At 40.1% G+C, this 144,179-nt stretch overlaps 1 protein-coding gene and 1 long non-coding RNA gene across 3 annotated transcripts; one reads left to right on the forward strand and one right to left on the reverse strand.

Annotated features, from left to right (window-relative positions):
* Positions 1-2,632: 2,632 nt before the first annotated feature.
* Positions 2,633-56,925, reverse strand: dmbx1b (diencephalon/mesencephalon homeobox 1b). Of its 2 annotated transcripts, XM_072574480.1 has the most exons (6): positions 56,584-56,925; positions 40,576-40,644; positions 24,458-24,623; positions 19,036-19,214; positions 15,902-16,256; positions 2,633-12,353 (listed from the first exon to the last, which is right to left on the reverse strand). In XM_072574480.1, the coding sequence occupies exons 3-6, from the start codon at positions 24,609-24,611 to the stop codon at positions 11,947-11,949; spliced, it is 1,095 nt and encodes a 364-aa protein (XP_072430581.1). In that variant the 5' UTR covers positions 24,612-24,623; positions 40,576-40,644; positions 56,584-56,925; the 3' UTR covers positions 2,633-11,946. The 2 variants fall into 2 exon arrangements, with proteins under 2 accessions (XP_072430581.1, XP_072430580.1); XM_072574479.1 differs by lacking the exon at positions 40,576-40,644.
* Positions 55,825-68,345, forward strand: LOC140480003 (uncharacterized). Its single transcript, XR_011961169.1, has 4 exons — positions 55,825-55,978; positions 57,246-57,416; positions 65,568-65,726; positions 68,125-68,345. It is a non-coding gene; the product is annotated as an uncharacterized lncRNA (long non-coding RNA).
* Positions 68,346-144,179: the final 75,834 nt, after the last annotated feature.

Raw genomic sequence — 144,179 nt, forward strand, 5'->3', positions numbered from 1 at the left:
AAAAGTGGCAAATGTAATTCAACCTGGAGGAGTCTTAATAAATTGGAGGATGCTGATAGGGGTAGAGGAAGTGAGAAACCATGGCATATATGTCCACAGGGCCTTGAATAAGATGGAAAAAAAATGGCATATGGGGTGGTTTCCTTCATTGGAAAAGGTAGTGAATACAAAACCAGAAATGTTGCCCTGCTATTGGAAGGCTATTATTAAATTAGAGGGGTGCAGAAAAGATTATACAAAGATGTTATCAGGCTGGAGGGTTTAAGTTATAAGGAGAGGCTGGGATATTTTTCACTGGAGCATAGGAGGTTGAGGGGTGACCTTATAGAGTATTATAAAATCATGAGGGGTAGAGATAAGGTAAATAGCAAAAGTTTCTTCCCAAGGGTTGGGGAGTTCAAAACCAGAAGGCATAATTATAAGATAAGAAGAGAAAGATTTAAAAGAGACCTATGGGGCAACTTTTTCACACAGAGGGTGGTTCATATGTGGAATGAACTGCCAAAGGAAGTGATGGATGCAGGTACAGTTACAACACCTAAGAGACATTTGGATAGGCACATGAAAAGGAAAGGTTTAGTAGTATATAGGCTAAGTTCAGGCAAGTGAGACCAATGTAATTCAGGATTCTTGGTTGGCATGGACAAGTTGGATTGAAGGCAGAAGTGGGTACCGCATGTACTGGAGATTAGGAGAGGAGATCAGGAAGGGCTTTTGCCTAAAATGTTGATTTTCCTGCTCCTTGGATGCTGCCTAACCTGCTGTGCTTTTCCAGCACCACTCTAAAGTTGGATTGAAGGGTCTGTTTCTGTGCTGTATGACATTATGACTCTATAGTGCTATAATTATAAAATACGTTGGTTAGGCTGCAGCTAGAGTTTTATTAACAGTTCCCGTCATCACATTGCTGTAGGGTCATAATAGCACTAGAGAGAATACAGAGTAGACTTACAAGGCTGTCACCATTGAAATCTAAAGATATGAAGAAATATAGGATAGTCTGGTGTTGAGTGTCCTCAAACTGCAGAAGCTGAGGAGTGACTTAATTAAGGTGTAAAAATCATTGAGGGGCTTGGATAGAGTGGACAGGCAGACCTTCTTTCCCTAACAGAGAAATCAATTAATAATGGAACAGGTTTAAGGTGGTTAGTAGAATTAGAGAGGGCCTAAGGTACATTTTATTCACCAGAAAGCGTTGGGTGTCTGGAATTTATTGTCAGATTTAAGGTTAAGATGGAAACCCTCAATTCATTTAAAAGGAACCTAGAACTGCACCTGAAATGCTGTAACCTGTAAAGCTAGGAACCAGGTTCACAGAAGTGGGATTGGAATGGGCTGTTAGTTTATTCCTGATGAAGGGCTTTTGCCCGAAACGTCGATTTCGCTGCTCGTTGGATGCTGCCTGAACTGCTGTGCTCTTCCAGCACCACTAATCCAGTATTTGGTTTTCAGCATCTGCAGTCATTGTTTTTACCTTGTTAGTTTATTCAGTCTGGGGAAAGCATGATGGGCTTAATAGCCTCTGTCTGTAGTGTAACTTTTCTATGACTCTAGGATTTTACTGGAGTTCAGCTCTTTTGTATCAAGGCTGTACTGAATGACCCTGGGCGTCAGTGTGTAGTAGGCAGTGTCACCTGGTAGCATTGTTGACAATCCCTTCCATCACTGCACTGACAAGATATTGGAATTCACAATAGCAGATTATCCTGAACAGCCGTGAACACATTTTGTCTAGTGCCAAATGCAGCACAGAAAGCATTTGCTGCAAACACCTTCCACTAGTGATCATGTGTCACACCATGAGGGGATGTATTGATCTTGCTTTCAACTACACAGCAAATTGATAACTGTGGAAAGGGTCCCTTCCGCCAATGGTGTGACCTTCATATATAAATTAGAGAACAACTCAAGAAGGAATTATGCATAACACCAAGGAGAAAATCATAACAGATTCTGTACTGCTGGTGAGAGAGAAGGCAGTACTAAATTTACGTAATGGAAATGATTATTAAAATGACATCAACAAACTAGGTAACCTGTAACTGGAAAATAATAATATCCAATAATTACAGGATTTTGGTGAGTAGAAAGTGATGCAATATTAATGCATAGACTTTGTCAGTGCATTTTTCTTCTGGGGATAAAAGAGCTTAAATGAGTTGCAGTTGGATATTTCTGGCTCTCCCATTCCTATTGCTCATCATCCAAAAAGACAAAAGCAGCCAATAGAAAACATTACCATTTTGTGATGTTCTTGCTAGATTGATGAGGAATTCATTTGGACACCAACAACTAACTCTAGAGTGGAACTTATGGGGACAGCAGATTTCAAGATTCTTCAAGTATGAAGAAACTGCAGAGTAGTCCATTTAAATTGGTTCCCCCCCACCAACTAACAAGCTAAGTGAACAATAGTCTCCACTGTCAACTAAATGTGGATTGAAAGCTCATAATTCAATGATGACATGAATGGCATAGTATGCAAGACTGATGTTTCCCCAAACCCTTAACATATATCATAATTCACCATGACATTCTGTGTACAAATGCTGGAAGTTAAGAACAGAATATGATCAGACATTCTAAAAAGAAAGGAAGACTTGGAGACACCATAAGGTACAGATACCTCACTTTATATACATACAGAATTATGTGGCTATTCAGATAAATACAGATCCCCCATTAAAAATCATCAAAATAAACATTTATAGTGCCTACAGTAAAACAAGTCAACAAAATTTCTCAATATTTGAGTTATTTTTACATTCTGTGTGGTTTTTTTTCCATTACAAGCAGATGCACAATTGGTCTTGTAGACCTTACCATGGTGGTTGAGGCAATCATAGATTATGCCTCTGGAATCATGGGTCTATGAAGGAATATTTGCAAATGAATTGCTGGAGTTCACCCCATGATTGCATTACTTATACAGTACATACACACAATCAAAAATTCCCTTTTTTGAAAAATATTTTTAAGTGACCTTCACAAAGTGCAGTTTATCTAATTAGCTGCAGAAGCTTTTTATAATGAAATGTTTTACAAGGCCACGTAGCACAATACACTTAATGCAATTCACTCACTTTTATTTTTATTTTAAATATCTGCTTTGCACTTTCCCTTTTTGCAAGAGGCAAGCTCCTTCAGTGGCATTACATACTACAGTTCAGATACTAAATTATCATTGGCAACTTAGTTATTTACAAAAATCAAACAAATCACAATTACTGTTTTGAAAGTACCCAGAGTCATTGGCATTTTTGAATTTCACTGTTAGTGTAGATATAGGCTCAATGAAATAAATTAATGCTAACCTTAAATGTTATTCACTCATTATGAATTTTCATGGAGAGTACAAGACTATCTTGTACATTGGCAAGAAAGAAAGATCAGAACTTAAGTGGGAAAGTTCCTTTTTTCTTAACATTAATATTAAACCTTTTGGTGAGTTGAATTTGAACTCATGTCCCAGAATCTCTATAATATATATATGATGAAATGACCCCAGAACAAGCAGGTTCCCATTCCCAGAGTATAGTTTTCTTTGCCAATAAAGCAACTGACTTTAACAGTACCACATTTGTTACAATGTGTTATTGGGCATGATGAGAACAAGAACAAATTTTCTCTTTCTCTAACATCCAAGATAGAAGCAATGAGGCTGTCTGTTCCCTTCAAAACTAAATAAATTCCTTTCTTTATTGGTCAGACTTAAAGTCAAGTTAAATACAAAGTATCCTCTCCATTGCTCAAATGTTTTATTCATCGATAGATGGTTTGATATTTATCTTCTTGATGGTTCAGATATTATTACATCTGGAAGCTAGATTTAGCACCACACTCTTATCATTTCAAACATATACTGCCATAGCCTGTTCATTCCATTTAACATTTTGCAATTCACTGAATACTTTGCAGGGCCATGTGCATGAGTTGCTCCATTTCAAAAAGTAAGCACCCACAGCAAAATATATTTTTTACTAAATAAACAGTAATTATTCAATGTAATTGGTAATGTTGAAATTTAAAACAGAATTCATACTTTGAACCTTTGTGATGTGATTTTGTTTTTCAGAAATATTGAACAGATTGTATAATAAATTATACTCTTTATTCTTACTCCAGGCTCTAGCTCTATGAAGCCAATATTATATGGAAAAGAGGAGAAACAAACAGCGTAGTCATCTCCTCTTCACTCATGAATCATAGTATAAAGAGGTCAAGTCCTTATCAGTCAGTGACCAACTTTCATGCCCTCATGACTCCAGATTTCTGAAGTACACATTTTACTTTTTCATAAAATCTAGTGGTTGGGTGGGCATTATTCTATGTATCCTCCATAAAACAGGCAGATAGTGATACTTTCAAAATAGTATTACTTGATTGCATAACTATGACCTATCTAATTAATGACTCCCAATTTTTTTTCTCTAATTTAAGATAGCTTACGTGTATAATCCTAACTATCACTGTATGGTTAACAGAAAGTTGTTGACATTGGATCTTTGAAAACATGTTACTCAGAATGTATTGACTTTCCCTTCCAAATATTAAAAAGTAATGTTGTATACAGATAGAATCTTGTTTTTGTATAGTGCATTGGAGAACATGCAATGAATCATGGTCTGATTTTTTTTAAATGCATTGCTAAGGACTCTGAGTTCTTTGAATAATCTAGTGTTGAACATTCTACAGAACTGTGGCAATTACTGAGGAATAAGGAAATAGGAAAGACTCTTCTCACCATCTGGGTAAGGCAACACTGACTTAATACACAGCTCATCAACACAATGGACATGTATTTACATTTCAGAGACAACACTGGCTATTCCCCATTAATATTGTAACCTAGGGATTAACACCTCACTAACGTTTTGAAAAATGTAAATAAAAATGATTTCATCTGTACAGAAAGTATTTTACAAATAACTTCTGAATAACTGATTCACATTTCTATTACAGTGGTTACATACAGATGTGATATTGTCACACCCTTCCTCTACCACAGATTGCCTTCTTCACTAATGCCTAGCAATGAGTAGGAAGAGGATGCATTTGAAAATTCAACGCTGTCTCTTACTGTTTTGTTTGGACATAAGTTCAGTGTCAGGTTAGGAACAGTCACAGTCAGAAAAATATTAATCGTATCATAAATAAACCTTTTGGCATAAGCAATAAGTTTAATGCTTTTCAAACATAATGATGGTATTCTTAAGAAGATGATTATTTCTTCCCATCTCTTTTCTATCTGGTATCAGTAAAATTGATGATTTGGGATTTTAAGATGTAATGTGTTATTAGAATTCCTTTCAAAGGGCTCAGCACCCCAGTATTCAGACGGTCAGTGTTAGGGATATGAATTTATGTGCTCCAATGTAAGAAATGTCAGTGCTATGAATGAACTGCTATACTTGCTCTGAATTTAATGTTACTACTGAGCACTTTGGGGACAAGTACAACGTTGATTAAATAGTAGCTAAAATACCCTTTATTCTGCCTTCAGCATTGTGTCTCAACCCCACTTTACATCAACTACACTAGTCATTCTTATTAACCTCATTGTGACACCTTTTGGTGTATGATGAGTTCCCTGTGGTTGTCAGAATAAAAAGCAGTCTAGCTATATTTCTGTTCAAGTTAAGAAAAATGAGGAAAAAAAGGTATTCCATTTCATTACTTTCATCTAGTCCTTGCAGGGGAATATCTTTTAAGATAAGTTTATAGTCGACAGTGAGAAAGTCCAGAAAGTCTAAGACCAGCTGATATTTTATCTTGGCAGATTGTCCTAAATGTTCATTAATGTAGTAAAACATTTTTTTTCAGTTTACAACTAGATACTGGTGTTAATTCATTTAATAGATACCAGACAATATCTTTAAAGCAATTTGGAGATATCTAACAGCAGATGAATAGAAGACATTTAATTTAAAAAGCATTTTACCAAGAAAGTAGTACTTGCGATATGAGTGTTTAATGGTTGAAATTCTTCTTTCCACTATTTTAATGCTTACATTAATCCATGTATTTTAAATGGGCTAATGCCACCAACAGGATAGCAGAGAGTGCCTTAAAAATGTGCTAAGTACTTTTCCACTAATATTATTGTTTAACCATAACTAAGAACTAATCTAGTTATTTATTTTATATAGAGTGAATTTAACCTAAATGGCAGCAAAGACTGAAAATGGTGTCTTTGTGTTTTACTGATCTGAATGGATTAAGAATGTTAAGATTACAGGAGCACTGGCATTGCAGCTTGTGCATTGTGCTTCATTATGGCATGTAAGTGTTTAACTTTACAATTTTGACATGGACAAGACCTTGTAACTTGGTTGTCATTATTAATAATCTTTTATATCAATGATGATTTTTCCTTGTAGATGGCTGAATGAAAGTGAGATGTTGGTGTTGACTATGGGTTTGCAGGTTGCATATGAGCCATATCTCATTCTTACAGACTTTCCCACAATGGGGCCTTCAGCTGCCACCTGGTAGGTTTGACTGCAGATTGTTAGTGTGAACAGCTGTATTCCCTTCTATGCCTCTTGCTGTTATCTCAGTGGTTTTACTTGTTGACCCAAAGATTCTAACATAATTTTAGTCAGATGGTCTTTGGGACATGGATCTTCATGGTGAGGGGCAAAGACATTAGGAAGTGGTCCACTGTTAGGCTGTGAATAACAGCTACACTTTAGCCAGCGATCAACATAAAGGAATGGGAAATTTTTAAAATGTGATAATATCAATCCAAGGAATTTTAATGGGCAAAATAGTTAGAAAATAATGTGAAGCTATAATTTACTGTTGTTAGCATTTTTTGTTACATAGATAAATTCTGAGAACTTTTATTTCAATGAAAGCAGTGAGCTTAAACAAGACATTATGGCCAGATTTTTTTTCATGCTATTTCATTCTGAACTGACAACTTGTTTTATTGTTCATGATTTGAATTGTAGAATTTTTATTTGGATGATATTGCTATTAATCTGTGGTGTAATATCATTTAAATTTGTGAATATAGTCAAGGATCCATTAAAAATTGTGAGCAGTAACAGTGCTATTCATCAGTGTGGCCTTTGATGAAACATAATCGAAATAACGTGGCTGCTTAGCAGACAGATGTTCTCAATGCCATACCAGTTTCTGCTTGTAAAACGATTCACCTAGGGAGTTTGCTGAACAAAGAGACCTTGGAGTGCAGGTTCATAGTTCCTTGAAAGTGGAGTCGCAGGTAGATAGCATAGTGAAGAAGGTGTTTGGTATGCTTTCCTTTATTGGTCAGAGTATTGAGTACAGGAGTTGGGAGGTCATGTTGCGGCTTTACAGGACATTGGTTAGGCCACTGTTGGAATATTGCATGCAATTCTGGTCTCCTTCCTATTGGAAAGATGTTGTGAAACTTGAAAGGGTTTAGAAAAGATATACAAGGACGTTGCCAGGGTTGGAGGATTTGAGCTACAGGGAGAGGCTGAACAGGCTGGGGCTGTTTTCCCTGGAGCGTCGGAGGCTGAGGGGTGACCTTATAGAGGTTTACAAAATTATGAGGGGCATGGATAGGATAAATAGACAAAGTCTTTTCCCTGGGGTCGGGGAATCCAGAACTAGAGGGCATAGGTTTAGGGTGAGAGGGAAAAGATATAAAAGAGACCTAAGAGGCAACCTTTTCACGCAGAGGGTGGTATGTGTATGGAATGAGCTGCCAGAGGATGTGGTGGAGGCTGGTACAATTGCAACATTTAAGAGGCATTTAGATGGGTATATGAATTGGAAGGGTTTGGAGGGATATGGGCCGGGTGCTGGCAGGTGGGACTAGATTGGGTTGGGATATCTGGTCGGCATGGACGGGTTGGACCGAAGGGTCTGATTCCATGCTGTACATCTCTATGACTCTATGACCAAACATCAAAATAATTTCATTTTATTTGATTTCATTCAGATTGAAAATCATTAACTTATGTATCAGAAAAAAACCCTCTAATAATTACAGTAGCAACTAACCAAGATGACAGCAGGATCTTTTCCTGTCCAAGCCACAGTCTAATGCTGAACCAGATTGTTTCCAACCTCCCTGTCATAATTGACCTTGAGATTATCTCCTCACCACTTATCCTCTTCATCACCAATATCACAAACATTTGGCTCTATATAATGTATATTCTGCATTCTCCTCTGCTACTGATCCAGAGCCATGTGTTTTTTTCTCTCTCCAGACTCAAGCAGGCCAATACTATTGGTTGACATCTGACCCTCCATGCTTCATCAACAGCTCATTCATAACTCTACACCAGATCTGGTCCATCCACTGGCAATGTGCTTGCTAATGTTCATTACTGCTCTCTTCATCGAGCTTCATGAAAAAGAAGGGCAGAGGAAAAGCCTTAAGGACATCCTCAAAGCATTCCTAAAAATAATGCAACATCCCCACCAGTTCATGGGAATCTCATGCTGCCCAAATTGGAGCAGAAATATCCACAGAGGTGCCAAACATTTAAACAGGCGCAAGCAGGAGAAGGAGAATGTGAAATCCCAAGCCTCTCACCCACCCATCTCAAATATTTTGGAAATGACTTGTATAAAATGGGGCCACAAGTTAAAGACTAGGCTCAAAAACAGAAATTGCTGGAAAAGCTCAGCAGGTCGGGCAGCATATGTGCAGAGTTAACGTTTCAGATCCGGGTAACTTTAACTCCGATTTCTCACCATAGATGCTGTCAGATCTGCTGAGCTTTATCAAGAATTTCTGTTTTTATTTCTCACTTCCAGCAGTTTTTCTTTTGTTCGGTTTTTAAAGTCTAGGCTACCAGCTTCTCCGAACTATCTTCATTATAAAATCTCACTCGCTGCCCAATCCCAAGCAAGAAACAGGATTGTATGCATTCAGGAAGAACATTTGCCTCCTGTGTCGGCAGTAAAGACATTGTAAAATATCAAGGATCCCTGCTGTCTCTCTGAGGAACCCTCAGTTCCTCGACACCCCATCTCTGAACTCATGCTGTTGCACGGCCAGCATCATGCTTATCATGCAAAGAGGTACCTAAATATGGTGCACGGTGTCCCCTTAAAGATAAACATTGCCATCAAGAAATTTAGAAACATGCACCAGTGTTTTGTGCAAGTTGGCAATAATGAAACACTTTTGAAAAGGGGGAAACCTTTCATTGAGAACTTGCTAAGTTTGATCTGGATGGTGATATCAATTCAAGTAGCTGCAACCGGCAAATGTCAGGAGGTGGTTCATTTTAAACAGGAGGTGCCCATAAACATCTCTCTTCGCCTTATAAATTAATCACTAAATTAATCCACAGAAAAGGAGCTGGCGCCCTGACTTCGTGTTTGAAACGCGCGGGTGACATTGACGTCAGCCTTCTTTGTTTTCTTTTACAGCGATTTGCAAGAACTGGTTGAAGGTGACTTGAATTTTGCCGTGTCGTTCCCTTCTCTACCATTACAATAAGAGCTAAGATTTGGAAAGGCCCTCAGCGCCGTGTACTGCGGCCTCGCCCTGCTCGCACGCAGCGCCGATTACATAGAGGGAGAAATTCCTGATCATTGGCGCAACTCTTGATTCAGCACAGGGCGAAACCTTTTCAAAGTCTTGGGTTTCATTGTCAAAATAATGTTACCCATTTCCTTTCAACGTCATTGGATCCATCAAATAGATAGTTTAAGTGAGTGGGCAAAGGCCTGATAGATGGGGTACAATTTTACTAAATGTGAAATCATCTATTTGGACAGGATTAACAGTAAAAAGGGCTATGACTTGAATGGTAAGGAATTGCAGCACACTGCTATGAAGAGAGACTTGGGTATCTGGATCACAGAAGGTTAGTCTGCAGGTGCAATAGGTAATTAGGAAGGCAAATGGAATGTTGTCCCTGCATCGCTAAAGGGATTGATTATAAAATCAGAGAGTTTATGTTGCAGCTGTATAGGGTGCTAGTGAGGGCACAGTTGGAGTACTGTGCAGTTTTGGTCTCCTTACTTGAGAAAGAATATACTGGCACTAGAAGGGGTGCAGAGGAGGTTCAGGAAGTTGATTCGGAGTTGTGAGTGTTGGCTTATGAGGAGAGACAATAGACCGTGATTGTATTCACTGGAATTTAGAAAAATAAGGTGGATCTTTTGAAACATATAAAATTAGGAAGGGAATGGATAAGTTAGAAGTAGAGAGGATGTTTCCACTGGCAGGTGAAGCTAGGACAAGAGGGCAAAGTGTCAAAATTAGAGGGAGCAGATTTAGGACAGATTTGAGAAGGAACTTCTTCACCCAGAGGGTTGTGAATCTATGGAATTCTCTGCCCAGTGAAGTGGATGAGGCTTCCTCAGTTAATGCTTTTAAAGCTAAGGTAGATAATTTCTTAAACAATAAAGGTATCAAGAGTTATGGTGAGAGGGCGGGTAAGTGGAGCTGAGGCCACAAAACGATCAGCCATGATATTATTGAATGGCGGAGCGGGCTCGAAGGGTCAGATGGCTTACTGCTCCTGGTTCTTATGTTCTCATGTAACTAGCACCATAAGCTGAGCAGATAACGTAAAGACCAATGTGGAAATCTACAAGCGATATAACCAGCAAGGTCCTCCCAATCAGTAAGATAATCACCTCAGCAATGTAAGAGAAACTATACAAGCTAAAACCTCATGGTGTAGTGATCATGGCCCTGCCGCTGACCGGGGCAGCCTATGTTCAAATGTTGGTTAAAATTCAAACTCATAACTTGTCAGAATCTTAAAAGTTTCTGTCTAGTACCAGCTTGTGTTTGAAAACGGTTGTTAACACTGGGCTGCAAGTTTACACCCTTCTGTCAGGATGTAGTTAAATTCCAATTTCCTCGGACGCAATTTGTGGAGAGAGACACTGCAGTGTCTCAATACTACGTGCTTCTAAAAATTTAAAGAGGCGTTTTATGGTGTTCAGGGAACAGATTTCAATTTGATCCTGGAATGCGGTAAAAAAAAGTGTTGTTGCGGAGTTCAGATTGCACAATTCCAATCCAGTAATAACATAAATGGAAATCGCTTGAGAAACTCAGCAGGTCTGACAGCATCTGTGGGGAGAGGAACAGAGTTGACGTTTCCAACCTAATCATAACTGTGAAGAACATGTTCTGAAGAAGGGTTGCTGGACTCAAAAAGTTAAACTCTGCTTTCTCTCTCCACAGATACTGCCAGACCTGCAGAGTATCTCCAGCACTTCCTGTTTTTGTTTCAGGTCCTCGGCATCCGAGGTCCGTTGTTTTAACAGTGCTAATCTCTGCTGTTCAGTAAGTACTCCTGCAGTCAAAAGTGGGAAAAGGCAGAATCCGGGACAGCTCGAGCTATCTCGAGCAATTTTCACTCGTTTCTTTGTATAGAGTGACCTGTTTAAACGCAGTTGTTAAGAATCTCACTGCCGGTGCCTTTTAAAAAAAGTAATTTGGAAACAGAAAAGTAAGTTTTTTGTTAACGGCTCGGTTTTGTTTTCACATTGAAAACAGATAACAATGATCCCATCCGGCGGGCTTGCTTCCGGGGTGTCTGCGCCTTTAAGAAGCGCTGCATTGGGGCGTTGTAGCTAGTTCTCTTTTAGGAGACACGTGCTTTGCAAATCTCAGCCTTGTGTGGTTTTGGAGCGGTTGGCACATTGCATCAGTAAAATCTGACTATCAACTGTCTACCAAATGTTATGGGTGGGCATTAAGTGATTGTTTTTGTTTCAATTTGAACAGGACTGGTGAGATATTAGTTGAAAGAGTTGGTTAATTTCAGTTGCCCTTGTCGAAGCGCAGTGCCTCGATTTCCTCCTGCTCATTGAATAGACATTTCTCATTTGTGGACGTGACTTTAAAGTATCTGGTCAAACCCAGGAACATCTAAATAGACCTACATGATGCGTACGGTGTGTTTGTTTGTACGTTTCTCCAGAAAAGCACGTCGCCTTCCTCCTGTTCCTGTCGAGCCAGCCTGGTCAGTTTGGTAGACTGTCCAGTCCCAGGGACGCTGCGTGCTGCTTGGCTCGGAGCCGAAGATTCTCGATGCTGGTCGTTTTGCTGTTGAGATTGGGCAGGGCGCTCGACGCTTGCAGGATCGGGCTCGACCACACTTGCTGGGCGTGCGAGAGCGACTGGTAGTAGGACTGGCAGTGGAGAGAGCTGATGGGCGCTACATTCATATTCATGCCCAGGTATGGCATGGCCGGCGGGCTCCCCATGTCGAAGGAAGAGTAGTGGACGAGGTTGTTGGTCGCTGCCATGTGCTGACGGAACTGCTCTTGCAGCCGGAACAGGCTGAGAGGAGAGGACGAGTAGGAGTGAGTTTGCACCAGGTTACTCCCGCTGCTGGAGGCAGGTGTCCCTGTCGTGTTTATCGGCGAATCTGTTAGAGGCAATGGGGTACAAGAAAGGTGCACCTTTAGTCAGAGTGTAATCTTACTTTTGTGTCGAAATCATGGAGGGTTTATGCTTTTCTGAGGTAATTCAAACGAACACATTAAATAACACAGGGCACATGGACTGCAGCGGTTCAAGAAGGCATCTCACCATTACCTTCCCAAAAACAACTCGCGACGGGCAATAAATGCTGACCCAGCCAGCAACTCAGCAGTGTCTTTTTTTTTAAACTCAACTGCTTTGCATAGTCGTATTCACATCTGTGAAATATCAGCTATACTGTGTTTGACGTGTGCATCACATTTCCCATCGAGCGTTGCCACATTCGCCAAAGTTAGCATGGTGCTGGAAAAGCACAGCATCCGAGGAGCAGGAAAATCGAAGTTTCGGGCAAAAACCCTTCATCAGGAATGAGGCTGGAAAGATAAATGGGAGGGGGAGGGGTGGGGCTGGGGAGAAGGTAACTGAGAGTGCAATAGGTGGATGGAGGTGGGGGTGAAGGTGATAGGTCAGAGGGGAGGGTGGAGCGGATTGGTGGGACAGGTCATGAGGACTGTGCTGAGCTGGAAGGTTGGAACTGGGATTAGATGGGGGAAGGGGGAATGAGGAAACCGGTGGAGTCCACATTGATGCCCCGGGGTTGATTAGCCAGCCTGTCCACAGCATGACCACACATTCCCTGCTGAGGGCGTCTGAACTAAGCAAACTCGTTCATGCTTCACACTCCCATATCCTCCATAAGGCAGTGCAGACCATCGCAGAGACTGTCTCTTTTGGAGGGCCCATTGGCCATATCCTGCAGGGAGAAAGTGAGGACTGCAGATGCTGGCGATCAGAGTCGGGAGTGTGGTGCTGGAAAAGCACAGCAGGAATCCCGATGAAGGGCTTATGCCCGAAACGTCGATTTTCCTGCTCCTGGGATGCTGCCTGACTTGCTGTGCTTTTCCAGGATCACACTCTGGACCCATATCCTGCAGGGGGAGTGAAGCCTCCCATTCTCTCCAATCACCTCGACCCCATCCCCTGGTTGCCAAATCCCTCTCGCTGTATATTCATTCACAGAGCCGATGCTTGAGATCTCTACACGCTTGGGCCAGTTTTCGTTTTGATTTTTTGAGAATGAACGCCGTTCGGGGTTGGAGTTAACCTTGATGTCTCCTCTTTACACAGACATCAGAACCTCCTCCCAGGTCACCCGAGTGGATTTGACCCCCACGCCCCAGCTTTGAACGGACTGCAAGGCGCCACGGAGCCCTATAGCGGCCTCTGGGACTGGGAAGGAGTCTGTTATCCCATTCCATTTGCCACTTTACCGCTGAGGAGCAATGTGGGTGTGTGGGGTTGGGGAATTAGACTCGAAAGAATGGAGGCTGAGGTATCCAGGGCAGCTCATTAGCGTAAGCAGGTACACTCTGTTGTCAGGGTGGATTGTCACTGAGTCTTAAATCAAAGTTTGTACAAGTGAAAGGGGCTTTAACTCGTTCCATTCTCAGCTCCGCGGTGATATGCAATTAATTCAAACACTACTCTGCTAAATCCACCTGGTAACCACAAAAATCACATCAGCTTGTAGTCAAACAATGAACTCATCGGTCCTGACAGTCCTTGCTTTCATTCGCCTCCATTTGAAACCTGACGAGCTGTCAGAAAGCTAATCATTGGAAATATGAGCTTTATCTGATCAAAACCAATGTGACACCGACGCCAGGAGATTGAGTGGAAAATCCCCATCCAAACCTCTTCCCCACGCCCGCCTGTTTCATTAGGAGGGGAATTTTGGACCATTAAAGTGCCGAGCTTTTCAAATCGGAGACAGCAAGGGACCAACAGAGATTGCCGAGCTGAGGCTGCATGGGAACAAGGAGTCAGACCAGTCCAGGACGTCAGTTAATCAAAAAAAAATCGTTCGTTACTAAGGTACATCAACGCAGGTATTAGTTTCACTGGAGATGCACACAATCTGATTTGCATATTCAGTTTCTTATATAATGTCTTTTTTTGTTTGTTATTTCCTTTTTAATCTACTATTTTTTTTCTAATGTATTCTTTCTCTTCTATACTCTAATAATTTAACCAGGCTCTAAAGCTTCGAATCTTTTCTGTATGTGTCATTTGAATCACAAGACGCAGAAGAAGACCATTCGGCCTACTGAGGCCATGCTAGCTTTCTGTACAGCAATCCAGTGAGTGTCGTTCCCCTGCTCTCTCACGTGGCCCTGTGCGATGAAGTGGTTGATGATCTCCGCTTCCTGCACGCTGCTAGGCAAAACGTTTCAAATCACTGCCACTGAGAATCTCACACAGTTCTTCCTTAAAACCCTAAATCTCTGTCTCTTCCCACCCCCAACCCGTTCTGGTAGGATCAGCAAATGGAAACAGCTCTACCCTGTCCACCTTATACCTGTCATCTCCCTGAACACACCTCTTTGAAATATCCTCCAAATTCCTTTACTGCATCGAGATTGACATCAGCCTCTGCATCTGTTACCCACATCAAGAATTGTACATTTATTGGGTTTATAATCGTTGCTAAACATTCACACAACAGACAAGCCAGCATACATTTATGTAAGTATGCCTGTTCCACAAGGGAAAGTATGTCTTTTGCAGATGAATCTGAACCTGCCGAATAGAATGAGCAAAGAAATAAACCGGAAAGGCTCACCATTCTGTCAGGGTGAACAGTCTCTCGGCTGTTGCCTTGAGATCTCCCTAGTTAAGCTTTACCACATCTGAGCAGCTCCTCTCACATTCAGGATGACTGGTTTCCACCTGTGAGGAGATTTCCTGTTTCCACCGCCAGAAAGCTTTACAGACAAATTTGAAGATTTGAGAGAGAGTTGGATTACTGTGAACATTTTCAGGGCCTTGTCTAAAGAAAGCTATGCTGTCATTGGAGGCAATCCAGAGAAGGTTGACACGGTTGATACTGGAGAGGGAGGGACAGTCTTATCAGAATGGGTTAGGCCTGCACCCATTGGAATTTAGAAGAGTGAGAGGCCACCTTATAGAAACATGCAAAAGTCTTAGAGGATTTGACAGGGGAGTTGAGGAGAAGTCATTTTCTCCTTGTGGACCAGAGGGGAGAATCTCAGAATAAGGGGTGGCATATTTAAAACAGAGATGTGGAAGATTTCCTTTTTTTTTGGTAAATAAGTGAATCTGTGAAATTAAATCTGTAGAAGGCTGGGCTGTTAAATCCATTTAAAGCCATGATAGACAAATGTTTAAGAAGAGAATCAAGATTATCGGGAAAAGGTAGAGAAGTGGGAGTTGAGGAAGACGAGAGCTAAAGAATGTTAATATGCGAGGTTGGCAATTTAACATCATTTTCAAACAAATTAACTGGAACCTGGCAGGAGCCCCGTGAATTTGATTGAAAGCTATTCCTTCTCTGGGTCGGAGCAAGAGTCAGAGAGCCTGTTTCTGAGATCTAATCAAATGACAAACGTTGCAAATGCATTTGAACCGCAAGTTGACCAGCTTTCAGTCTCCTCCCCATCACTCAGATACAAACAGAAAGCTCATCTTTACCTGCTTTCGGGCTTCCCCGTTTGCAGGTTGCTGGTTTGCTGTCGGGGCTGCAGCTCTTCTCTTGCTTAAACTCCTCTGCCGGCGATTTATACTCTCGCTCTCTGTCTGTCCGCTCCTCTGCTGATGATTCACTGTCTGACTGCTCGGCCGAGGTGACATTTAACTCGATGTTAATCGGCTCGCCGCCAGCACTGCGTGGCTCGCTGACTTCTGAGCAGCCCTGAGTTTCTGTGGCTGGTTTCTCGGCTTTCGTCTCCTCCTGGCTCATTTCGGCCTCTTTCTGTTTCTGGAGTTGCTCTTTCTGCAAGCTGCGTTGCTTCTTTCGAAACTTGGCGCGGCGGTTTTTAAACCATACCTGGAAACATTCGAGGAAGACATGGCAAAACCCAAACCATCACACTGCAGTGTGGAGGGCACAAGTTCAAAGGTTGCGGACCAGACAATACTTAAGAGTGATCCAGCACGGAAACAGGCCCTGCCGTCAAACCCCATGCCGAGCAAGTTTCCCAAACTAAACTAGCCCCACTTCCCTGTGTTCGGCTCAAAGCCCTCTAAACCGTTCCTATTCATGCACCTGTCCAAATGTCTTTTAAATTACAACGGGACCTTGACCAGATGGGCCAATGGACTGAGAAGTGGTAGATGGTGTTTAATTTTGATAACTGCGAGGTGCTGTATTTTGGGAAAGCAAATCTTTATACACTTAATGGTAAGGTCCGAGGGAGTGTTGCTGAACAAAGTGACCTTGGAGTGCAGGTTCATAGCTCCTTGAAAGTGGGGTCGCAGGTAGATAGGATAGTGAAGAAGGCATTTGGAATGCTTTCTTTTATTGGTCAGAGTATTGAGTACAGGAGTTGGCAGGACATGTTGCGGCTGTACAGGACATTGGTTAGGCCACTTTTGGAATATTGTGTGCAATTCTGGTCTCCCTCCTACAGGAATGATGTTGTGAAACTTGAAAGAGTTCAGAAAAGATTTACAAGGATGTTGTCAGGGTTGGAGGATTTGAGCTACAGGGAGAGGCTGAACAGGCTGGGGCTGTTTTCCCTGGAGCGCGGAGGCTGAGGGGAGACCTTGTAGAGGTTTATAAAATCATGAGGGGCATGGATAGATGGACAAAGTCTTTTCCCTGGGGTGGGGACAGTCCATAACTAGAAGGCATAGGTTTACGATGAGAGGGGAAAGATATAAAAGAGACCTAAGGGGCAACCTTTTCATGCAGAGGGTGGTGCATGTATAGAATGAGTTGCCAGAGGAAGTGGTGGAGGCTCGTACTATTGCAACATTTAAAAGGCTCTGGATAGGTATATAAATAGGAAGGGTTTGGAGGGATATGGGCCTGGTGCCGACAGGTGGGGCTAGATTAGGTTGGGATATCTGGTCAGCATGGACAAGTTGGGCCAAAAGGTCATTCCACACACAAACCACCCTCTGTGTGCGAACGTTGCCCCTCCGGTCCATTTTAAATCTTTCTCCTCTCATCTTAAAAACATGCCCCCTAGTTTTGAACTCTCTGACCCAAGGGAAAACACTTCTGCTATTTGCCTTATCTATAGCCCTCATTATTTTATAAATGTCTATAAGGTCACCCCTCAAACTCCTTTGTTCCAGTGGAAAAAATCCCTGCCTATCCTCATAACTCAAACTTTCTAGTCCTAGCAACATCCTGGTAAATCTTTTCTGAATCCTCTCCAATTTAATAATATTCTTCCTATCACGGGGTAACCAGAACTGAACACAGTACTCTAAAAGTTGCCTCAGCTATGTCCTTTCCAACCTTAACGTGATGTCCAAACTCCTATATTCAGTGGTCTCAGCAATGAAGGCAAGCATGCTAAATGCCTCCTTAACTACCTGTCTACCTGTGATGCAACTTTCAAGGAATAATCTACCTGAAGCCCTAGGTTTCTTCATTTGACAACACTACTCGGAAGGTAGTGTAGCACCTCATGAGGATGCCAATAAGTTAGTGAGATGGGTGGAGAGGTAGTAGATGAAATTTAATATAGAGAAGCCTGAAGTGATTCATTGTGGTAGGAAAAATGTGCAGAAAGGATGTAAGGTTTAACAACTATCTATAATTCTAATGAGAGTGCAGGAACTGAGGGACCTGGATTGGGGGCAGGGGAGGCTAGTACAATTGCAACATTTAAAAGTCATTTGGATGGATATATGAATAGAAAGAGTTTGGAGGGATGTGGGCCGGGTGCTGGCAGGTGGGACTAGATTGGGTTGGGATATCGGGTTGGCATGGACGGTTGGACCGAAGGGTCTGTTTCTGTGCTGTACATCTCTATGACTCTATGACTGTATGATAGATTGTTAACAAAACTCACATGTGTTTAAATAGGGGCATACAATAAAAGGTATAGTCACCATAGTCTTTGTATTTTCTAATCACCTTATTTGTAGATCTTATAACACTCCCCTGGAGCAGGTAGGATTTGCATCCTCATGGCAAAAGTGAGGACTGCAGATGCTGGGGATTAGAGTCAAGAGTGTGGTGCTGAAAAAGCACAGCAGGTCCACATTGACGCCATCATTTTGGATTTCACCAGATTCCTCATTTCCCCACCTTATCCCAGTTCCGACCTTTCAGGTCAGCACCATCCTCATGACCCATCTGTCCATCTTCCTTCCCACCTGTCTGCTCCACCCTCCCCTCAGACTTATTACCTTTACCCCCATCTCAATCCACCTATTTCACTCTCAGCTACTTCTCTCCAGCCTCACTCCCCTCCCATTTATCTCTCCACCGCAAACCACCCCCTACCCCCCCACCCCAAAGGCTCCCAGCCTCATATAACAATTCTATTCTGCCTTCTGGTGGAAAATGTCTTTGGATGTGGAAGGACACAACATAAATGAAAAGAAATTCATGAAATTTGAACATATTTCCATAAAAATGGTAATTCCACTGGGTCATTACCTAATACACGGAGCAAAACTGCCATGTAAGGACCAGTATCTAGACTGATTAATTGTGGGAAAATAACTGAACATATAAAATGTTTTAAAACTATAAAAATTATTGGTAATACATTGGGCAACTCGAGTTATTGGCCAGTTATCTAATAAACCAGATTGTTTTAATAAATGGCTGATAGGGAAAGCAAAGGAAAGATGTATTGTACCTGTACTCTAGCTTCAGGCAGGTTCGTGCACATGGCCAACCTTTCTCTCATCACTACATCGGGATAGTGCGTTTTCTGGAATGTCTTCTCCAGAGCCTCCAACTGTTGAGCAGTGAATGCTGTCCGACTCCGACGTTGCTTACGATGCTGGGACCCATACCTTGCCTCGAGGATAATATCTTGAAATGCACAGCCGTTGGAAAATAAAAACACATCTAGTTTAATTATTGGGAAAGGTACAACATTCACCATCATTCTTTGTTTCTTTATTTTGCTAACTTCTTTCTCGAGGAATTTGTACTTAAGAACCTGTACCTCGGTATCTTTGTACCTAAGATGGTGCTATAAGTAGCAAGTTGTAAACTTTTCACTTTACTTATTTGCGTATATGTGACAATAAAGCTAATTTTAATTTTAGTTCTGATTCATCCACCAACAAATCTTTTCATAATCATGTGGCTTTTAATTATGTTGCCTTATATCATACCTTGGTGTCATTAGCAGCTGGCTTATCAATTGCAATTTCTTTCTAGAGATTCTCAGAAAATGCTCTGCAGTTGACTTGTACTCAACTTTTCCTTCTCATCTTGTTGGCTTGTTATATCATTTGGCACCACTTTTTAGAGTCACACTGGCCATAAAGGTCATCAGCACAATAAAGGTCCTTTGGCTCATTGAGGCTGGGCTAGTCAAAAATAACCACTTAAGTATTCTAATGCAATTTTCCGGTGTATTCATTCAGTTTTATTGCATTGCTATTTTCCAAAGATTGATTTGGAAATCCTTTCCGTTGTGAATTCATTACTGTTGAAGTTTTAAGGCCAATGGCAGAAGATGTTTTTGTGGAACAATTGAATCACAACAGCAGTAGTTTCAGCAATAAAGTCTTAGAATAAATTATATTTGTTGTCCGAGGAAATTTTACAACAACTATGGATTATACTTTTTTAAACTTCACTCATGGGATATGACATCACTGGCTAGGCCAGCATTTATTGCACATGGGAGTTGCCAACATAGTTTTTCATGTTTTATTAAATCTAAATAGATGATTAGTAGGGCAAAGATATTTCTAAATTCCTTTTCTCTATCACCTATTCCTTGCCTCCTCCACATTCTTCTCTAGCAATGTATGAGAAGGTATGCATTTATATAATATTTAATCTATCTCTGCCTTTTCTCCACCCCTCCCTGTCATATGGGAACACTGTTAACTCCTGCTTTCTTGATGCATTTCCATCACATACTATCAACCATCTTCCCTTCCTTGACCTATATAAACTGACATTGCAAAATGTCCTCTCTCCTCAGGCATTTTGCTCTCCCTTTCAAATGCATTTCCCTCATTGTACTCCTTGACATATTTATCTTCTCTAACTAACAAATTAATCCCCAACTCTCTGTCATCTCTAAAGCAATTGACTTTGCTGTCACCTTCTGGATGCACACAAACAGCTCTGCCACTTTCCATTTGAATTCTCCCAAGTAGTTTCCACTCCTTGCATAGATGGGAATTGGCTCTAAACAACTTTACAGATTAAGAATTCTGTGACTTTGATGCATTATTTTTCTCCTTCATCTTTGATGTCTGTTCAGGTTTCAGTGAGGTCGGTCACATCATCCCCTGTTAATGTCTCTTCTTTGTTCTCCATTACTTCTTTTCTACCTATCTAGACAGTGTGGCTCCATATTGCTCCCACCTCTGGACTTGTATTATGATTAATTCTCAATACTTCCTTTCTCCTCCTAACAGGCTGTTCTTTGGCAATATCAAACAGAAGATCAGCTTTCATGCCTAAGTTGATGGCATCCAGTTGATCTTTAATTTTATGACTGTCTGATACTGTATTCTCTTGTTATCAACTCCAATTTTTTGTCCACATCTACCTCTCCAGACCATTTACAACCTCAGTGCCCTCTTCAATCAAGAGCAGAGCCTGTGATACTATATAATTTCCATCACAAAAAAACCCACCTATCTTCATCTTCATTAACATAGTCTGTCTCCATTCATCCCTCAGCCCATTTGCAAAACAAAAAAATCTCCAACTTGCCTTTCTCTTTACAAACTTGAAATGCTGAAAGGGAAATAATGAGTATATAATAATCAGCTGACCCTTTACCACCCATTTGCTGGCATTTCAGGAAATTAAAATCAACTTTATTGTTTCACAATCAACTAGAAATTCACAAGTTCATCATGGATGAAGAAGACAATTTAGACCATTGAGTTCATCTCCCTGAAGGGATCCTAATCCCTCGGTTTCATCATTGGATTGTGTTTTAATTGACCCCAAAATTTCACTTCCACTTCTTTTCCTCAAGGTCTATTCTATATAATCTACATGTTGGCCGCTCTTTGCACATAGAACAATCTCCTCATATGGTTTACATTTTACTACATTGAATTTATAACTTTTTGCCCTAATGTTACTCATTAAGGTCATGGAATATTGAGCTTACGTTTTCCATATGAATGTATAAACTTGACAAGAAAAGAGCCAATGGTCCAGCAAGACTGTTTCAACAGTCATGGCCCACCTGAGCAGCATGCTACCCAATGTGTCCCATAGTGGGCGGCACGGTGGCACAGTGGTTAGCACTGCTGCCTCACAGTGCCTGAGACCCGGGTTCAATTCAGGCAACTGACTGTGTGGAGTTTGCACGTTCTCCCCGTGTCTGCGTGGGTTTCCTCCGGGTGCTCCGGTTTCCTCCCACGGTCCAAAGATGTGCAGGCCAGGTGAATTGGCCATGCTAAATTGCCCATAGTGTTAGGTAAGGGGTAAATGTAGATGTAGGGGTATGGGTGGGTTACGCTTCGGCGGGGCGGTGTGGACTTGTTGGGCCGAAGGGCCTGTTTCCACACTGTAAGTAATCTAATCTAATCTAATCTGGGAGGGCAAACGGAACAGGTCAAAATTCCTTGGCCAATTAAGAGCAAACAAAATCTGAGGAATTCCTCTCTGACTCCTGATGTCAATCATAAAGTGTACCAGGAGACCAGGATGACAATGAGACCAGAATTCACTTCTTGCACAGAGTGAGATCATCCACAGCCAGGAACATTCGCCGTTCCTTTTAGAACGCTGCTGCAAGTTCACATTTTATTAACTTACAACTTGTTCCAAACCTGATGACTCTTTTTCTCAGGGGTGGGGGCACTTAAAACTAATTTAAGGTGAGAGAAGAAAGATGTAATGTGATATAAGGGGCAAACCTTTTATGCAGAGGGTGGTATGTTTTACAGAGTGAGCTGCCAGAAGAAGTGGTGGAGGATAGTACAATTACAGCAGTTAAAAGGCATCTGGATGTGTATATGAATAGGAAGGGATTAGAGGATAAAGGCCAAGTGCTGGCAAATGGGACTAGATTAATTTAGGATATCTGGTCAGCATGGACAAGTTGGATTGGAGGGTTTGTTTATGTGTTATATATCTCTATGACTGTATGATTCTTGGCAAAAGAAAATCCTCCTATCATTGATCCTGGTTCTATGATATGCACATCACTTGATTTTCCCTAAGCTTCTAATTCAAATAATCAAGCTACATGGACTCTGTTTGGTGCTTTCTGTGTTTGAAGTAATTCAAATTTCCTTAATTTCCATGCTTTCCTTGAGCTTAGGTGATAAGAAAGAGATAAAGTCATTTTTTCCCCCTCAGAGGTTAATCAATCTGTGACTTCTTTACGACTGTAGATATTGGGTTAAGTATACTCAAGGCTGAGATGGACAGCTTTTTAATCAGTAAAAGAGCCAAGGGTTATTATTATAAGGCCAGGAAGGTGGCGTTGAGGACTTATCAGATCAGACACTGAATGGCAGAACAAACTCATTGGGCTGAATGGGCGACAGCTGCTCCTATGCCTTATGGTCTGAAAATGCTGGGTCTTTGTATTCTACCATGATATCTAACATTCTTTGTCCTAGTGGCTCTTTCTTAGCTTGTTGGCTCCTTTGGTCAATTTTAGTCTGATTACCATTCTGTGAGATGCCTTTGGGGCATTGTCCTACTTTACTGCTGCTTTAGTTTTAAGCTAGATATCAATCTCATGATGTACCTCTGAACCTTTTACAAGTCATCTATGACATTTACAATATGAGGGGACCAAAACTGGGCACTAGCATAGATATATTTTATACAAGGACAATGGAGGCTTTTTAAAAATATTTGAGCACTCTAGTCATACATCCCCATACTGTTTGGTTCCTGGCACTGTTGTGAATCCTTAGAAATTCATGGATTGCAACAGGCAGATTTCTTTCCCTCTTGTCAACAGCTTTTTAGCTCAGATCTCTATAAGATATGCATAAGGTGCTGTGAATCTTATCCATCTGTGGAACAATACTTTTATATGTATGTAATAACATTTTCCAGACATTTGCCCATTTCCCTATCACATTTCTATCTAATTCTAGTAATTCTGTCAAAATTCTAAAACATTTGTAAACATTAGTATCATTTATGAACTTGTGGACAGCTCACCCATTGCCTTTATCTAATTATCAATAACAAGTATGAATGTCAACAGTCCTACTTCCAAACCATGTTGCTCTCCTACAGAACCATTATCATTAGAACCTTGTGCCTTCAAGAATGCAAAAGTTCCTAATTTGTCGCAGGTTCCCTTACCAATCCCAAATTCTCTACTTCTGAGTAACTTATTGAGTAGCACCTTGTTGAAAACTTGTTGGAAATCCAAGCACATGGTATCACCCAGACCTCCCATCTTTTAATCCAACAACCTCCGAATCAACTGATAAGCCAAAATCTCCTTTGCCAGAAGCCATATTGAAAATGTCCAAAGTCCTCTTGGTTTTTCAGGTGGGGAAAAAATTTAACCTCAATGAGGACAATAAACATGTAATAATAAATCTGCTGTCCAGTTTTGAGACCATGTTTCCTATTTAAGACTGTATCTATATCCATTTTGAGATTTTCAGTTTTAGAGTCAATTGTACATTGTGGAACTGGAGAATTATCTACTGGAGTGAGGACTGGTGCAAAATCATAATTTAAAACCTCAACTATATCCTGGAATTTTACCTTAACAAATGCTTTAATGTTTTAAGCACTCCTTAACGTTATATCTCCAAAATACTGTTAATTTTCTTCGTTGCTGCTCTGTATTCATTGGGCTCACCTTTTTTAGCATTGTTCTTATGTATTTCAACATGTTGTTTAATTTGCTTTCCTTTATACAATGCCACATATTCATCTGTGTTGGATTTAATATGCTAATTTTGTTAACTGCTAATGTCCATACTGTAACCAACTCAATCTGTAATTTCTGACTGTCTCCTTTGACAATACTTCTTGTTTGCAATCACTTACAAGTTTCTGAATATAATAAGTGCAATAACAAAAATGGAAAGCAAAAGCAAAATTGTACCATACAATGAAAACTGACATTAGTATCTTACCAGCCAGCCTCTCAGCCAAAGTCAGTGCATGGACAGATGGCCTATAGTCAGGAGCATGCTGGGCCTGTTGTGCTGCTTGTTGGTGAAGATTATACATTGCACTCAAAGAGTTCATGGCATGTAGAGAGTAACCATTGACCCCATAGTGCTGCATGGCTGTCAATCTCTGGGGGAAACAGCAAACATACAAAGACATCAATGAAAGGCTCGGGTTTTAGACTCAGTCCATTAAATACTGTTTATGATCTATGTAACGTTATTTCTTAGGTTTCATGCTATAACATTCATGGAGAAGATTTGGTACTCAGCATGACTTTACCTTCTTTGAGTAACTTTAAGGCTGACATCACACTGTACAATATTACTAAAAATAGCAGAATTTCATACAAACAAATGGATTAACACATTCTTATTAAGTCCCCTTACCTGCTATGTTAATCAGTTAGAAATCCATTAATATCAGTCAATATACCTTCAATTTGTGTCACCTTATATCTTCATTCATTGCATTTTTGAGGAGCTACCTCTTGCTGGCAATTAAAATTCAAAGAATTAAATATTTCCTGAAGACTACTGAACTAAAAATATAATCAAATGTTGATAAGTGAGTGTACTTGTGTTTCATATGACTCATGCTAGGTGCCATTCTTACTGTGTGACTTTAACAATGTGTGAAAATATTTTATTCAGTGTCCTTAACCAAATTTTGAATTAAAAACTGAGAATGGAATTTCTCCATATGACAGGACGTAGGATCCAAATCTGAAGAAAATGAAGTTGCATTTTCACTTGAATCAGTGTTTCTTTTAATGGTTATGTAATAAGTGAGTCAGGTTTTCATTAAGCAACACCTGTAATGGGAATTAAAGGTCAGTTCTTTCCTTCTCATCTAATAACATGTAAAGCAAATGTCATTCAAATCTGGATACCACAATCAGCATAACATTTTCAATTCAGAGAGGTTATAACATTATATTTACAAAGATCATATCAAGCTATCAAACAGTTGAACACAGTGTATTTTTCAAAAACAGATTTGGAATTATGCTTTCGTACTTTATTGTTAATTGCACAAGTTTTTCTTTTCAAAATCTTCTACCTCCATCAAGATCTGTATCGTTGGGATTGGTCCTGGAACATTTCCAGTTTTCTATGGCAAGCATCAACAAGAAAAGTATAATAGGCAGCAGAGAAATAAAGCAAACTACCCTCTATATTGCCCATACAGCATACAAGATGCTCATCCTCAGAAAGTTATCTTTTTCTCAAATAATATTACATTTTATTTCTCACAAGATTTATTTTCAAAACCTCCCTGAGTTAAGGCCCTCATTTGGAGCTAATTTGCATTGAATTGTTGCTAAGTATGCTTCATGTCCACTTGAAGCTGATTTGAGACTGCCACTAAATTATTTTGATTATAAACCTTATAATTATTAGTGAGAGGAGAGCTTTATCTCATTAGTCTGCTTAATTTTCACTCAAAGATGAATGTTTTAACCTCCAGTAACAATCTGTTATTTATCAAATTACATATGAATCCATATTTCTAGCTTTTGTTTTATAATTTGCATCAATGTTATATAATCCACTACATGCTAAGACGGTGCAGTTATTCACTAACTTCTAAACCATTCAAACCTTTACTGGCTCCTCAATGTAATTATTCAATTTGAAACTCTTACAGACCATGTGGTAACATATCTTTTAGTCTTTTCAGGCCACTATGGATGAGTATTGTAGAGTTTCAAGGTCACTGGTACAATTTCCTTACAGTTTACCATAATAAGAGTAAATGAGCACTAATACCAGGTTTTCAGATTAAAAACAAGACAACACAAACAGGACTGAATTGAATGGCATTTGAGCTAAATTGCCAAAGTTTAGAGGCTACATGTGGCTCAATAGCTGTAATTGGTATATCCTTGCTCTTTTAATTTTGGATCACAAACCTAATTTTGAAAAAAAATTCTTCTCAGATACAGTTGTATTTATAATCAATTCCAAAGAAGGTGAGATCTGTCTCATTGATGTCCTTTCATAACAACTGCAACCTCTACTGACCCTGAAAGCAATGTATGGTGTCTCCTTTCCTGCAGAGATCATCTCCTTCTATAATTCTTGTAGGCTCTACCATTAGAAATATAGTTGACTGGTGTCATGTTAGGTAATTACATTTAAATCAAATATTCCACTGGCAGTTCTAAATTTTTTCCAAGCATTTATGCAACTTGTCTTTCTGGTAATATTGATTACTTGCTTTGATTAGTCACATTATGCTTATATACTACATGTTTGCAATATTTCTTGGAGAAAAACAATCATTTCTCATTAACATTCTTTTCCATCTATTGCATTACGAAGTATTTTGCCAAAGTCAGTGATGCCACAAACATGTACAATGGGTTCCAAGGAGTGTTTCCAAATTATTATAAAAGATAAAAAGTCATAATATTAGAGGATCAGCATTTCTTTTGCATCTCTTCTGATTGGCAAGTGCCCTTTGGAAAACCAAATATGATCGTAGACATCAGAGATATTGCAATTAATATCAACTCCCAAACAGGTTTCAATCCAGATGCCTGCATGTGTTTAGATTAATCAGGGCTTGCACTTTAAACATGTCAAAAAGTATTTCTAAGTCTCGAGCTGCCCAACCAATCACCTATAAAAAGACCATGAAAAGTTGCTCAATAAAAGACGCCCAAAATGTTTTTTTGTGGAGGCAGAAAGAGCAGGTGAGGTCCTCTTTTATCTGCAACAATTGCAGGCTCTGAGTTTCCCATCCTCTTGAATCTTTCTCTGGATCTCAATGTGGGCCAATTGATTAAACCCCAAAAGGTGAATTGTATTGGAGTGCTTAATTGTTACCTACAGCTGGCCTCAGTTATGATGAGACAAGGATGAACAGTGACAGTCCTTGGTCTTTCCCATTCTGTTATGATGGTACACCATGCTATTGGAATCTAATTTAGGCCGATAGAGTAACTAGCAAGAGCGCTTTCTTTAAACATTCCTATACAATGAAGAATATCATGCATGTATGCCCAGCAAGCTTGGATATACATGCACAATGATTGAAGTTGGCATGGCAGGTGAGAAGGCTGCAAAAAGATGAATGTGGCATCTCTCTGTTTATGCGTAGAGACAAAGATATAAATGCAAGTAATTTGTACCAAACCTTTACAGAACAATATTTTGGCTCAGCTGGAGCATTGCAGCCAATACTAGGCACCATGTTTCAAGGAAAATATTTTTAAAAAAAGACTTGCATTTATATAAGACATTTCATAATCCCAGAACATCACAAAGCATTTTATAACTCATGATGTTGTGTTTGAAACTTGTAGGAAAAGTGTCAGCTAATTTGTGCACGATATTATCCAACACACCATAAAGTGATAATGACGAGATAATCATTTTGATGATATTAATTGAGGGATACCATTGGCTAGGAATCAGGAAGAGTTCTTCTAACTTTCTTTGAAATAGCACTACAGAATCTTTTATATTTGCCCGGAAAAGTGGGTTAGGGCTTGTTTTAGTGTATCAACCAAAAGACAACATCTCTGAGTGTACAGCACACCTTCAGAACTGCATTAGAATGTCAGCCTAGATCCTTGTGCTCAGACCTCTGGAGTTGAACTTGAACCTTTTGACTCAGCCAAGGATGCTACACCTTGAGCTATTTGGAGTGAGCAGAAGAGGTTTGACAGTATGGTACCAGGGATCCAGTTATGTGGACAGTCTGGAGAAACTGAATTGTTCTGCTTAGAACAGAGTAGGTTATTTAGAAATTTGATAGATATGTTTAAAATCACAAAGGACTTTGATTCAGGAAAAAAAGACAAAACAATCAGTTCCCCTTAGATGCAGATTGAGGGCAATTGACAAAAGAGCCAACGAAAATTTAATGTATTAAGTTGTTTTAATCCAGAATGGGTTGCCTGAAACAGTGGTAAAAAACAAACTCAGTAGTGACTTTCAAAAGGGAACTAAATGAATACATGAATGATTACAGCAAAGGAGTAGAGAAGTGGAGCTAATTGGATAGCTCTTGCAAACAGCTAGTACAAGCTTACTTCGATATGAATAACTTTATAATTGATTTTGTAGAATGTTTTAACAAATGCTTATAACTAAATTTCTCTCTACATGTATAACTTGTTGACAAAAATATGAAATATCTGAGTAGGATCCAGCAGTATTAATTTTATCCAGCTCGAGATTTCCACTAACTTAGACAAGTACAAAATGGCAGCTGGTATTCCAATGAACCCATTACAGAACCAAAAAAGTCAAAATAGCAAAAAATGCACAAAATGACATATGACACTAACTGCTTCCCAGCAGCAAGAGAATATAAATATTGCAAGAAGTTTTTTTTTTACTAGCCTACACCTACCCTGAAAATTGTCACAGTCATATTGCATTATCTTATCATACTTTGTCTCGATGCTGGACTGATAAGTATAGCATTAATCTAAAGCAGAAGCTGCTTCATATCAATGCTCAAATTATCATAGAATCATAGAATGGATACCTGGTATGTGAATGCATGGATCCGTCTCCAGGGAACTCAGTTCTAATTGATTTTTCTAGTGAAAGCCAGTGATGCTCCACAAATTTCTACTCATAACTTACAGCTCTAATTTCCTAAATTTGCTCTTTGACCTTGCTTTCAACTGTTCCCAGTACACCAATTTGCAAGCTGTCTATATAAGAGGGCACATACACTTTCAACTGAAAAAGAAATGTCCTCAGGGTGCAACCTACTATTTCAGTTGTGGATCAGAGTTTTAAGTCATGTTCAAGTGGAATGCTCTAACTTGTATCAAAGATTTTGGCATTGTAAAGAAATCTCACTGCAAATCTTACAATGTGTTCAGATTTCAAATTGAACATCGCTATGATGTACTTTTGCTTCACATTAATGTCAAAGTTAAAGTGCAGTCTGAATCCGGAGGTAAGACATGTCCAAATACTGAAGATAAGTGGAGTGTAAAACCCCAGCAAACTGCTTCATTGTGAAACCAATCTGGATGTTGAAATCTTAATACTGTATGCTTGATTCAGGCCTCGATACAAGATGACAATTATAGTATTGATGGGAAGAGAAGCTCTATATCAATGCTGAACCTATAGTGTGAATACACTGGTTGGTCAGCTTCTAGCGTTCTGAGTTCAAATTTCATTTGATAGTTAGATCTGAACTAAAGTTGTGGTGAATGTCAGTGAGATCAGGAAGGTTTGGACACTAAAATGGCAGTGACTCAACTATGCTTTTTAAAATTCTTTTGCTTGAGAACATTTCTTGTGAGTTTTCACTTTTAGAAGCAACTTGATGCATAACATTTTTACCCTCACAAAATTATGTATGAGATTTCTTTTGAGAATATTTTCTGAATTTTGTTTTATTGATGAGATAGAATGAAAGTGTTCAAATAACAATAAATAGTACAACTAATTTCATCAGACTAACATTCTGCAGTATAAAATTGTGAGATTCAGTTTTGTGTCTATCAGTTCCTGTACACTGATTGTAGGATTTCAGCTGCGCCATTGACTAGCCAGCAAAACATCCAGGAGCTCTCTCATGCATTAAAATACATTGTAAGCACTGAGCCTGGAGCAGATTTCTACCTTTGTTTCCACACGTTTGTCACATAGAGGAAAATTAGTATGAGGAAGAAAGAAATTTTTAAAAAGTCAAACCATTCCAAAAAATGACAACATTTCTAGTGCACTGGTAGGTATCAGAGTGATGAAAGACCTTGAGGCTAATTTAACTTACAATGCCAGCATGCACAAAGTATGCAGTACACAAATAGGACAACAAAATCTTTAATGGAACATAAAAATGTTTGTCAAACAAATATATTACAAATTCAAACTAATACTCCATCTTAGTTGGGACAATAGAGCTCTCCTGCTAAAGCTAATTAGCTGCCGGGAATTTAGAATAAATCTGTTGACTTGTTGAGAAATAAATCCTCTTGAAGAGAGTGATGTTACGCTGGACATCAGAAAGCTTTGCTATAACTGTAGCTTCAGGGTTAAGGAATATTTGTTACAATGACACTGATAATAATCAGTTCTTGCTCATGTTTAAGATCCTTTTAAAAATACATAAATCAATTATAGAAAAGAACCTATACAGCATTTTTCAAATTACAAATGCATTTGTCAAATGGAGGTTCTGTTTTTAAGGCTGTCAAATTCTGCTTACAGTGCTTAAAATAATCTTTATATTTCATTAAGCAGCCAAATAAGTTGCACTTGCCCAGTGGCTGTATTGATGGGTTTCAGTTGAGGCCAGCAGGAAACATGACTCTCCTGTTGCTGTTCAGTTGCCATAGCATAATATCCAATAGCACTGTGTGAGACAGGGGATCAGAAGGGATTTAATTGACTCACGTAGAAGCAGTGCAGCATTGATCCTAAATGCAAGAAGTTGAGTTTGGAACTTTCTTCTTTATATTATTGCTGCTGTCTTTAAATTGATTGTTTTTAGTTAGGAACACTGCAATTTCCAATCATTTTATTTTTAACTATTCTGTATTGCGGTTTTGACATAACTAAATGTAAAGATGGAAAAGAATTGGTATTAATCCTTAACATTTCAGCACTGATGGATTGAATAGTAAGTAGCATTATGTTACAGTCACAAGATAATAGATTACCAGTTTAATGCCAAATAGTATTAAATTATGGACAGTTTCTGATATGGATTCCTGTCAGCTAGAAACTGCTGCGAACTCATTTTATTTAAGATTATTGTAATCAACAGGGAGAGGGAATGTTCATCCTATCAGTGTGAACTGAATTTAAACCCATGTGTGCCAGATGATAAAGCAATGTTCTAACCGATCACAACTTCAGACATTGTACACTCAAGTTGAGAAGGCTCATATTAAGGCATAGGACTGAATTTTATCAGAAATTACTCTCAGTTTTGGTGAGTTTCATAGGAGATTTCTCTCCATGAGTCCTAACGTCTTTTCTCACATAGTCTTCCCAAATGTGCCTCATTACCTATGCACAATGTCCTGTAGTGCCTTGATTGTCATATTTTTTTCCCACTTGCCACAGATGCAAGTATTGGCCACTTGGTTTCCTGGCACTGACACCATCTTTAAAGCCTGGTTATGCACCCAGTCAAACACCAACACTTGCCAGCTACCCTGGGCAGTTGCTGTCAATTGTCCCAGACATGTTGGACAGAGGGAAGTTGGCACCCAACTTGGCAAACTTTTGTGGTCACTGCCTATGGAGCATATCCTGAGATGTAAATGACTGCTGTCCAGGGTCAGAGGAATGAGTGGTGAGCTGCAGTTGTAGGGTCATTCATATTGAAAATTGTCACCATCTAGTATATATCCAGCAGATGGAAAAATGGAAAACTAAGATCAATGTGGTGAAAAATAAATAATATTGAAGATGTTCATACATGCTTATACATACAAGTAGGCCTGTTATTTCTCACAAATGAGAATGTCATCTCGCATTTCAACACTTGGTTGGAAATTGGATATTTGATCTCAACATCTAGATGCTCATTACTGCTCACCTCATGCAATTCTAACAACTTTCTTACCATTGCCCCCATGGGGCTGGGAAGATTCCATCCATAAGGATCCTTGGTTTTATAAAGAGAGTACCAAAGCTGCACTCACCCTTTATAAAGCACTGGAGAGACTGGAGCTGGAGTATTGTTTCTAATTCTGCTAACTACTTTGTGAAGGAAGCCAAAGCCTTCGAGTAAACACAAGGGGAGTTATTAGAATGATACTGGTAAAGAAGACTTCAATCATGTAGAGAGGACAGAGAAACCTGGGTCACTCTCCATACAACATAGAAGATTAAGTGAAAGTCTGATGAAGAATTTTGGAAGATTAAGTAAGGAGAAACTATTTCCAGTGGCAAAAGATTAGGAATAAGAAGTTGTAGATTGACATTATTTAGCAAAAAAATGACATGAGGGAAATAATTGTATGTAGTTATTTGCTATTATATGGCATGTACCCCTTGAAAGGATAATAGTAGCCAATGTGATAATAACTTCCAAAAGAGAATTAGATTGAAGTACATTATAAACATTTACATGTTGATGCAGAAAGATGAGGGGAGTGGTACTAATTGAGTCATCTTTTACTCTTTTATCATCCAGTGGAAATAAGACTTGCTTGTCCAAACTACCCTTATTAAACAACCCATTAATTTCAGGTGCATGGGAATCTTCGGCCATCTATATATGAAATAGTATAAAACTAATAGCATATTAAAGCTAGAGTTGGATTCATTATTTGTATTAACCCCATGACTTATGGTGTGATCAGAACTATTTGATGGGCAAAATTGAGTAATTCTGACCAAATAAGCATAAGTCACTTATGTCTGCCCAACTCTACGTAAATCCTTGTCTATCTAAGGTGCTGTACACAGAGAATCAAAATTAAGTAGTGTATCTAAGCTATTATTATTTGTGGTTAAATAACAAGATGTGGAGATAATTAGGAAGCAGAGTAACGATATTGGTTGAAGAGTTTCTACTCTGTATAGCTAAGACATTGAAAAATGTAATACTGAAGCATTGCAGCATCACCACTGGAGGGAGGACATAATCACTGCATGACAAATTTACCTCGTCAGGTTTCATTAAAAATGTGGGCATTGAAATAAACAAGTTAAAGCTAAAGTCTGATGAAAATGAATTGACAGCGGGAGTAAGGTTTTAAACAGCAAATGCAGGAAGTTGGAAGATTTTTCATATATTGCAGCTATTGAACAATTTTCCAAATTAATTTTTTAACTTTATTTTCTAAAAGAAGTCGCTCTTGGTTTTCCAAATATGAATTGTTTTCACTGCTTTATCAAAAGAAAACATGAATTTTTGATTGCAGTACCATTGACTACAAATGACCCCCTGTCCTTATCAATCCCAACTCTTTCAAAATGGTCAAATGGAACACCTTCTATTACTTTCAATTTAATAGAAGTTCACTGGAGAAATAATTTCCCATTAATTTCTATTTTGGAGCATTTTCACACGTTTCTTGTGTCTAGTTACACAGAAAATAGGACATTTTGAATATCTGCAAATAATCTGGTGAAAGTATTGCAACAATGTCAGTTTAATTTACAGCTATTTTGTGGAATTTCAGGGATCGGTTCATCTCTCATCCATTTACAAATTGCATTTCAATGCATTAAAGATTTTCTATTTCTTACTATCCCAGTGGACAAATCCATTCTGTAATTTTTGATATTATCATAGATTACACCAATCATCCCAGTATATAAAGTGATTAGATTAGATTAGATTAGATTACTTACAGTGTGGAAACAGGCCCTTCGGCCCAACAAGTCCACACCGCCCCGCCGAAGCACAACCTACCCATACCCCTACATCTACCCCTTACCTAACACTACGGGCAATTTAGCATGGCCAATTCACCTGACCTTCACATCTTTGGAGTGTTTACTTGTTTACTTGTCCCTAAATGTTATGCTTTTGCATACAGATTGATGCCCATAATTGTACCTCAGCATGTTGTGCTCACATTAGTGTCAGGCTTAATTTCTCAACCCAAAAAAGTATGATTGACAGAGCAGCACCTTTTAACCGGTTGTAAGGAATCAAGTTAGTCATATAGCTTATGTTGCAAAGATGCGAAGGCATTTAAGACATGCCCACACAGAAAATACTTTATGTGACGAATGACAAAAATGGTGACCACCCATGCCCATGCAGAGATTTTTCAAGGCTTAAAAGGTCAAGTTATATCCAGGCATTCAAGAGTTTGTAGCATTCCTGAATAAGATAATATTTAAAGAAGGAAAATCGGTTTCCTTGTGATTCAGCTTTGAACCCAACACACGAATTATAAGACTTGTTAGTGAATTTCAGTCATAGGAAGGAGTCCGATGTCTGATTTAACCAATCTTATATAAAATAAATTCACAGCAATACATCCCTATGGACAAGCAACAAGCAATAACTTAAGGGCTGAGGTGATTTATATATAAAATAATGGACACATCGGAATGATTGTGTCTGCAATCTAATTGAAGAGCTTTATATGTTTTATTATTAAAATAATAAATAACAGCAAAGATTCTAAGGCTGTGATGTAATTATGAAGCTAAAGTATCATTATTAAGAGGATAATGAGTACTTACAATTGATTACATGATAATAATCTGATGAAGATACTTAACTTATACATAATGATAAATATTAGTGCTTTGATACTATTGCACCCTATCTTTCATTTTTGGTATTGCTGGTTATGTGAACTGTTTTAATTATTTATTTTTAATTTACTTTTCAATGAAAAGCGGTTAGGATCATGTTAGTTGGTGTTAATGTGCCCACCTAAATTATTTATGAGGGCATCCACACAGGACAATTACTGGCTGTAATGTAATCAATATGAGTTGATCAGACGGGTTTAATCATGTATCTGTACGTATCATAAACAATAGTTTAATTTAGGAGTTTAGATGTTATAATAAATGAGAAAGACACTCTGATAACTTACAATTCTGCTCTGTTTTTTGAGACTAAGTTATGGGAAGATGAATTTGTATCTTCTTAAACATTGTAAAAATATATATTATTTCCATTGATCAGTTGATCAGTTTTATTTTATTAAGATTTCCTAAGTACATTAATTGAACAGTTTTGATTGCATTAGTGACTCATTAATAATGGAGAAAATGAGACTTCGTCCCATTTTACTGTTATATAAGGATTTTCACCTCTGGGTTTGACATCATTAATTTCTAACAGCATGTACATTGTTTTAATTTTAAGGTAAGTCTTTATTCAAGTTTGCTCTATTTTGGTACTATCATTACAAAGTCAACTGAAAGCATGTTCTACACCTTGAGGCACATCGGCATTTGTGCTAGAAGATTCTTTACTGTACTATCATTATTTCAATTACTTTAAAAGCAGTCCTCTCTTTTCTTGCAGCATCCACAGTTATACGAAAGTTGAGGAGGTGCAAAGGTACAGGGAGGTGGTGCAGTAGGAGTGATGCTAACTGGATTAGTAATCCAGAAACCTGGCATAATGTTCTGGGGACATGGTTCCAACCTCATCTTGAAAAATAATAAAAATTTATTTCAATGAAGTCTGGAATTAACAGCTAAATGAATGGAAGTATGTAACTACTGTTGGTGTAAAATCCCATCTTGTTTACAAATGTCCTTAAGGGAAGTACGTCTGCCATCCTTACCTGGTCTGGCCTTCATATGACTCCAGACTCTTGGCAATGTGTTTGACTCTTAACTGCCTTCTAAAATTAACTAATGAACCATTCAGATCAAAGGCAATGAATGCTGGTTCAGCCAAAGACAGTGCAACCCATGAATGAATGTAAAAAAAAATGGCTGTCCACACATCCTCATTCCTAGCAATCTTTTGATGCTCCACGATATCATATAAGACAAGTAGAATAAGCAGCTCCACAAATTACTTCAGCTGACGTAACTGACTGAAGCACCACATTCTAACCATCTGAGATGACCAGCTGTAAAAACATTTCAATGACAGTAAAGCTCTTTGCAATATCCTGAGATCATGAAAGGCACTATGTGAATAGAAATCATTCTATTTTTCGAGGTGGTCGAGGATTAATATACTTAGTTAGTGAAACAATAGGTATTACATATTCTTTAAGTTAAATGGCTAGGCTGTGACAGATGGGGTTACAAGCTGTTCAAGTGTGTAGAGATCTTAGCTTTACAGCATATTGATCAGAATGTTAATGATGTACACAAAATAACTTCATCTAAGACAAGACTTTTGAGTCTAACTGGAATTCTGGCTTTGATTTGTTCTGCTGCGTGTAATAACTATATTCTAACACTTTGTAATCTTGGTTGAATAACATTGAGAAGGATTTGAAAATTCCTGTTTTCATCACTAATTAGAATGTTTACCTCTGATGTAATGTTGTTTGAATATAGACATTCACAAGTCATGGCAGAAGCAGCTGATACTAGGAAGAATAAGTCAATTTAAGACATTTAATTGGAATAGAATTGGAGGAAGCAATTTGCTGAGATGATCAATTACTCTTAGAGTCATAGAGCCATAGAGATGTACAGCATGGAAACAGACCCTTCGGTCCAACCCGTCCATGACCAGATACCCCAACCCATTCTAGACCCATTTACCAGCACCTGGCCCATATCTCTCCAAACCCTTCCAATTCAGATACCCATCCAAATGCCTATAAAATGTTGCAATTGTACCAGCCTCCACCACTTATTCTGGCAGCTCATTCCATACACGTACCACTCTCTGTGCGAAGAAGTTGCCCCTTAGGTCTGCCTCTAGTTCTGGACACCCTGACCCCAGGGAAAAGATGTTGTCTATTTATCCTATCCATGCCCGTCATAATTTTGTAAACCTCTATAAGATCACCCCTCAGCCTCCGACGCTCCAGGGAAAACAGGCCCAGTCTGTTCAGTCTCTCCCAATAGCTCAGATCCTCCAACCCTGGCAATATCTTTGGAAATCTTTTCTGAACCCTTTCAAGTTTCACAACATCTTTCTGATAGGAAGGACACCAGAATTGCATGCAATATTCCAACAGTGGCCAAACCAATGTCCTGTACAGCTGCAACATGACCTCCCAACTCCTGTACTCAATACTCTGACCAATAAAAGAAAGCATACCAAACGCCTTCTTCACTATCATATTTACCTGCGACTCCACTTTCAAGGAGCTATGAACTTGCACTCCAAGGTTTCTTTGTTCAGCAACACTCCCTAGGACTTTACCATTAAGTGTATAAGTCCTGCTAAGATTTGCTTTCCCAAAATGCAGCACCTCACATTTATCTGAATTAAACTCCATCTGCCACTTCTCAGCCCATTGGCCCATCTGGTCCAGATCCTGTCGTAATCTGAGGTAACCCTCTTCACTGTCCACTGCACCTCCAATTTTGGTGTAATCTGCAAACTTACTAACTGTACCTGTTATGCTCGCATCCAAATCATTTATGTCAATGACAAAAAGTAGAGGGCCCAGCACTGATCCTTGTGACACTCCATTGGTCACAGGCCTCCAGTCTGAAAAACAACCCTCCACCGCCACCCTCTGTCTTCTACCTTTGAGCCAGTTCTGTATCCAAATGGCTAGTTCTCCTCTTCTCAGATTCCTCAGGCTGTTTCTGGGGATGGTCCATTTCCTTTCAGATGTTCTTGTGCTGCCTGATTTGGGCAATTCTACTTCTTCAAATCATAAACTTCTCATCAAGGCCTATGACAACAACTGTGAACACCATATATTTTATTGGAGCTTATTTTCAAGCATTTCTGCTTTTAGATGGGAGCAGAGGTAAGGTCAGATTTGGCACTGGAGACACTGTATGGACACAAATTGCAATGCATGGTATAGGCCTATTTAAAAATAGATTTTGAATACAAATCCAAAAAGTTAGAGTGAATGGTTCTTGAATTGACTTCCTACTATATCAGATGCAAAGCACAGGGTAGAATTTGCGACTCACAGATTGTTTTTTTCAGTTGTCAGCAAAATTGCATCATAGGAAGTTACCCTATTCCTAATTTGCAGCATATTCATCATCTTAAATAGATGGAAGGATATTGGCAATATCTCAGAAAATCAGCCCACCAGTTAATAGATTAAAAACCTGATATATTTGTGTGTGTTTGTGTGTGCATATCTGTAAATATGTGCACGTATTTATTATTGAAATAACAGACAATCATATATGGTCAGTATGTGTATATAAGATGTATTCTCCTGCTTGTCTCAGGAAGAGAGTATGTTGTTTTATTGTTTTTGGCATCTTTTTCCTTTATTGGATTACAAGTGCACACATGTAATCCCCATTTGGCAGCTGTTGCCTGGATTTTACCCGTTTGAAATGTTATCATTTTACCTTGTGGTAATCCAAGAGAACTTCAGAGAATGGCCTAGATGTTTTCACAGCCACTTAATCAAATTGTTTATTCCTCTTTGCATTTGTGTCTTAGCAGTCTAATTTTACAACAATGCATATAGGATAAAATTCTGATAAATTGGAAGCTGCCTGATGAGATAGATTTCCATATGGGAGTCTCCAAAGAGTAAAAACATAAAGTGATAATGAAACTCAGCAGGCCTGAGGTATCTATGAGGACAGAGACAAAGTTAACTTTTCGAGTCCAATTACCCTTCAGAACATGGGTTTGGGGTGGAATTTGCCTCTTGTTGATTTATCTTTTTAGCCATCAGCAAAACTAACCATAGGAAGCAACCTGATCCCTAGCAGATTTAATTTGCAGTTTGTTCATCATCCTAAATAGATGGAATGATATTGACGATAATGGTGGTTCTGAAAATCAGCTAAACAATCACTAGCCTTAACCTGATATTCATATATACATATACACACACATAGCATTTATATGTGCCCATATTGTTACAATATCAGACAACTATATATAATAAGTTTGTCTATATCAGACGTACTCTCCTTTTAGTCTCAGGAAGAAAGAATAATGTTTTATTCTTCCAATGAAGGGTCATTCAACTTAAAATGTTAACTTTGTCTCTCTGCCTCCTCAGATCCTGCCAGATCTGCTGAGTTTTTCCACCATTTTCTGTTTTATTTCAGATATCCAGACTGAGCAGTACTTTGCTCCTATGTGATTCTCCAAAGGCTCTTACTTTAGTCAAATCAGATAAGGGCTTCTTCCAACTTATTCAATAGTATTCTAGCTGAATTATTCCACAATTAGATTCTATAGCACAAAACTGAAGAGATGAAACGATTTCAAGAGACTTTTAGTCCATTATATTCTTTTCCTCACCTTCCCTCCCTCCCCACTTTGCTATGAATATTTCTAAAACAACTCCTGAAAACATCCTCACTTTTAAATGATCAAGGCTGATTGATCACTTGGTGATCTCTACACACTTCTAACCAAATTGATTAAATTTAAAATTTAATGCAATTGAAATATAGTTTTGGAAACTGAGTAAAAGACACCAGAATAAAAGTATAGTATTACAAATTTTGGATTAAATGAATAGTGGCAAGAGGCATGTATGACATTAATGCCAGTAGTGACCAGTTGGCTAAATGGCTTATTTCTATATTTTTCATTTTAAGCAGTAAGAATTACAGTACCCAAGATATATAGGTTCAGGTCATACATGCTCCAGACGTGTATCATAACATATCTGAATAGGTTGTTTAAAATTTCAATACTTTGTTCCCACACTTCAATACACGTTTATATTAGTGTTAATTTTGCAGTCCATTTTGACCAGAAATGGATCAGAGGGAGGGGATATGTCAAATGCCTCATCTCATCCATGTGTGTGTTGTTTCTATATTTCAACAATTATGAAAATTCGATCACGAGACTCCATGACATTGAAAGAATACATTCCTGGTATTTCAATAGAAATTATTTTACACATAATATTAAATCTATAACTATAAAATATTCACAACACTATATCACTATAAAATAAACAAAATATTCAAACATAAAACTCCACAGCATCCAATGTTCTTTTCCACTAGTACTGAAAATAACAGAAAGTAACAAATATAACTGAACTCATCATAATGTAAAAATGAAACAAAACTACATTTCACCATACTGAAAGTATGTGTTCCAACGCATTCTAATATTAGATAATAACTCTAATGTTGTGTAATACCACATCAAAACATGAAGCAAAAACTCAGAATTGCACAGCATCCATATAAATTATTATGCAAGACCATAAAGTGAGTCCTGAAGTACAACTTTACTACGCAAATAGTTCAGTACTACATTCCAATGTGCAGCCAACATATCACAACATACTATTGTAATATATAAGAAGACAATTATTTCATTGATATTACTGTAGGCAGTGGTCCTCTGAACTTTTTGTTCCTTCTAAGCTGTAAGTACACCCATCATATCTATATTCCTTCTACTTAGTCTCACTCATTTGAAATCATGACTCCTGCCACAATTTTGTACCTGAATTCATTTCTCATTCAAATTTGTAGAACACCCTATGTCCTGTAACACCTTTGCCCCCAAATAATATTCCAAACTTAAATTTAGTATATAATTTATCACCAACTTTTTCTTCATCTTTAACCTTTATTGCATTCTGAACACTGGGTCTTCGTTCCCCTTCTGCTTCTTAAGTCTGTAAAACAGTATCAGAATTTACAGGTACACAACACTCCAACACAATCAAATTTAGAATTACCTTAATAGAATATCTGACTAACATACAGAATCTTGCAATGGTCTCTGGATAGGATCTATCAATGGATTGAATATAGGACAGGAATAGGCCACTCAGCACCTTGAGCAGGTTCCATCTTTCAATGAGATGGTGAGATAGTTGATATGAGGCCTAACTCCATATACTTGCCCTTGGCCCATACCTCTTAATACTTTTTCTAAACAAAAATTATCTATCGCAGAATTAAAATTAACAACTAATCTAGCATCAACTGCCATTTTTAGAAGAGATTTCCAAACCTCTATCACCTTGTGTGCGTAGAAGTGCTTCCTAACGTCTCTCCTATACGGTCTGGCCCTCTTTTTTAGACTATGTCCCCTAGTTCTAGAATCTTCACCCAGGGAAATAATTTATCTACTCTGCCTTTTCTGCTACTATCTTAAAGACTTTGATAAAATAACCCCTTATCCTTCCAACTTCTCGAGAAAACAGGCCTAACTTGTATCATCTCTCCACATACCTAAACCCCTGAAATCCAGTTTTCATTCTTGTACACCTATATTGCACTCCCTCTGAGGCCACAGTTATATCTTGCACCAAATATTTAGAATTAATTTGTGGTTAGATCAGAATTTTGTATTTGATTACTTTGTACAACACAACTTTTGTAATAGAGTTAAATAAATGTTTGCGTCTATAATTTTAAAAGGGTGGCACATTGAATTGGACAGAAGGCCACAGTCTAGCTGAGATTGAGGATTGAAAATTCACCTTTGCTGGATGTCATAATGTGCAAAGAAATTAAAGTAGTTTCACTCTCATCTCTAGTGTTTACAAAACTACACCTAATTTGCTATTAATTGTCATTCTCACTTGGAGGGAAAATACTGGTGGTTGGTGTGAGTTGTCCTTTAGAACTGTGATATAATGGTAGCACAGAGTAAATGGGAGAGATTTTACCAAAAACAATTTGTACAATGGCTGACTTGAAAATATTTGACACTGATAGTTAGTGTCTGGAATGGGTTAAGTTTCCATTCCACAGTAGTAGCATCCCTTAACATTGATGTAAGAGAAAAGCCAAAGGAAGACTCATCCCTCGATCATGTGGCTAGTTATTTGGAGCAAACTGTATGCTTCTGTGTAAAGAGTTAACTGGCTCTCCTAGCATGTTTAGACAATGCCGTATACTAAGGGTTTTGCTCAATGAATGCTAAATTGCATCTATTGATTAAAGAAGGTCTCCAATTATTCCAGCACTATTGAGAACTAGAACTGACACACACTGGCACAGAATTCACCTAGTCTTACAAGATTTTGAATTAAATCTGTAGTCAAAAGATACTCATGATGTATTACAGTTAATTATATAAAGGTTGTGATTGATGAATAATCAAATTTCAAACAGACTTACATGAAAGAAAAATGTTTTATTGGTAGATATTTAGATTAGATTAGATTACTTACAGTGTGTTCATGTGTAGTGTGCGGTATGTTTGTGTAAGTCATTTATGGGTTTTCATGCATGCCATTTTAAGCAGCATTTATTATAAATTTAGCATACATGGAAGGGATTTCAGGTTTATTTTAGTACAAATTTAGAAGTTTGAATTTAGTGTGAGGACCTGACCTGCCCTTGCATAAAACAGAGTGAAACTCCCTCGAGGAGCTGCGTCACATGGCTTACAATTTGACACAGTGTGAAGTGTAAATCCAGTGCAGTGTCAAACCTGGTTTACAAAGTACTCAGTGGGTCAGTGGTGCCCTATGGACACTTTGTAAGCCTAGTCAATCTTCACTTAAATGTTTACAGAGGTGGTATTGCCCTTTCCCCATGCTCTAAGCATTTCAATGTTTAACATTTCGGAGACAGCTGTGGTGTGGTTGCACTCAGGCATTTGCAGGGCTCTCTCCTAAAAAGGGTACTTAAAGTAATAGGTAAGCTCGAGCTGAGCAATATAAACAAGTTTACTGCCTAGACCTGCTCTGTAGTAATCCATTTCAAACCAGTAGCTAAAGTAAATACATACATACAGTTTTTGGAAATCTATTTATTCTCTGTATTTTACTAAATAGCCTGAGCACAACAAATGTAAGAAATATGACAAAATTATTTTCTAATCTAAAAATGTTTAAATTCTGAAAGGCTATTACTGTATTTTGATTTAATCAAAATTATTGAACATTGTCAAAAACTACATACAATTTTTAAAAAAATCATAATGTAACAAAAAGGAACAATAAAAAAAACTGGCCGAAGACACTAATTTTCTGGTGAAATGGTAATCAATTCAATATTGACATTGTGCATTGTAATGTTGGCAATAGGCATATGAATCATTTGTAAAAAAGTTTGCGTGTTTAAATAGGTTTCTAAGACACTTGAAGAGTGGGAAGGGGGATGTAGTGCACTTGCTGTTTCTTTGTGAAATGTCTTCATGTTATATTCCTTGCAGTACTCTGTAAATCTGTAGTACAAAGATAAACTGTAGAAATGACTATCAAAATATTTCCAACATTATTGATGGCAAATTTTTTAAACACAACATATTTAAGTTCCATTTGGTCAAATGTGTATCACCTGAGGAAGACAAACTGCTGTGAAACTTCAAAGTGTTTACGAGCCTGATGTAGCACCACATAGAAATATACATTTGAATTAAGGTCATTTGTTAAAAGTAAGAATCACGCAGAAGCGATATAGTATTATGCGTTTAATTACTCTATTTCTATTATTCTGCAGAAATTGCTACTAACATTATATTGAAGCTAACTGCACTCCTCTAACATTATTACTTTTCCCCACAGATACTGGAGATAATAAAATCACCTATTCCAAATGAGTGGACACACAGCAATAATATTCAAATTTGGACAAATTGAAACTAAGTTGACAATATTACTTAAAGGGGCTTTTAAAATGCCATTATGGGAAATAGAAGGGTTGCAAATGTGCAGTTCTAGAATTTGGGTTGCTGCTGGTTATTGAAGCTGAGGAGAGATTCATTGACCACCAACCATGTTAAACCCAAGCTGGGATTACATAGTATTGCAGTTGGGTGGCCAATATGAAAAAAGGTTTAATTTTAAAACATTGACTATCTTGTCCATTGAGCAGAAAAAGAAAGCTGTCATGATCAGAGAAAATCCATTTCAATGTTTCCTGTGGATTTGCTGTTTTTCTCCATATGTAAATTAGGCTGTAGTGTTACATCATTCCAATACAACAATGTGGTTGTAAACAAAAGTACACATTTTGTGAATGAATACTTGTGGCACAGACCTTCTCCTGCTGAGACTACATATTGGAAAACCGCAAATACATATTTATGATTTCCCATTCAGGAAATATAGTGCATGGTCTCAAATAATAGCAGTTGAACTGGCAGCTGTTATGCTGTATTCAAACATTTTGATTCAAACAGTGTACTGCAACCATGCAAAAGCTTTTCTAAACTTCATTTAACAAGTTCCCAGCCTATTCAGTTGACCACTCTTAAATTTAGTTATTAGGTAAAATGAATTAATAAATTAGTTATGTTTTTTCAAGTTAGTTTTTTTTCCACAGTTCACATTTATAAATAGCAGTTTTAGCTTATATTAATGTGAACCGTACAGCATTATAAAATTAATAAGATTGCATTCTGACAAGTTACCTGAAATAACTTGGCGAGACACCTTTAGATTATGTTGGAGTATCACAATGCTGGAATGTTTGTCTTTTATTTTTAAACAGGTCAATGTTCACAAAGTGCTGCTTGTCCCATCAATTTTAAAATTTGAGCATTGTTTGAACACTATTGAACAAAGCTCTGCACTCAAATAACTTTGCTTGTCAGAAAATCATGCAGTCAGATAGAATAGCTCAACAATGTGTACCATAACAGTGCCATTACTAACGATAAATATCTTGCTGGCACTCAAACAATGAAAGCATGTAAATTCACATGTACATCTCCATTTTCTTTGATTTTATGCTGACTTTATTTGACAGCTGTGGGATTGAGAATAGATGTTTTATTTTTCAAATGTTATTCTGAAACCAGGGTGGTTCAATTCTGGAAAATATGAAAATAAGATTCACAGTGGAGTGGGTCTTATTCTGTTTCATCCTAGAGACAGAACAGACCTTGATTCTCTTTGAGGAGACTGTTTCTTAGTGTTTTATAAAGCAAAATTTTGAAAACTAATCGTAGTGCAAATTGGCGACTATTATCAATGGATATATTTCCAATGTTTGTAAGTTATTATATATAACAATAAATATGGAAAATAATAGAAGATGCATATATTTCCAACAAAAAGGACCAAACCATTTCAGACAGTCTCAGGGTTCTGTTCCTGACTATATTCGTAAGTCAATTCGTACACAAGTTCGAACACAATATAGTAGATTAATCTGTTTGGAAGTATGAGCGAATGGTCCCATGTCAGATTCTTAAAATTATTGGAATATGGTATCTCATTCATCAGTACAAGTATTTCTGAGTTGGATGTTTGTAAATTGGGGATCACATGCATTGGCACGAGCATGCAACAAGCAATGTGTTATCAACATATTACACCATAAAATATTCTTATTACCTACATGTTTCTCTATATTTGCCAACCAAAAAAACCTGAACCAATGAAACATAGACTGGCAGTAGGCTGATCTGTTTCACTTACGCTTCTCCGCAAATGTAATTTGTTCTGAGGATTATTAAATGCACATGAGCAAATATGATTCTATGAAATAATAAACCCATTATTTCCATGAACTCTCCACCAGGTGTTTTTATGAGCCCAATGTATCACTTAATACTTTCTGGCTCAGAATGCAATATGCAAAGCGATAAACCGTAGTGCTGGTTTCAATTATATATGAAATTGAGTTTCTATTAAGAAGATTTTCATTCATTGCCCTCATTCTTTTATTACTGAATTAGTTTAAATGAAGATAGTTGAAACCCAAAGGCCTAGCCTAATTCTTTGGGTTCAAATCTCACCACAGCTGCTTCATTTAATTCTATTCAATTTATAAATCTGGACTTAGTAGCTGGTGTCTGTAATGGTAACCATGATATAATTGTTGCAAAAGCCTATCCTATTCACCAATCCTCTTTAGGTTAGAAAATATTCATTCTTATCTGACTGAGCCTAAATATAACTGTTGATGTGTGGTTGACTCTTAACTGCCCTCTGAAATGGCTCAGCAATTCAATTAATTTGAGGACATTTACGATGGACAACAAATGCTAGCAATGTCAACAACCATGAAAAATTTAAATATCAATATTTTCCTGAGTGATCTCTGAAAGGCACTCACCAATCTTTCTAAACACTACTCTTTCTGTAGTTGACAGCATTAGCAACCGTAGCACTGATTAACCTCTTACATTAATAAAAATAGGAAAAGACAAGTTGAAATTTTAGAAAACCTGATCTACAAAGATGGCTTTAATGGTTTTCTAATGGAACAGATATGCTGTACATTTTGAGTGCATAAGTTTCCATATCATAGTGACATAAAACTAAAGGTTAAACTGCAGCATAACTGTAGCATTTTGATGTAGTATTTTTTAGAAGAGTTGGTCTCCCAGTATTACAATTGGTCACAATTGAATTAAAATCAGTGCAGAATCATATGTTGAAATGCTTTAGGTGGTTTGCTGAACTTTAAGGAATGAATTCTATTGTCTCTCTTAGTTAAAATCACGACATGCTTGATTGCACACCAGTCAGAGCTGTACAGCCACTCAGCTCTGCTTCAATTTTTCATTACAATGGCTATTATCCAAAAGGTCCTTGTCCCATCATAACAATACACAACATAGGAAGTCTTATTCATTATATGCATGTATAATATCCTGAAAAAGTAGATTGTAAGTCATTTTGAATTTATATAACTACAAGGGAGTCTATTCTCTTCAACATGATTCAGTGAGGAGAAAATTATCTTTAACTTCTTTCCAGCACTTCTGACACAATCCAACTTTTTGCTACATAGCTGAACTCTGTCGGGCCAGAGGTATACTGTTGCTTGTACATTGTTAAATAAATGTGAAACCCCCACGGGAAGGGCATCTGCTTCTTCTGCCTTCATATGCTTAGGAATTGGTATGCCAAATTAATGCCTATGTCTGTTAGCATTTTAATACATTTGTAAACTACTTGGCATCAGTGAGCTTTTCGTCACCCCCACGGCCAGGCCCAAGTTGTTACTTGGTGTCAGGCTTCCCTGATTGGATGATCTGATGAGGCAGAATAATGTGCTGTCTACCGTAATAATTTTAATTTTGCTTACTTAATTTTTCTCATTTTCTGGACAGACAAATACTAAATGGAAGATTTTAAATCATGACTATTAGCCATCATACACACCTTTTTCATACACCTATTTTTCATGGGTCTCTAAAAATGTTGTGTAGGTTTGTAGCATTTTGGAATGATGGTGGGGAAGAGGGGAGGAATGTGAGATGGTGAGAGGATTACAGTTTAGCCTGCTCCATGCCTCACTGGGCAAACACAAATGTACACTTTGGAGAGGAGAAACCAGGCCCTGGAAGTTTGGTTGATGTCTTTACTTCTCTTTAGTCCCAGGTTTCTGAGAACAGGCAGCACAATTGTTGATTCACCATGGATTGAACTCAGGACCTTATTGAGCTCCACAGCTTATGTTCACATTTAGTAGCAAATTTATATGGCAGCTGCTCAGCTGGATAGTGTGCATGCAGAATAATGACAGCAACTTGGATTCAAAGCCCCGCCACTGGTGGAGGTCATTCTTATGGCCTACTGGTCAGTTTGCTCCATATTGATGTTATGATGTGAACCACAGTCAGCAGTGTATGGGTGATGAGGATGCTACATAGAGGGAGCATATTTATAACCAAATGAATGCAGAATATCATCAGCATTATTACTGAGCTACATTGGTTTCATAGTCACAGACATCACATGAAAGATCTTGGTATTGTGGGTAATGTCACTACACCAGATATTCTGGTGTTCTGATCAAATTCCATAACAGCAGCTGGTGAAACTTAAATTCAATTGATAAATCTAGAATTAAATGCTAATCTCAGAAATGGTGACCATGAAACTACTGGCTTGCTATGTAAAAATGCATTTAGTTCATTAATATCATTTAGGGAATGAGATTTGCCATTTTTCCTTGTTCTGGTTAATGATTCACAACAGATCCACAGCAGCAGGATTGACTTTCAACTCTGCAAATGGCGCAGCAATGAAAGGAAGGCAACAAATATTGGCCATGTGGGTAAAATCCACATCCCATGAAAAAGCAAATAAAGTAATTATAATTCAACATTTTGCAGATTAACGTACAAAGTTTATCATTGCTGTAACTGGTCTCGGTATAAAATCATTAATTGGCAGACATTAGTATAAATTGATATTAGATCAGGCTACTTCATCTTGTTGCAGAAGGATATTTGATCATTACATTATATAGAGTAACTCAGTGTCAAAACATTTATTATGTACGCTCCCATGTATAGACTGCCCAGTAAGTATCATGTGCAAAATAGCTGTGAAGTGGCAGAAGTCCAATTCACTTCACTGAAAACTAACACTAGACTGTTCTTATTGAAGTAGAAACCCTGCACAAACTGACATTTTGGATAACATCACCAATTGCATAGTGCTAACAAGGATCAATATCCAAAAGAAATACTTGTCATAACCTGCTGTAGCCTAGCCATAACTTATACACTGAATTTGCAGCACAAAAAAAGGTCAGTCAGTCCAAAAGAGCAACGCTAGCATTTATACTCGTCATGGGTGTTTTCTGACTCTATTTCTCTTTACCTACACTGTGCTTACATCTCTCTATTGCTTTCCAACTTAAATATATGCTAATTTTCACTTTAAATGGATCAATACTCTGCTTTGTCAACTATATGCAGCAGCAATTTCAACGTTTGCACCTCTATGTGGAAATAAATGCCCCCCAAATACTACATAGGATTTGGTGCAGCTACCTAACATTTGTGCTGCTTGTTTTGGCCTCAAACACAGTTCAAACATTGAATATTTTCAATGTTGATAATTTTCAACATTAATAAACATTTTTGACACTGAGAAACATAGGAGTAGGCCACATAACTCATTGAAACTGCTGCATCATTTAGTATGATCATGGCTAATCGAACAGTTCAATTCCTTCTACTCACCACATACCCGTAACCCAAACACTGGTAATCAGAAATCTATCCAGTCTCTCTAGCAAAGACTGAGCCTCCACTGCTCTTTGTTCATCAACTCCTGAGTAAAATAATTTTTACTCATCTCAGACCTAAGTGGCGTGTTGTTTATTTTTAAATTGTACCCTCAGTTTTAGTCTCCCAAACCAGCATTGACCCTGTCTGTCCTTTTAAGTATTTTGTAGTTTTCTTGAAACTCCAGAAAATACAGGCCCAGATTGCCATATCTCTCTCCATAGTACATTTCTGCTTTCCCAGGAACAATTCAGGTTAACTTTTGTTGCATTCACACTATGATAATAATAGCTTTCCTAAGATAAAGAGTCCAAAACTGCAAACACTGCACCAGATGCAGTCTAAACAAAATCTTATACAATTGCAGCAAAACTTCATTACTCCTGTACTCAAATCCCATGGAATAAAGGCTAACATTCTATGAGTCTTCCTAATAGCTTGCTGCACTTGCATATTAACCTTCGGTGATTTATCAACTATAACACTAGGTACCTTTGTATATCTGCATTTTTGAACTGCTTACCATTTAAGAAATAGTTTGCACATCTGTTTCTTCTGCCAGCGTGGATAACCTCACATTTTTTCACATTATATTCCATCTGCCATGTTCTTGCCCATTCACTAAGCCTGACAAATCCTCCTGAAGCCTCTTTGCATCTTCCAGGCAACACAAATTCCCACTTAGCTTTGCATCAGCTGTGAATTTTTGACCCACCTCCAAATCATTGATAAATATTTTGCACAGATGGGGCTCCAGTAGTGACCCTTTCAGTGTCCCATTTGTTACAACTAGCCAATGCAAAGCTGACCCATTTATTCCTATTTGTTTGCTGTCTGTTAGCCAATCATTACCCCATCCCAGTACATTAACGGCAATCCCATATGTGTTAATCTTTCCAGCCAGGCTCCTATGGGAGACTTTATCATTATCAATATTGTTAGGAACATCTTTAAAAAAAAACTTCAAGTCCAACAAACACAATTTATATTTGAAAATCCATGTCGACTCTTCCAATCAGATCACTATGAACCAGGAGTTTATTTATCCCATCTTTTATAATCGATTCTAGCATTTCCCATAAGACTGATGTGAAGCTAACAAGTCTGTATTTCCTTGTTTTTCCCCCCTCTGTCTCCCTTCTTAAATAGTGGAGTGACATTTGCTACTTTCCAATTTATGGCAATCATTCTCGAGTTATTAGAATTTTGGAAGGTGATCACCAATGCATTGACTATAATTATAGTCACTTCCTTCAAAATATTGGGACAAGGACCATCAGTTCCTGAGGATTTGTCAGCTTTCAGCCCCATTAATTTCTCCTAAACAATTTCTTACTAACACACGTTTTGTTCAACTCCCTTTGTTCTCCTTGGCCACTCGGATTTCTGTTACTGGAAAATTTCTTGTATCTTTCTCAGTCACTACATATATTTAGTTTCTGTACCGTTTCTGTAGTCTCCATTATGAATTATGACACACCTCGCCAGCAGGTGGGACTTGAACCTGAGGCTCCTCAGGCAGGAACAGTACCTCAGAAACCTTCCGTGACCACTTTATTAAACTATTGTATAACTGTGTTGAAATTTCATTCAGCGCCCCTCTTAATACCTCTCCTGGGATAACTGCATCCTCTGAATTCTGGTAGATCCGAGTATTTTATGCACTTTGTCCAGTACTTCATTGTGCTTTTTTATATATAGGGGCAGAACTGTACACAGTAGTCCCGTTTATCCAGGAGGTAAAAACAATGACTGCAGATGCTGGAAACCAGAGTCTAGATTAGAGTGGTGCTGGAAAAGCACAGTAGGTCAGGCAGCATCCGTTTATCCAGGAGTTTGTGTGAATTCATCTCCTGTTTCAATAGTGGAGAGACATTTGCTACTTTCCAATTTATGATAATCATTCTCGAGTTATTAGAATTTTGGAAGGTGATCACCAATGCATTGACTATAATTATAGTCACTTCCTTCAATATATTGGGACGAGGACCATCAGTTCCTGAGGATTTGTCAGCTTTCAGCCCCATTAATTTCTCCAAAACAATTTCTTCCTAATACACGTTTTGTTCAACTCCCTCATGTTGTTTATGGCCTCACCAACTTGCATTGCTACCTTTAACTGTGTATTCTGATGTCTTTTTCACTTCGCCCTCTGTAGTTTACACAAAGTTGCTTAATTTGCACGCATAGCGTCCACTGGGACCACCTGATTGTTGGATTTCTGCTGTCACTGTGCATGCGGATTGCACTAATGCTGTCACACTTGTGTTTCACAGAGGAACGAGCATCAAGATATCAGCGACTGGCGAGTATATTGACGCCCTGAGACGCGAGCGGTTTCCCGCGGGTTTAAGTTCTCAAATACTGGAGCGCAATTCCTGTCTGATGTTACACGGGCGCAATTCATGAGCCTGTTAGCAACCCCTCGTCTCTCCCATGATTTGAAGAACAGCTCGCCAAGTGGAATGGGAAATCTAATTATCAGAAAGCCCTTTTTTTTCTCTGTAACTGTTCTGTCGAATACTCCGAGCAGCAAAACTTTCTCTAATCCAGCTTCTGCCCCTTCCCCATCACCTCCCCCCCACCTCCCCCTCCCCGATATGAAAGGTGACCTGCAGGGTGACAAAGTGTTTCGGCAACAGTGTTATCTATTATTATCAAATTATCTGTTTGGGTGGGGGGGGGGGGGGGGGGGGGGGAGGCCATTAATTATAAATCACGCGATTACAAAGAGGTAATTGGTATAATTATCTCCATCCTCTTTAATGTAGTGTGACTGATGCGTTTTTTTGTCGAATTTAATCAGGCGATTTGTTTCGTGTTAAGAGACATAAATCCGGTTAAACTCAAACTTTAATTGCATAATTACTGAAGGATATCTCTGTTTCCCCCATTGATATTGATTCATTCTGCCCATCCACCAGTAATCTGGTTCATGTAGTCCTCATGCACAGAACCCATATATCAAACTCCTTTTTTCCCTATATTTATTCAGTATCGATGCGTGGATGCTCATTCCTTTACTTAAAACAGAAATATATATATATATATCCATTTAAATTGCCTTTATGTACATGCATATATAAAAATGCCCCTACTGTGGATATTTGTGCCTTAAACTGCCTTTTATTGATTCAGTAAATCTGCATATAAATGGATGCCTTCCCTGTGTCTCCCGGGGGATTTTGAAGAATGAACGCATTTGCTCTAATCGCGGGCAGTGTGAAATGCCGAACATCAGTGATGTCAAATAACCCTAATAGATTGTTAAAATGTCTCCGGACATGTCGCACAGATTTCAGCTGAGACAATTATTTTAAAAATTGCCCATACTTAGTTTAAAATGCAATTCAACTGCAGCAAATTCTCAGGAACAGATTTCTCTGCGTTCAGAGTTGTACAAAGTTAAGAGCGTGTATATCGTTGTAGGTGCGCCTAGCTATATTGGGGAGAAGGAAACAGAAAGGTTGATTGATAGGAACGGGGCAAGTGGCAAAGGAAGAGGAGTAGTTTATGTGGCAGAAGAAGGAATAGGGGTAAAGAGGGGGGAAATTCTAGAGGTTTGTACTTGTTAACGTGTACAGGTATTGTTCTGACAACTGCTATCCAGGGAATTGGTTGATACACAAATTACCCGTGCAGGGGGTCAGGCGGCGAGCGCTTTTCGTGTCAGAACAACAGCACCGTAGAGTTAATGTACAATGATCAGCATCGGAGGTAACCCAGAAGGTAGCCATCGAATACCACAATGAGGCATCGAGATCAGAGTCATCATAAATAAAAGACCCATAATAAATTAAATACTAAAGATTTATTAAATAAATGTAACATTTTGTTCGTGTCTCAACCTGTAGTGAATCTACTCTCCCCCGTCGCTCACTCCTCAGTACCGTTACCATCACTCCCCCACATTCAGTAAGTGATGTATTTGGCTTGTGAAAGAGGAATCGACATTCCTTTGCAATACAAGATCGCGCATCTCCGTACAAACTAAATGTCGACGGTGCAATTGCAGAATTGGGTCGTACGTCTGTTTTAACAACAGATTAGAAAGAAAGAGAACTTTCTATCTGCTGCCTTTTCTTCTTGGAGTTGATCATCTCTTGGTTTGTACAGTGTTAAAAGTTTGGAGTGGCGGAGCTGCCGTAAGGGGTCCTTGCTGCGGGACATGATTATATATTTATTACTGTCATCTACATCTGCAAAGGCAAATCTAACGACAGCGACGATCTGGAACCAAGTGTACAGTTATCCTAATCGAACTGCATAAATCAAAGCGAGCGAGGAAGAAATGGAAAGTAGGAAGGTGAGAGAGGACAGCGAAGAGAGGAGAAATGGAGGTTCTTTTTTAAAAGATGAGACATTTGACTTTATACATGACTATATTTTATTAATAATGGTTCATTATTTGGATACACAACAGAATGTATTCATTAGATGCTGCATTATTTTTCTTCACTGAATTTTGCAGCTCGGTGCCTAAAGATTATATAACATTTGTTATTTGCGTGCTTATGTTTACTTTAATTATGTGCATTAATAATATAAATTGGTTAATTGCTAACATTAATCAGAGCGCGTGTTCATACTTTACATGACAAAATAAATGCACCAGATCAAAATCTACAAATACATTGAAACAGTTGTTACGCATTCCAAAGGATTTGTACGTATAATTGGAACATTGGTAACTTTAGTTTAAATAATTACGTTGCGATAATTAAATCTTTTTAGGGTGTAGCTTTAGGGCAAACGATATTCAAATGTACTAATTATAGTTAATTGAGATGTTTTCTCGCTGTCAAAGTGCGCTAAAGAGTATAGAATTGTTCACCGTCGCTCCAAGTGAAACTGAAAGCAATTATATTCTTACAGTAAAATCAGAAACTCGTGCAACACAAAATATTTCTTAATTGCTGTTAATTATTAAACAGTCAAATGGGCCTTGATTACATATTAGACAAGTGCAAGCAAAACTGCGCACGCTTTAAAATCATGATTTATAGAAGTGCCATTGTATTCGATTTAATTCAGAACGCCGGGATTTACCATTTACATGGGTTTATTCTGTTCCTTAAGTCGCTGTACATCGAGAGGAAACTAATTATTTATGGACACTTGCTAAACAGTTTAAAAAATTCATTGAAATGAGATTTACAGCAGCGCCCAGGAATGTTGATTACTTCGACAGAGGCGATTTCTAAACATTTACTTTGCTACAAAGTAGGCCAGCGTTCAGCAGTCACCTCTGCATCGGGATCATTGCCGTAGGGGCGAGTTTGGCAAGATTTATTAGATATTCCTTAAAATATGCATCCTGATCCCCATTTGGCTCAGGACCTAATAGAAGTGGAAATAGCTTTCGACTGCAGTGCGGTTCATTCATCATCCTCTCTGACACCAGGTTGGTTCTCTCCCCCCACCCCACCCCCCCCCCCCCCCCCCCACCAACGTCCCAATCCCCCCCCCCCACGCCCCTATTTGCTGATCATATATATTCATTCTTCGAAGACAGCTTAGATAGTTCTTAGGAAATTTGCTCCTCTCCTCGTTATTTCTGTTCCAATGTCTCTTTTTCCAGTCTCTGTACATAGCCCTCACTTTATCATGTTTTCTATTTACCTTACTGCCATACTTTGATTGAACACCTGACTAACTATTGCTATCTCCATCACTGACCAACATCGTTGCTTTTATGCACACTAAATTAATTTCCATACACCTAGCTCACCAGATGTCAGTTATATTGAACAATTAGCATCTGTCTACATCTACACAAACATTGTAAATTAATACATCTTATGCATTTATGCCGATGTTTATTAAACTTATTCGGAGTTTTTGTACATGCGTAAATTTGATACAATCTCGCTGTCTTCCGTATTATTGCACTATCAATACTATTTTATTTTAAATTTTCTTTTTTCGACTTCATTTTCTTTCCAGATTTGGTGAAACTTCCTGCACTACGCCATCGGTGAATCGTGTCCCTATTTTCGACTTGATATCTTATCGTGTTCTCTAGCTTCTCTTTATCATTTTTTTCTCTCTGTTTCCTCCTCACCTGTCACATGCGTGTGCATTATCTAAAGCATTGAATTAAAACAGTGTCCCACCCTCCCAATATGTCCCCATTTTGCCTAATGGTCGAAGGGCATAGTTAATATGAAAGTGAAGCTCCTGGTCTCTCCTCAGACAAAACTGATTTTTTTTTTAAATATAAAGAAACAGGGCATTAAATGCTACTTTGGCAACAGAGTTGTTACAAGTACATAGGTGTTCTTTGAAGTGCACTATGACGGTTTTGCCAAGCTATCACAGTCAAATCTGACCCATCAACACCTTTTCAGCTTTTCGTCTGATGCCTGTCTGTATTCTGCAATTTCCAGTCGGCCAAATTATAACTGAAATAATAATTCACCAGCGGAGAGTTAGTGAACTTTTTCTAAGTTCTCGAAGAGCCTGTGGTGGTCCCGTAAAGGAACTGAGTGAGATAGGTAGATGGAAGATTCTATCCCATGTTGTTCATGATCAATTATCAGAAAGGGATGACGGCACTTTGGAGTTAAATGTCCCCAGTTTGGAGAAAACTTTAAAAGTCCAGTACATGGAATCACACTGAAAGTTTGTTGGGAAATATCTCCACATGAGTAGAGCTGGACTGATCCTCTATGATCTGCCGCACCCCTTCTTAAACATTTGGAACCGAGTTAACGCAATTTTATTTTTTTTTATTTTTAAAAAAAGTCTCCACGGCGCCAGAAGAATTATTTACGGAAATCGAGATGGATCTGAATAAGGAGCCGAGGAGTTGATTTTCCTCCCTCCCTCACTCTCTGCTCCCACAAAGGGACATCTGCACGCCTCGAGCCGCCTCCAATGCTGCCTGTCAGACACGGTTCAGTCAAACGCAAGAGTGGGACTTGGAGAGCACCCCCAGAAAACCAATTGTTCCGCGCTGTTATACAACCTGGAGCGGAAAAAATGACACACAACTGCTGCGCAGTAAAACAGGGGGACGCGCGATCAGAAAGTCTTTAAATCTTGATTGATGCGAGAAAGTTCTGCAGGTATAAGTCAATCCAAATTCATTTTCTTTCTCTTTTACTTCCTTACCCATACTGCTCAAGAATAGCGTTATCTTTGCAGAGTATTATAATCAATATAGACATTCAGAGCTGGGATCAGCCTCATCTGGGATTTCAGAGGAAACCTGTTTTGCAGAAGCTGCTAAGAGAATGAGGCGGACTTTGACTAGAGGTACACACTCAAGATGCCACCTCACTTATTTTGAAATAATCAGTGGATTCTGATAAATAGCCTATCGTTTTGTGAAGAAAAATCCATCTTCATTGCATGCATATATTTTGTTTGATAACAAATAGAATAAAAAAGGGGGTAAAAATGGAAGAAGGTGGTCGAAGAATGGGACCCACCAGCAAACTAACTTGTCATTAACAAACCAGCGCAAATTAAACGAGGCAAGTAGGCAAACAGTTCCAAGCAAGCAGCCTGTAAATATACCAAACAGCGCGGGAAAGGCATTCATTTGCATATATTTATGTACGTGTAAATATTAACTTCCGTCTATCTAGTTGCATACTCAAAGGCAGAAAGAAAGAGCAGCTTTGTTAAGTGCATGTGTTTAATTTAAAAGACCATATTCTACGCTTACCTTTCCACAGCGGAACCTTGCGGTCGCCCTCCGAGAATATACTCCGAGTTTAAGTGGTCCGCGATGATAAGGCTGAACATATGATATTTAGGACTCTAAAGTCGTCAGTAAGACACTTCTGTCGGTTCAAATCTGCCTACAGACAGCTCTTGTCTCTCTTTTTGTATTCTCTCTCTCTCTCTCGAAGTCTCTCTCGCACTTGGTTCTTGCAGATTACACTAGAAAGTTGCAGCCAATGACAGGGTATGTTGCCATCTGCTGGGAAGTCGGCTGATGCAGGATTTTAAAACAGAATCACTGGCGTGCTTCAGCAGCTAAGAACAAGTCTGTAGGATTTCAATGGTCCCTCAATATGTCAATCAAAACATGGCCTCTCGCTCTCCCTCTCACTTCTGCACAAACTTCTTGTAAAACAACCTGCGTCACATTCCTCTCCAGACAGATCAAATCAGCTTCAAACATTAAAATACAATAAGGAATTTATAATACATTATCGATAAGAGGGAACAACTGTCCGTCTCCCCGCACAACAAAAGAAGGCAGTATTTAAGTGGGGAGCGCCTATTGTACATGGCGATTTTCTTTTCTCTTAGTGAGAACTGTATAGTTTTTTTTAAGAGGAGAGTTGACGAACTCAACCGTTGATTTTATTTGCTTTTCAGATTTGTCATGCTTTCCGCAGCAGAATGGACGGCTCTAACCCTCTGGACATTGCTAATAGAGTCCCGGGTTCTTCCCATACAATCTCTCCCAGCCCTGACGGTTTAAACTGGGATTGGGGCAACACGACGCCATTCCACACACCAAAAAAAACTGCCTTAAAATGACTACTGGTAAGAGGATTAAAACAATAATGCCCTTCTCTCCTTGATGTGTGCTAGATAGCGTCTCCTTCCCGCAGTGCAACAGCAAACCTTGCTTTAACACAGGGGTGGTTATACCTGTAAGGGGTAATGCTTAAGGCATTTATTTTAAAGATTGTTTGAAGAGTTTTGTGTCTAGCTGTCTACACCATTTGTGAAGCCGCCAGGGTTAGTTCAAAAATGTAGCTTTGCTGTGCTGCTCGGAACTACTCAGCTCAGCTTTCTTTAAAACAAAACTTATTTTGCATATTACTCCAATCCTTCTTTCAACTCCTTTTTTTTTGCTTTCACACCTTATTTTTCACAGAGCTCCCCCCGTTTCCACGCTCCTGTTGCTGCTGCTTGTTTGGAAGTGTCCGCTAAAACACTGGCTGCTTATATGTTTAAGGTTCTGTCTAGCAGGCTCCCTTGTCTCATGCCAACTGCGGGTCTGCAGAATGAAAGGGGATTAACTTGTGAACTGCTGAAAGTAGGGACTTAAATGGACGCAAAATCTCTCAAATGAGTCATTGTGGGAGCCGTTCTAAAGCAATTAAAGCGAGAATAAATTCCTCTCAGCTTTTCCTTAAAGCCAGCTTTCAGTGCGGCTTAATGCAGACTAGCGTCCACTTCGTTAGAAGATTTAAAGTAAAATATTAAGAAGATGGGTTTCTTTACAACATTCCCTCCATGCCTTGTACATATTTTATCTGGTGACCTCACCCAAAAAGAAAACTGCTTTCCTTGTTTTACAAACTTATCCTTTCCTTTACTCATGGTCTCTTCAATTCCCATTTATTACATTCACGCTGTTTTATTTCCCTTGCTTTCTTCGGGCACAGAAAATAACGACGTTGTTAAAAGGCCCTCAACGAGAGCTATGGTGTCATCCATAATATTTTGCTCAGATTTTCTGTTTTTTTACGGAGAATAAGAACCCGAAAAGCTGAAAGGTCAATCTTCTACAAGCCCCTTCCCCTGCACTTCTCCCTTCATCCCCACCCTGTTCCCCAACAATTGAACATCTGAAACTAAAAAAAAGCTCTTGGCGGCTGTCAGCTAATTAATAGATCTAATCACTTTTACTTTATGAATACATTATATTTGCAGCCCCTTGCTCTTTTCTGCATCTCCCCTTTGCATCCAACCCGTCCAAGGGTACCCAACAGCTGCTCATTTAAACGCAATTAATCATTTTGATGTATCGTTTAAAATTGACTGGTTCCTAGGGACCTCTTCTGACAAGAATAACAAAGCAATTTGCCAGCAGCCATCTCCACGACATGTTATTAGCGCCGGCTTCGTCTGAGCAGGGCTGTGGGAGAATTAGGCAACGGGCTGTATGAATAGACCTACCTGTTAGCCAGGATCTCCACTCCTACACCTGTACTTCACACAGCGACCAAAAGAAAATCGTTTTATTGATGACAAGAGCCGCCAATTCTCCTTCTAATCTCACTTAAGGAAGTTTTAGGTGACTGGAATGTCATTTTCTTTCATTTGTCCCCCCTCTCCTTTTCATAACTGTCCAAAGAAGGAGTTTAAGGTGATTGGAATGTCATAGACGCAGTGGTGTTCTGTATAACCGCGCTGCGCGACGTCAAGTATTTTGTTACTTTTTTTTTTAAAAAAAATTATTTAAAGCAAATAATTTCCAACCCCATCAATGATCTTAGGCAACAACAAAATTCCATGTATGAGGCACATGCACCGTATATAGCTTTGACTTTCAAATTCCGGAAGTCCCAGTTATTGTGGTGGATTGTATGTTGCAGTCTGCACAGTCCCCCACTTTTCACCACATTTGCAGGAAAATAACAGGAAAAAAAAATGTTTTCCATCCGAAAAGGCTAGAGTGACAAAGAGTCCACTTAATGTTGTAGAAAGCTGAATATATTTGTGCAGTCTCTAAATGAAGGATTGGACAAGCAGTGGCGCATTTGCTGCCAATGGACATGTTATACTGTCGTGTTTTTGGCCTCACGTTATCACTATTTTAAGTATAATGCATTATTAGACTTTGCCTGAATCTGAGGCGACCGATAGTTGCTGAACGGAAGGACCTTCTTGATGAAACGTTTGCAAAACTTTTTATTCCCCTATCCTCCCTTCGTTTCTATCTGGTGTTTCGCATTGCCCCGTATCGATTTGTCATTCCTTGTGTGAGATAATTATTGGCATTTTAGACTTCATAGCTATAGTAGACAAACATAGCTTCTAACCAGCTTACCAACATTGATTACTTTTATTACCTCATCAGTCTAACAAAGCGTCTAACGATAATTAAACAACTTTCCCCTCGCCTCTAGTTTATGGGACTGAATGAAGGCATGGTAGAAGAACTGCCAATGTCTTTATAAGTCCCCGCCCCAAATATTCAATTCAAAACAGGAGATAAGACTTTTGATTGTTTCCACTATAGTGTGATAACCAACCTGTTCTTACAGATCTAAGCATATGTTTGGGATAAAATGTGCTATCCACATCTGACTCGTAGCATTGATGCACTGGGAACAAAATAAATCCGTATATTTGCGCGCATTTGTTCATAAACTGGCCATTCCCAACGCCGCTCTCTGTTCGACTATGAAAGTTGGGGCTCAGAAATACAATATTGAACATTTTGAAACATTTATCTCGATGAATAGTAAGGGATGCACAGAACTATGGATGATCGTAAGACCAAAAGATCAAACTTGTATTTCTGATTGATACAGATTACATTCAGGTCTTAATGCACAGGCGCTGCAGTTAGTCCGGACAGAATATATCTCATCCTGGTGTGTCCTAATGTATTCGTGCACAATTCCTTTCCTCTATCTCCTGCCACGATCTCTTGTATACTTAGTTTTGCAGCAAAAGATGACTTCCAATAATTGTACTCGAACAGAAACTACAATCCTGAGTAAACACCGAATCTACTGCAAAGACCTTGTATGTAAAGGGTTACAGGGCATGCGAAGGAAAAACACCTCCCGATTTTTCATTAGAATCCAGCGAACACTCTGGATTAACATTGCATATATACATAAAGAGGGATCATACAAATATTATTGTTGGAAACCTGGAAGTTTTTCTTGAAGTCAGATCGAGAAAGAAATGCAAAGTGGGGATCATCCCTCGAATTAGAGTTCTCCATTAATGTTAAGTGCAAAGGTTGAAGAAGTAAGTACTTTGTGAGTTAAAATTGGGCATCAAGAAAAGCGAGAATCGATATTTATTACATGTTGGAGACGGTGCTCCTGAGCGATGCTTATTGTAGGCCACTTGCTGTGTGACTGGCCGTTTGCCTCTCGCTGGTAATGGCAGTGCTCCTGGAGAGAAGAATTCTGGCCAGCTGATGATCTAAGAGGCTACTTTGGGTCAGGACTTTTTACTGGTCAATGGCATTCTCCCTCTCTTTCCCCCCAACCGTTGGATCCCCTTCGAATGACGCATTGTGTTCATTGTTACAAAAAAGAGCGTCAAACTTAGGTTTTAAAAGCAAAATAAATCCGATAAAATTTGTAGACACCTAAGATAGGTTTTTAAAGACTTTCCTATTATCTGACACGCGACATTTATCTCGGCTAGAACTTAAATAGTAAACAAGTGAACTTTTAAACACATTCGGATATAACTAAGTAAAGCACTCTCTCCGCTTTCACTCAAACACGATGCAACATCTGTCTCACTCAACAACCACAGGAACTTTTCATAAAATCCTCTCAAAATCGAAGATGTTTGACTCTTTTAGAGTATTCATAACTATTCGCTAAAGACAAAGTGGTTTCTTGATTAGATTAGATTAGATTACTTACAGTGTGGAAACAGGCCCTTCGGCCCAACAAGTCCACACCGACCCGCGCAAACCACCCATACTTCTACATCTACCCCTTACCTAACACTACGGACAATTTAGCATGGCCAATTCACCTGGCCTGCACATCTTTGGACTGTGGGAGGAAACCGGAGCACCCGGAGGAAACCCACGCAGACACGGGGAGAACGTGCAAACTCCACACAGTCAGTCGCCTGAGGCGGGAATTGAACCCGGGTCCCTGGCGCTGTGAGGCAGAAGGTTGCTGTGCATAAGGAGATGAACTGATATCCCGCTTTCCCTTAATCAAAGCCCACTACATTGGAGTAGTTTAATTCCCAGTAACGTTGGAAAAGAATCGTTCATAATTTCATAAAAAATATTCGCGCAATATGAAACTCAGTCTGAGTAGACGTCACAGAGACGAAGCAAGCCTATATTTACGAGGGACCTCCAGCAATAGAATGACTCGATTTATTGAGTATATTTGCAGTTGTGGGAAAGTGACTTTCAGTACGTCATAAATTATTTCACAGATAAGGGAATAAGTCCTGCGACAACCTAATCAGTGTGGAGAACTTCTCTTCAGCTTGTTATAGGTTACCCAGCCTTATTGGCGGATTCTCTGGAGTTGTTTTCTAGCCTGAGTGAAACTTGTGGAGTTTTCAACATCATGAGGCTTCGTCAGTCTCTTTGTGTTGGGGTGTCAGTCAACGTGTGTCTCAGTGCCTGTGAACGTGTATGCTTGTTTTGTGCGTGCATCCGCCCACCAGAACCCCATCCCCCGCTCTCCCAACCCCAGCTTTGTTTATAGAGTTTTTCTTTTGGACAGTGTGGAGTGTACTTTGAAACAAGTGGTGCACATCGGCAACCTTATGAAAGTTTTTTTTGCTTCTTGGACGAATAGCCAGCTCAGTATCATCAGCGACAGTATACCAAGAGCCACAATGAAGAGTTAACTGTATTTCAGTGATACCCATTTCTTTGTGAAAGTAAATAGTTTTATAGGTTTTCAGAGAATGCACCACTGATAGACGCATGCCTGCTTTCATGAAATCTGTCATATCCTGGCACAATTTGGGACATATAGAAAGCTGCCCGTTGGAAAGAATAGCAGAATTTTCAAACATGAATACGACATATGGAGTGTGTAACTGATTTATTAGTTAGATACTGATTCAGCATATGATTTGTACAAAATATCAAGGGGAAATTAAATATTTATTGTTATTAACCTCTAGTTAGGTTGTGATTTACAGCATTGTAAAAAAAACCTGTTTTTGAAGGCGGCGACTTTAATTACATTTAAAAACCCCTTCAATGCACACACCGTCTGCTCTAGACGAAAACCTTGGTCACCAAGTGTGCGTGGGTAGAAATAAAGGCCCTCTCACTTTCATAAAGCTTTGGGGAGCTCGAACCTTGACATTTTTTGATGCCGTGCAAACTAAAAAAAAAGCTCAAGATCTTAGCGGTTTAAAGAACCATGCGAAAGACCTCATCATATAAACTTTTTTTTCTCTAAACTTGACTATGGAACAGAGAAAATCCATATTGCTAGCCATTGGATCCGGCGGCAGGAGAATTTACATGCGGATTTGTGGCCAAGAGCAACCTAGGCAAGCCTCCCATATCCGTGGATTTGCACCTATCTGCCTCAGAGCAGCACAAGGAAGGTCTTTGTAAAACCTTAATCCTGAAGCAACACAGCTTTACCAACACGAAGGGATAAAAGGACGATAAAACCACAACGTTATGGTGGCAAATCTTCTCTAATCCTTCGATTTAGCAAAACAAAGCCTCTTGCTATAATCCGGTATTGCTTTAAAAAGCTCAGATTTTGTTTTGGTAAGAAGATGATCCAAACGACTAATTTTCTGAGAGACTAACGTACTCTGACAGCCTTAAAAAGACAAAAAAAGGGGAAAAATGCGAACCTCATTCTTATACTGGGTTTGAATTCAGCTTTTTGGAACTGGGCAGTAGGAAAATAACAACTTGTCAGCAGTTTGTGGCAAAGGAGTTAAATACCGTCAGTAAGAGAGAAAAAAAATCTCCGTGCATCCCCCCCCATACCCCCAACACACAGCGCTGAGTGCCACTAAACCCTTTTGATCAATTTTAAAGCATCTTAAAAACTGTAACAAATTGCTCCCAAGAATTGCCAGAAAAAAATCAATTATCCAAAATGAAAGGAGCTGAGGCTGAGGATAAAGTCCAATGACGTCTTACACAGTGGTTTGATCTTTCCCTTTCAAATGAAAAAGGTGCATGTTTATGAACATGTATATAATTCCACGTATTGTGGCGCTTGTAGTACCTAGCAACATGAGGTGGACTGTACCGGTCCATGTCTGCGTGTGCTGTGTGAGTGCATGTTTCCGTGTGTTCAGTACTGCAGTTGTGCGAATTGAATTTGGCTGGAATATATAAGGATTCCTTGAATGTGTGCCCTCTCTGTTCATATATATGCGGGGTTGACCGAATTGACATGAGTATATACTGAGTACTTTGGCTGTGTTGTATATATTTGGTACCTACGGACTGCAAAAAATACACTATTTGAATATTTTGAGTTATTTGCTTCTGTCTATTTTTGTGGTTGTTCATCAACATGAATCATAAGCATAAACATATTTCTGCATAACGTAGACACACATTCACAAACGGATGAAGTGTTTAAGTGCTACTGTGTATACCTCTGCATTGGCCAAGAATATATTAGAAAACCAAATATCTAATGTTGCAGCTTGACTAAATCAACAGTGTTGCTTTCTACATAAGCTTAGAATGGTTCCTAGCACGGTTGTCCAGCAGTGTGCGGCAAAGGAATTTAAATGCCACTTTCACCAGACAAGTTTCTTCTTCACCTCAAATCCAGGACGGCGTGGCTCTGGGTTCTTTTGATCATTTAAGAATTATCTGAGGAATTATTTAAAAGTTAACCCACTTATGTACTGTCATCGAAATGTAGTAAAGGCGCGGCTCAGCGTAGTTTCCCATGAAGGCAAAAGGGACCCAAGGTACAATTGCACCCGCTCACAAATGCACGCATAATTTTAGATAGATAGGCCCACACACACACACACACACACACACACACTTACCCCCAATATCAATGCACACGTACATAATTGTAGCACACCTGACAACACAGAGAGAACCATAGGTTCAGCATTTAGCGTAGATAAGACAATTGCACAAACAACACGAGCATACGCAACCCGAACAATTTCCAAAGGCGTTTAAACAGACAGGGGGCATACATCTCACAGAGGAGGAAATGATCAAGGATGCTGGGAATCTGAACAGTAAATGATGGAAATGCTCAGCAGGTCTGGTAGCCTCTGTAGAGAGAGGAATAGAGTTAACCTTTCTGGTTGGTTACCCTTGTTCGAATGATCTACCTGAGGGTCAAAGATTAATCGGTCTGAAGCGTGAATTCGCTTCACAAGAAGCAGTCAGATCAGCTGACTATTTCGAATGTACATCATATTTAATATATTGCTGAGCAGAGTGAATTTAAACTACAACACACCTGACATTAAATTAAACTGCGCGTAATGAACAGTAACTGAATAAGTGATTAAATAAGACGAACTTAAAGAGTTGTCAATAGAAATATCCGTGTCGACGTTATCCATATGTTTCAACTGCGTTGTTGATACACCGTGGTATATTATTTTAACTCTTAAATTTATTGATTACATTTTCACAACCATGCAAATTTATTATCCGGGCTTTTGCATTTTGATATATTTATACAAGACAATTTATATGATTTTTGAACGTGGGAGCTTTGACACATTACTACCTGGGTTGTTGGGAACTTGATATTGTGGATATTAACAATTGCCGTGTGGTTCACACTTATCCCCATTGTCGCGCATATACAATCAAGCAAGACAGAGCCAATATTCCTAGGTGCAAAGTGTGTCTTATTAGCATAGCAAAGCTCTCTTTCGTCGAAATCGCGATTGTATTTTTTGACAATAGCACCGGTAAGCCCGTGAAAGGTTCTGCGTTCTCAACATTGTCCGGTTCTCCTTTGCTCAGAATGTAAGATATTGGCACTCAGAATCAGCCTTCTATTAGTCCAAGCCAGAATTGTCTTTTTCTGTTCTTTTTGGTCTATAGTTTCACTCCCTCTTTTGTTCTGGTGTCTCCATCTCCTCGGCATCTGTTTGTTTGTCTATTGCGTTCTAACAATTTCTGTCAACTTTGTTCTTATTCTTCCTGTTAATTTTCCTTTTCCATTTCGTTTTCTATCAGGGTTGCTCATTCTAACGCTAGTGGACACTGGTGCGTGGTAAAATGTTCTTACATGTCTCTTTATCTTTTAGCAGTGAGTATTTAAACTCCAACGTAGCTCTCTGTAAGATGCAGCAACAAAACCGGTTTTTGGAGTTCCGGACACGCCGCTTTAGCTCACCGAATTTGAGCATCATATTCACAAGCCAACAAAAGAAAGTTAAAACCTTCTATTTCCGGCAGAACTATATGTAAGCCTCATTTACTTCACAAGAACTTAGCTTGCGTTATACTTATTTAGCTACACAGCACCCCAGACAATTTGCTTCTTTGCTTTAAAACTCTGATTCGCTAAAATATTGTTAACTGTGGCGAGTTTCCACTCGTAGACTTTCTTTCACACAATGAGCTTTCAAGTTTTCAAGATGGAAATAGTACCAGTATAAAGCAAGGGGGCTCCCAAATGAAAGAAGGTTCTGGTAGCCAACAATGGTGAGCCCGGGTGACAAAAGAAATAGATATTAAATTTAAAAAAGGATTATGAGAAATGTAACGTAAAATATAGGGTCAGGCGGTGTGTCGGGGGAGCAGACATCAGAAGGGCGAAGAAAGTATGAGATAAAAGCAAATTACTGCGGATGCTGGAATCTGAAACCAAAAGAGAAAATGCTGGAAAATCTCAGCAGGTCTGGCAGCATCTGTAAGGAGAGAAAAGAGCTGACGTTTGTTAAAGGGTCAGTTAGACTCAGTCAGCTCTTTTCTCTCCTTTCAGAAGGAAGTATGAGCACAAAAGGCGAAAAACGTCTCCTCGTGGAAGTATAAAGGATATAATTAAAAGAATGGTGGGGACCACTTCAGAAACCTTCTTACCGAGCTAACGTGGAGAACTCAGACACAGAATGAATACTCTTCACAGAAGGAGAGGGTGATCGTGGGATGGGGGTGAACAGGTAGCCATTGTCAATAGCTTATATGTATCGGAGAGATACACCATATTGGTTGGCATCTATCGAAGTAAACAAGTCACCTGATCGAGATGGAAAACATTTTAAGAAGCTAGGTGGAATTAACAGAAGCTATGAATAAAACCATTCCACTCTCCTCTTGGACAAAAAAAAACTGAAAATGTTACAGACATTCTCAGAACGATGGGGAGGGATAAATCTGTTAATTGCACACCAGCGAGTCTAATGTCAGTTGTAGAAAAGTACTAGACACCATTGTCAAGGGAATAATTGATTCTCATTTGGATGATCATGCAGTAATGAAGGAACCAACACAGATTTAGTAAAAACAAATTGTGTCTGGCTAATCATCAATATGACTTATTTAATTAAGTAGCGGTTCATTGATAAAGGTAGCATGCTAGACACTATGAAATTGGACTCTTATTAACCATTTAATAAAGTCCCACATAACAAACTTATTCAGAAAAGGAACTGTGTGCTAATAAAGGGATTGTGACAGCTTTAGGATGGTGGTCCAAAGCTGTCTGCTCAAATACAATTAGTAATGGCTAATCAATGCTGACTTTGCCATTGGTAATACTGTCTCTCAGAAAGAAACATTTTGAATAATTGGTCATCCAGAACTTGAATATTGCAGATTAAATAAAACAGATTTTGTTGAAGCTTTTTGTTTTGTACTCGTGTGGACAATTCACAAGAATACCAATTCAAGGGGAGAGCCAACATGTATACTGCATGAGATGAAAAGGCAAGTGGGCTTTGATTGCCATGGAGAATGCACGAGACAATGATGATTGATAGCTAACTGCCAGGTTTTGTTTGCATTTTTAACGCTGATTGGTCAGGGGCATTATCCCGAGAAATCAATCGGTGAACAGCTGTCAGGTGTTATCCTGATTTAATTGGTGTTCCTGTGAATTGTCCTGATGACAGCAAGATGCTAACGTTTGACGAAACATGTCTTTTCAGCAATAATCAAATACTTCGGTATGTAATTGGCTGAGGAATAGAAAAAAAAGCGGGTAATGGAGAGCTGATTCTTTTTCCACGGGAAATAAGTATGCAATGGGACGCCTAAGGGTCATTCTCGTTCTTGCTTTGTATAAATGACGTGGACTTGGATACAGGGAATTGAAATTTGAAGTTTGGCAATGACAACATGATAAACCGTGAACAGGATAGTAGCACACTTGAGGAACGTAGACTATTGAAATGGTCAGATGCCTGGCATATGCAGATAGCGCAATAGTAATCGACTGAATGACTTATTTCTATGTTGTAAGTTTCTTTGATTCAATAACAAGAAAGGCAAGTAGTTACTAGGACGGCGGTGGAAGTTGCATTAATCTTATCTCCCACGAATCTTTGCAGGTTCTTTAGCCTATAACGGAGAACGCTGTTCATCTGTTGCGTAACTTGCAGAATTTCAAATACAATCTTAAATGCTTAAATGGGTCTGCCATCAAAGGACAACCTCGTCATTTTGCCATATGCATTAGACATCCACTTATGTTCATTTGTGTACACAAATATCTTCGCATGCAAGTAAGTGTGATAGACAATGAATAAAGAAACTTATCTAAGCAGTTCATCTACTTAGGTATGTAACAATGCAGCTATTAGATGAGTAGCAATTACTGCGGAGAGTTTTTTCTTACTGACCTATTTTTTTCTGACGCAGAGTTTTGCATCTCATACTCGAAACTTGGTGATCGAAGCTCGGTATGCCGAGCAGGGGGAGTTAGGATAAGCAGGAAGACTCAAATTCTAGAAAGCTGATGTGGACTTTCTGCATCAAGAACAACCTTACTTGCTGCAATTTCAACTCCAGTGGAAAAGAAACAAGTTACTCATTTAAAGGAAAGATGAGGTGGCGTTGATGAGGAAATGAGAAATACACTATGGGTGGAATTAAAGCGAAAGTCTACTACATATCTCTTTCTCTACGTCTAGTTATTTACGGTCACATTTCCTATTGGTATGCATTTACATTTGATATAGAGATTTCCAATTTCCATGTGTCTCATTGCCATGCTCCTCCTCCATAAAGTGATTCAGGTCTTAACAATGTTAAAGTAATCTCCGAGGTTTCTCCACACCAGGAGAATCAATTCTTGTTGAACAGCTCCCCCCAAGCAAGTTGGCCAAGTTTGAATTAGATTTCCAAGCGTCTTTACTCAACACGAACTGGTGCAACAGTAATGATCAAAAATGTGGAATCCTGTCTAAGTTTATCTTCAAGGTGCGACTGCGATCTTCAAACTATAATAAGTTTTAAAATTGCGTTAGGTGTAACAAATACAGAATAATAAATGATCCCGGCCTTTTATTGGTCTACAACCCACAACTATTTTCTGCGGTTTCAACATATAACGGTATGCGGGACAGCCTTCTTCAGAAAAGGCAAACTTAGTAAATGTCATCCTTAGCACAGCAAGCGACATCGACTCCCAACAGAGATCGGCATGCAAACAGCATTTTCAGTGCCTTATATTAGAAATATTTAACTCCAACATAGCCTATTGGCCTTCTGAAAATTGCCCTGGAAAACATAGCTGTTATATTAAATCAAATGATCATGAAAATTGCCTGTCGGGATGAATTGCATTTAACGAGAATTAATTTAATTGTAAATTGAAAGCGAAGTGAAACCAAAGGTGGGAGTATAGGATAATAAACACATTGAAGTGTATTGAGTGGCACAACATTAAACAAAAGGAAGGCGCAGTGATATGTCCCTAACTCTCGACTAAAGTGCCCAGTTTCACGTCCCATCGGCTCCGGGGATGTGTTATAACATATTTGCCCAGGTTGATTAGAAATGTTTAGCAAGAACAAATAGGAATCAGTTTTGGGCAATCTAAACTAGGGTCTCCTCTTGGGACTTCTGTGGCACAGTACCAATGTCTCTGCCTCTGAGTCAGAAGACATAAGTTACAGTCTCACCGTTCTATAGGTGTGTTATATCATCTCTGGAAAAGTTAATTCAAAATATCTAAAACGAATGGAGTTCAGGGATTCCAGCGTTTAAAACTTTGCTGTACCTTTTCAATTACAACAGCTGGCTTATCGCGCAGTTCAGCTGATGGAACAGATGGTCTTCGATATGAGAAATAAACCCTGATATTATTGGTTATAATATCCAGTGATTTGTTTCCCTCTAACCACTTGATGTGGTCTTCCCACGTTATACACGAATTGCAAACAAAAGTCTTTAACTTTCAATAGTCTCCAGCACATAGTTATGGTAGAGGTAGCTACACATTGACTCTAATGTTTGACATGGTGAGCTAATTGGTGAACAGGCTAAGAAGCCATACCAAAAATGTTAATTTTGGGAACCAATGGAAATACATATTAGGAAAGAGCTAAACAGCTACTTTAACAAATTGTCTCCAAAAATCTTGTTTAGAATTTGAAATATTACTTTAGACTTCTTTCCGTCATGACGTTTGGTGCATTGATCTTCTTGGCTATGTTTTTCAATTTGAATGCTTTAATCCAGATATGACATTCAAATGGAATAGACTCAGGCCATTTGGATATTTGATACTGCCTCACTATTCAATATGATCATGGCTAATCTTCCATCTCAAAGACATCTTTGTATATTAGTACCACTGATGCACTGATTCTCTTAGTAACCAACAATCTATCAATCTATATCTTGACTGAACTCAATGATTGAGCATTGTCAACCCTCTGGGAAAGAAACTTTCAAAGATTTACTGTTATCTGAGTGAAGAAATTCCTCTCCTCTCAGTCTTAAATAGATGGCCCATCTATTTAAGAGTAAGACTGTGGCCTTTCTCCTGGACTCTGCAGCCCAAAACAATCCTTCTTCATTTATCCTCTCAAGAAGTGTATGTATCCTTTTTCTAATCTCTAAAATTTTGGGTGCAGTTTACATAATCTCTTCTCCTGGTGCAACCACCTGAGCCCAGGAATCAGTCCAGTGAACATTCACTGCACTCCAGCAGAGGAAAGTAAATGCCTTCTTTAGGTAAGAAGACCAACACTATGCACAATATTCCAAGTGCAAGGAACTTAACAAGGAACTATATAATTGTCATCATATTCCTTTATTCTTATACCCCAATCACTATGTATTAAAGGACAATGTATCAACTGTTTTTGTTTGCTGTGCCTGATGCTAACTTTAGGTATTCATGCATAAGGCATCTAGGTCACTCCAAATACCGATATTTCTCATTTTACAAAGTATTCTGTTTTTCTATTTTCTCCATTAAAATGAATAACTTCACAGTTCTCCACGTATAATTCTATCTACCATTTTCTTGCCCAGTCACCTGTCTGTATCTCTTTGAAGTTTCTTTCTTTCCTCTTCACAACTTATATACCACAACACATCCCATACACTGGTTTTCTGGCCTGGATTTAGTTGTAAGTTTCACTTTAATATTTTATAATTTTGGATATAGATTGCAATAAACCTCACACACTTTAAGAACAAGGACCTATTTGACCCCAGAAATGCCAAATCTTTGTTTTAGTTACAAATCAAATCTTGAGGAACATAGGAATAGGAGTTATCACTTGGTCACTCTGTAAGAACATCAGATATAAGAGGTGGACTGTCATTTGGTTCATTAAGCCTCCTCTGCCATTGAACAAGTTTATGGTTGATTTATTTCAACTCCACTTTCCTGCACTAAAACATATCTTTTAATTTCATTAGTACCCCCAAATCTACCAACGTTCGTCTTGAATATACTCAATGAGTGAATAGCAACAACCCTTTTGTAGGGTAAAGAATTCCAAATAATGTCAACCCATTAAGCCGAGAAGTACTTATCATCCCAATAGCATCCTTTAATTATGAAAGTTCGATCCTATGTTTTAAATACCACAGTATTTAAACAAAACATTTTCTCTGTGAAGCCTCTTAAGAATTCAATATGACCGATCTGCGACCATGGCCTAGTCATCCAGGTCAACAGTGAAACAATAGCGATCACCAATGACTTCAAACAAAGCTGCTGATAATGATTTATCAACTTCTGGTACACCCACTTACCTTTACTAATGATAGTTTTGAATCTGACACCATGTCAGAGGGATCACCAGGCATTAAGGACAGTGGTATTAAGAAGTCAGGTGAACAGCCAATCATATCGCAGTATTCGCATAGACAGCAAACCAGGAAGTTAAAAATGCCACAGTGTTCACTTCTAAAGTTTCAGGTATCAAAATAAATAATTATGATTAGACTAAGATAGGATACAGATAAAAAAACTTTGCAAAATGTATTATAATAGAGGAATTTGATTTTTCAACAAATCAGTTTTTCAATGGGGAAGGGTATTTGAGAGCAAATATGAAGTGATTACCATGTTAAACATCAGCTGCATACATTCAACGAAATATTTTTCTCGGGTTATTATAACAATACTGCTAGTGGAACAGTAGAAGGTTGAGTCAGTTCTGAGATTTGCATATCAGTTGCTGTTTCAGAAAACAGGTGACGGAGCCAACACGCTCCCGAGGTAAACATCGAGCTCTGTGTACGTATGAAAAGCCTCTTGTTGGCCAGAATGAGAGAAGTCCAGCGCGAGTTACAGACTAGCACAACTCACTGTACAACTTTAGTCCAAATTCCTGAACTTTGGATCTGTAGTTCTAACGTTAGGCTGTCAATGTAATACAACCACAATCCTGGTTTCTGAATTTTCCATTTGACTAAGGCACAGTCATTATGCAGGACGATAACTTCCCCCAGTGTGGAATACGTTGAACAGCACGAAAGTGCTTTGGATATTTTCACGCAGAATGTGCACATAGCGATTGTGGTACACGGAACACTGAGCAAGGAAATGAAACGTATCCTTATTCTTACTTTTGGATCTCTTGTGTGTAATTCATTCCGGAAGTTTTCCCTCAATGATCTATTCCCCTATTTGGAATTCAAAATCCCATGGAATGGTCTGAACAGAGGAAAACTATAGAATTCCCTGCAATTTGACCTCTAACTCATTCTGAGGTAATTCGTTGTTACTCATTTGCGAGTTATATATGATACATATAGAAGATATTGTAGCTACATGATATCGGATACCATGGCATGGTGGAAATTTTACTGGACTATTAAAATCGAGAAAGTGAGGACTGCAGATGCTGGAGATCAGAGTCAAGATTAGAGTGGTGCTGGAAAAGCACAGCAGGTCAGGCAGCATCCGAGGAGCAGGAGAATCGACGTTTCGGGCATTGCCCGAAGGGATAAGGGCTTATGCCTGAAGCGTCCATTCTCCTGCTCCTCAGATGCTGCCTGACCTTCTGTGCTTTTCCAGCACCACACTCTCGACTCTGATCTCCAGCATCTGCAGTCCGCACTTGCTCCCAATAATGCACAGGTTTTGGATTCAACTCCCATCAAGGCAATTTGAAAACTTGAGCTTGGTAAAAGAAAATGGAAATAAAGCCAGTTGAGGGCAAAACAAAAATAAAAACTAAGTTTGACATGGAGTAGAGAATTCGCTAATACCGCTCAGGAAAAGAAAGCCGCCACCCTTACAGGTGACCCTTAATGACCGACTCTTAATGACAGGGATACACATTAGTAACTACCTTGCTAACGTTTCGCACAAAGTACAAGAAAACATCGACAAAAAATGTGGATGTCAGCCCGAGCTGCGTTTCAACGTTAAATTGCCCCTTTGGATTGCCAACACAACAGCAAAGGGCCCCCAACAGACCACAAACACTCACTACCCGGCTTCACAATGTGTTTGGAGAAAGCTCCGAATGACTGCAGCTGTCTATGAAACTGTAGTCTGGATATACAGAGAATGGTTTTTCTTTTGACAAAAAAGGGTTAGTATTTTGATTTGTAGGTTTGTAACTTAATCATACCATTGCAATGGAGCACTCAGTGGGAACAGGGCCTTGGAACATGTCGCCAGCCAATCATTATCCTCTGCGTCAATGTTAAGTGTTACAATGATTTGCAATAGTTTCCACTATTTATTTTACTTTTATGGCATCTGATGTTCTTCTTGGTTTAGCTTTTTTTTGTTATAAATCCTAATTCGAAACTTAGACCACCCTGAGCCTGGTTTAGACCCGCCTTTTAGGATTGGAGACATTGCAATTTCAGGCAACTTTCACCCAGGTCTCCATCAGTGGCATGAATATATGTCACTACTCCAGACCCTCGTGCAATTTTTCGAGTCAACCTGGTTACAGAGAGAGGAAATGCTACACAGTGAGAAATCGTGCTCAGTTTGCTTACTCCAGCAAGAAATTGGGTCGAAACTACCTTGTGACCACGCCAGATATGACCACTTACAAGCTCAGTAAACAAATTTCATATACGATGTGTCGATACTGTGGTCCATTGGTGGCGACAGCTAGCATTGAGCTTCCAACCTTCTCCACGTAATGTTTTGCGGAATTTAAGGTGGGCAAGGAAACCTTTGCTCCTCCAAGTTTAAACAAGATAAGGAGAAAAATGGTGTGCTTACTTTAAGAAGAGGAAAAAAGTCGAAGGAAATTAAACAGAGCAAGAGTCATTGAAAGTTGCTTATTAAGACACTGGGATGTGAATGGCAATCCGATTGAATCTCTTAATAGCTTGTATTATAGGACAAGTATTTCCATACCGTTCAAAACTTAAAGGAGATCATATTACTGTACACCATTAACACCTCCAGAACTTAAAAGTGTGTTTACATTACATCTAAAACATGTGAACTGTTTCTTATGTTCCCTAAAATACTCGTGATGTATCATCACCACTGTATGTGCATGGTCTATCAGCACACAAACGCCTCTAACGGGCTTCACTGGTGGTGAGTCACAGACCCTTATAACCAGACGAGTGGATTTTGTTTAAAAACGTCTAAAATCATTATGCTGTTAGCAATTCCCTGGAAACCGGAGTTGTCCTAGCATAACCAAATAGAATGGTTAGTGTTGATTTTATTGTCAAGTTGCAGAACATAGTAAGAGGAGGTGCGTTTTTAAATCTGTTTCTATTTGCTCCTCCGTTTTATATAACTGTTACATTGGAACTTTTACATTTGGAAAACACTAGCAAAAATCATTCTGCTCTGTGAGCACTTCTCGGCTGAAGCCAAAGAATTGATATGTCATGGATTACTGCCTTCTTTCTTGGCTCAGACACAAACGAGCCACCAGGGTGGAACTCCTCCAACCAGAGTCCCTTAAATCTGGTGGCTGGGGACAGGGACATTTCATTCGCAGTTGATAACAAGTGCCTTCCAGCACTTATTTTCCACAAGTAATCTGCCCGCGCAGCTTGCAGATTGCTGAGGCCGTGTTCTTTCTCCGGCCATTGCAACCAGCGGTCACCAGTGACCATACATCACTTTCCCATTCTGGCAGGGCGGCCTCCCGAAGGTCTTTTTTACTAGCTCCAAGTGTCACTAAGGAGCACCAAATGCACATGTACGTGTCAATAATCTAGCCCCCAAGTCAAGTCAAATAGCTCTGTGAAAAGAGAGAAAAAAATGAATAATGCCTCTGGCCCATCAATAGCTGAATGTCAAGAGGCGTGATAAGGTATCGATCAAAAGGCAATGGCATTTGTTGCAATTTCAGCTCCTTAATGTATGACCATCAAGACAGAATAAGACCTCATTTTAAACAGTATCATTTGTGACAGATTTGTCTTGATGCTCGCAGACTGCTGAGTATTAGGACGGAAAATCGCATCAGAAGCTGGGCAGGTGCCTTCAGGCTGCTCCTCTCTAAGTCCTGTCTCCCTGCAGCATATTCATTCAACCAAACCCTCCTATGCTTAGCCCGGCAGTGATGCTATTATCACAGCCTTTCACTTATTTCGAATTTCAACATTGTGCTAAATACTTCACGTACTTGTTTGATGCTAACTAGTGGCTTCATCCAGTAGCGAAGTACTCCAACGCCATTTCCCTCATTTTTCTTTCGTTTGGGGTAAGCACTTAGTCAAATAGGACAGCAAAACAGATGAGAATCAATTATTAAAACACTGACAGTGTAAAATCGGGCAATTTTCTATGCTTACAAGCACGTTGGCACGAAAATATAAATAGATGTGTTTAATCAATAATATTCCGCTGGCAGCCACAAATGCGGTATATACCGCCTTCAACGCCAATGGAATAAATCATTCCATTGTTCTCTCACGTATTCTCTATTTTCACAGATTATTATTGACACTCATCGGTGTCTCATTGGGATGAGTATTTAGCGAATACCCATGCAAACGTTAACTGGGAATGATATATAGATATCGACTTGGAAAGCATGTAATTTAGACCTGTGGTTTAAGTTATATAAAGTTGCCTGTTGGGTATTTAATTAAAATTATGCTTCTATTACTATCCATATTGTCGATGTGGGGAGGCATGGAAAACCTTGGAGGCATCTTGTGTAATGATTGATACATTTCATATTTTCAATTTAATTTTCAGTGGGAATATGTTTATTTTACCTTATACCTATAAATACTTCACTGAATAACCATACAGACTCATTCTAACAGTGATGTGGGGTCTAAGATAGTGCAGCAATCTTAAAGTTACTTATGTAATTAGTGTCGCAGCAACCGCTTCTAATTAAACTTAGCACATGCGGCTCTTGCTTTAAATATGCGTTAAAATACATATTTTTAGTAGGCATTAATGTCTCTGTTAATAAAACAAGAAAGATTTCCTATAATTGAAAATAGGCTCAGTCTGTCTTCTGAGAATGGCGTCTTCTAGACTTGATGTAAAAAGCTTCACTTCCAATCATTCTTCCTAAAATATGTTTATGCAATTGTGCTGTTACCATGGTCGGAGCTCAACTTTATAAAAAAAACCTACACCCGTTTCCTGGAGGCGTCATCAATTAGCGTACTTTATAAAAAAATGCTACCGTTTAACAGCACGTTCGGAAGATCTGCGTATATATAACAAAAACAAATCCACTCACCAGCAAAAGCACTTCATCATCCTAATGAGCTCACTGTTGTGTGAATCTGAATAAGCTCGCTGTTGGTGAATATTAATTGTACGAAGAGGCTTGGGATGCTGGTTACAAATGGCCTGTCCTTACACAGGAGCTTGTGGCCTGAGGGGGAAGTTTGAAAGCTGGACAAACCTTCATTTAGCAGGGTGGTGCAGAGTCTGGCTGCTTTACCTCCGTTTTTTTTCTCCCCCTCTCCCCTCGGTGTGCCCAAAGACAACTGCCACAATAGAGAGTGAAATTACAGCGAAAAAGAGCTGTTGTGATGGGCCCTAATAGAATGGGAACAGGTTGAAATGGGTTAATTAACAGGATAATCACCCAACAGAGCTTAATTTCTTTTCAATGTTTCAATGAGGATCTCATTACGAAGCTTAATGTAACTTTACAATGCCGAGCCGACAGAATGTGAATTGATCGCCAGCAGAGTTAGTATTTGCCCAACGATCTGTCTATTTCAACCGTTTAATGGGGGCTGCGGGGAAGGGGGGTGGTGATGGCTTTGGGTATATTTGGAAAATAGAAATAAAACGAATACAAACATGGTTCCTGTTCAGATTGGAGAATGTAAATAAAATATGCACTTTAAAAAATAAGGTGCTTCTTTTCACAACGGAGTAGGGTGGCAAACATATCCTCATTGTAGACGGTATTCCAAAGTATTGCAATTCTGTGTGTTGCATCACAGTTTCTGCCTTATTTTACTTCAGTGCTTGGATATCCGTCTCCCATGTCAGACCGACAAAGATAAAGAATTGTATACTTTTTAAAAAACTGATTCCGGCTACTGGAATGTCCACTTCATTTGCAGAGACCCTCAGTTAACCGAAGTAAAAATCATATTTGCAGACAGTGGAGGGATAGAGTGGCACCAGGTATTTTCATAAGGGCGGTTTGTGGAGTCACCTGGCCATCAAAACGATTTGCTTTAAAGATTTTGAAATCTTCCATTGTTAGTTACGGTCCTTTGGTGATGGATATGTAGGAAAGGAAACAAAAACTCAGTTGCCTGATCCACAAACCGATCGTTCATTATTAATAATGCGATTATCACGATGTCAATCAGTAGGGTCGGTTCAGTCTTGCTGTCGCGAAATGACGTTAATCATAAAGAGAATCACCTTAATAACTAACGGTAGATGGGGACAGGAGCCGAACCGACTGTGCAGCCTCTCAGTGCAGATGACCAAGCAGGCTAGATCAAAATGAAATCCCATTGCAAAGACTGGCCGGGAATTCCCTCAGCATGACAGCTTCTCCACTTATGAAACTATAAATCTTACAGTTTCTAGAATTATCGACTCACTGAGGCAGATTGTTTTATTTATTTTTCTTTTGCTTTAATCCGGCGCTAACTCCATGCTTTACAAATTGCACTTTTTAGAAAGACGTGTTCTCGGTTAAATATCATCCCCTATTAACCCGCTGCCCTGACCGTTTATCACAACCTGCCCTGGGGTCCTCGACTGATCGGAGTGCGGATGGTGTCATTCCTAATCTGAACAGGTTGGGAGTCATTTGCCTTTATCCCAAATGCAGGTCCCTTTTTTATACATTCCTCCGGGCCTCTCCACATTTCCCCCCCAGCACCCCCCTCCAAATAAAAGGAAAGGAGGATCGAGCCGATTCTAAGCCGCAGCTGTAAGCATTTCTATCTCCGATAAAGAGTCTCTTGCTGAGCCCAAGTGAGCATGTAAAGAGCTGGGCTGATCTCTCAGCAGCCGCTCGATAGCCCAGGGCTTGCCTGCCTCTCTCTCCCAAAGGGTCGCATCAACTCCCCGACGCGTCCTTTACTGTGCCCCAGCTAAGAGGAGATGGCGGAGAGTGGGAGAGGAGACTTGGTGCGGGGAGGGTGGAGAATGAGGCGAATATTCGTCAGGCAGCATCTGTGTCACTGGTGTGACCACCTGGCACAGCACGATGGTACCAAATGGCACTGAAGCCTCAACTAATTCAAGTGAGCGAGGACCATGTCTTGTTTAATGCGCTGGGGACATCTATCAACTGGGGGAGCACCGTCAGCTCTTGGTGGGAAAGTGTGAGGGACAGGGAGCAGGAGCTAGAGGTTAAACCCTCTGTCATTGGAACGCTCCACAGGCACAGAGGCTGAGAGTGAATACACACACACACACACACTATGAAGCCCCCTGGATGACGGGAACTGCAGAATGCAGCACGCGACTGATTCAGGATGGACTTACATTCACTTACTGCACTTGATATTTCTGTTTCGTTCCGTTTAGGTTCTTTTTGATAGAAGATGGCCATAAGAATCCACTGAAGTTACCTGCCCCACACACCCTTCATTGAAAACCACCTCACAATTCAACTCAAACGCGCCATTAATTTATTTTATTATTTACTTTTTAATTTTGCGAATCATTTATTTCCACATTGCAATAAACGCAATTACAATTCACCGAAGTAACATATGTAACACCTTGTTAACACATTGTTCGGAACTTAAATTACATGGCATGACCAAGGCATGTTACTTAATCGCCCACACGACAGATATCGATTTTGCATCTTGACCCACAACGTTGGGTAGTGCACGGTGGAGGTGAACCAGGCTGCTAGGCAACCCTTTTTAAAATAGCAGAGGGTCCCACAGTAAAGCACGCGTTGGGGATTCTCCCTGGGCAGTTGCTTTTCCTCTGGGTATTCTGTGATTATGTGCGCCTGTATTTTTTCTCTCTCTCTGTATGTTCGGCGTGACATGCGCTGTCTATAAGCTGTGACCCTCTCGCACGGAGTCATTCTAATATCAGATAGGCAAGACTTCATCATAGCTCAAAATGTGCTTTTATGACAAGCTCAACAAATCAGTGATGGATCCGAACAGGTCCGAGTTGGACTCAGCACTGGAAAAGTCAAGGACATTTGACACATTTGTCAAAGCCCTCATTGAACCCTGACCCATGTGGTTCCGAATGTATTGATTCCTGGCGTCTGGACCCAATTGGCCTGAAGACATCTGAAGAGGAACGGCAAGCTGCTGTCCAGGCTGGACTTGATATAAAACAAAACTAGATCGATGAGAAATGTTTTAGCTTCGGAGAAAAAAAAATACCGTAAGCTGTACGTGAAACTAAAGCACTAATAAGCGCGAGGAAGAAATTCTTAAAAGGGCAATGACCTTTTTCTTAATTCTGGGCGGGCTTGGATATGATGTTTACAGATAGCAAATTACACAGGGTGGATATTACGTGGCTGACATCGGACGCTGTAAGCGACCGGGAAATGCTTTTGGTTTATGGGACATATTTCAGCTTAGATTTTTCAGGATTTCAAACACATTCAAAGTAGCTTCATACCAACTTTTTAATTTATATGCTACTTTTAGTTTATACAGTCTTCAAAACAGGCCATTTTTGCAATCATGGTCAGTTGGAAATGTATACCATTAGTATCCTTTTACCATATTTTATTTGCAATTAAGTCACAAGAATCACTCTGAGCAAACAAGGCAATAAAAAAAAACATCTTTGCATTGCGTTTTTAGTGTTTAGATTCCCTACAGTGCAGAAACAGGCCCTTCGGCCCAACAAGTTCACACTGACCCTCCGAAGAGTAACCCACCCAACCCATTTCCCTCTGACTAATGCACCTATCACTATGGGCAATTCAGCACAGCCAATTCACCTAACCTGCACATCTTTGGGCTGTGGGAGAAAACCGAAGCACCCAGAGGAAACCCACGCAGACACGGGGAGAATGTGCAAACTCCACACAGACAGTCGCCTGAGGCTGGAATCAAACCTGGGTCCCTGGCACTGTGAGGCAGCAGTGCTGAAGAGAGTATACTGGATTGGTAGAATAATGCAGTATAGATGAGGCCATTCAGTCCACCAGCCTGTGCTGCCAAAATACACCACCAAACTACCTACACTGGTTCCACTTCCCTGTAAGAGATCCATAGCCTTGAATGCTATAACAACTCAAAATATATACAGATGCTGCTAGACCTGTTGAGTTTCTCCAGTACTTTCTGTTTTTTTTAATTTCAGCTTTCCAGCATCCACAATATTTTGCTTTTAATTCCTGTTATGCACAACAGATTATGCAGATTATTAGAAACGTAAGACATATGTACCAACCTCATGTCTATTTATCAAGTCAGGATCTGTAGCTGGTAAAATCCAAAAGGGACATGAATAACCTATTTTTAAAATCCCTGGATTTATGTGAATAGGTTTACAATGAATATAGTAAAATAAGCACACTTCCAAACAAAAGCTATAAAAGATAATATTGTGAAATGCTTGTTTTACTTGTTATAAACTATTTTAATTAGCTTGCTTAACTTTTACCAACTTAATAGGTCTTTTACTTTCTGTTCTCTTTAGATTGACTCATTACTAAGATTTGTCCATGGATTTCCCAAGATAACATCATTAAGACCCTTCAACACAATTGGCTTTTGTGAGGAGTTCAGAGAATAGAAGGTGGCTTGCATAGACAAGCAATTTTGGTGTAGAGCTCTGTTCCCCATTAAACCTTAGTTTTATTGGCTGCTTCCAGTGGTCTCTTTAAAGAGCTCCAATACTTCATGGATGAGGCCTAATCAATATTCTGCTTAGTACTGATCAATTTCCAGAGGAGTTCTTCATATTGTTGATAGGCTCCCTATTTACATATGGAAGATGTCTCCAAATGTCAAATGGTATTTGAAGATATCTCTCATTATTCCCTGAAATTTGCTCTTTTCTTACTCTTTATTCCCAGAAAACTGATACAATGAGGACAAATTTCTCTCACAGTCAACCACATACAGCTCCTTACTCCTGTTCCATCCAACTACTTGATAAGGAGTGACATTTTAAGACTATAATTTTAATTTCTATACATTCATCGCATTGCTGTCATTTTACCTATGTTTTGGACAACTGGTTTCTCCAACAGGAATGCAAACTAGCTACCTATGAAATTTTTGTACCAATACCTCTGCTGATCACTTGTAAGTACAGCTATTTCCCTGTTAGCATAAAGGCGGGTCAGACAGATGTATAGAATTAGGGATTATGTTACAGCACATTCATTATGGGGCACAAAGTAGTGAGTTTAAGACTAGAGACTTGAGCACAAAATATCTGATGACTCCTCCCTGTAATCCTATGTGAATACTCTATCTTTGGAAGTACTATCTTTTAGAAGTTCATGTTAAGCAATGCTTCTGCCTGCCGTTGCAGTAGATTGTAAAGGTCCTATGGTACTATTCAAAGAAGTGGTATAACTGTTGGCTTGGTTAATATTTATTGCTCAACTAACACTACCAAAGCAGTTTATATGCTCATTCACACAGTGTTGTTCATAAGTCTGTGCTGTGCTGAAATTGGCTGTAGGAATTGCAACATTACAATTATGATTCCAGCTTAAAACTACTAAACTGCAAAGTACTTCAGCACATCCTGATGTCAAAGGCATGATACAAATAACAAGTTAGACTTTGTTCTAAGTGAAAGAACATCTTGTTTTTTCCAACCAGAACATGGAAATTACCTTTTCAGATGCTGAAATTTGAGAAATCTAGAAATTTTGATTTTGATATACTCAATCACCAGGTCTCCATGGTACTGTTATTCTGGGACTGTACCTAGTTTATTTTAAAAAAAAGGTCTTTCTCAGGATGTGGGTGTTGTTGATCTTGTCAGCATTTATCATCTAGATGGAGAGCAATGAGTTGAGGGGTGAGTAGGTTAAGTTATTATATTTTACATTAGGATTAAACCTCGGCACAACATCGTGGGCCAAAGGGCCTGTTCTGTGCTGAACTTTTCTATGTTCTATGTTCTAATTGTCATTGAGAATCAACACTGCCTTGTTGATTCATTGCAGTTATTGCAGTTATAGTACATCCACAGTACTGTTAGGAATGGATTTCCAGGATTTTGACCCAGTGACAAGAAAATATGACATGGTTCCAAGTCAAGAATGTGTGTGGCTTGGAAAGGAATTCTGCATGTGGTGGGGTTTCCATACATCTGTAACCTTGTCCTCCCATGTGGTATATGGAATGGGTTTTGAACATATTGTTGAAGGAACCTCAGTGAGTTCGAGATCCCCCAGACAGAGGAAACATTTTTGCTGCACTAACCCTGTCAAGCCCTCTCTGAATTTTGTGTGGTTTAATTTGGTTGCTTTTCATTCTTCTGAGCTGTAGATAATGAAGGACTAGTCTCTTCAGTTGTTTGTCCAAGGCAGTCCTCCACCTGGTGAACTTGCTTTGTGCACCGTTTTTGGAAAGAATATCCTTATTCAGGTAAAAGACCAGAACTCCAGGTGTTGTCTCACTAAGGGTCTATAAAGTTGCAGCAATTCTAATTTACTCCATCCATTGAGGAGAACACCTCTTTCATAAATAGCTGCAACTGCTGCAGAGTCTGTTGGGGTGATGGGGTTGGGGCATTCCCTTTCCCCTCCTATACAATGGCTTTAGGCCTTTGGTCCCTCTCATGTTTCACCATTTGTGGCCAGTGACTAGGAATAGAGGCACCCTTGTGTTTTCCTCCCTACTTTAGCTGTTGCTCATATCTGATGCTGGGCAGCTTATCTTTGCAACTGGATAGCATCCTTTTGGTCTTTGGAACTTGGGAACTTGTCATCATATTTAATTGGACAAGAGTCCTTGAAACGGTCTATTATTTGGTTACCTCCTCCAAATGCCCCATAAGGACCCACTGCTGGTATTTCTAGAGTTCCTGAATTTCATTACAAAAGCATGATCAAAACCCGAGAATAAAAATGATGACCAACATATTTTAGTAGAGCTGGTTGTAGCAGTGTGTTTTGATGGATGTCTGGTCAAACCTGAGAAAGGAATTAGAAAACTATACAAATGAGCTAAGTGAAAGCAACAACAGCAAATCCCATTGGTGAGAAAGAATTGAACTTCTCCAATCTGGAAAGGAAGCGGCAGTGAATCACACAAATAAAATATCAGAATACGATGGATGCTGTAAATCTGAGATTGGAACAGAAAGAAATTGGAAAAACTCAAGAGGTCAGGCAGCAACTGTGGATTGGGACAAATAGTTAACATATTAGGTTGAAATCCTTCCATTTCAACATTTTCTGTCCCCATTTCTAATTTCTAATTTCCAATATCTGCAGTATTTTGCTTGATAATGAAGGTCATCAGTAATAAACTATGCTAGTAGATAGTTTCAGGAGCCATTTCAGTGTCTCACAGCTTGCTCACTGGCCATTTGAGTGCAAACACATATCGCCACTCTGTTCTATCCTCACCAGTTCACATTCCCATTGCTTCTTGCTCTCCTGCTTAATCCCCTGGAGCCCCTTGTCATTGACGTGTCACTGCCCCAGCTAAGCCTTTACCTCCACCTGCACTCTAAATATCCTTGAACCCTCCCAAATGAAACTCCGCATTATCTTCGAAATTCTTCACTGCAACATTCAATTGTCACCGATCTCTGTGAGCATTCCTTCTGTTGCATCAGACCCCAGTCTGAACACCTGGCATGAGATGGCTTCAGTGTGAATGATGCCCTGGACATCGAATCCTCACCACTCTGATGGACTGCAGGCCACAAGACCATGATAGACTGGAGCCAGTCCCAGACTGACTGGAGAGCAACATCTCACCACCCACCCCACCCTCCACATTTGACTGAAGCACAACACTCCCAATAGACTGACTGGAGCTCATTCTGCCAAAGTGACTGCAGCACATCCTGCCTGGGCTGCCTCGAATTCTGCCCTTGGACAGACTGGAGTACATCCTCAGACAGATTGGAGATCATCCATCACACTGACTGTTGCACAGCGTTGCCCCACCTATCCTATCATACCTTCGTTGCTTTCCTGGTTCTTGTTCCTCAGACTCTTTTTCCTGCTTTGGCACCTCAATGTGGCTCAACCTAAGGTAAAATTACAAATTATGATAAAGCTTTCCATTCAGCCATAAGTAGCACCTTTTTGTGAAGTATACAAAAATGTGGCGTTCAGTCATAAGGTGGCCCCAATCTGAACTTGAAATCTAAGCCTGTCTTTGAAATTTAAACTGTCCCATATCTGCCATGTGCCAGTTGACCTTGGAAATGGCTGGGGAGTCAGTGGGCCTTGATGCAATTCGAACTGAGGACTGTTCTTGAAGAAATGATAGTGTGAGTGTCTGTAGGCATCCTTTAAAGCTGTATCATTATAAGGACAAAGCAGTGAGTACTTATCCTGAGGTGGAGGAAGAGATATGAGCCGACAGGTACATGCCTGCTTTTTGCTGTTGTGTTTGTGAAGTGTTGTTTTTCTTAATTGGGTTGAAGTTAATTGGGAAGGTGATGTTAATTCCAGTCAGTTGAGGTAACAATGAGGTGTTATTGTCACATAGGATGACATACTTGACTCACCGACTAAAGGGAGAGAATCTCTGACATTTTTCCCAACAGCAGAAATCTGATTTTTGGCCTCTTGCTCAAGGCAGGTCACCTGACATTTCACCATGGTGGAATGGAAACATTTCATCCACTATATCAATAGTATTGACCCTAACAAATCAGCTACATTCAGGAAAATAAGCACACACGGAAAATGAGAAGTAAATCTGTCCAGGCAGTTACACTGTGAATGTATGAGGATGATGGTAGAAGTGGGTTAGAACTTCTTTTTTGCATCCTGGGCTTGGACTGATGGTGAAATTGTCACCTGTGCCACCAGCAAGACTTTAAGATGATTTTGGAGTAGTCTCCACCCAGATTTCAATGAGTGTGAACATTCATAAGAAATAAGTGTAATTAAAATCCATCTAAGCACAAGTAACATCCATAAGTATTGTATGCATAAATCTCACAGTTGCCATTAAGAAGGTAGTTCCACTGAAAAAAGACACAGTAATGAATAGTGTCAGAAATTGAATTACCACCTTGGTGCAGTGAGGATAGCTCTAATGAGATCCATATTAAGGCATACTGATGAAGAATTACTCTAGCTTCCTACATATATTAATTTGCTGAGGATACGAAAAACATGCCGAAGTTAAGAAATTGGTAACATCGAAGGGGATTTAGAGTAATTTAAGATTAATACATAATGATTCCTAAAGCTTTCTAACATCATTATTTTGTATTATAGCTGTTGCAAAATGGACCCTTCACCTCAATGACTACTTCAGCATGAAGAGGGTTCCACATTGCTCTTAATGCAACCTGACACAGGCTAGAAAAGTGACCCTACCAGTAACACACAAGTCCTGTGAACAATGAATGAAAACAAAAATAGATTAAGGAAAGAAATGTAGATTTTGTTATGGATTAAAGCAAAACTATGCACCCAAATTCTCTGTATAGAATTGTAATATTGCAATATTGGCTCTCCACTAACATAGATTGTAAATAGAAAATAATTTGAGGGTGATAACTACTAATCCACTGAAAGTATCCCTTAATGAGAAGCTTTTCTTTACATCAATATATAAACAACAAAATGTTTAAATAATATAGAATATTTATTATAGGAAAACATCATGCTGTTCTTCACAGTAGCTTTGTTAAATGAAGTTTGACGTATGCCCCTTAATGAGATCACAGAACAGGATACCAAAAGAGATCAAAGAGGTCAGTTTAGATTTAACAAAATTCCACGCTGATCCATTAGGGAATAACAGCTGCGTTTGAAAGAGCACATTAAAAAAGGAGAATTGGAGATGCAATGAGGTTTGAAGAGGAAATTTCTGAGGTCAGGATCTCCACATCTAAAACAGTGACTTTCAATATTGAGTCAAAGAAAATCATGGGTGTGCAAAAGGTCAGATTGAAGAACTGTTGACTTCTCAGAAAGTTGCAAGTTTGGCGTTAGTTACAGAGATGAGAAACAGCAAAGGATTTGACTCAAGGTTGTGAATTTTAAACTTGAGGCATTGACAGGCTGACAGGACAGCAGTATCTTGGGTATGCTCAAATTTACTGAGGGAGGATGGTGGACTTATTATCAGAAGAGCATTGGAATAATTCCGTCTGGAGGCAACACAAAAGAATGGGTGATAGATTCACCAGGTCTATTAATCTGAGACAGCATGGGAGACGTAGAATCAGAGAAGATGGAAGCAGAAATAAGCCATTCAATTTCTTGAGCCTGCTCTGCCATTCATTATGATCATAGCTGATCATTGATCTCACTCCCCTAATATGATGACCACCACCACCACAACTATCCCCCTATGCCTTGATCCTTTTAGCCACAAAATCCATAATTGCCTCCTTCATAAAAGCACATAACATTTTGGCCTCAACCACTTTCTGTGGTCGTGAATTACGCAGGCTCAGCACTCTCTGGTTGGAGAAATTGTCATCTCAGTCCAAAAAGGTTTATCCCGCATTCTTAAACTCTGATCCTCTGGTTCTGGACTCCCCCACCATCGGGAGCATCTTTCTGCATCTAGCGTGCATAGCCCTTTTCAAATTTTATAGGTTCCTATGAGATTCCCCTCATTCTTCTAAATTCCACTGAATACAATTCTAACTGACTAAATCTTTCCTCAAATGTCAGACACACATAGAGGCAGAATTAGACAATCTTGATGATGATGAGGATATGGGGTGACAAACTCAGCTCACAGTCAAATAAGACAATGAAGTCTTGTTTGGCTTGAGACAGTGGCCAAGAGGAAAATGGAGTCTTTGAATAGGAAACATTTGTGGATGGGGCTTAAGATGGGGCTTTTGCCTTTCCAACATGTAATTCAATATTGGATGTCAGATAGTGTGGCTAATTATTTGCAATGGAAGACCTGAAGGAACCGACAGCATGGCAGAGTTGGGCATCATTCGTAATTGGAGAGATGCAAGTAGGCTTATTATACTGGTTGACTTGCCATTGTCATTTGACATCTACTTTTGTTGTGTATATCTTGGTGTGCTGTCTGTGGCAGCAGATATCAGGTCCCTTGAAACAGGGTGTTTACAATGGTGCTTCAGAAAAATATGGGACTCTCAGAGTTGTAAGAGAGACATCTTCTGTGAAAAAGACAATAAGAATGTCCAACTCAAAATATACAGATTTTTAGAGCTCTGTGAGTGTGCTTTTTTAAAAAAAGCAAGGAAGAGATAAAAGAAATGCTTGCAGTTTTGAATTACTGAGTGATCAAAATGGCTGAGCATTTTCTAATTTCTGCTCTTGTGAAAATGAATTGAGATATGAGAAAAAATTGGAACTTTGTTCACTCAGTGGCAAAGCTATACAATAGATGTAGAATTAAATAAAAAGATTGAGCAAATCAGAGTATTAATCTTGTTATAATTGCTAGAGAAACAGTGCTATAAGCTGTATTGTAGCTTAGATCTCACTGAAGAGCAGTAACTCCAGACAGAAACAAAATTGCAGGCAATGAAGACACTCTTTGAGTGTCATATGCTTGTTACTAATGGACAATATTTATTCAACATCTGATGTCAAGAGGAGATGGAGAATACTAATGAATATGTGACCACACTGATACATTTAGGTAAATCCTGTGAACTTGAACAACTGAAAGATGATTTCATTAGATAAAGGATTATCTTCTTCATGAGCGATCCTGCTGTGAGACCACAGTTGCTAAGAAAAGGGAAACAAACTCTCAAGAAAGCAACAAATGTGCAGCTAAAGTTGTAAATCATATGTGAGAACATATTGATGGGAGAACAGATGAGATTTGCAATTCTGCTGAGAGATATTCCAAGCTGAATAAGATGACATATTGGAAGAAAATAAATATTTGCAGAAAGACCAAGGCTAGAGTTCTGGCTGTAAATATCGTGCAGGGCGCCACACAGACAAAATGAAGCATTTCCAATATGGGGAAAGTAATGCTCTTAATGCAAGAAACGGAACCACTCTACCTGCACATGTCTTGCTAAAGGAAGCATTAGAAGCCTAGAACTAATCCATGGTGCTAGAGTATCACTGTCTTCAGGTGAGATTCTAAATTTCAGGATGCTTTCAGGCACAATCCTACAGATGGTAGCTTGAGAAAAGCTGGCTACTGCAGAAATGTCAGTTGATGAGTCTGATGAATTACTGTTCACAATACAATAGTTTCCATTATCAGGTCTAAAGGTGATAGATAACTTGTGGTAGAATAATGGTTGTAGAAGGACAGCATCAAGTAAATGTCAAGTGTCAGGTAGACATTTGTGCTTTATCCAAGATTTTCAGGCCTCTGTTAGGTGATTCAAGATGGTCACCCAAAAATGAAATCCTTGGAAGGGAAGTTGAGGCTATATGATTAAATAACATACATCCCAAGAGAACAAATGCAGCTGATAAAACATTGAAATGGGAAGAATGAATATCTGCAGTTAAAAATAGGAGACAGTACATACAATCCACTTATCTCAGCCAAAGCAAGTCTAAATCTTTTACGGTGCAGTGGTCATGTCCTGACCTTTGAGCCAGGAGGCCCAGTAAAAGTTACATCTGCTCCAGAAGTGTGTAATACCATCTCTGAACAGGTTGATGAGAAAATGTCTATAACTTGGACTGGTAACCCTACATATTCTTGAAGAAATTTGCAGTGTTTTGCAGGCCATTAAGCCATTGACTGCTGAACAGATCACAGAAAATAATGAAGATACTTTTGTAAGTTTAGGATGTAGGTTTGTTCTCTGAGCTGTAGGTTTGATATCCAGATGTTTCATTACCTGGCTAGGTAACATCATCAGTGGCGACCTCCAAGTGAAGCGAAGCTGTTGTCTCCTGCTTTCTATTTATATGTTTGTCCTGGATGGGGTTCCTGGGGCTTGTGGTGATGTCATTTTCTGTTCATTTTCTGAGGGGTTGATAGATGGTATCTAGATCTATGTGTTTGTTTATGGCGTTGTGGTTGGAGTGCCAGGCCTTTAGGAATTCTCTGGCATGTCTTTGCTTAGCCTGTCCCAGGATAGAGGTGTTGTCCCAGTCGAAATGGTGGTTTTTTTCATCCGTGTGTAGGGCTACGAGGGAGAGAGAGTCATTTTTTTTGTGGCTAGCTGGTGTTTGTGTATCCTGGTAGCTAACTTTCTTCCTGTTTGTCCTGTGTTGTGTTTGTGGCAGTCCTTGCATGGAATTTTGTAGATAACATTGGTTTTGTCCATGGGTTGTACTGGGTCTTTTAAGTTTGCTAGTTTTTGTTTGAGCGTGTTGGTGGGTTTGTGTGCTACTAGGATTCTGAGGGGTCTTCGTAGTCTGTCTGTCATTTCGACACAGTCAAAAGAAAGGACAACAGAGAACTACAAACCTGCATATACAGAAAACCGGCAAACACTGACCAAATACTTAACTACACCAGCAACCATCCCAACACACACACAAACAAAGCTGTATCAGAACACTATTCCAATGAGCCACCACACACTGCAGCACAGACAAACTTCGGAAAACAGAGGAGAACCACCTATATTACGTATTCAAGAAGAACAGATACTCAAAAAATACAGTCCGCAGATTCCTCAGGAACAAACCACGACAAGCAGACCTAACATAGCCAGAAACCCTAACCACCTTACCATACATCAAAGAAGTCTCAGAAATGACAGCCAGACTACTAAGGCCCCTCGGAATCCTAGTAGCACACAAACCCACCAACACTCTAAAACAAAAACTTGCAAACTTAAAAGACCCAGTACAACCCATGGACAAAACCAATGTTATCTGCAAAATTCCATGCAAGGACTGTCACAAACACTACGTAGGACAAACAGGAAGAAAGTTAGCTACAAGGATACATGAACACCAGCTAGCCACAAAAAGATACGACCCTCCCTCCCTCATAGCCCTACATGCAAATGAAAAAAAACACCATTTCGACTGGGACAAGACATCTATCCTGGGACAGGCTAAGCAAAGACATGCCAAAGAATTTCTAGAGGCCTGGCACTCCAACCACAATGCCATAAACAAACACATAGATCTTGATACCATCTATCAACCCCTCAGAAAACAAACAGGAAATGACATCACCACCAACCCCAGGAACCCCATCCAGGACAAACATATAAATAGAAAGCAGGAGACAACAGCTTCGCTTCACTTGGAGGTCGCCACTGTTGATGTTACCTAGCCAGGTAATGAAACGTCTGGATATCAAACCTACAGCTCAGCGAGCAAACCCACACCCTAAACCTCAACTTGAGCTACAAACCTTCACAAGCTTTGCAAAAACCTTTTGTAGGTCTCGGAAGTCTTCTTGGTGAATATCATCTGTATGGATGAGAATGTGATGCCAATGCAGCATTTGTCAAGGAGAGTTCTATCTGTCTCAAGTTTAGCTTGAAATATAAGATAGAAGATGAATTAGATGGAAATGTAAGAAACAAGAAAATGACAGCTCTTCAGATTGAATTACGCCTCAGAACACTTCAACCCCAAGGCCTCCATGTGGACTTCACCAGTTTCCTCATTTCCCCTTCCCCCACCTCACCCCAGTTCCACACTTCCAGCTCAGCACTGTCCCCATGACTTGTCCTACCTGCCTATCTTCCTTTCCACCGATCCAGTCCACCCTCCTCTCTGACCTATCACCTTCATCCCCACCCCCATTCAACCATTGTACTCTTTGCTACTTTCTCCTCACCCCCACCCTCCTCTCATTTATCTCTCCACCCTGCAGGCACTCTGCCTCTATTCCTGATGAAGGGCTTTTGCCTGAAACGTCGATTTTCCTGCTCCGCGGGTGCTGCCTGGGCTGCTGTGCTTTTCCAGGACCACTCTAATCCAGACTGAATTAGCAGCATAGTCACTTTAAAAAAGGTCTGGCAAATGGAAAGTTAGCATTTCAAATGGGGAGCATCACATGGAATGGGGACAGTTCATGATCTTCTTGGAATAGAAGCTATTGTGAATGATCTACTAGCCTGTAGATTGTCAGACAGAATGTAGGAAGCCTATCACAGAGGACAATCTGGAGTAATTGCTGGAGTAAATATACTAGATGAACCTGAAGCTGAAGAAGAAGAAAATGCAATTGAAAATACCTGAAGTCAAGTGCATACGTCATGTACTGACAGCAAAAGGTTTTTTCCTGGATCTTGACAAGGTGAAAGCTTTTATTGAAATTCAGCAACCAATAGATGTGAAAGTAGTGCAATCATTTGTTGGATCTGTGACAATTTGGGAAAGGTCCTGTCCAATTTGTACTCAGCGTGTGAATCTCTGGGTAAGATCACTCCAACAATGTACAATGTTATTGTGGCCCAGTACAAGAACTGTTGTCACTGTATATTCATGACTGCGTCACCAAATACCAGTCTAATGCCATTTACAAGTTCACTCACGTCACTGCCAAAGTCAGTTGAATCTCAGAGAGCAACGAAACAGACTACAGATGGGAGTTGGAAGACCTGGAAAAATGGTGCACTGAGAACAATCTAGCTCTCAATGCCAGCAAAACCAAGGAACTCATTATTGACTTTCAGCAGGATGTTACTCATGCCCCCCTACACATTAATAGTACAGAGGTGGAATGAGTGGAAAGTGTCAAGTTCCTGGGAGTGGTCATCCACAACAAGCTTTCTCGGACTCTTCATGTGGACACACTGGTTACAAAGGCCCAACAATGTCTCTTCTTCCTCAAGCAGCTGAAGACATTTGGCAAGAAAGCGAATAACCTTGCCAACTTTTAAAGGTGCGCCATTAAGAGTATTCTGTCTGGATATATCATTAGCTGGCATGGCAACTGTACCATTCACAATTGGAGATGGTTACAGAGAGTGGTGAACTTGGCCTGGACAATTACAAAGGCCAACCTCCCATTAATAGAACCAATCTACCAGACCCACTGTCAAAGTGGCAGATGGAGTTTAATTCAGATAAATGCGAGGTGCTGCATTTTGGGAAAGAAAATCTTAGCAGGACTTATTCATATAATAGTAAGGTCCTAGGGAGTGTTGCTGAACAAAGAGACCTTGGAGTGCAGGTTCATAGCTCCTTGAAAGTGGAGCCGCAGGTAGATTGGATAGTGAAGAAGGCATTTGGTATGCTTTCCTTTATGGAGTACAGGATTTGGGAGGTCATGTTGCAGCTGTACAGGACATTGGTTAGGCCACTGTTGGAATATTGCGTGCAATTCTGGTCTCCTTCCTATCGGAAAGATGTTGTGAAACTTGAAAGGGTTCAGAAAAGATTTACAAGGATGTTGCCAGGGTTGGAGGATTTGACTTATAGGGAGAGGCTGAACAGGCTGGGGCCTTTTTCCCTGGAGCATTGGAGGCTGAGGGGGGACCTGATAGAGGTTTACAAAATAATGAAGGGCATGGATAGGATAAATAGACAAAGTCTTTTCCCTGGTGTTGGGGAGTCCAGAACTAGAGGATGATTGGGGAAAGATATAAAAGAGACCTAAAGGGCAACGTTTTCACACAGAGGGTGGTATGTGCATGGGATGAGCTGCCAGAGGAAGTGGTGGTACAATTGCAACATTTAAGAGGCATTTGGATGGGTATATGAATAGGAAGGATTTAGAGGGATATGGACCGGGTGTTGGCAGATTGGGTTGGGATATCTGGTCGGCATGGACGGGTTTGGACCGAAGGGTCTGTTTCCACGCTGTACACCTCTATGACACTATGACTCTCTTAAGGCCGCCAGCATTCTCAAAGATCCATCCCACCCTGGAATGCTTTTCTACAACCTCTACCATCAGAGAGAAGGTACAGAAGCCTGAACATGCTCCAGCCAGTTTCGAAACAGCTTCTACCCTACGTTGTTAGAATACTGAATGGACTCACAAACTCTTAACATTCGCCTGTACCTGTGTTTTTGTTTTTGCCGCTGTTTATCTATTATTTAATTATCTATGCTACTTAATTCTGTAATCAGCCTGTACTACTTGCAAGACAAAGCTTTTCACTGTGCCTCAGTAGACGTGACAATAAGTTCAATTCGATTCATTTCAATTCAATTCAATACAAGAAGACAATTTCACTAGAAACAACTAGTGATGACAAAGCCAGTGCTGAGATCCTAACTGCCAATGATGAGGTCTTGCACTATGAATGATGAGGTTATCTGCTAGTGCGACAGGGCATTTAAAAAAAACATTCATAGGATGTGAGCATCATCGACTGGGTCAGAATGTATTGCCCAATCCCTAGTTGTGCTTGGGAAGATGGTGGTGAGCTGCCATCTTGAACAACTACAGTCCATTTACTGTAGGTAGACCTCTAATGTTGTAAGGGAAAGTGCTCCAGAATTTTGGCCCTAAAACACGAAAGGAAGAGTGCTATATTTCCAAGTCAGAATGGTGATTGGCTTGGAGGGAATCTTGCAGTTGATGGTGTTCACGTGTATCTGCTGTTCTTCTCTTTCTGGATGGAAGCGGCCATGGTTTTGGAAGTTTTTTTTCCGGATCTCAAGATATGAGTATCTCTGGCTAGACCCAGAAGGCAGTTAAGAGTCAACAATAGTGCTTTGAAACTGGAGTCACATGTAGGTCATATGAGGTAAGGATGACAAATTTCTTTTCCTAAAGGAAAGTTTTCCCTACTGTTGGGGGCTGTGGGAGCAAGGGGGAGTGACCTTATGGAGGTTTATAAAATCATGAGGGGCATGGATAGTGTAAATAGACACTGGGATGGGGGAGTCCAGCACTAGAGGGTGTAGGTTTAGGGTGAGAGGGGAGAAATTTAAAATGGACCTAAGGGGTAACTTTTACACGCAGAGGTTTGTGCGTGCATGGAATGAGCTGTCAGAAGTGGAGAAGGCTGGTACAACTACAACATTTAAAAGACATCTGGATGGGTATATAAATAGGAATGGTTTAGAGGGATATGGGCAAAGTGCTGACAAATGAGACTAGATTAGGTTAGGATATCAGGCCGGCCTGGATGAGTTGGACTGAAAGGTCTGTTTCCATGCTGTTCATCCCTGTGACTGTGTGACTTTGACTCAAGGAAGCCAGATGGATTTTTCCTGACAACCAACAACAGTTTCATGGTCATCGTAAGTCCTTAATTTCAGATTATTTATTGAATTCAAATTTTGCCAATTGTCATGGTGGGATTTGAACATGGTCTTCTGGAACATTAGTGAGTTTCTAAATTAATAGTTTGACAATAATACCACAAGGCCGTTGCCTCCCCTTAATGTTGTCTAAGGAACCTTGGTGAACTTCTGCAGTGCATCATGGAGATGGTACAAACTATGTTGGTGGTGGAGGGAATGAATGCTTGTGGATTTGGTGCCAATGAAGTGGTTTATATTATGTAATGAAGATGTTGGTGTAGTGTACCTTTAAGAGAGTTAAAAGCTAGCAGAACTACCTGACAGTACCAAGAGTTCTGAAAAAGGTAACAATGTTACGCTTGGTTGAAAGCTAGATTAGCTGGTTGCCTGGAAACAACAAAACAGATTCGAATTATGCCAATCAATTTAAATGTGACCCCCAAATATACCAAATTCCAATCAAGTTTAAATTTACTATATTAACAATCTTAAAAGCCAATGACACATTCTGACACTTTGGTGGGGGGGGGGGATAAGACCGAGAAGACCGAGTAAAATTGAACAGTTGAGAGGAGAACTGCCAAGCTAACGACATCTGCAGACTGCCAGGAGAATAGCTCTCTTAAAGGTAACTTTATCGATCAGTAGCCTGTGAAGCAGAATCCCCAAGAAGAAGAAAAGAAGATTCCACATGTGGCTGTTTTTTTTTCAAAAGTTAAATTTTGGTAAATCTCAAGCGGGGTTTTATTTGACTAGTATTGAAGAAGGGAAGTTAAAAGATAGGTTAGAGGAAGGAGTTGTAAATAGTTGTTAGTTAATTATTTTCTGTTATACCTTAAGAAATAAAGTGGTTAATTTTTACTTTAAATAGTTCTTGGCCTCTTGAATTTTCACAGATTTTTGTTTGGGATAAATCTTTTTTGTGTTGATGGTTTAAATTAAGTAGACGGGTTTACCCCATGCCATAATAATTGTCATGGATGTTGTCAAACCTTTTGAGAGTTGTTGATGCTTCACTCATCCAGGCAAGTGGGAAATCGGAAGGTGAGGTAATAGCTTGACTTTCTCAGGAAGTAATCAACATTGCAGTGATGTTGAATCTGAAAGGCAAGGAGCTTACTTAAAACTAACAACTTGCATAATGAAATGTAACCACCCAAGTGCTGCAGGAACTAATGATGAGCTGCCACTTCCTCTGGCAGCTCATTCCATACATGCACCCACTCTCTGTGTGAACATGTTGCCCCTTAGGTCCCTTTTATATCTTTCCCCTCTCACCCTAAACCAATGCCCTCTAGTTCTGGACTCTCTGACACTAGGATTTGAGTGGATTTAAGACAGAGATAGATAGGTTCTTGATTAGTAAGGGGATGAAGGGTTACAGGGAGTTAACAAACATATCAGCCATGATTTTATGGTGGAGCAGACTTGATAGGCCGAACAGCCTAATAATGCTGCTCTATTTTATGGTCTTATTTGAAACTCAGCTTACATGTGGAATCTGTCTGAAGCAATTCTTGCACCATTTTGGGAGCAGTATACCTCACCTAAATTTTTTCCCTTATCAAAAATAAGTTATCACTCACTTTGTTCTCGAGTTTTGTCTCGAAAGATGCATCATTTTTGGAGCTGTATGCAGGGTGTATAATATGTTCTGTACCTGAGCTGAGATTGTGTCATCCTGACAGTGGGTGTAGAAATTGAGAAAACAAATTGTTCTAATTCCCAATTTCTCAGAATTACCATACCTCAAGTTGATGAGTAAAAAAATCTTCGCTTTCCAAAAGAAATGATCACTTACTTTGTTATTGAACCTAGTTTTGGGCAAGAACTAAAGGTCATATTTAAAAGCTTGAGCTAAAATAAAATCTTCAACAACAAACTTTTCTGAATGAGGAGAAGCAATCTCAACACACCTAGATATGTGGATATTAACAGCTGCGCATAGTCCTCCACACTATCTGTTCCTCCCCCACCATCACCTGCTTCCCCAGTCTTTACTACCAACTAATCACATCAAACCATGTCAAATGCTGACAGGAATTACTCTCTCTTCTTCACTAGCTCAGTTTCCCATGTTATTGATGAATTTAATGAGAGATCAAATTTAATCTCTTTCTGCGTTATGATGGATCAGTCAGGCATTCCTCAAAACACTTCCAATGACACTAATCTGTATAATCTTTTTTTTCCAAATTTGCCTCATTTCATCTGATCATTCACTTTCCATCACTTTAGGGTAGTCTCAAACCAATGTTCTTCCTGTAAATGACCAATATTTTAAATATATATGCTGAGACATTGAGTCATTAAAATTTAAAGAGGATTATCATTGTCCATTAATTGATTGAATATGTTTGTCATGTGTGACGTTTATTCTTCTTCAGAGCTGAAGCCCTATAATCTGTTTATGGACTGTCACACTGTGATATTATTCTTTCAGCAAATTTTTATTTGATGTATGTGCATGGTATAAACATAATTAGATTAATAAACACAATTCCTCCAAAGTTGGTAGCTAACAACATCTGGCCAAAACATTGTTTGGGGCAAACTAATTCACAAATAAGAAAATATTTTATTTATTTGCCAAAGGCCCATTTAACTAATTGTTTTGACTTTCTGCCCCGATTTGATACTGAATTCAATTTGATAGTTTACATTTCCAGTTTCAGACCCCATGCTACTCCTTAATGAAACTTTGACCTGACTAGCTGAGGAGCTGCACAGAAGCTTGCTCTGTTCATGTAAGTTTCCACAAAAAGCAATGACACAAAATTACTCTTTAATCACAGAAATTTCCAGCACCACATCCCAACGAAAGTGTACAGGTAAGTGTGAGAGCAATGAACACTGATGTTACTGATGAGCATTAGTGATTCAGACTATATATTAACACAGTGACAGTGACAGTGCTCCACTCTGCACATTAGCGCAATAAATCCCAATGCTTCACACTGTGCAATACGATATCGGTAATTCACACTGTTCACTAGTACTCTAACAGTGTCAATGATTTAGCACAATAACAATCCCTAATTTCCCTTGAACTGAATGGGTTGCTGGGCCATTTTAGAGGGCAGTTAAGAGTCAACTGTATTATTGTGGGTTTAGAGTCACGTATAGGCCAGATCAAAATGAGGGAAAAGGACATTAGTGAGCCAAGAGGATTTTTGCCACAATATATTGTCACTATAACTTAGACAAGTTTTGTATTCTAGATTTATCACTGAAATTTAAATTTTACCAACTGCCATGGTGGATGTTGCACCCATGTACTCCTGATCATAGTATCCCATTGATATCATTATGACTAGCAGTCCATCATTTCCTGAATGCCTTATTTTTATTTCAGACTTCCAACATCAGCAGTACTTTGCATTTGCTGCAGGGATAAATAGTTGGATGAAGTAGAAAAGGTAAAAGGCAAATTTGTAAAATATTTACTGAGGGATGTGAAGTTAGTGGAAGTGGAGCAGGTCAGTGGAGATGTGATAGGTGATTCCTGCAAACCCATAGACAGAATAGATACTCCAGTGCCAGTGTTCCCTCTCAAGCCAACATTTTCAGTATTGATGAACTGGTTATGGTATAATGTTTCAGAAATGATGATCATGTTAATACATTGTATGAAGTGAACAGAGTACCAACAGTAGCTACAGCCTGAATGAACAGGAAGAGGAATAGAATCAGTTGCATAGGAGAAAAAACCCTTGTGAGAAGTGAATGAGAGGAGTCAAAGTGGACAATGATATGTGGTTTGGTATAATAGGACAGCTAGGAACAGAATCAATAACAGCAATGTAGCTTGTAAATTTTTCATTCAAAGCATGTCAATGATTAACAATATGAATAAAGCAGAAGTGTTGCTATCAGTAATCTGCAATAAATACAAGTTCAATAACATAAACAATTACTCACAATGCATCCTACAATCACATGCAAATTGATAGAGCTGAATTGTCCTTTCTTTGGCTAAATGTTAGTTTCATGGAGTTTCATGCAGAGTATCTTGGTTTGAAAGTTAGAAAGATCTCTCATCATATTGCTCCAAATTTGCCTCATGATCTCCCTGCCCTGCCCCTATGGTGCCACTTCTACTGAGTTCTAGCCCCGTCCTAGCATCTAGCATTGCTGGAATGATCTGGTACTCACCAGATATCTGAGAAAGACTAACATCCCTGTCATCTGCACCAACTTTACAAGGCTGTTGAGGCACCAGCATGAGCACTGACATTCCAAAACTGCCTTGTTTGGTGATGATCGGTCATTTTGAAAATGTGGACAAAGGGGAAAATGGCACCACAAATATCCAATAGGGAAGTGGAGGGCCTTGTGGATACAGAAGAGGGGAATCCTTTACCTGGAGGACAAGCAGAGAAGGTCACAGCCTGGTTTGTAACTGCCACCTGGGTCAGTGCATCATCATGGTCCAGAGGAATGAGCAGCAGTGTCGCAAGATGGTCAATGACCTTCTGCATTCTATTTAAGTGCCACACCTTTCTTTCTGCTACCTCTCATTCATTTTATCTCTGCTACTGCACCCATGTCCCTCCCAAGGCTCATCCCCTCCCAATCTCACTAAGATCTGCAACATCTTCCTTGATTCTCTGATCCCCAAATCTCCCACACCATGGCCTTTTAGCTACCTGCTCTCTCTCATTCACTCAAGATACTATCTGGTGACCAGCACCTGCACCGGCACTGAAAGCTGTGCCAACCACTTTCATCTCACTCAATCCTTCCCTTACTCTCATTCCAAGAGAAAACACCCCCCTGTAGGGCAGAAAGAGCCTGGACGGGTGCCCAACATCAGGCTCCTCACTCTCTACTCATAGGGCCATGCTGCAGAGATGTTGAGACTGCAGTGTCCTGCTAACTAAGTAAGTACCACTGTCTGTTCCACTGTAACTCTCACATGAAACCCACCATCAGTCTCTTTCATTGCACAGTGCTGTAACTATAGGATGCAGTGCTTTTTGCTCTTGTGTCTTGCAGATATGAGTGGAAAGACCACAAGTTCTACTAGAAGTCACCTCCTTGACCTCTGTGCAACAAACCTGAAAAATGTGTTGCTGGAAAAGCGCAGCAGGTCAGGCAGCAGCCAAGGACCAGGACAATCGATGTTTCAGGCATAAGCCATTCCTGAAGAAGGGCTTATTTTCCCCTCCCCCCACCTTGTCTCAGTCAAATCCCTCGAACTCAGCACCGCCTTCCTAACCTGCAATCTTCCTCCTGGCCTCTCCGCCCCCACCCCCACTCCGGCCTATCACTCTCACCTTGACCTCCTTCCACCTATTGCATTTCCAACGCCCCTCCCCCAAGTCCCTCCTCCCTAACTTTTATCTTAGCCTGCTGGACACACTTTCCTCATTCCTGAAGAAGGGCTTATGCCCGAAACGTCGATTCTCCTGCTCCTTGGATGTTGCCTGAGCTGCTGCGCTTTGCCAGCAACACATTTTCAGTCCTGGGTAGGAAGTGACATATCAGCGTGCATGGGCTTATGCTGTACTTTCCTTCAGTTGACAAACTCGTGATCATAATCATACTGCATAGAGGTCAGCCACTTACCTCACAGTCCAAAAAGTAAAACTGATTGTGAGGGAAATTGTGTCAGCTCTCACACGGACAGTCATCTGCAGCGATTCACTGGAACAGGGCTGTGAATAAAGATTAAACAATGCTGTAAATGCACATTTGGTCAGGAAACATCTGTGGATAGTGAAACAGGATTATTTTCTCGATCAATTACTTTTCTTCAGAACTGTAAACAGAGAAGCGGTTTGTGAATCAACAGCAAGTTTATCTTAAAAATGGTTTGAACGGGATTTAACTAAACTAAATTGGATTTACAATTTTAAATATTTTGACAAAGTGCAATTTACTCTCTGATGCCACCACAGTCTTCAGTAATGAGGCAGTCAGTAAACTGGTAGAGCTGTCAAACTGCCCAGTAGAAGTGATTTGATCAATTGTGTTTGAAGACAGTTGGAGCTAGTTAGAGTCTGTCACACACAGTTATTCTTGTATTAAATTAGCATCTGTTTCTGTAGAGGGTACCTTCAGTGTGATGCCATTCTGTTGTCTCTTAGGCCCAGCAAGCTCCAACAAGTCCAGAATTTTCTAATGCAAGCCTATCAGGGTGGAGGGCAGATTAACACCTATTCCCTGGATGATCATAAATTATTTTTTATATTATATGAGCACAGGGATTTTCACATCTTTCTGTGAGGTTTAGTGCAACCAGCAGTACTGTGAAGGCATTTATAGAAAGAATTTGACAAATCACTGTCTAAATAAAGAAACAGATTTTTGTGTTCATTGACAGTAGCTGAGCAGCTGTTTGGGAAAAATGGATAGATATGGAAATAGACACTGCATAAACACATTGAAGAAGGGATAGAGAGTCCGTTGGCAGTGAGACAAAAATAATTCATTTATTTATTGAAATGAAATTTCTCTGAAGTGCATTTTTGCTGTTGTGTACCATCAGGTCAGTACCTCTGCTCTTTAGAAATAGCGCAGCAGTTTATTTTTAAGTTCGTCCTCTTTCTAAAATTTATTTTCTATTTCTTTCCTTCATTGCAGAGATAGCCATCCAACAGAGAACATCATGTTCGGAAAGCAAAAAGACAACTTCCTAAAAAACTTTTCACAATGTCACTAACAGACCAAGGATGAGACATAGCATTAGCATTTACAAAAACAGAATACACAGGCCAATATCTGCATCACTTCACTTTCTTGATGAATGCTGGGCAGGTTTTAGAAAAAGTATACATTTTGTCAATGCTTTTTATCTTGAACTCTTCAGGGCATTTTGCAAGAATACTAATTCGAAGGAAAATGCTTACATTGCATGAGAGGAGAGTAATGATTGATTAGTTGAGTTCTGAATGTAGAGGCCTTGCCAACCTATGGCAAGAAAAATGCACCCATTATTACTGATTGACATTTAACTGCCAGGCTTTGTTTAACTTTTCAACCTGGTAGGCTGATTCTGATTGGTCAGGGCATTGCCTGCGAAATTAATCAGCGAATTTTGCCACCTGTTTTGTTGACTTGAAAAGGTGCAATATTTGCACATTTTCTTTCTGCCCACAAAACAAACAGTCTAGTGGGTATTAATAAAAGTAACTTGCAGTAGATGTGAGTGCAACATGTTGCACAAGCTATTCGTTGGCGTAATACTTTGCATATTATGGATTATTTAGTAAATGTTGTCAATTGCAGAATCACATTTAAAGTTGGACAAGGTATTACATGCTTTTTATGCATGGGTTGCTTAGAAGCAGTGTGAACCATTGCTAACATTTCTAAGGCACCTTGCCTGAGGTAGACTGGGTACTTTTCATGACCACAAGTGACCAGCTTTGAGCTTTTCATGAACCTGTATGATATACAGTGGGAAATGATCAGGGTAGGTAATATCCAGCAGGATGTCTTTGGTGCACCTAATTTCAGCATCAACTTAAAAATTGAAACAAAGCTTGGCAGTTAACTGTCAATAATGATTTCTTGAAAAAAACGATAATAAAAAAAAATAGTGGGTGCATCTTTCATGCCACTGCCTCTACCAAACAGAGTCCACTTGCCAATCCATCAACACTCTCTTCTCATGTAACATTGTTGATTTTCCTCTTGAATTGCTATTCTCGCAAATTGTCCTGATGAGTGCAACAAGAAAAGCTTGACAAAATGTGTTTTCTTAGTAATACACAAGTTCTATACTTCCAAACAACTATTAAAGGTTCAATTAATATTCAAAGAACAATGAAAGTTTGTTGGACTAATTTGTGAGAAATCTTCAGTGATCCTTTTTAAAAGCCATTTTTTTCCAGATTCTCCAGGCTAATGCGAGATATTTGCAATATATTGTCTACTAGAGTCATAGAGTCATAGAGATGTACAGCATAGAAACAGACCCTTTGGTCCAGCCCATCCTTGCTGACCAGATATCCCAACCCAAACTAGTTCCACTTGCCGGCAACTGGCCCATATCCTTCCAAACCCTTCCTATTCATATAACCATCCAAATGCCTCTTAAATGTTGCAATTGTACCAGCCCCCACCACTTCCTCTGGCAGCTCATTCCATACACGTACTGCGCTTTTGTGAGCAAGGTGCCCCGTAGGTCTCTTTTATATCTTTGCCCTCTCACCCTAAACCTATGCCCTTTAGTTCTGGACTCCCCAACCCCAGGGAAAAGACATTGCCTACTTCCCCTATCCATGCCCCTCATAATTTTGTAAACCTCTATAAGGTTACCCCTCAGCCTCCGACACTCCAGGGAAAACAGCCCCAGCCTGTTCAGCCTCTCCCTGTAGCTCAAATCCTCTAACCCTGGCAACATCCTTGTAAATCTTTTCTGAACCCTTTCAAGTTTCACAACATCTTTCTGATAGGAAGGAGACCAGAATTGCATGCAATATTCCAACAGTGGCCTAACCAATGTCCTGTATAGCCGCAACATGACCTCCCAACTCCTGTACTCAATACTCTGACCGATAAAGGAAAGCATACCAAACACCTTCTTCACTATCCTATCTACCTGTGACTCCACTTTCAAGGAGCTATGAACTGCACTCCAAGTTCTCTTTGTTCAGCAACACTCCCTAGGACCTTACCATTAAGTGTATAAGTGCTGCTAAGATTTACTTTCCCAAAATGCAGCACCTCACATTTATCTGAATTAAACTCCATCTGCCACTTCTCAGCCCATTGGCTCGTCTGGTCAAGATCCTGTTGTAATCTGAGGTAACCCTCTTCACTGTTCACTACACCGCCAATTTTGGTATTATCTGCAAACTTACTAACTGTACCTGTTATGCTCGCATCCAAATCATTTATGTAAATGACAAAAAGTAGAGGACCCAGCACTGATCCTTGTGACACTCCATTGGTCACAGGCCTCCAGTCTGAAAAACAACCCTCCACCACCATCTTCTGTCTTCTACCTTTGAGCCAGTTCTGTATCTAAATGGCTAGTTCTCCCTGTATTCCATGAGATCTAACCTTGTTAATCAGTATCCCATGGGGAACCTTGTCAAACGTCTTACTGAAGTCCATATAGATCACATCTACCACTCTGCCCTCATCAATCCTCTTTGTACCTTGCTCAAAAAACTCAATTAAGTTTGTGAGACATGATTTCCCATGCACAAAGCCATTTTGACTATCCGGAATCAGTCCTTGCCTTTCCAAAAACATGTACATCCGGTCCCTCAGGATTCCCTCCAACAACTTGCCCACCACTGATGTCAATCTCGCTGGTCTATAGTTCCCTGCCTTGTCCTTGCCACCCTTCTTAAACAGTGGTACCACATGAGCCAGCTCCAGTCTTCCGGCATCTCACCTTTGACTATCGATGATACAAATATCTCAGCAAGATGCCCAGCAACCACTTCTCTAGCTTCCCAGAGAGTTCTAGGGTACAATTGATCTGGTCCTGGGGATTTACCCACCTTTAACCGTTTCAAGACTGCAGCACTTCCTCCTCTGTAATATGGACATTCTGCTTGATTGAAGAAGTTCATTTTTGAATGGAACAAGTGCTGGACAATATCCAGGCTTGAGCTGATAAGTGGTGAGCAACATTCATGCCATACAAATGCCAGGCAATGACTATTTCCAATAGGAGACAATATAACCACTGTCCCTTGACATTCAGTGGCATTACCATCACTTAATTCCCCCACTATCATCATCCTGGCGATACCATTGACCAGAAACTCAACTGGACTCATCACATAAACACAGTGTTTTTTTTTATTCAGTCATGGAATGAAGGTGCTGCTGGCTAGGCCAGCATTAACTGACTATCCCTAATTGCCCAGAGGGCAGTTAAGAGTCAACCACATTACTGTGGGTTCGGAGTCACTTGTAGCCAGACCAGGTAAAGATGGCAGTTTCCTTCCCTAAAGGACATCAGTGAACCAAGTAGGTATTTTCTCCTGAAAATCGGCAATGGCTTCATGGTCATCATTAGACTTATAATTACACCATCTGCTGTGATGGGATTTGAACTCAGGTTACCAGAATGTTACCTAGGTCTCTGGATTAACAGTTGAGTAATAATACCACTATACCACCACTGCCCCACAGTAGCGACAAGAACAGGTCAGAAGCTAGGAATACTGCAGCAGGTAACTCACCTTCTGACTCCCCAAAGCCTGTCCAACATCTACAAGCGACAAGTCAGGAGTGTGATGGAAAACTCCCCACTTGCCTGGCTGAGTTCAGCCCCAAAAACACTCAGGAGCTTGACACCATCCAGGAGAAAGCAGCCCACTTGATTGGCAGCACATCCACAAGCGTCCACTCCCTTCACTACTAAGGCTTAGTAGCAGTGGTGCGCACTATCTACAAGATCCACTGCAGTTATTCACCGGGGTTTCTTACCACGACCAGTTCCATCTAAAAAGGCAACAGTTGGATTGGAACATCACAAGCTGCTCACCATCCTGACTTGGAAATATGTCACTGTTCCTTCACTGTTGCTGGGTCAAAATCCTGGAATTCCTTCCCGATGAGCACTTTGGGTCAACCTGTAGCATATGGTCTGTGGTGATTCAACAGTCAGATCACACCCACCTTCGCAAGGGCAACTAGCGGCGGGCAATAAATGCTGGTGAGTCAGCAATGCCCACATCCCAAGAGTGAATAAAAAAATCCGGAGACAACAGTTCACGACAGCTAATGTCCTTAAATTATGTTGGTTAAACAATTGGAGAATTCAAACAAAATCCAGTGTCAGCAAAGATACCAATAAAACTATTGGATTGTCATACAAACTCATCTGGTTCACTCAAGTCTTCCAGATCCCAAAGCAATGCTGCAGACTCTCAATTGCTGTCTGAAATAGCCTAGTAAGCCATTCACTTATATCAATCACTACAAACTCTCAAAGAAATGAAACCAGATTGACCACTTGTCTTTGACCTGGGGACCAGAAAATATAATGCCAGAAACAAGCCTGTTGACCCTGTAAAGTCCTCCTCACTAACATGGATAACTTTAAAATTGGGAGAGCTGTCTCACAGACTGGTCAGACTACAGCCTGACATAACCATGCTGATGGAATCATACCTCACAGACAATGTCCCAGACACCACCACCATAATGGCAGGACAGACCCAGCAGAGATGGTGGCATCGTGGAATACAGTCAAGAGGGAGTTGTCCTGGGATTCATAAACATTGATTCTGGACCCCAGGAATTCTTGTGGCTTCAGGTTAAACATGAGCAAGAAAACCTCCTGCTGATTACCACACTCTTGGCTGATGAATCAATATTCCTCCATGTTGAACAACATATCGAGGAAGCACTGAGGATGGCAAGGGAACAGAATATTGTTGAGGTGGGGAATTTCAATGTCTAACACTAAGTGTGGCTTGGCAGCATTATTACTGATTGACCTGGTCAAGTCCTAAAGGACTAGTTGCTAGACTGGGTTTGCAACAAGTGGTGAGGGAACCAACAAGATGGAAAAACATACTTGGCCTCACCCTTACCAATCTCCTGTCTGCAGATGCATCTGTCCATGACAATATTAGTAACAGTGACGGCCACTCAGTCCTTGTGGAAACAAAACCCTGCCTTCACATTGAGAATAGCCTCCAACATGTTATGTGGCACTGTCACCATGCCAAATGGGACAGAATTCAAACAGATCCCAACTGGACATCCATGAGGCACTGTGAGCTATCAACAGCAGCAGAATTGCACTCCAGCACAATCTGTAACCACATGGCTCGGCATATCCCCCACTCAACCATTACCATCAAGCCAGGGGATCAGCCCTAGTTTAATGGAGAGTGCAGGAGGATATGCCAGGAGCAGCACCAGGTATACCTGAAGATGAGGTGGCAACCTGGTGAAGCCACCAAACAGGACTACTTGCATGCCAAAAAGCACAAGCAACTGATAGAGCTATGTAATCCCACAGCCAACAGATTAGATCTAAGCTCTGCAGTCCTGCCACATCCAGTTGTGAATGGCAGTGGACAACTTAACAACTGACTGGACAAGGAGGCTCCACAAACATCCCCATCCTCAATGATGGAAGAGATCAGTGCAAAACTGAGGCTGAAGCAATCACAGCAATTTTCAGCCAGAAGTGCTGAGTGGATGATCCACCTCGGCTTCATCCAATGGTCCCCAGCATTATAGATACCGGTCTTCAGCCAATTTGATTAATGCCACGTGACATCAAGAAATGGTTGGAGACATGGAATACTGCAAAGGTTTGGGTCCTAACAACATTCTTGCAATAGTACTGAAGACTTGTGCTTCAGAACTTGCCATGCCCCCGGTATAATTACAACACTGGTATCTACCCAACAATGTGGAAAATTGCCCAAGTATATCCTGTACATAAAAAACAGGCCAAATCCTCCCCATCAGTCTACTCTTGATCATCAGTAGTGATGGAAGGTATTATCAACAGTATCATCAAGCAGTACCTTCTCAGCAATAATCTGCTCAGTGACACCCAGTTTGGGTTATGCCAGGGTCACCCAGCTCCTGATCTCATTACAGCCTTGGTTCAAAAGTGAGGTGAGAGTGACAGCCCTTGACATTGAAGCTGTATTTGACTGAGTGTGGTATCAAGGAGCTTGAACAAAACTAGGATCATTGGGTATCGGGGGTAAACTCTCCACTGGTTGAAGTCATACATGGCACACATAACAATGATTGTGATTGTTGGAGGTCAGTCATCTCAGCTCCAGGAAATTTCTGTAGTAGTTCCTCAGCATAGTCCACGGTCCAAACATCTTCAGTTGCTTCATCAATGACCTTCCCTCTATTATAAGGTCAGAAGTGAGGATGTTCACCTATGATTGCACAATATTCAGCACCATTTGCAGCTCCTCAGACACTGAAGTATTCTATGATCAAATGCAACAAGATCTGGACAATATCCAGGCTTCAGCTGACAAATGGCAAGTAACATTCATGCCATACAAATGTCATTCTATGACCATCACCAATAAGAGACAATCTAATCACTGTCCCTTGACATTCAAAGGTGTTATTATTACTGAATCTGCCACTATCAACATTCTGGTGTTATCATTGACCAGAAACTCAATTAGATTCACCACATAAACACAATGGCTACAAGAGCAAGTCAGAGGCTAGGAATGCTGCTGCAGGAAGTAACTCACTTCCTGATCTCTAGAAGGCACAAGTCAGGAGTGTATTGGAATACTCCCCATTTGCCTGATGGCAGGAGCTCCAATAACACTCAAGAAGCTTGACACCATCCAGGACAAAGAAGCATGCTTGATTGGTACCAAATTCACAAGCATCCACTCCCTCTAACACCAACACTCAGAAGCAGCAGTGTATACTCTCTATAAGATGCACTGCAGAAATTCACCAAAGATCCTCAGGGAGCACCTTCCAAACCCATAAACAATTCCATCAAGAAGGATAAGGGCAGCGGATACATTGGAACACCACCACCTTCAAGTTGCCCTCCAAGCCACTAACTATTCTGAGTTGGAAATGCATCACTATTCCTTCACTATTCTGGAATTCCCTTCCAAATATCATTCTGGGTCAATCCACAACAGGTGGACTACAGCAGTTCAAGATGACAGCTCACCACCACCTTCTCACGGGAAACCAGGAAAAGGCAATAAATGCTGGCCAGCGAGCAACGCCCATTTTAATTCATTTTCGCACTTCCTATCCGACATGACCATCCTTGGCATCCTCCATTATCATAATGAATTGAACCACAAATTGGAGGAGCAACACCTCATCATCCGCTTGGGCAGGCTACAGCCCGGAGGACTAAACACTGAGTTCTCCAATTTTAATTAATCTCCCTTCCCATCACCCAACTCCTTTTCCAGCTCCTGCCCCTCCCTCCCATTTCTCCTAGCCACCTACCAGATTCATCCCTCCTACCAACCAACCAAGTCATACCCTCTACTGTCTTCATCTTTCCCCACTTCACCACCCTATCCCCACCAGCCCCTTTATCTGCAGCTCTCCCTACACCCAACCCCAGTCCTGAAGAAGGGTTATACCCAAAATGTCCACTTCTCCACTTGCTGATGCTGCCTGGCTTACTGTGTTATTCCAGCCTCCTGACTGTCTACCTTGGATTCCAGCATCTGCAGTATTTCTGTCTGTAGCTCAAACATGAGCAAGGAAATCTTCTACTTTTTGCCATCTAAAGCCTTCTGTCAATACTCCTCAGTGCTGAGAATCTCTTGGAAGGAATATTGATTATAACAAGGGCTCAGAATGTACTTTGAGTGGGGAAATTCACTGTAGATCACAAATGCATTATTGCAGCCTGATCACTGGTTTCGTGACAAACCTGGCTGAATCCTAATGGAGAAGGTGAGGACTGCAGATGCTGGAGATCAGAGCTGAAAATGTGTTGCTGGAAAAGCGCAGCAGGTCAGGCAGAAGAAGGGCTTATACCCGAAACATCGATTCTCCTGCTCCTTGGATGCTGCCTGACCTGCTGCGCTTTTCCAGCAACACATTTTCAGCTCTGAATCCTAATGGACAAATGGTCAAGATTGGGCCTATGACAAAGGAATTGATCCAAATAAAATACATATTTGACTTCACCCTCATTAATCTACAGTTAGAGATGCAACTATCAATGTTGGTAAGTGTGACCACTGCACAGTCTTTGAGGAAAACAAGTTTCATCTTCACACTAAGGATAACTTTTGGCATGTAACATGGCACTTTCAGTGTGTTAAATATATATTTAGCACAGATCCAATACTGGTGAGTAACTCAACAGCATTGTCAAAGACACCTTCCACTTATTCACTGCCAGATGAGAGTAGACTGATTGACCAGTAATTACGCAAGTTGGATGTTTCCTGCTGTTTGTGGATAGGGCATGCCATCGGCACTGTTCGCCCTTTTTGAAGAAGCACCTTTATTGTAGATGCACAGGTACAGGAATAACTTGCTAGAGGAATAGTTTGTTCTGAAGTGGAAATATTCAACAGTGCAATGAAGATGTTGTCAGGCCCTGTGACCTTTGCTACATTCAATGAACTCAGTTAGAACATAGAACATAGAACAATACAGCACAGAACAGGCCCTTCGGCCCACGATGTTGTGCCGAACTTCTATCCTAGATTAAGCACCCATCCATGTACCTATCCAAATGCCGCTTAAAGGTCGCCAATGAATCTGACTCTACCACTCCCACGGGCAGCGCATTCCATGCCCCCACCACTCTCTGGGTGAAGAACCCACCCCTGACATCTCCCCTATACCTTCCACCCTTCACCTTAAATTTATGTCCCCTTGTAACACTCTGTTGTACCCGGGGAAAAAGTTTCTGACTGTCTACTCTATCTATTCCTCTGATCATCTTATAAACCTCTATCAAGTCACCCCTCATCCTTCGCCGTTCCAACGAGAAAAGGCCGAGAACTCTCAACCTATCCTCGTATGACCTACTCTCCATTCCAGGCAACATCCTGGTAAATCTTCTCTGCACCCTCTCCAAAGCTTCCACATCTTTCCTAAAGTGAGGCGACCAGAACTGCACACAGTACTCCAAATGTGGCCTAACCAAAGTCCTGTACAGCTGCAACATCACCTCACGACTCTTGAATTCAATCCCTCTGCTAATGAACGATAATACTCCATAGGCCTTCTTACAAACTCAGTTGTTTCATAGCTCATGAAGTGAATTGCATTGGTTAATGACTGCCATGTGTGATGGTGGGAATTTTAGAAGGACACCAAGATGGATCATCATTCAGCAGTTCAGGCTGCAGATGGTTCTAAATTCTTCAGCGTTGTCCTGTTCACTCATGAATTGAGTTCTGTCATCATTGAAGATGAAATGGTTCATTGAATTTCCTCCTCCATTTAGTTGTTTAATTGGTCTCCACCATGCACCCCTAGATTTGGAGAACTGCAGAGCTTGCATCTGACCTGATGTCTTCTATGTATAACATGTAGCTTCCACTTTTGCATTCTTGCTGTATCTTCACCAAGTCAACACCTACTTTTCAGTGCTGCTCTTCAAATGGCCTTCTCATTGATCGAGAACTGATCTCTGACATTGTGGTTAGATTAGATTAGATTACTTACAGTATGGAAACAGGCCTTTCGGCCCAACAAGTCCACACTGACCCTCCGAATCACCTAACCTGCACATCTCTGGACTGTGGGAGGAAACCGGAGCACCCGGAGGAAACCCATGCAGACACAGGGAGAATGTGCAAACTCCACACAGACAGTCACCCGAGGCTGTAATCAAACCTGGGATTCTGGCGCTGTGAGGTAGCAGTGCTAACTACTGAGCTACCGTGCCGTGGTAATTGTTGAATGAAAGATACACTTTGAAATGGAGTTACACATTCTGGTAAGTACAAATCTGCTGCTGCAGATTGCTCACAGCATCAGATAGCCACTTTTTAAAAAAGAAATTCCTCTTTCTTACATTGTGAGTCGTTATGTTATGGAAGTATAAATACAGAAGGGCTGAAGGAAGTAGATTCAATAGAAACTTTCAGCAGGGAGTAGAATATGTATTTGAAAAGCAAAAAATTGCAATCTGTCTGCATACATAATATGATAAGATTGACATGCAGTGAGCATGTCTGTATAAAGGGTCTGAAAAGATTTAAACATCCTTTACAGTACTTCAAATAAAATTAAACTTGTATTGTTAACTTTAAATCAACCTATTCTAATATTTGGAATGCTGTAGCATTACTCAGAGATAAAGTATTGTTGCTAACAGTATATTAAACCTGTTTCAAACACAGTTTGACACATTAATATTTTGACTGACTGTCAGTTAGATACTGAATGATTAATATTCCAATAGAAAACTGGGTAATAGGAAATAAAAACGACACTCATTTTAGTTCAGTGGAGGAGTGGTTTGTACTCCAAGCTATCATCAGAGGTAGTACTTCCATCTTGTTTACATGTGAAAATTTTCTGTGAGTCTGCTTTGTTGGAAGCAGATTCTATACAACAAAACGATGAGTTTGCTTCAGGTATTATGGTCATTACCGACCCTGAGGTGGCCATTTCAGGCTTGAGTGAAGCGAGAGATGGTAATGAGACCCTTAGGGCTGGTAATGACCGTAATGCCAGGAAGAGATGATGTTATTATTATTCTATCAATCTCAGTGCAGTATAGTATATATGTAATTTTCTGTACTTTTTTCTCTCTCTCGCAACTGTGCTTTCTTGTGTACCAGCTGAGCTTTGGAAAATCTTTTCCAATAAATTAGTGCCCTGTTTTACGTGACATGTTCAGAATAACTTATTTTTAATCTTAAAGTGGAAATGAGTGTGAAGGTAACCTGGCCTAATCAATTATGTCCAGGTAATTTCCACTGTACAAACATTCAAACTCTAAAATGTTCAGTCCCTTGATTTACTACTGGAAGTATATTGGACTGGGAGATAAATGTGTCCATTGTAATGAAACTAATCTACTCAAAATACCAGAACAGACTAATGTCAATAGTATTGTTAGGCGGAACATTTTGGGTAGGGAGCACCAGGAATTGAACCTAGTAACAAGAAGAAACAGCAACATCCTTCCAGATCAGAATGGTGTGTGATTTGGATGAAATCTGCAACAGTGTTCCCATGCATCTGCTTTTTGTGTTCTTCTAGATAGTGGAAGTCACTGTTTTGGAAGATTCTGAAAAAGAAGCCTTGTTGACTTACTGCAGTGTATACTATGGATAATGCAAACTACGTGATGGTATGCTTGCAGTGCAGGGAATAAATGTTTAATGTGGTGCAAGGTTATCACAAAATCTGCTTTGTACACACTCCAGGTGAGGTCTTACATGTTTTATACAAATTCAACATCACCTTGTACTCAACAGGCTCTTGTACTCAATGCCTCTTTTAATAAAGCTGGGGACACTGTATGCATTAATTACTGCTCTCTCTATCTGTCCTGCCACTTTCACTGGTCTGTTTACACCCAGGACCTTCTGCGCCTGCACATCTCTTAGAATTGTATCTCTATTTTGTATTGTCTTTCAATGGGCTTTTAGATTTGTCCTGAATATTACTGAGTTTCTTGATTGTTGCTGAAACTGCACTCACCTGGCAAGTAGAGAGCATTCCATCACACACTTGACTTGGAGATGACAGAAATACTTTGGGATGTCAACAAATGAGACCGTTCTCACAGAATACACGATGTCTAACTTGATCTAGTAACCATGGTGTTTATTTGTCTTGCTTAGTTGGGTATTTTGCCAATTCCATCCAGGAATACGACCATTGGGAGTTTGGAAATGGGAATGCAGTGAAATAGCAAGGGGAGTGGTTTAGCGTCCCTCTTTATAACTTGCATGGCACAAGCAGTACACGTGATTTACTAAACCTGAAAACTGTCCCGGTCATGTTGCATCATTACTTAGTGCCAATTTCCAGTTTTTTTTTCTCCATATCCTTGCACATTATTTTTAACCAAATAATCATCCAATGTCCTCTTGAATGGCTCAGTTGAACCTTACTCCACCACGTTTCCAGGCAGTGCATTCCACACCCTAACTACTCGTTGAGTGAAAATGTTTTCCTTCACTTCATCCTCGCTTCTTTTACAGATCCATGCTTTCTTGCTCTTGTTCCTTAATCACTAGAGAACAATTTCACCCCATCTACTGTATGCAGCCTGGTGGATGGATATCATTTTGTAAGTCTTTATCAGACCTCCTCTTAGCCTTCTTTTTCCAAGGAGAACAGTCCCAACATACAAAACAGAAGTTTCTCATTACTGGAACCATTCTTGTAAATCCCTTCAGCATTCTCTCCAGTGTGCTCACATCCTTCCTACTATGTGGTGCCCAGAACTGCACTCAAAACTCCAGGTGAGGTCTACCAAGCTTTATACAAGTTCACCATTACCTTGGACTCAACAGGCACTTGTACTCAATGCCCCTTTTAATATAGCTGGGGATACCGCATGCATTAATTACTGTTCTCTCTACCTGACCTGCCACTTTCACTGATCTGTCTACGTACACACCCAGGTCCGTCTTTTCCAGCACCCCTCTTAAAGTTGTAACTCTATTTTGCATTGTTTTTCAAAGGTCTTCCTACAAAATGCATCACCTACACTTCTCTGCATTGAAATTCACCTGCCACCAATGTGCCCACTCCATCAATCTGTTCATTGTTTATACTTGTGTTTAGATCAGAGTCGTGCTGGAAAAGCACAGCAGGTCGGGCAGCATCCAAGGGGCAGGAAAATCGACGTTTCGGGCAAAAGCCCTTCATCAGGAATCATTGTTTATACTTTGTGTTGACTAGTCACTGTTGCAATGCAAAGAAATCCAGCAGCAAGTTACACAAAACGTAACACCAGAAAGAACAATGTGATACCTTCTAAATAAGCTGTTTTTGCAGTGTTGATTAAAGGACCAGTACTGATCAGAGCACCACAGATAACTCCGCTACTCTTATTGAAATTAGTGCCATGTGAAATTTTACATCTAATTGAGAGGACAAATAGGACCTCACTTCAACATGTCATCTGAAATATGGCATCTCTGACAGTGCAGAACTTCCCCAGCAACCTTGAGATTTATCCTCAAGTCCACAGAGTGAACCTTCAATCCACAATTTTCACAATATCAGAGGTAAGAGTGCGACCAATTAAATTACAGATGGCTGCATAGCAATGATAGACAGTAACCTTTTCAGTGAGTTGATCCCACTCTTGTTTACATTCATGTTCAAAACTTCCACAACACATGTTTTCTCCAAGAAAACCTGATGGATATACAAAAATACTGATTTAGACATAATCGTGATCATAAAGCAATATTTTGATTAAAAAACTGATACCATTCTGAGGATTTGAGTACATTGCAATTCGATTTGACCTAGATCGGTATGTTTTTGTGAGGAAGGGAATAAATCTGTGTAAGCTGGCTGAACCATCATATTACATTATCACAGAGGTGTGAAGTCTTGAGGAATGGTAGCAGCCAATTCCTGACATCTCTTGAAGTTGTTCTGAAGGGAAGAACATTCTTTGTGCAACCGCAGTCCTCAGTAACGTGTAAAAGTCAACACAGCATGTTTGTTCAGGCGACAAGCAGATGAGGGAAGCAGAGTGAAATTCTCTCCTAGCTGGGGTCTTTCAAAATCTGTGCAGAATTAGTTACCAAGCTATCAATAAAATAATGAACAAAATGGAAACTACCTGCTGGAAAAGAAAAACAAATATAGTCATCATTGATATATTTCAAAATAAACAAAATGAAAGATTCAATTGATACTTTCATTTAATCTCAATACAGATCCGTGATGATTGTAAGAAAATGGAGTTCGGTAACAATGAGTTAGTAAGGTGTTTACAGGTGTTTCAAAATACAGCATAAAGTAAAGTGTTTTGATGAAGGGGAAAATAGAGTCTTTACATATATGTCAGTGAGATCACTCTGGCAAAAAAAAGCGAAGAATTGTAAATGCTGAAAATCAGAAACACAAACATAAATTACTGGTAAAACTAACCAGGTCTGGCATAATCTGTGGAGTGAAAGCAGAGTTAACATTTTAAGATCCAATGACCCCTCTTCAGAATTCTCGTGGGGTGGAGCTGGGGGCAAGGTTCAAATGCAAGGGCAAGGGTGCAATTTTCAGTGGTCACCGTCCTTGTCCTCATCCTGCCCCCAATATGTAGTAAACTGAAGCAAATTGAGGCCCATCATTGAGGCACATTGAGGCCTGACATGCAGGTCACCCTGTTTTCCTGGGAAGGAAACCAACAACTTTTCAAGCTGACACAGAAGGCTGGCAATTGAGCCAGTAGTCACTTGAGACTCTTGAGCAATCATTAGTTGACCACATAACAGCCTTAATTGCTGGGGCGTCAAGGGAACTTCTTGCTGAGCACATAATTGCTGACATAATGTGTCTCTCCAAGGTCAACTCCAAAAGTAGTTGCCCTTCTTTCCACATTCCTAATTTCTTCCAAGGAGGGAGATTTGCACACACTAACAGATGGTGATCGAGAGATGATCATTCTCTGAGTTCACACTTCAATAAGCATGAATGTCCATTGCCAAGTGAAGGAACAAGATAGTGGCAATGTTACTAGATCAGAACCCCAGTCTAATGTGCTGGGTTTGAATCTACCATAGCAAATATTGAAACTTGAATTCAATCCAAAATCTGGAATTAAACACTAGTCTAATGGTAAGCAGGTAACTGTTGTAAGTGTAGAAAAACTCGTTTAGTTCACCATAACATTGAGGGAAGGAAATTCACCGTCCGTAACTGCTCTAGTCTACATTACACTCCATACCACGGCAATGTGGTTGATTTGTATCTGCTCTCTGAAAAGGCCTCAGCTCAAAGAGAATTAGGAATGGGTGACTAATGCAGTAGCACCGACATCCCATTGAAGAATAAACAACATGTAGCATAAATTTAATCTCTGCATCTAATCTGTACAATATTTATTATGATCAGATGGGGAGGGGAGAACAACTCCCCTATTATTAACTCTTTCTTGGTCAATTGCAAAAAAAAATCTTTTTAGAGTACAGCTATCGCACTTCATTTAAAAATGATTTGACTGGATCTAAAGGAAGGAGGCAATTCCAAGATTTTCTTGAGTGAAAGAAAGAGAAATTTATTACCTGCTATCCTCCAAAACATCAAACAAGAAGTCACAACCAGATAATAAATTTTAACAGGGTAGTAGCATGTTGAGTAAAGATGTAGTTTAATGTTCTGAGAGTCTTGAATTGTGACAGTAAAGCTTGAGCCTTTGACAGCTTAGTTATTTCCTCATCAATAATCAGATTTGTACAATCTTAAGTTCTTTTTAAAAATTGCTTTTTTACAGTATCTTTTGAAACATGATAAGGAACAAGCATGAAGAAATGGAGGGAAAGCTCTCCCAGTTCTGTTGTTATGAATCCACACTCTTCACTCTCTGCTCTGCCAGGCAAAAGACTGAACACTGGCCCATTTGGATCTTCCCAAGTCTAGAAACCATTACCGTGTCAAGCTGAATATACTGTAGGCAGCCTTTCATCTCCTAAATAGACTTATAATGCAGAGGATGCGATGCTTGCGAAATGAAAATAGAAAGTGCTGGAGACAGTTGGCCAGTTTGGTAACAGAAACAAAGTTAACATTTTGTGTCCAATATGATAATTCTTCAGAATTGATGGCGGGTTGTGGGGGTGGGGTGGGGGGGTGTTGTGGGGTGGGGGGAAGGGGGGGGGGCGGAGACTGGAAAACGATGGTTATTATGTTGTTGACAAAGAGGGAGAAAAAGCATATAGCACAGATGGTGAGGGTGTCCAGAACAAAAGGCAAAGGGGGTGCTAATGGTAAGTTGATGAAGGATAGGCATTGATAGTAGGTATTAATAACAGAAAATAGATCAACTCCGTAGAAGGCAAACTCATGCTGACAAGATGCTGGAGAGAGGGGAGGAGGAATCTAATCAAAATGGAAGACAGTATTCATGCTCTTAAGGAACTCAATGTTGAGTCCTGAAGACTATAAAGTGACTGCAAAAAATGTGGTGTTGTTTGTTCAGATCACATTGGACTTCCTTGGAACTTTGCAGCAGGCTAAGAGCAGAATTGTTAGCATGGAAGCAAGATGGTTTATTGAAATCACAAATGACTGGAAGCTGTGGGACATTCCTATGAACAGAGGAGATCCACAAAGTGGTCAGCAAGTCTGGAGTTAGTCTCACCAATGTAAAGGAGGACACGTTGTGAGCAACAAATATAGTAGACTATGTTCAAAGAAGTACAAATAAATCATTGCTTCACGTACTCGGTGCATTTAGGACCTAGAAGAGTATTTAAGAAGGAGATTAAAAAATGCAGCTACTGCTATTTACATGGGAAGGAGCCACAGTGGTGTAGAGGGGATGGGGTTTGTGGTTGAGAATGTGTTAGGAGTGGACCAGGGTGTCACAGAGAGAATAGTCCCTGAGGAATGCTGGCAACGTAGGAGGGGGGAAGATGTATTTGGGAATCTGCATCTGCAATACTTTTCTTTTATGTGAGTTTCTTGAAGCTGACTTCACTGCTTTTGGATGAAATGGCAATTTCAATGCAGCTGGTTTCATATGGATTCCTTGAACCTGCCTCAGTCTGTGTTCAGATAATCACAGCATCCATTTTAGTATTTGTCCTCTTCAAAAATCACTTTAGCCCATGAAGCTATAAAAATTAGATGATGGAAGTTGGGTATTGATAATCTCTGGTTCCTAACACTATAAGATACTAACCATTTCGTCTTAATTGCTTAAATCCTCATTTTAAGCCATTACACTATCAGGCAATTGTTGGATTGCTTCCCTACCATGAATATGCAAGGGTACATTGCTTTCCCCTGTATAAAGGAAGTGAGCATATCCAACATGTTATCGGTGCTTTCAGGAATGCAAAGAAATTAATATATTCAAAATTCAGAGATATACTCAAAAGAAGCTTCTGCCTCTACCATGCTGTTGGTGGGTTATTGGGGATAGGGACTACAACTGGGGGTTTATTGTATATCTGTAAGTTGTAGATGGAGAAAATGGGAAATGTTTGATTCACTAGCTGGCACTTCATGCCTGTTCCTTTTTAATATCATTTAGAGAGATCCTTGTGGCTGAGGAGCATGGACTAGATGAACAAGTTAAAATAGTGTGAAAGAGGCTTTCCCAAAGATAAGGGGTGTGTATAAATTCCCATCACCCATCACATGAACTCTGACCTCTACTCTTAGACCATGCTTGTGATGCTATATAGTTTAAATCACATCCTGCTTCTTGTCTAATTTGTTCATGAATTACATATTGTGCTGAGAAATAATGCATGATCATTTAAACACTGAATCCTGAATTTCAAATTGAAATGATGGAATGTCTAAGAGCTGAAGAATCCAAGGTTGATGGCTTCTTAACACATTGATCCTCGAAGATTGGTGGAGTAGCAGAAAACATAAGGGACTGTCAAAGAATACAGGAGAACATAGATAAACTGGAGAGTTGAGCAGAGAAGTGGCAGATGGAGTTCAATCCAGACAAATGCGAGGTGATGCATTTCGGCAAGTCTAATTCTAGAGCAAATTGTACAGCGAACGGAAGATCCTTGGGAAAAGTTGATGAGCAGAGAGATCTGGGAGTGCAGGTCCATTGTACCCTGAAGGTTTCTGTGCAGGTGACTAGAGTGGTCAAGAAGGCATATGGTATGCTTGCCTTCATTGGATGGGGTATGGAGTATAAGAGCTGGCAGGTTATGTTAAAATTGTTCGGCCGCATTTAGAATATGGTGTACAGTTCTGGTTGCCACATTACCAAAAGGATGTGGACACTTTGGAGAGGGTGCAAAGAAGGTTTACAAGGATGTTGCCTGGTATGGAAGGTGCTAGCTATGAAGAGAGATTGAGTAGGTTAGGTTTGTTTTCAAAATCATGAAGGGTATGGACAGGGTAGATAGCAATAAGCTTTTTCCCAGGATAAAGGATCCAATAATGAAAGGTCATGCTTTCAAGGTGAGAGGTGAAAAGTTTAAGGGGGATACACGCGGCAAGTACTTTACGCAGAGGGTGGTGGGTGTCTGGAATGCATTGTCAGCAGAGGTGGTAGAAGCAGACATGGTAGATTCATTTAAGATGCGTCCAGACTGATGCATGAGTAGGTGGGAAGCAGAGGGATACAGATGCTTAGGAATTGGGCGACAAGTTTAGATAGTAGATTTGGATTGGCTGAGGCTTGGAGGGCTGAAGGGCCTGTTCCTGGGCTGTAAATTTTCTTTGTTCTTTGTTCTTTAGTTGAGCTGAATGACAATCAGACAAGCTAGGAAGGGAAGTTTGAAACATTAAAGAGGCACGAGGGACAACATGAGAGGAGAACTAGGAAAGAAGAAATAATAGAAAGTGAGAAGTGGGGACAGAGTGAGCAAGTTTGTTTGTATACAAATCTGAGGGATAATGTTTCAGTTAGAATGACACAATGTATTTATGTATTGCCATTAATGCAATCTAAGTCCCAAGGTACTTCTGCAGACAAAATGTTTCAAACAAAATGTTGATGCAGTAAGATATTAGGACATTGCAATACATAGCATCGAATACATAGAGTTTGAAAATAGGATAGATTCAGACAGATCTAACAGTTCAACACTGAGCACTCTTGAGGCACTATGGTTCATCAGCAGCAGGATTATATTCAACCATAATTACATAACTTCATGGCCCAGCATATCTCTCTCTCTACCATTATGTATGTAATAATATTGTCTTCCAATATGCTTATGGTAGATAGTAAGAGTTTCTTGGTCAGCTAGAACTATGTGCTAACTGTAGTACAACAACATCTCCACATTAAAAAACTCCATGCACACGTTCTTGCCATGAGCAAGCATTATCCTTGTTATGAAGGTTAACCATTTACCTGCAAGTTGATAGATTTATACGAAAAGCAATGTTAACGTAGCAATGAAAAGCAAAACTGATACAGGAAAACTATTTATCTAGGTAATTAAACAATAAACTTTCTTGCTTTTAATTTATGCAAAAAAATCAAGCATTTTATGTACTGGGTGCATTCTAGGTACCCCAAATCAGCATTAAGTTCACTCACAGTACAACGTTAGGCACAAATCTAAGGGTAATGTTTCCTAAATCAATTTTCAACAGGGTCCTCACAGTCAACAATTGGAAGAAAGTTTTGTTTTATGTGTCTGAAAGGGATGCAAAGTCAACTAGAATGTGATAGTATAGAATCAGCTATTCTACAAATCTACATCAGTCATTCATCATTGACAGCTACCTAGTTTGAATTTACTTTTCTGTTTGCTCCTTATAGTCTTTCTGAGACATCTTTTCAATATTCCATCTACCCAAACTCATTTTATGTATACTTATGAAGTCTGCTTCAACCATAGTTTGCGACATCAGATTCCACATTCTAACTGCCTATTGTGTGAAGGTTTTTACAAACTTCCCTCTTTTGACATAATCTTACATTTTGCCATTTGTTATCACTTCACTTATGATTAAAAACATCTATCACTATCTACCATATATTTGGAGCCTTAACATAGGTCACTACTTAATGTTCTCAGTCCAAACATTTCAAGTCTTTCTATCAATAATTCATTATCGCAGTAACATCTATCCTATTTGGTCATTTCTTTTGTGTCTTTCCTAAAATAAAATTTGGAGAAGTTAAAGACCAATGTGCATTTCATAATTCCTCACTTACTGAGAACAGCTTTTGAGGTAGAAAGCTTTAGTGCTCCTTATACTGTCAAAACATTCCTTTACATTTTCATCTGACATATTCCTTATTCATTCCCTGCAGAATAAAACTTTGGAATAATTCAGTGTCTGACTCCTGTTGATGTAACTGAAACATTTCTTAATAAATTAAGAGACTCGACACAGCTCTATTTCCCTGGAGATGCCTGACTGTTGCGTTTGCACTGGAATGTAATAATGTAGCATGACAATATACTTTCAATTTGTTGTGGTTCTGTTTGCTGAGCTGGGAATTTGTGCTGCAGATGTTTCGTCCCCTTTCAGTCTGAGGATGTCACCTAGACAGGGGACGAAACGTCTGCAAGACAAATTCCCAGCTCGGCGAACAGAACCACAACAACGAGCACCCAAGCTACAAATCTTCTCCCAAACTTTGAATACTTTCAATTTATTTTCTCCTCTGCTCCCCAAACTTAAGGTACAGATTGGGGCCAATTTTCTGAGTGTGATCTGGTGATAAATCCTCCAGCTGACGTTTGCACTTTTTAGAAAATCATGGAGCCGATGCTTGCAGTTTTCCAGTGAGTGAGAAACTCTGGTTACATAAAGAGATGGTAGCCATGATTTGGAGGTGCCAGTGTTGGACTGGGGTGTACAAAGTTAAAAATCACACAACACCAGATAGTCCAAAAGGTTTATTTGGAAGCACTTGCTTTCAGAGCGCCACTCCTTCATCAGCTGGTTGTGGACTTCCAAATAAAACTGTTGGACTATAACCTGATGTTGTGTGATTTTTAACTACATAAAAGGACACTTGGGTTGTTCTTCTCAGAGCAGAGTACCTTAACTGAAATTTAATAGAGGAGTCCAAATTTGTGAGGTATTTTCAGAGTGTGAAAGTGTAGAATGGCGTTTTGGACTATGAGCTCCATGACGGTTCAATAGTTTTTTTTGGAGAGCCCTAATCTTGCTTTTGCTTTTCTTGCTCTGAAATTCCTCATATACATCATCCTTCTTTTAAGCTTGTGCTCAATGTGTTATTGCCATTATCACACAGAGGCAGAATTCAACACTACCGGCATAAATACTTGCTATAAACTTCTCCGTGACTTTGGAGTCTTCAGGGTGGTCACAAAGTTTACAGTTTCACAATCTCATCATAAAGGCAAACAGAAAGACACCAGCTTTTGACAAAGACACTGATTCCTTTTTTTGTGAGGATACACTGGCAGTACTTGAATAAATCAGTGGAAGGATGACTCAGCCTTTATCTCAGATGCATTATTGGCAAAGTAGGATCCTCTGAAGATATTTTTAAAAATGAACAGATTTATCAAGTACTGTAAAGAAAAGATTGTCCTAATCCTTATTTTATCAGGCCTGTTAAGTAGATTGATGGCTTGAATTTGAAGGAATGGAAAGGATTTTTTTGACATTATAGGGAGCACTAAAGCTTGCTACTCAAAAGCTGTTCTCAGTAAATGAGGAATTATGAAATGCATATTGGTCTTGAACCTCTCCAAAGTTTATGTAGGGTGAGTTAAATTTTATATTCTGTAATTCCATTGTCTACACTATATGGCTGTAATTGGACATGACTGTGAGGTAATGTGATGGTTGGATTTTCACATTTGCCCCCAGGCTCATCTAACTAGACTCCCACTCATTGTGTTATAAACTCATGGGAGACAGTTGCATTTCATGTTTTTCAAATTAAAAATATTATCTTACTTGTTTAAATTTATTCCTTATTTTAGAACATACTTGGATGCTGCCTGAATTGCTGTGCTCTTCCAGCACCACTAATCCAGAATCTCCAATTTCTTTGGCAATAACTGGGAAGTTAACCTCCCCTCCAACCTTTCCCAATTTTGATCTCGAAGAAGGGAACAAATCATGATGAGGTGGTTTCACAGTAATTTTCCTCTGCTAATCTTTTTGCTTCTATAGATGCTATCAACTCTACAAGTAAAAAGAAAATCTGGAATTGCTTGTGTACGTGTATCTATATATTTATGCATATGGCCATTGGAGAGCTTAGATATTGCACTGTTGCATTTCCTTAATCGTGAAAACTAACATTAAGTCAAAATGCTAACAGAGAACATATCACTGACAAATGAATGAGGGAAGCTCATGTTATTACAAGCTAGCTGCAATGGGTAGATTCGAGATGACTTTGTGTGATAGTATAAAGTGGGTGATAGTGAATCAAAAGCTAGTTTCACATCTTTTTTCATTCCCATTGAAGTATAATAGAAATGAAAATTGGAAGTGATATAAAATGGGTTCCTGATTCACTATCACCCATTTTACAAATCACATACAATTGCAATTGCCACTGTTGAAACAAATATTGGCACAAGGATATTATTAAGTTCCAGAAAAATGAATAAGTCCACAGATTTTTCCAAGCTTGTTGTAATCTAGTGTAATTGAGAAGCTTACGAAACCAACAATATAAATTGAATTCTTAATAACACTTTCATTGCTACCCAATTATTTATATGTGGAAGATAAGAAAGTAAGATTTTGGAGCATGAGTAGACTATTTGACCCTTCAAGCCTGTTCCACCATTCAATAAGATCATGGCTGATCTACTTATGATCACAACACCACTTTTCTGCCTGTTCCCGATAACTCTTAGCTGTCTTATCAAAAAAACTATCTATGTCTAAACTAAATTCAATTGCTCCATTGCTTTCAAGAGAAGAAAGTTTCACATACGAATGATCCTCTGAAAGGAAAGACTTCTCTTCATCTTCATTTTAAAAGGGAAACCTCTTATTCTTAAACTATGGCCCTACTTTTCCATTCCCTTACAAGAGGAAACATCTTGCCATTTACCCCACAAAATATAAATGTTGTGACTGACTGAACAACAATTAACCCTTGCTATAGAGTTTTAAGTGCAGGGAAGCCATTTGCACTTACAGGGAATAAATTGTAGCAACTTATGATTGTGATTAGTCACAAACAGCCCTGATTTTCTCAAGATTGATTGCGATGGGGAATGAAAGGGGAACTTTCCAGAATTTTTCCTGGGTTTGTCATAGTTTTTTTTCTCTGTATTCTTCCAGGTGAGAAAAATAGTATAATTAGGTAACAAAATTGAACACTTCGCAAGATTGTAGGGTTAACTAGATGGAACAGATTGGATGTGAATTCAGACTTCTCTTGAGAAGTCTGTGTACATTTGTGCAATCCTCGAGCTGGATTTTACCCCAGATGCAGGGAGGAACCAGGATGACTATTTCTAGGTTCTGGAACTCAGAAGTATAAAGTTCCCAAACATCATGAAGTTTTAACTAATTGTATCATTGAAGAACATGAGGTTGAACTTTGTTCAGGATTCTTAGCCATGACTTTGGCAGAAGAGCAGCAGAAATCTTGGAAAAGTACAGGAAGAAAAATTTACAGAAATCAAATTCCAGAATATGAATATATATTCATAATTACACTTTTAATTGTGAGACGAAGATTAACCAACTTTTAAATCCCTAATTATTTTTGTTTTGTCGTGTTTTGGCATTATTTTGCTAACAAGGGAACAACTTTCACTTTTGGCCCACCTACTGGTGTTTGCTGATAGAGAGCTTAATAGATACATTAATGTTCATTTCCTGTCAATGACAAAGGTGCATGTTGTTTCTCATTATAGTTAACGCGGTCTGGAATACATATGTACGTGTCTTGACTGTATGACACCGTCACGTTTGGCAAGTGTGAAAATTTGAGGGGCGGTAGACATGATAGACATAATCCTTTTTGTGTAATGTTTTGCATAGTACACTACCCATCAGAAATATAAATATTACTGTATTTTTGCAAAAATTTAGCGTTGCCAATTTTAAAATTTTTCTGTAGGATGTATTGCCCATTCCTAGTTGTTCTTGAGCAGAGGTGAGCTGCCTTTGTGCTCTGTTACCGGTCCCTCCAATGTAGGCACAATGCTTTAGGGAAGGAATTCAGCACTTTGCCATCTTATTCAGAATTTCATCAGGGAGCTAGGAAGCCAGCAAAGAGCCCAGGCTGTTTCTTCCATGAAAGTCTTGACAAACCACACACCAATTATTACCAGAAGAAAGTGAGAACTGCAGATGCTGGAGATCAGAGTCAAAAACTGTGGTGCTGGAAAAGCACAGTGGTCAGGCAGCACTCGAGGAGCAGAAGAGTTGATCTTTTGACCATGAGTTTTTCATCAGGAAGGGGTGCCAAGGGGCATGAGAGATAAATGGGAGGGAGGTGGGGCTGGGGAGAAGGTAGCTGGGAACGCAATAGGAAGACGAAGGTAGAAGGGGATGGTGATAGGTTGGAGCGGAGGGTGAAGCAGATAGTTAGGAAGGAAAATAGACCTGTAGGAACAGTTCAAGAGGATGGTATTGAGTTAGAGGGTTCGAGCTGGGATAAGGTGGGGCAGGGGAAATGAGGAAACTGGTGAAATCAACATTGATCCCATGTGGTTGGAGGGTCCCAAGACGGAAGATGAGGTGTCCTTCCTCCAGGCGTCAGGTTGCTAAAGTTTGGCAGTGGAGGAAGCCCTGCACTTGCGTATCCTTGGCAGAGTAGGAAGGGTTGATTAGTGTGTGTGTCCCAGAGAAGTTCTCTGAAATGTTCTGCAAGTTGGCATCCTGTCTCCCCAAAGTAGAAGAGACTACATCGAGAGCAACGGACATAGTAGATGATGAGTGTGGAAGTACAGGTAAATCTCTGTCAGATGTGGAAGGATCCTTTGGGGCCTTAGACTTAAGTGAGGGGGGAGGTGTGTGCGCAAGTTTTGCACTTCTTGCAGTGGCAATGGAAGGTGCCGGGAGTGGGGGGTGGGTTGGTGGGGGTCATGGACCTAACGAGGGAGTCGCAGAAGGAATGGTCTTTGTGGAACGCAGTTGAGATGGGGAGGGAAATATATGCCTGGTGATGGGGTTTGCTTGTAGGTGACGGAAATAGCAGAGGATGATGTGTTGTAGGTGGGGTAGAAGGTGAGGACCAGAGGGTTTCTGTCCTTGTTGCGGTTGGAGGGGTGGGGTTCAAGGGCGGAGTTGCGGGAAGTGGAGGAGATGCACTGGAGGGCATCGTTGACTACATGGGAGGGGAAACTGCGATTCCTGAAAAAGGAGGCCACCTGGGATGTTCTGTGGTTGAACTAGTCCTCCTGGGAGCAGATGTGGTGGATATAGAGAAAGGGATAACATTTTTGCAGGTGGCAGAGTTCGAGGAGGTGTAGCCCAGGTAGCTGTGGGAGTCAGTGGGTTTGAAGATAATGTCCATGTTGAGTCGGTCACCAGAAATGGAGCTGGAGAGGTCCAAGAAGGAGAGGGAGGTGTCTGAGATGGTCAGGGTGAAGGTGTTCCTGAAGTTGATGAACTGTTGAATCTCTTTGTGGGAGCATGAGGTAACACCGATACAGTCATCGATGTAGCGGAGGAAAAGGTGGGGAGTAGTGCTGGTGTAGCTGTGGAAGATGGACTGTGCCACATACCCAATAAAAAGGGTATGTGGGTGCCCATGGATACCGCTTTGGTCTGGAGAAAGTGGGAGAATTTGAAGGAGAAATTGTTGAGAGTGGGGACCAGTTCAGACATTGACTGCCTTAACCTGTCCACCCCGCTCACCCAATCTAACTTCTCACCCTCACAACGTGCAGCCACCATTCCCTCCACTCCAATCAAATGAGTGTGTCAGTGGTAGGGTACTGATTGGGTCCGTGGGAGAGGAAGAAAACAGAGGGCTTGGAGTCCTTCATCATGGCAGATGGCTGTGTACAGGGACTGGATATCCATGGTGAAGTTGAGGTGTTGGGGACGAGGGAAACGAGAGTCACAGAGGAGGTGGAGGACATGGATGGGGTCCCGAATGCATGTGGGGAGATCCTGGACCAAGGAGGACAGGAAGATGTCAAGGTATGTGGAGATAGGTTCAGTGGGGTAGGAGCAGGTTGAGATGACAGATCAACCAGGGTAGTCATGTTTATGGATTTTGGTTAGAAGATAGAAGCGGGCGGTGTGGAGTTCCCAGACTGTGAGGTTGGAGGCTGTTGGTTGGAGATCCCCTCAGGTGATGAGGGTGTGGATGGCCTGGGAGATGGTGGTGTGGTGATAGGAGGTGTGGTCGTGGTTAAGGTGGCAGTAGGAGGAGGTGTCCATGGTTCGGTGCGTGGCTTCAGTCGTGTAGAGGTCAGTGCACCAAACTACTACAATGCTCCCCTTGTCTGCTGGTTTGATGGTGAGGTTGGGGTTGGAGTGGAGGGAATGGTGGCTGCACGTTGTGAGGGTGAGAAGTTAGATTGGGTGAGTGGGGTGGACAGGTTGAGGCGGTCAATGTCTCAGTGGCAGTTTGAGATGAAGAGATCGAGGGTGGGTAACAGACCAGCACGGGGTGTCCAGCTGGATGGGGTTTGTTGGAGGTGGGAGAAAGGGTCCTTGGGGGTTGGGTACGGGTCCTGATGGAAAAAGTAAGCATGGAGGAGGAGGTGGAAGAAACATTCGAGGTCGCAACGCCTATTGAATTCATTGATCCGGGAGAGTAGGGGGATGAAGGCGAGGTCTTTACTGAGGACTGATCTCTCATCCTCAGTGAGGGGGAGATCTGGGGGTTGGGAGCTAGTTCTTGGGTGTGGGGCTGGAATTGGAAGTGGGGTGGAGACTGTCTCTGGAGTGAGTGTCATTATGGGATTGTGGCTGACGTCACCAATGGAATTGACAGGCACCATGGGAATTGGGGGCAGAAGCGATGCCTTTGGTGGCATCCGTGGGGGCGGAAGTGATGTAACAGGTGACGTTTGCGATATTGTCGCTAGTATTCCAGTGAGTGATGTCAGTCGGGGCAGAAGTGGTTGAGACAGTGGCATCTACAGGGGTGGAAGTGCCATGCTGGGTAGTCTTCACGGTGGTTTCGGCGGCAGTGGATCTTGCGGCGGTCACGGAGGCAGTTGTCTTGCCAGTGATTTTAGAGGCAGTATAGTTGGTGATGGCTGTGGTCTGCGAGGCGGCAGGGGTGGAAGTGATGTCATCGTTTACCACGGTGGCCTCGTTTGCACCCTGCATCCTGCAAAAACGCTATCCCTTACTCCCAATTCCTCTGCTCTGACCTATCACCATCACTCCCCACATTCATCCACCTTCAGGGCAGCACTGCTGCCTCACACCACCAGGGGCCTGGGTTCAATTCCCGCCTCGGGCACTGTCTGTGTGGAGTTTGCGCATTCTCCCCGTGCCTGCGTGGGTTACCTCCGGGTGCTCCGGTTTCCTCCCACAGTCTAAAGATGTGCAAGTTAGGTGAATTGGCCATGCTAAATTGCCCATGGTGTTGGGTGAAGGGGTAAATGTAGGGGAATGGGTCTGGGTGGGTTGCTCTTCAGCGGGTCGGTGTGGACTTGTTGGGCCAAAGGGCCTGTTTCCACACTGTAAGTATTGCATTCCTTGCTACTTTCCCCCAGGCCTCACCAGCTCCCCACCGCCCCCCCCCCCCCCGCCCCCCCACATTTATCTCTCAGCTCTTTTGGGCAACCCCTTATTCTTGATGAAGAGCTTATGTCAAAATATCAACTCTCCTGCTCCTCAGATACTGCCTGACTGGCTGTGCTTTTCCAGCGACACACCTTTTGACACCAATTACTACCAGACCACCAGCAGACTTTCTCCTGGAATCACCCTGAGGGACACAAGCTCCAACCAGCAAGTGCTGAGGCTGGCAACTCTTACACTTAGTAGTGCTATGACTACTTCCAGAAAAGCACTTCCAGAATCTGAGGATCAAAGAGGACCCAGGACAAAAGAAATCACGTGAAGGTGGGTGTTGGGGGTATTTCCTTTGTTGGGGGTTGCAAGGAGAGCATGATAGGGGGTCACAGTCGGGGCAGGGTTTTGCTCTCAGGGAGCAGCACCATCACAATGTTCAGTCAGTCCCTTGATCAAGCAATGATTACCTTTGATTGAAGGACGTTATGCCAAATGATTGGGCCTTGGAGATGCATAGTAGAAACAGAACCTCCTGAAGTGTTTCGCATCACTTCAATATCTTTATTGGCTATAGAACGGTTTGTGTTGGAAATTTTAGTCACATTTCCAGGATGATTCCATGTTCAGACATCCTCACTCTCTCCGCCTCATTCAGCATTGATCTTTCCTGATAGGCCTATTGGCCTGCTATCTCTGCAGATCTCAGTTTGGACCTACAGCCTCAGGAACTACCTTACCACATGCTATCTTTAATTGGTCAAACTGTATGTGTTGCCTTCTGGATAATGGTGCTAGTGGATACTCGATAGATCTATGTGAGGTTGGGATCTAGAAATGATCCTGATCCCTAAAAATATTCTGTCAGTGTTCTCATGCTCTGTGCTCACACTGTGAAATGTTTAACTCATCCATGCCACTTTCTGAGAGAAAGTCATCAAATATTACTGACTGTGTTAATAGCAATAGTTAATAACTATCAAATAAAAAGCTAATTGATAATATTCTAATTTTTCAAGCCATGTTCCACAGATTATTTGATTCTTTGCCAATTTAGTTTTTATGAGATGTTGCTAGCACAAAATGACTGCGCTAGATCATGACCCTTGGCCTTCAAAATGTATTTGCCTGCATAACAAGTCAGACTTCAAAAGTGTTGTTCAGTATTAGGCATCTCAACAAGAATGTTACTGTAAGTTGAAGTAATTTCGAAGATAAACATATAATGGAAAACAGCATTTACCAAACTTTTAAAACTTAAAGTGAACCTACATATTAATGAAATCAAAACTGCATTAAAGCACTATAGTGATATTCAGAATATAGTTATTAAAGTTCATTCATTATGGATCAACATATGAGCGACTGTATAAATAAGAAAACCTGTATTTTTAAAACACTGTTAAAGTATTGTTCTTAAAAATGTTGTTACTTGTCCGTCTCACCAGTCTATTTCTACATCTGAGCTGGTCCAGGTAGTGGATATTGGCCTGGTAGCAATAGAAGAGAAGGATGAGTGTTTAGACACGGCTGAGGTTGGAGTCTACTTTATTCTGGGGTTGAGTGGAGACAGGCCACAACCTGGCAGTAGAGGAATCATTGCTGGGATCATGAGCCTTGGCCTTCAAAATTCCTGGAGCGATCATGGGCAAGAACTCAAGTCCCACAGAGAGAGACTAAGAGATGAGTAGGACAAAAACCAGGTTGGGAGACTAGGCTTCGGTGATAATGCAAAGCATAATCATAGATGAGGGGGAGCTCACACCTCCTCTGTGATATCCCCAGAGTTCGAGACCTTTGGGCCTGTACTCATTAGAGCTCAGAAGTAGGAGATACTTTCTTATTGAAAGATATCAAATTCGTAGGGGGGGTTTGACAGGGTATATGCCTAGAGATTGTTTTCCCTACCAGAGGGCATAATTTCAAAGTAAGGGGTCACCCATTTAAGCCAGAGATGAGGAGAAATGTCTTCTCACAGAGGATAGTGAAGCTTTGGAATTCTTTACCACAGAAGGGGCTGTCGAGATGAGTTCTTAAGTATATTTAAGGCTGAGATAGGCAGACATTTAATCAGGAAAGGAATCAAAGATAAGGCAAGAAAATGGAATTGAAGACTATCAAATCAGCCATGATCTCATTGAATGGTGGAACAATGGGCTGACAAGCCTACTCCTGCTCCTCCAAGAAGGCTAATGAGTTATGATTGGACAATATTCTCTTTAAAGCAATCTCTTTCAATTGGCTGAGGACAGAACCTTTTTTGAAGTAGTCAAACTAAAGTAGTTTTTATCTGCAAAATATCAGGATAATGAAATTACTTTCAAAAGAAAATTGATGCTGAAACATTCTTTTTAAAATGACTCCCATAGCACAAAGTTGTCCTTTTAACGTTGTTGCGTCATCTATCAAAGGAACCTTAATGGGGCCACTCAATCTTGAAAAGGGATTTTGGTGGTTTGCTCCGTGTGAGGGACCTTGAATAGAAACTTTCAAACTAATAGGGGTACTGACAGTAAGGTTTGTCCTTTAAGACGGCCTGACTTTGCAACTCATCCTACATCACAGCGGAGTCCAGCTGATGAGATTCTTCCTTTATAACAACTGCATATCACAAATGTTTTCAATGCCCTTCAATTGAGCATGTGTATCTCTGAACTTCCAGCATTATCCCAATCATTGCATTAAAAAAAGATATCCACACTTTATATCAGTGGCAAAATGTTAATGTAAAAACTTGGAACATATGAAACCTTTCTGAAAGCATGATTACTTTGTACAGCATATTAAAGAAGGTGGCCTCTGCAGACTACATTTAGTAACAGTCAAATAAAATCAAATCTAGCAAAAAGATCCCTTGTGTTTTATGGAAATAGGACAGTGAGGTGACAGTCACATCATTATTTTCCAGAAGACACTCAGATCAATCCTTCATGCTAACCAACAATATAAAGGTCAAGATAACAGTGCAACATTTTTTGGACCTTATAAATGTGTGGAGAATAAAATTGTACAAAAACCATCAGTGTTCTTCTTGAAATCCACCATCAGGACGATATTTAAGAATATGTCTCATCATCAAGACCCGTTTAAAACAGTTTGTCTTACTTAAAGGATTCTTAAATGAAGAGTTTCACCATTATTCTGAAAATGACTATGCAACATGATCCTGCAAAAAGGATATTTTCATTTGATTTGAAAAATAAAGAGTGCAAATTAAAATCGAAAACGAATATTTTTTAAGATTTATGCTGGCTTTCAGTAGCGGTTTATATTTCAGCATTTTCCTATACAGTTCCATGTGTTTAGTAACGTCTCAGCAACGATGTTAGAGCTCAACAGAAAGGACACGGACAAATACCCAACAACGATCAAAGGATGCAAGTAGCCAGAGGAAGGAAAAGTTATTGAACAGCTTTTTTTTCCATTAGCGACAATTTCTATCATCTTTTCCTTACAGGAAGTTGGAAGGCTCCTGATGATCTGCCATGACAACATCTTGAGCTTGACTTTAACTCTCAAAACACATTCAAGTACACACAGTTAAAAGCAATCCCTAAGTTTGTACAGATGTTTGTGTTAGTCACTTGACCATCCAGAGGAAGAGGTTAGACTGTTTTACCATTCAGTTAGATCATGTCCCACCTGTGCCCCAAATTCAGTTACTTGCCATTGCTGCCTATTCCTTGATACCTGTGAAGGAATGTAAGTTATCTATCTCGTAAATCTGAGCAATTTGGAAACATTGATCTCTGATAATGATTGATATTTTGAATTGTTGACAATTTCAGGATCAGTCTCTAGGACCAAAGGACAGATTGTGATATATCTAGTTGACCAGCACACTCCACAGCTTCTGAGAGTTGAAAAAGTGGTTCAAATTAAATGTAACGTGACCGGGGCTGGATACACAATATTCAGGGAGAAAATCACAAACCTAATTGGTCTGTTGGATATGTGGTGTGGCATTGTGAGACTTGAATTAGGAGACTAATGAATTAAAAGCAAGTTTTCACAAAACAGACCAAGGACAAAGAAATATGATAATCTAAAACTTACTGAAAATTAGCATCGTGAATATCTAAATTGGATGTAACATTCACAAAGCCAGGAACACACATTCAAAAACAGTGCACCTCAAAGTAATATAGCCACGCTCATAAAACATTGTCAAGTACATGTAAAACATGGTCCTAATATAGCCAGGCAAAGATATGAACATGGTAAAAGCAGCCACTCAGCTACTTACCTGATAAAATATAACAATTCAAAGCAACAGCACCACATATATTCAAAGCCACAGTCACTCAATACAACAGGCACATTACACAAACCTTCTCAAAAGATTCATTCAAATCACTTGTGTGTTCAACATAGCACACAGAAACCACACAAGTAACAAAAACAATAATTCACTCATTAACCATGCATACATTCACATGAATATGCACACGACTATTTATACACAGATAACGAGTACAAAACTTTGCATTCATTGTTTGATTGTAGCTGATTTGTTCTTCTTTCAGAAGAAGGATTCAGAAGCCATATCCTGCTGAAGAATTACAGCCACACATTTGATATGTTGTTCATCAATTTTTTTTAAGCCAATAATGTCTGAAATCACTTTCCTTAAATGCCTAACATGTTCAGATGTAAATAAGTAGTTCAGAAGTACTAAATCTCAGCTAGATAACAGTACAGAACACAAGCGTGCATTTTGTAGCAAAAATCTGCAAGATAATAGCTTTGCAAAAACAACAAAAAGCACGATCTGCAATTAGCTTTGCATTTTAGTCGCAGTGGTCAAATATGGAAATAAAATTCAAGGTAAATAATGCAGTTAAAAGGAATGGAGTGCAATAATTAATCCTGGGATCACTGACGGCTGTATGGTGACAGGATTGCTGGATTCAAATGAGACTTAACCTTGTGTGAGACCAGTTAGCTAGCTTTTCTTCTCTCATCTTCTCAAATCTAAAAATTGTTAAGTGATCTTTGTAGCTCAGCTTTCCTCACAGATTAATATAAGAATGGCCTAATGCTTGCAAACGTGACTGCCTGTGACAGGCATACAAACTCCTCAAAAGGAGGAATTTCCCAGATAAATACCCTTCCCCCATCCTAAAAAATCTGCTTGCTAGACCTCCTTTAGAAGAAGCTGACCACTTAATCCTCAAAAGCTTGATTGCTGCAAAATAAAAATGAAAAAGAAAGTTCTTTTCAGTTAGAAAGTCATAGGCAGAAGGGAAAGTGGATCGAGTACTGGAGGCCTGCTTTGATATTGAGACCTACAGGTGATCTTCCTCTCTGGAATTAGCCAGAAAACTTATTTTTTAGGCACATTTAAAATCTTTTGGGGTTAGTTTAAATGAGGAGAAAGGTTCTGAGGAATAAAAGCTTGAAGACCACCATTTGGAAGTTTAAACCAAACTCTTTGGCCCTTGCTCCATTCTCCTTGGTTCCTCAATACTTCTTGCCCACTTTCAATCTTTCCAGTGTTTGCAAACATTGGCTTTGATGTTAGGGACTGACTGTAGATTTTGAGAATTAAGTTTCCTTCACACAAATATCTTAGAGTAAAGTAACACTGCCATCCATACACACCAAACATGACCCTGAAATATACCAAATTTCTGAGTGTTCACACTCTGCTTTCTGTTACTTTGTCCATTATGGTGGCACCTAAAATGTTATATCCATATAAAGCAGTTGGAGAAAAGAAATTGCTCAGTAGTTAAAGGGTTATTATCTTTATACTGGCGCATTTCCAAGAAGTGAGGTCCCAGCAGATTAGAAGACTGCAAATATAATGGCCCTATTCAAGAAAGGAGGGAGATGGATAGCAGGAAATTATAGAGGCTGGTTAGCCTAAGATCTGTCAGTGGGAATATGCTGGAATACAGTTCAAAGAAAATAGTAGCAGGACATTAAGAGAAACATAATACAATCAAACATAGCCAACATAGTTTTGTGAAAGAAAAATTGTGCTTGACAAATTTATTACTGATTTTCGCAGCTGTAATAATTAGGTTGGATAAAGGAGAACCAAAAGCAGTGGTGCATTTAGCATTCACAAAGTGCCATAATTGGACAAGGCAAGAAATCATGGTGTTGAACTTACAGGGGAATCTTGTATCATCAGTTGATGAGTTGCAAACACAGTGGCTGTGGTGTAGTAAGTCACATCTAGGATGCTTATAAGAGTTGAAGTGAATTTGATAAAATACAGTGAGAAATCCCGCTGGATCTTGCAGCAAATAAATTTTCCAAAAAACTCAGTGCAACTGACACTTAGCCAAAAAGCCCTGTAATATTCAGCCATAAATGCCTGAAATCAAAGATTCCCTACAAAGCAGGAATGCCTGTCAGCCACAGTTGGCCCTAGCTCCAAAGTAATCTGATCTCAAATACAGCTGTCATTAAAATTGAAAGAACTGCAAATGCTGTAAATCAGCAACAAAAACAGAGGTAGCTGAAAAAGCTCAGCAGGTCTGGCAGCCTCTGTGAAGAGAAGTCAAAATCAACATTCCGGGTCCAGTGAGGAATTCTGAGGAAGGGTCACCATACCTGAAATGTTAACTTTGATTCCTCTTCACAGATGCTGCCAGACCCGCTGAGGTTTTCCAGCAAACTGTTTTTGTTCCAGCTATCAATACATTTTCTCTGTCATGTCTGTCATGCCCAACCTACTGCCCTCAATTCTTCACCAACAGTGTCATCAGCTTTGTCTCCCTCAGGATCCCCTCAAACCCCTTATTTCTCTGTCTAAGGAGACATTCGGCTGGCCTGTCTGTCCCTCTGCAGAGTTGTCATCCTGCTGTTGAACCAGGTTGTGTAGGGTGCAGCAAACTATCACTACCTTAGAGACACAATATGGTGAGTTCTGAAATGCTCTTCATGAATGAGCCAGGCAATGGAAGGACACCTTTAAAAGAGAAATTATCTGGTCAATGATATCTGAGTGGCACTGTAAGCCCTTCCTGATGAAGGGCTTATGCCTGAAACATTGATTCTTCTGCTCCTCGGATGCTACCTGACCTGCTGTGCTTTTCCATCACCCCACTCTCAACTCTAATCTCCAGTATCTGTAGTCCTCACTTTCTCATTAGTGGCAGTATGCTACTGTTCAGCATTAGTCTGGGAGTTTTGCATTGGGGTTATTGCCCATGCCTTCTGGGTGGAAATCTTGTCATCTGTGACCCAGCCTTGAAGAGACTTGTGCAGAGTAGAAGGGTTGTGACTGCTTTCTGGGCAGCAGACATTCACTGCAGAAATTGTTGCTTATGATCACAAACAAGATATACATTGATGGAATGAAATCCCTTTTCATGTGCGATTCTGGCTAGATTTGATTTGGTTTATTAATGTAACATGCACCGAGGTACAGTGAAAGTATTGTTCTGCCAACCAGATAAATCATACCTTACATAAATATATCAGGATAATAAAACAGAATACAGAATATAGCATTACAGTTACAGAGAATGTACAGAAAAATATATGAGATGTCATTTCAGAAGTCTGATAATAGTGGGGAAGAAGCTATTCTTACAACTGTTGGTATATGTTTCCAAATTTTTGTATCTTCTGCCTGATGGTATAGGGTGGAAGAGAGTATAACCAGGTTGGGAAGAATCTTTGATTTTGCTATTTCAAGGCAGCAGGAATTGTAGACAGAGCCAATGGAAGGAATGTTGGTTTTCATGATGGACTGGGCTGTATTCACGCTTTCTATAATTTCTTGCAGTCTTGGACAGAGCAATTGCCATAGCAAGCTGTGACACATCTAGATAGGATTCTTTCTATGGTGCATCTATATGAAAATTAGTAAGAGTCATTATGGACATGCTGAATTTACTTAGCCATCTGAGGAAGTAAAGGCATTGATCTGCTTTCATGACCATAGCATTAACATGGATGGATCACGTTAATATCGGTGGTGATATTTACTCCAGGGAACTTGAAGCTGTCAACCACCTCCAGCACCATTGATATAGACTGGGGCATGTCATCCACTCTGCTTCTTGAAGTCAATGACCAGTTTTTTTTTGTTTTGCTGACATTGAGGGAGAGATTGTTGTCTTTATACCATGTCTACTCTTTCCTGTACTCTGTCTCATCACTGTTTTTGATCTGACCCAAAATAGTGGTGTCATCAACAAGTTTGTGAATGGATTAGAGCTGAATTTGGCCACACCATCATGAGTGTGTAAGGAGTATAGTAGGGGCTGAGTATGCAGCCAGTGTTGGGGTACAGCAGTCTTGAGGATTATTGTGAAGGAGGTGTTCTCACCTATCCTTACTGATTACAGTCTGGGGGTCAGGAGGTCAAGGATCCAGTTGCAGAGGGGGAGCAAAGTTCTAGGACTCGGAGTTTGGAGATGAATTTTGTTGGAATTGTGCTGTTGAAGGCCAAGCTTAAGTCAATAAATAGGAGTCTGACATTGGTGTCTGTGTTATCCAAATGTTTCAGGGATGGCATCTGCCACGGACCTATTGTGATGGTGGGTGAATTGTAGTGAATCAAGGCAATCTGGGAGATTGAAGTTGATATGTGCCATCACTAAACTCTCGAAGCACTTCGTAATGAAGGATGTCAGAGCCATTGAGTAGTAGTCACTAAGGCACATTACCTGATTTTTCTTTGGGACTGGGATGAAGTGGTCTTCTTGAAGCAGGTGAAAGCCTCATATCATAGTAAGGAAAGGTTAAAGATGTCAGTGACTACTCCTGCCAACTGGCGCGCACTGGATCTGAGTGTATGGCTGGGGACTCCATTCAGGACAGTCGCTTTCCATGGGTTCATCCTCAAGAAGGCCGATCTGATATCTGTGGCGGTGACCATGAGTACGGTGTACTCCAGGCTGTCAGGGCAGGTGACAGTATTTCACTGACTTTCTGTTGAAAACAAGCATTGAATGCATTGAACTCATCAGAGAGGGATGCACTGTTGTCAGTGATTCTACTTGATTTCACTTTGGTAGCCTGTTATGTTGTGTAAGCCTTGTCACAGCTGTTGTGTGTTCATGTGGTTAGTCTGGGACTGTAGTTTGGTCTGATATTGTCTCTTGGAATCCCTGTTAGCTTTGCGAAGATTGTATGAAAATTTCCTGCATAGGCAGGGTGACCCAACTTGAACATCTCAAACCTGGACTTCATTTGAGAGTGGATCTCTGGGTTCATCCATAGTTTCTGGTTGGGGAATACTCAGATTAATTTCTTTGGCATGCAGTCCTCTACACACTTACTGGTGAAGTCTGTGACGATAGTGGCATATTCATTTATGTTGGCCACAGAGTTCTTGAACATGGAGCAGCCCACCGACTCCAAGCAACCATGTAGGATGATGCCCTGGGTTTTCAGCATCACATGTTTGCAGTTGATGGCCACTGGACCTGACGGAACCCAGCAATGGAGGCAAATCTAATGATTCATGCAGCTTCATGGCAAACTGCACAAACAGGTGCTTTCCTGAAAAGGGCATCATTGAACTCATGATTGTGGATTGCTGATTGGGAAATTCCACCGAAGTCTCCAGTTGTGGTTTGAGAGGAGTTGGTGGCAGGAATGCTCAATCCTACTGTGAAAACCAACAGCAGAGACACAGTGCTTCCTCCAAAGCTGTGGAGCTACAGATCTCCCTGCATCAGTTGGCAGACGTAGGTGATAACATCCCTAGTCAGCATTCACATATCTGCTGGTATTAGCAACTCCTTTGGTAGACCCTCTCACGGTGCACTGCGTGAGGGCACTGAAGACCTTGATTTCCCTTTTCAAACACTGCTCAATGATCTTCAGCTGAAGCCTATCAGTTTTGGGTCTCTGGTAATGGGCACTCCTTCACCTTCTCTCCTTCTATGTGGGCACAGCAAAGTAAACACTTTTGAGGCTTTATCAGGCCAAAGATTTTGCATCAAGTAAGGATCTGTGAACAAATAAGAAGAAAAAGATGTTTAGTTTCCTTTTGAGAACTTGTCATTGAAACATATAAGGTAGGAATATGAGAAGGCCATTCGACCTCTCAAGCCTGCTCATAGACTCCCTATAGTGCAGAAGAGGCCATGCAGCCCATCAAGTCTGCACTGACCTTCCAAAGCACGCCCCACCCAGACCACCCCGACCCTGAAACCCATTTTTCCCCTGTCTAATCCACCTAGCCGGCATTGCCCTGGATATTACAGAGAATTTAACATGGCCAATCTACCTAACCTGCACATCTTTGGACTGTGGGAGGAAACTGGAGCATGTGGCAGAACCCATACAGACACAGGAAGACCTTGCAAATTCCACACAAATGGTGTCCCAAGATTAGAATCAAATCCGGGTCCCTGGTGATGTGAGGCAGCAGTGCTTAACACTGAGTCACCCTACCGCCTGCTCCGTCATTCATTATGATCATGGTTGAATATTGAGTTCTATACCCTAATGATTGCTCTAGTTAACCTAACCTTAAGCAAAAGCCTTCTTTGCAGCCACCTCAACAGCCTGCATAACCCATGAATGCTCACTCTTTTCCTCATTCAATCATATGCAAGAAATGCATAGCTTTGAATATTACAGCAAATTCCAAACTTGTGGCACGAAACTCAGTCTGAATCCTGTGGCCTTTACTATCACCTGCAACACACGCCTGCAACTTTGGACTCAATAGCATATCTAACAGCTTTATTCTCGCATCCACAAGTTTCAAATACCAGGGCCAATGATGGCTTCGGCACAGCTTCACATAGACCAATATTTCCGTTTCCACCAGCACCATGCCCTTTAGTTCAGAGTTCAGTGCATTGCATGATCTGACTGGGATGTTGGTGCTATTAGCAGCCAGAGCTTGTTGACTTTTCTGCCATAGTGAGTGCTCGTTTCAGCATAAACTCCTTAATGGGGTTTTCATGGAATCATTTCTTTCATTTCTGCTTTGATTTTGCCGGTTGAGCTATGCAAGAACACTTTGAACCATATCTCAGTTCCCTCCCATTTCTACTGTGCATTCTCAGCAGGGTACTCTTATTTGACTGGCCTGAAGAAAGCAATGGTCTGTATGAATTTTTCTTTTCAGTCCTCCTCTCTGAACCCTGCCCCTATAACCTACACTCTTCTCCGCATCTTTGGAATCCCTTCTGTGATATTTTAATTCTCTCAATTTTACTTAACTTCCTGAACATCCCCCTGTGTCTGCACCCATCTAGTTCTCCATGTTCACCCTTTGTCTTGTATCCTCCATTACTCAATTCATCGGCTCCTTCACCCTCATCAGCAAATCCCATGGCCACTTTATGCTCCCCACTTTTAATAGGCAGCTCCAACCCTTCCTTGTCCCAGCTGTCCCTATGTCTATGACTCTCGCCTCCCAGTTGCCCGCCTCCGCTCCACATGATCCTCTAATGTTAATTTATATGTTGAGTTCCACATTCCTACTCTAGACAGATTGTTTCATGTTAAGGAGTGTGAGTGCCTGCCTTGGGCAAATTAGGTCAGACACGCAAGCTGGATCTTACAGAATAAATGATTGATAGCAACAAGGTCTTGGGAGAACAGTTATGAATGAAACTTCTCCTGAGCTGGGTGGACCAGGCATGCTGTGGTCCCTACACTGATATAGTACAAGCAAAGAACTGATGTCATTATGAAGGACTCAGGCGACTGAAGAAGTGTGCAGCCACCAGAGTTTCCAGGAAGAAAGTTACAGTGACAGGGACATTCCTGACATATATGGTCAGGTTTGTGAACACACATCTTCTCACTTTTCCCAAACAGGATTGGGACTGTGAGCTTAATTCCAGTGGGCAGGATTTTAATGAGCATTCATTGCACATTAATAAATGTAATAGAGTTTCCTAACCATCATGGTCAGTTAGTGTCTGAGAACCTAATACTAAAACTTTAGCCTTCTGTCAGGAATTTTGGTCTCCCACGCGATTAAGTACATTTCATGCCTTTCTTAGTGCTCTGGGAAGGCCAGACAATGCTACTTACTGAAACATTAAAATATTGAGGAGGCTCGATAGGATAAAGGCTCAGATGATGTTTCCATTGGTAGGTAAATTGAGGATGGGGGACAGAATTTCAGAATAAGGAATCACTGATTGAAGATGGAGATCGAGAGTAATCTGTTCTCTCAGAAAGTTGTGAATAGTTGGAATTGTCTACCCCAGAGAGCTGTGAAAGCTCCATTATTCAAAGTCAAAAGTCACACAACACCAGGTTATAGTCCAACAAGTTTCTTTGAAATCACAAGCTTTCGGAAGCACTGCTTCCTCATCAGGTGAAGTGGAGGGAAGTGGACAGGCACAGAATTTAAATGCAGAAAGATTTATATCTGCATATCAATTCTGTGCCTGTCCACTCGCCACCACTTCATCTGGTGAAGGAGCAGCGCTCCAAAAACTTGTGATTTCAAATAAACCTGTTGGACTGTAACCTGGTGTCATGTGACTTCTGACCTGTCCAGCCCAGTCCAACACCAGCACCTCCATAAATGGCTTCCATTATTCAAGGCTAAGATACCTGTAGATAGATTCTTGAACAATAGGGAAGTCAAGGGTTTGGGGCACAGATCGGGATGTGGAGTTGAGAACAAGATCAGATGGGTGTGATCTTTCTGAATAGCAGAGTAGACTTGAAGGGCTGGGTGGTCTCCTCTATTTTGTTCTATGATCAAATATTACAGGTTAGAGATGACACCACAGCGGTTGACATATTTGTTTCAGTATAGGACTTTTAAAAATAAATCAATTGTATTTAATAGATTTGCAGTAGTGAATATGCACTTGCGTTCAAAGGAAGACAATTTATTTTGGCAAATCAAAGCCTATAATTCTACAGTTTTCACAGCTTTAAGAGCGTTTTTTTCTTCTAGATTTATAATTTCCACCTGCAAACTGACTGTCATTCCCAGATACATGAAGGAAACCAGATTTCTGTGAATTCCGGCCTTAGGTTTATTTAAAGCATGCAAACATGACTTATCATTTTGTCTTCTTAGTTTGATTCTTAGGTCCATCAGTCCTATAGAGAAAATGGGCTAAATTTACAGAGTTTAGGTTTAACCTTCCATCCTGCAGTCTGTATCTTGGTAGATTGATTTGTACCATAATGTTGCTCTAAATGCTTTAAAGTTAAAGTATGCTGATAAAGTCATACTGTCATAGTTAAAAATCACACAACACCAGGTTATAGTCCAACAGGTTTAATTGGAAACATACTAGCTTTTGAAGCATTGCTCCTTCATCAGGTGGTAGTGGCTACCAGCTGACGAAGGAGCGATGCTCTGAAAGCTAGTGTGTTTCCAATTAAACCTGTTGGACTATAACCTGGTGTTGTGTGTGATTTTTAACTTTGTACACCCCAGTCCAACACCAGCATCTCTAAACCATGAATACTGTCATAGAGTCATAGACATATACAGCATGGAAACAGACCCTTCGGTCCAACTCGTCCATGCTGACCAGATATCTGAAACTAATCTAGTCCCCTTTTCCTGGCAGTTGGCCCACATCCCTCCAAACCCTTCCTATTCTGATACCCATCCAGATGCCTTTTAAATGTTGTACTTGCAGCAGCCTCCATCACTTCCTCTCATAGGTCATTCCATACACGCACAACTTTCTGAGTGAAAAGGTTGCCCCTTAGGTCCCTTTTAAACTTTTTCCTTCTCACCCGAAGCCTATGTATGCCCTTTAGTCTGGACTCAGCCAGCCCAGGGAAAAGACCCTGTCTATTTACCCTATCCATGCCCCTGTTTTTGTTAACCCTATTTCATTTGATCAAACACTTGGTCTATTTGGCCCAGTCCATGACAATGTCTTTATCAAGAAAAAAAGAACAAACTTCTACTTGCGTTAAATTCTTTGTGCCTTTAAAGCAAGGTGCTTCTAAGATTTACCTTTGTTTCACAGTACCCCAATGGTTCCTGCTGATAACAACTTATCACTGGTCTTCCCTTCCAGCCACCAGCCAAGCTATCAAACTGACTAGCTGATAGGTAGTGAAGGGAATCAAAAAGAAAACAAATTCCTGCTGTTAAATGTAGTAGGATCTCTGGAATATCCAGGTTTCACCTTTATGACTGCACTCCCCTATTCTCTGCCTGTCTTGTGACCAACACTGGCCGTATTTGGAAACTGACAGAGTCAGTTTTCATCAGAAGGACCGAGCAGTGCAAATACCCGAGAAGAAAAATCATTAGATTCCATGGAGAACAGCAGATTGGCTTCGATTTCTTGAATGTGCTTTGTTAAAAATGTATTTGTTCATAGGAAATGGCCATTGCTAGCTAGGCCAGCACTTTCTCTCCTTCCCTAACTGTCCCTGAGAAAGTGGTAGTGCGCCACCTTCTTCATTATCTGGTGGGGCTAGATCACCCAAAGTGCTGTTAGGAAGTGAGTTCCAGGATTTTGACTCAATCATCATGAAAGAATGGGAATGTAGTTCCAGGTCAAGGATGGTGCTTGCTTCAGAGGAGAATTTGCAAATGATGGTGTTCCCATGTGTTTACTGTTCTTGTCCTTTTTGCTGGTAGAGCCCTTGGGTTTGGAAGGTCCTGTCTAAGAAGCATTTATGAGTTGCTGCAGTGCTTCATGTCAATGATACGTACTGCATAAGTGATGGAGGAAGTGAATGTTGAAGCTGCTGAGTGTGGTAATAGTCAAGCAGGCAATCTGTCCTGGATGGTGTCAAGCTTCTTGACTATTATTGATCCATACCCATTCAAGTAAGTGGAGAGTATTCCATCACACTCACAATTGTGCCTTGTAGATGATGGACAGGGATTGGGGAGGGAAGTGAGTTATTCATTACAAAATTCCAAACCTCTGACCTTCTTTTATAGCCATATGCTCTTGGGAAGCTGGTGGTGAGTTGTTTTCTTGAACTGCTACAGTCCGCTGGAGGTAGTAAACCCATAGTTTGGTTCGGAAGGACAAACTGTGAGATGTCCAGTGGGATGTTGGGGGCAGGAAGGGTAGAGGTGAGAGGACAATGGGTGAAGTATGTGCAGATTGGACAGGAAAAGAAATAAGTAAAGAAAACTAAGAGTTAGAGAGAAAATATTTAGAAAGTAAATAAGAATTAGAAGATGAAATAGGAAAAAGAGAATAGTGAAGAACAATGAAAAGGGTCCTGTTTATTTTATGCTTGTTTCTGGTGGAGATCAATGTGCAAGGCCTGTTTAATATACTTGCTTAGTCTGTGAATAGCATTGGCTTTGACTCAATAGTAATATTCTTGCTTTTCAGGGTCTCATTTAAAACTCATTAATCACTTCTGTCACTGACTACACTGTCAGGGTTATTAGTATCAGTGATTTTCTTTCTGATGTGCTCCAATGGTTTAACTACACCCAGTTATTAGTTATCTAGAAGTCCACAAAATGTCTTCTGATCTAAAGATTGCCCTACAGCATGGAAAACATTTGATAAACCTGACAGTCGTCCAGAAACTACACATGGCCCCAACATCTCCCCAAACCATCAAACTCCTCTCCAATTCCCCATGTCCTTTTTTTATTATTATTATGGAACAGATATGTTGCGTTTAGGTCTACAATTGGATTAACCAATGGTCCTGCCTGTAGAAGGAAAGAATTGGGTACTTACATCAGATATTCCTCCCTGGTGCATTCCCAATATCTATCAATCCACTTGTGAAAGATTCATCATGAAGGACAGTTGTTTCTCTGAAAGGCAAGAGTTAAAGTAAGAGACTGAAGCAACACTCTTCCGTCTGTTCCACTCCTCTGTCAATCTGAGAGACACCTAAGGACTGGCTAATTACCTCGTTACTTGGATAGAAAATGATATATTCCCTTGACAGCGAGGTGGGAAGGGGATCTATTGCAGATGGACATTAAGTATCTTCCGAAATAAAATAAAAGCAGAAACCAAAATAAAAAGACTATTAGCAACAATTATTTTTCTAAAGAGTAATGAGCAGAACACAATTTCACTGAGCACAGCAGTGAACTGTCCATAGGAAACCAAATCTATACAGAGCAACTATATTCCTGCAAAGTGGTGAAGACTGGGATAATGTGAGATAAATCACTGATTCAGCCGAACATCTCAATCGGTATGCTATCTCTTGACTAACACCTCTCCGACCCCCACTCCCCCAACTGATATACTAACTGATGGCTTTGTTGAATTGGGAATATTAGCAGCTGCCAATTGCCATGATGGCTTCTAA

Source organism: Chiloscyllium punctatum, chromosome 7, assembly GCF_047496795.1.
Source record: "Chiloscyllium punctatum isolate Juve2018m chromosome 7, sChiPun1.3, whole genome shotgun sequence".
Classification (NCBI taxonomy): Eukaryota; Metazoa; Chordata; class Chondrichthyes; order Orectolobiformes; family Hemiscylliidae; genus Chiloscyllium; species Chiloscyllium punctatum.

What these genes read in the sequence shown, in the direction of transcription:
- dmbx1b (XM_072574479.1), bottom strand. Translation starts at nt 24,611, where the DNA reads ATGCAGCACTATGGGGTCAATGGTTACTCTCTACATGCCATGAACTCT. An exon ending in TTTGGCTGAGAGGCTGGCTG is followed by an intron (nt 19,215 to 24,457) that starts GTAAGATACTAA and finishes GTGCATTTCAAG; the next exon opens with ATATTATCCTCGAGGCAAGG. An exon ending in ACGGGGAAGCCCGAAAGCAG is followed by an intron (nt 12,354 to 15,901) that starts GTAAAGATGAGC and finishes TGCCTCTAACAG; the next exon opens with ATTCGCCGATAAACACGACA.